This window comes from Pan paniscus, chromosome 1, assembly GCF_029289425.2.
Source record: "Pan paniscus chromosome 1, NHGRI_mPanPan1-v2.0_pri, whole genome shotgun sequence".
In the NCBI taxonomy this organism is placed as follows: Eukaryota; Metazoa; Chordata; class Mammalia; order Primates; family Hominidae; genus Pan; species Pan paniscus.
In genome coordinates, this window is record NC_073249.2 from 22,911,849 (window position 1) to 23,056,027 (window position 144,179).

General features: G+C 47.4%; 1 long non-coding RNA gene across 2 annotated transcripts; it reads right to left on the reverse strand.

The window, feature by feature from the left end:
• Nucleotides 1-2,227: 2,227 nt before the first annotated feature.
• STUM (stum, mechanosensory transduction mediator homolog) lies at nt 2,228-79,491 on the reverse strand. Of its 2 annotated transcripts, none has more exons than XR_008624201.2 (3): nt 78,317-79,491; nt 30,448-30,627; nt 2,228-2,780 (listed from the first exon to the last, which is right to left on the reverse strand). It is a non-coding gene; the product is annotated as a stum, mechanosensory transduction mediator homolog (long non-coding RNA). The 2 variants fall into 2 exon arrangements; XR_004668422.3 differs by lacking the exon at nt 2,228-2,780 and adding an exon at nt 18,184-25,419 and having other exon boundaries at nt 78,317-79,461.
• Between the last annotated feature and the right edge of the window lie 64,688 nt (nt 79,492-144,179).

The window sequence follows — 144,179 nt, forward strand, 5'->3', positions numbered from 1 at the left end:
TGGATTTCATGCTTTAGCAAGACATGAGGGCTTGCAGGGTTTTTTTTAAACAAGAAAATAACGAGTTGATGTAATAATGACAACAATAATACAAGAGAGGGTCAAAGTGCCATCAGACACCTGTCTCAGTCTGTTTGGACTGCCATAAAAACACAGCACACACTGCATGGCTTAACTGAAATGTATTTTCTCACAGGTCTGGAGGGTGGAAAGTCCAAGATCAAGGCCAGGCTAGTTCAGTTTCTAAGGAGGGCTCTCTTCCTGGCTTGCAGACAGCCACCTTCTCACTACGTCCTCACACTGCAGAGAGCACACTCCTCTGCTTATAAGGCAACTAGCCCTATTGGGTTAAGGCCTCACCTTTATGACCCATTCAACCCTTACCATCTCCTCACACGCCCTATCTCCAAATACACATGAAGGGTTAGGGCTTCAACATTTGAATTTGGGGTAGGGGGCGGGCACAAACATTCGGTCGATAATGGTGCATCTGTTGCTAACTAACATCCTGGACGGTTTCTAACTTCCAACCTGTACCTTTTCAAACTTGTGAATGAGTAAAGCAGTTCTGGGGGGAAAAAGTGCAATGCTAATTTCTGTGGCTTTCAATGTGGCAACATGTGTTTGGGTTATTTTAAAAATAGCTTCTGCAAATTATGGACAAACAGTATCTTACAGAGCCAGTTTGCTGTCGACAGCAGCCCTGTTTTTATTTCAATGGAAAAAAAATGCCCAATTTTAGTCATGCTTTCTGAGAACACGTGCTGGAGTGAGATCAAGAGGGCCGCCTACAGAGGCGTCTGAAATAGCCTGGCGCCGCCTGCAGAGGCTGCCCCCTTCTGGACGGTCGGGTGCATTACAAGGTGCCCGAAGAAAAGGAAGACGGGTCAGGAGCTCAGCGACGTCCAGTCCTGTACCCCCAGGAATGCCCTGGAGAAGAGAAAGCTCCCTTTCTTTCATGGCTTCTCCCAGCCTGGCTACATCTTTGCCCTGGCAGAAAGGCAGTGACCATGGCAATGATGAAGGAATCACCAAAACCAAAGGTTAGGGAGGGCTTCCTGTGTGCTGGGCAGGGTGGTGCACACTGTACACCGGTTACTTTATTTCATCTGTACACTAATAGCACCCCTAGTTGAGGGGGGTGCTATTAGTGTTATCATAAATACGTGTATAAATTAGGAAACATGCTCAGAGAGATTGAATAATTTGACCAAGGTTGCATAGCTAGTGAATGCCAGAGCCAGGATTAGAACCCAGATATAGGGCATGGCGTGGCAGTGGTCAGGTTCGCAGGCACATGGCATGCAGTGTGAAGAGGGCCGTGGTGGGGCAAACATGGGGCTCCACGGAGTACAGAGGAGGCCTGACCCAGGAGAGGGACAAGAAGGTCACTGAAGGGAGGCTTTGCAGAGGACGTGGCACCAGGAGGTTGGAGGATGGAGCAGAACATGAAGGTCACAGAGGCACCTCCAGAGCATGCTTCGTCTGGAGTCGCTCCAGGCAGTGGGAGCAGAGGACCCTTGTGGAGCTGGTGAAGGGGTCAGGGCTGGATCACGACCTGGGGAGCCAGGGTGAGGCGCATGGACTTTCCTGCAGTGACAAGCAGGTGTCCTTAGAGGCTGTCAAGGTGGGGCATGATGAGATCACATTTGCATGTGATGGGGTCACTCTGGCTGCCTGTGGCTTAGAAGAAGGGAAGACCATGCGAGGAGACTCATTAGGAGGAGGTCAGGTGAAGCAGAGGAGAGATGATGGGGTCCTGAAGTGAGGTCAAGGCCATGAGCAGGAGAGATGACGATGAGGTTGCATGGATGCCCTTCCACTGTGGCTGTAACATCGTGGGCCTGGGTGTCCCGAGAATGACTGGCTGGTAGGCCAGAAGCATGGGGATGGCCCACCCTGAGCTGGGAGCATGGGAGGACAGGCAGGACTGGAGGGCAGGGGAGCAGGGAATGAGTTTAGTTGAGACACATCTAGTTACAGGTGGCAGTGGGACATCCACATCTGAGGCCAGCTGGACACGTGGGCCTGGAGTTCAGGAACCAGACCTGGGCAGGAGTCATGGGGATAGCATCAGAGGATTGCTGGGGCGCAGCAGGCAGGCAGACACACACTGCCACGCTCAGTGAGAAATGCAGAATTGAGAAGTGGATGTGCCAGTGAGTCCTGAAGTTTCAGAATTAAAAGAAAAACATCAGATTATTAACAGAGATTGGTTTGAGTGATGGGATAATGAGTGGTTTCTCTTTTTTTTTGGGGGGGGGGGAGTTTTGTTCTTATTGCCCAGGCTGGAGAACAGTGGCGCGATCTTGGCTAACTGCAACCTCCGCCTCCCAGGTCCAAGCGATTCTCCTGCCTCAGCCTCCCAAGTAGCTAGGATTATAGGCATCCACCACCACACCTGGCTAATTTTTTGTATTTTTATTAGAGATGGGGTTTCATCATGTTAGTCAGGCTGGTCTTGAACTCCTGACCTCCTGTGATCCACCCGCCTTGGCCTCCCAAAGGTTTTTCTTTTCTACCTTACAGTTTTTTGCTTACTTAAAAATTTCCCAACAAGCATAATTGGCTTTCATAATCAGAAGTATGTACATGCATAAGGATTTTGTTCTAGTCACTGTTTTGTGACTAAATCATCCGGAATCCTCCTGACAGAGATGGGCTCCCCTTCCGTGTCCCCGAGCCCTTCTCTTTTGGCCCTTATTCCACACTGTGAATTGTCATCATCCTGGCGTCCCCAGCTGCAGCCCGGGGCCTGGTACATAGTGGCAACTTGGAACCTGTTAGTTGAAGGAATGGAAAAATAGAACTTAGAGGGCCTACCACAGCCCATGCACCCCAGTGAGCAGGTGAGACCTTGGGACCACCCCCATCCCCCACCACCCAGGATCCATGACAGTGCCCTTGTCAGGATTAGAACAGCACCTGGGCTTGGGCAGGGGCAGTAACTTGCTGTTTATGGAGCTCACAAATTCTTAGTAGAATCTGTTTATAAAAAAAAAAATCTAACTATTTGTAAATGCTAAAACTCATGAAATAAGGAGCAATAACAAATAATATATCAACACATACATCAATGAGCTTGTTAAAAAAGCTATGCTACTTTTTTAAAGGGACAATTTGGCAATAAGTGTTCCTTTTTTTTTTTTTTTTTTTTTTTTTTTTGAGACAGAGTTTCGCTCATGTCGCCCAGGCTGGAGTGCAGTGGTGCGATCTCGGCTCACTGCAACCTCTGCCTCCCGGGTTCAAGCGATTCTCCTTCCTCAGCCTCCTGAGTAGCTTGGACTACAGGCGCCTGCCACCATGCTTGGCTAATTTTTTTGTGTTTTTAGTACAGACGTGTTTCACCATGTTGGCCAGGCTAGTCTTAAACTCCTGACCTCAGGTGATCCGCCCACCTTGGCCTCCCAAAGTACCGGGATTACAGGTGTGAGCCACCGCGCCCGGCCAGCATTCCAGATTTTTTTAAGCACATACTCACGGGCCGAGCAAAACTTTCCAGGTTTTTATTTACAGATACCATGGCCCACACGTAAAATGACATTGGTACAAGAATGTTCCTTTCTGGGACAGTAAAAGATTGAAGATGACCTCTGTGTCATTGTGGGTGCTGGTTAAATACATACCTCCACCTTGTGCAGCTCTTACATGAATGAAGCAGCTATCAGCACTGAGAAGGAGCACTCCCCAGGTTGTACTGTTAACTGGAAAAAAGCTAGGTTGGTAACAGTTTGTGATGGCAAGGAATTCTCTAGTAAGGACCCTTGTATCTGGAAAGGAGACCCATTGGTAGACTGGGGAGGAAGGAGGTGGAGTTCCTCCCACCAAACTGGGTCTTTCTGTTACTTTAGTTTTGTACCAAAACTCTAGGTACTGCCTTTATGAAAAAATTAATAGAGTAAGATAAATAGTAGTGAGACACAACTTATCACAGGCTATAGCCAAAGATGTATAGTAAACCACTGTATATCAATGGTATGTTTTCCTCTTTCAAACAAAGTTCTGCTCAGAAGGAGTAACGTTTGAGAGGCCAAAGCAGGCCAAAGTGGGAGGATAATTTGAAGCCAGGAGTTCAAGACCAGCCTGGACAAATAGTGAGAGCCCCATCTCTAAAAAAGTTAAAAATATCTGAGCTTAGTGGTGAGCCTGTAGTCGAGGCTGCAGTGAGCCATGATTGTGCCACTGCACCCCAGACTGGGCAACAAAGTGAGACTGTCTCAAAAAAAAAAAAGAAGTAACCTCTCTCATTCTCTAACAGCAACACAACTGTTTGTTGTATCTATCTTTTTTTTTCTGTCCAGGCTGGAGTGTAGTGGTGCAATCATGTCTCACTGCAGCCTCAGCCTCCCGGGCTCAAGCTGTTCTCCAGCCTCAGCCTCACAATAGCTGGTACTACAGAAGCGAGCCACCATGCCCGGCTATTTTTTAAAAATTATTTTCTGTTGAGATGGGGGGTATCACTATGTTGCCCAGGCTGGTGTTGAAGTCCTGGCTTCAAGTGATCCTCTCCTCTTAGCCTCTCAAAATGTTGGGATTACAGGTGTGAGCCACCGTGCCCAGCCTGTTTGTTGTATCTTAACCGATTCTCTTGAAAGTTAAGATGGGCTGGGCATGGTGGCTCACACCTGTAATCCCAGCACTTTGGGAGGCCGAGGCGGGCAGATCAATTGGGCTGCCACCAACTGGAGTGCAGGTTACCAACTGGAGTGGGGGTTATCAGCCCCACTGATGTCCTCTGTGTGGCTGGGATAGAGCAATAGAGCAGGCAGAGTGGTGCTCAGGTCCACTTGGGAGCTGAGGAGTCTCCAGCTCTGCTCAGGTCTATGAGAAAACTCCAGAAGGAAAGAACAGGAGCAAAGATGAGAGTGAGCCAAGGGTCCTGTGGTCTGGATGAAGGGTCACTCTGCAGAGGGTGCTGGGTGGACCCTCTGACTTGGATAGACCATTATGGGCCCAAGGACAGCAGAGGCCAGTTCTTTCTTGCAGGAGGCAAGCGTTTCTTCCTTTTGTATTTGTAGGAAGAATTTGTGATAAAATGGCATTAATTATTCTTTAAATGAAGCTGTTAGTTAGAACTAAATATAACAAAAGAAGTGCAAAACTTACCTTTGAAAACTATACAACATTATTGAAAGAAAGTAAAGAAGACCTAAATAATGAAAAGATATCCCATGTTCATGGATTGGAAGACATAATATTGTTAGAAAATGGCAATATATGTCAAATTGACTTACAAGTCTGATATATTCTCTATCAAAATCCCAGATGGCTTCACTGCAGAAATTGACAAACTGTTTTTAAAATTCACATGGAAACAAAAAGACCCAGAATGGCCAAGACAATCTTGAAAAGAGAAGAAAGTTGGAGGACTTACATTTCCTGGTTCAAAACTTACTACAAAGCTACAGTAATCAAGTGGTACTGGCATAAGGATATACATATAGACCAATGTATATCCTTATGGGATAGAATTGAGGATCCAAAAATAATTCCTCACATTTATGTTCAATTGATTTTTGACAAGGGTGCCAAGACAATTCAATGCGTTGGCCAGGATGTGGAGAACTTGGAACTTTATACACTGCTGATGGGAATATAAAATGGTGCAGTCACTTTGGAAAACAGTTTTGCAGTTCCTGAAGAGGTTAAACACAGAATTACCATAAGAGCTTGCAATTCTACTATTAGATATATACCCAAGAGAAATGAAAATAGATGTTCAGACAAAAACTTGTATACAAATGTTCCTAGCAGCATTATTCATAATAGCCAAAAAGTGAAAACAACCCAAATATCTAACAATTAATGAATGGGTAGATATAGCTGGTATATGCATACAATTGAATATTATCTGGGAATTATAAGAAATGAAATGTTGATACATCCTACAATATGGATGAACTTAGAACTCATTACGCTAGTGAAAGAAGCCAGACACAACAGACCACATGTTGTATGATTCCATTTGTATTAAATGTCCAGAATAAGCAAATCCATAGAGGCAGAAGGCTGATTAGTGGTTGCCTAGGCCTGGGGGGTTATGAAGAAATGAGGAGTAACTGCTAATTGGCATGGGGTTTCTTTTTAGGGTGGTGAAATGTTCTAAAATTGATTATGGTGACTATCAATAAGAATAACAGTGCAACCCTAAAAAGAATGATAAAGATATATTAGACACAACTTTATGCTCACAAATTTAACAATTCAGATAAAATGGACAAAGACACAAACTACCAAAACTCACTCAAGAAGAAATCCATGAATTGAATAGTTCTGTATTTATTAAAGAAAATGAAGTTATGTCAAAAATCTTTCCACAGAAAAAACACCAGGGCCAGATGACTTCACTGATAAATTCTACTAATCACTGAAGGAAAAAATACTATAATTCTCTATATAATTCTATACCAATTTTTCCAGAAAGTAGAAGGTGGGAAACACTTTCCAATCCATTTTATGAGGTCAGCACTATCCTAATACCAAAACCAGACAAACACATTATAAGAAAATGACAGACCAATATCTTTCATGAATATAGAAATAAAAAATTTTAACAAAATATTAGCAAATCACATCCAGCAATATGTAATAAGGGTAATAACTTATGACCACATGGAGTTTATCCTAGGAATATAAAACTGGTTCCAGATTTGAAAATTAATCAGTGTAATTCATCATATCAACAGTTAAAAAAATACACATGATATTAATAAATGCAGAAAATGTGTTTTAAAAAATGCGGCTGGGCACGGTGGCTCATGCCTGTAATCCCAGCACTTTGGGAGGCCGAGGTGGGCGGATCACAAGGTCAGGAGATTGAGACCATCCTGGCTAACGCGGTGAAACCCCGTCTCTACGAAAAATACAAAAAAAATTAGCCGGGCATGGTGGCGTGCGTCTGTAATCCCAGCTAGCCGGAGGCTGAGACGAGAATGGTGTGAACCTGGGAGGCAGAGCTTGCAGTGAGCCGAGATAGTGCCACTGCACTCCAGCCTGGGTGACAGAGCAAGACTCTGTCTCAAAAAAAAAAAAAAGCAACATTCATGGTAATAATGCCAATAAACTAGGCATAGAAGGACATTCCTTAATGTGCTAAGAGTTTCTACAAAAAACAAAAGCAAGAACACTTGCATTTGCCATTATACTTAATGGTGAAAGAGTAACTCTTTTCCTCCTAATCTGAACAAGGAAAACGTATTTCCCCTCACCACTCCTATTCAACATTGTACTGGAAGTTCTATCCACTGAAATAAGACAAGAAAAAGAACTTTTTATGAAAAATACATATTGCAAAGGAAAAAGTAAAATTTTCTCTATTTTTAGATGGCATTATGGTCGACTTAGAAAATCCAAAAGAATTGTACAAAAAAAAAAAAAAAAGCAACTAAAACAAGCGAGCTTTGCAAGGTTGCAGGATACAAGGTAAATACACAAAAATCAATCATATTTCTATATACCAGCAATGAGCAAATGGATATTGATATTTTCAAGACAATATTATGTGTAATAAATAGCACCCCAAACCATAAAATACTTAGGTATACGTCTAACAAAATATGTGTAGAATCTGTATGCTGAAAACTATAATATGTTTATGAAAGAAATCAAAGGGGGGCTAAATATATGGGATGATAAATTATGGTCATGAATGAGGAGACTCAATCTTCCTCAGATGTCAGTTTTCAAAATTGTGGAGGGAGGAGCAGGTAGCTCATGCGATTAAACTCTGGGTGGAACAGGGCTAGCACTGGCCTTGGGGATGACAGCATGAGACATTCTCCCTCCATCTCTCATCTCTGCTCTCCTCTGCATGCTGGCCTCTTGCTGTATGAGGTGGGAACCTTGGTTATGGGTAGCTTCAGGATGAAAAATCGTTTTCCCATAATACCAGTTAGAAAGATCTCATTGAAGACCCCGATCATTCCATATTAGCCCACGGAGAAGGACATGCTATTGGTCTGGCTGGGGCCACAGGCCCACCTTTGCTCAGGGAGGGGTGGACTCTGGGACCAGCAGCCTCCCCAAGAATCCCATGGGGCTCATGAGGGAGGAACTGGCTCTTGGATTATGGGGTGGAGGGAAGAGACCAGCCTTGTCTCACACCGGTGGACATGGTTCTCGGGCTGGACCCGGAAGCCGGGCAAGGTTTAGGTGGGGAAGTGTGAAGGGCTGTATCCCACTCAGGGGACAGCAGGTGCAGACTGTGGGGACACCGTCATGCTGGAGGACCGGGTGCTCAAAGCAACAACATGGATTTCTTTGTAATAAATTCCATACATCACCACCTCAGCTTTTTCAAAGGATTCTGGATGGGTTTCAAGTTTTCCCAGAGGCCAACAGCAGAGGTGGATCCTCTGTCCCCTGACTTCTGGGGCTCCCCTCCTGGTTTGGAACCTCAGAAGATGGGGTAGCTTCTGGGAGTCTGAAAGTGCTTATTTCCTCTATTAATGGCATTCTTAGTTTGAGAAGTTTCTTTGCTTTCTAGAGTTTTTTTGTTTTTTGTTTTTAGCATAGCTATTTTTGATGAAAATATAAATATCCACCCCTCTGACTGCGAGACAGCTGTAGGCTCCTGCTCTGAGCACAGATAGGCCTCCTCCTCCTCCTCTGAGAACTCTTCCAGACTGAGTCCCTTTTGGGGGCCCTGAACTCCAGGTCCAGCAGGCACAGGAGGCACCAGCCCAAGGGGCTATTCACAAGCCAGTCACGTCCCAGTGAGGACAATGCCTCCCCTGGCCACTCAGGTCTCCAGGTTATCCCAAGGATACTGGCAGGGGTGAGGGTCCCAGGAGCAGCTGCACAGCCATGCCTCCCAACAACCAGGAAGCAAGTGGGCCTTAGAAGTATCTGAGGCAACCCAGGGCACAGGAGATGCTGTCGCCCTGAGCCATGAAAGCGCCACCACACTCAGGTGACTTGCCATGCTGTGTCTTACCTTGCTTTGGGGATCCCCCTCTCCTCCTGCTGCCTGCCAAGTGAACATCTCAGCAATCCCTGTGTCACATCATTGTGTTAGTTAGCTAGGGCTGCCACAACACAGAATCACAGGCTGGGTGGCTTAAACAACAAAAATTTATTTTGTCACAGCTCTGGAGGACAAAAGTCCGAGATCAAGTTGTAGGCAGAGTCAGTTCCTTCTGAAGCCTCTCTCCTTGGCTTGTAGATGGCTGTTTTCTCTCTATGTCTCCACATGGTTTTTGTTTGTTTGTTTGTTTGTTTTTGTTTTTTGTTTTTTTAGACAGAGTCTTACTCTGTCTGTCACCCAGGCTGGAGTGCGGTGGTGTGATCATGGCTCACTGCAGCCTCGAACTCCTGGGCTCAAGAGATCCACCCACCTCAGCCTCCTAAGTAGTTGAGAACTTACAGGTGTGTGCCATCATGCCTGGATAATAAAAATATATATATATTTTAGAGATGGGATCTTGCTATGCTGCCCAGGCTGGTCTCAAACTCCTGGCCTCAAGTGATCTTCCTGCCTCAGCCTCCCAAAGTGCTAGAATTATAGGCATGAGCCACTGTACCTGGCCTGGTCTTTTATCTGTGTGCTGTGTATGTGTGTCCAAATCTCTTCTCTCTTTCTTTTTTTTTCAGAAACAGGGTCTCACTATGTTGCCCAGGCAGGACTCAAACTCCTGGACTCAAGTGATCCTCCCACCTCAGCCTCCCAAGTATCATCTCTTCCTATACGGACCAGTCATGCTGGATTAGGGCCATCCTAATGACCTTATTTTAACTTAATTATCTCTTTAGAGAGCCTGTCTCTAACTACAGCCACATTCTGTCCTGGGAATTAGGACTTCAACAATTAGGAGGGGGCATAATTCAGCTCCTAGCAGCCACTATGTGAGAAGGTCTGCATGACCCAGCTGACAGCAAACCTCCCCTGGGCAGTTTTTCATCCCAGCACCTCAGGATTTGCCTGCTGGCTGGGGGTGGGGGCTGGGGCCTGGGGAGGGGAGCCCCATGCAGGGAACACGCCTACCCTGCTCAAAGAGCAGCCCAGCCTGCTGCTTCCTGGGCAAAGGCTCACCATTACTTTGGTTGAGTGACATTGCGGTGGCTGAACTGACACTTTCAGCTCTGTGTTTCTCTAGCAGGGAGTGAGGAAACATGAGGGCTGTGCTGGGGGTGGCACTTCTGTCCTAGCTCCCCAGCTATGCGTACGTGGAGACAGTCTATCTCCTCTTGTCCCTCCTTCTGGTTCTTGATCATGGGCATGAAGGACTATCCAGGCCCCATGGCTCAGTGAATGTGCATGGTTTCCACTCTTGCTGTCGCCCTATTACCTCAAGCAGGTCCATCCACATGCCCAGAGTAGGTACTTAGGGCAGCAGGTGAAAGAGCCACCTAATCCTCTCCTCAAAGGGGGCCAAGAAACCTCAACTACCATTTCTGGAAGCATCTTTGGTCAGGGATTCAAGAAGGTGTCTTTCAAGAAGGGAGAGGAGGAAGAGTCCCTGACTGAGAAGCCCCATGGGACATAAGAGACTGGATGCCAGGAGGCAGGGGTGGGTTTGGAGTCGTGGCTCCACCACTACCCAGCTGTGAGTCTTTGGACAAGTTGCTTAACTTAACTTCTCTTAGCCTGTGTCTTCAGATATTAATGAGACAATCGTCTCAACCATCTTATCTATTTGGGAAGATAAAATAGCACAGATGAACATTCCTGGCATGTGGTAGACACTCAATAAATGCAGGTTCAATTGGAATCTCTTCTTGATGGAGGAAAGTGCCTTGTAAACATATGTCATCACACAAATGGCAATGGTTATTGTTATTATTGAGACGGCCAGATGGGAGGGGGTTCCTGCAGAAACTCCAACCAGCCTGCTCACTGAAGTGGGGCCTCGGAGAGTTCAGGATGTCTGCAGAGGAGCCTGGCCCCTCTTCTTCCTGGGTGGAACCTGAGATTCAAGCTGCGACGCAAGCGGTCTAGCAGGGATTCGGCGTAACGCAATTCCGTTTCCCCCTTTTCTTCCTTTTCACCCAATAAAACCCTGTCTCACTCACCATTCAAATTGTCTGTGAGCCTGAATTTTCCTGGCCATGGGACAAAGAACCCCATCTTTAACTGAACTAAGGAAAAGTCCTGCAAAAGTTTTGGCGCCCCATTTGGGGACTCGAGAAGTGGTGAGTGAAATGGGGACTCAAAACCTCTCACTGTTGCTCCTAAGCATTTTAACCCTCGAACTTCTGAAGGTGGGCAAGACATGCCCCCAAATCCGGGGGCTCCGGAGATCAGAAGAAAGGTCCTTCCTTTTGGGGGAAGGACGGGCCAGCCGGGGCTCCTTGCTCCCTCTCCCCTCTGTGCAGAAGCTGGGATGCATGGCCCAAGGGTCTCATACAGCTGGCTGGCTTCTTTCAAGCCAGGCACCACCACAGCAGCCGTCCCCTTCCCCAGCCAAGGGGTTGAGCTTCATTAGGCAGTAAACTTTTCTCCCTGATGGAGGAACCACTTGTATAAGAATAAGAGGTTCTTCCCCAGGGATTTTTAAACCTTTTTTCTTTCCTCTTCTCCGCCCCATCAGCAGTTAAGTTTAAGCAAGTTTTGTTTTGTTTTTTTCTTTCTAGAAGACATTTTGCTAGGCTAGGAATGATAAGAATCCCTGTTTATATTCTCTGTAAAGCTTTAATTGTGAAAAAGGATTTGTGGGGCTAGTGTTGGGCTGTGGCCAATCTGGTGTGCTTTGCAGGTCTATATGGTTTGTGCTGCAAGCCTCCATCTTGTTTTACATCCTGGGGCATGGCCAGTAACCACTTGGCAAGGCTTTGTTTAACAATCCTGCCTTAGGGGATGACCGTCTCTGGTTGGATATCTTCCTCTTTCCTAGTCCTGTCCCTTAAAGGGCCCCACCCAGCAAATGGGTTTTCTTGTGCCTATCTGTGTATGTACTGTGTGTGATGTCTGCAAAAAGAGCTCTAATTAATTTTGCCTCAAGAAAAGCGCTTGGATCAAAAAAATTTTTATTTTTTAAGATGGAGTTTTGCTCTTGTTGCCCAGGCTGGAGTGCAGTGGCGCGATCTCGGCTCACCGCAACCTCCGCCTCCCGGGTTCAAGCGATTCTCCTGTCTCAGCCTCCTGAGTAGCTGGGATTACAGGCGCACGCCACCACGCCTGGCTCATTTTTTTGTATTTTTAGTAGAGATGGGGTTTTACCATGTTGGCCAGGCTGGTCTCGAACTCCTGACCTCAGGTGATCTGCCCACCTCAGCCTCCCAAAGTGCTGGGATTACAGGCGTGAGCCACCGCACCCGGCCTGGATCAAATATTTTTTAAAGGCAATATAAAATCCGTGGTACCTTTCAGTTCATGTGACTTTAATCTTTGAGAAATAAAAACAGCCGTGAAGATTATTAATGCAGGTCAGATGCAAAGTTTGCTAAGTGTTTTCAGGTTACAAACTGCTTTTTGGGTTTTGAGAACTATTTGACTTGCCGGCTTCATAATTGGTAGGGCTTGGGGACATGTGGAACCAACCAGGCCCTTAAGTAAGAAGGCAAACATTGGCTGCAGTTAGCACACAATTCAACTTACCAAGTTTTACCTTTAAGTTAAAATTTGCTAGGAGTTACAATTATGACATGTAATTGAAACTAGCAAAAATAGATTTACATGCAAGGGGTGTAAGAAGAATACAATGTGATTTTTATGTAAAAGGTTATAAGAAGGCATGGAAATGTAAACTTTTGCCTAGGGTTAAAGGATTATTTTGAGTTAGGGAAAGCTGAAGTTTCAAACAAGTGGTGGAAAAGCTGTGGAAATTAATTTTGTAGAAGAGTTCTCTGTGTGAACATATTAACTAAATGTAAAAGGGTTATAAAAAGCTTTTGCTTCTTCAAAATTTCTGAGTCATGATTTTGAGAAAATAAATAGTTTGTGGTAATCTGGAACTCGATTTCATAGTATCAGGTGCTTTAAACATATTTAAAAGGCTTCTCGAAATCAAACTTAAGTTTCAAAATTGTCTTTTCTGATACCTGGCTTTTCAGATGTTTCAGAGGGTCCCTGAAACATCCCAAAAAAAGAGGTAAACAGGATTATTTGGCATGTTTAGGTACATGGAATTGCCAGAATGATCTTCAGTCTTCTTTAGGCTGTACTTTTGTGAATACGAACATATGTTCCAAAATTGTATGGGATTTCTAAGATTCTAATGTCTGAGTATATGCTATCAATCATAATTAAGGTTGGTATGTTAAGTTATTGTAAACCACGAAGATAACCAAACTTCGTCAATTGTGTTTCTAACTGTAACTATCCTGGACATTTTGCTATTCACAGACAATTGTTGTCTCGTTTTGATTCTTTTCAAAAGATGGTTTATAATAAGCTATAGAACTTTAACAGGTGCTCTCATATACAGGCTTCTGATAACTTTGGAGATTGTAACATTAGAATAAAGGAAAATATACAGGACTCGTGAAGAGTTGAAATGTTCACAAATATCAAACAAAAGAAGAGTTAACTAAATGAACTGAACTCAGAAAGCTGAAACAATCTTTTTGACTTTTGATTGGAATATTGTTGATTCTTGTTTTGTTTTTCATAGTTAAGGAAACTTACTTGGAACTATTTACAGCCTTTAATAATTGAGTAAGGTTTACTCCTATGAACAAAAATTTGGAGCATGTTTGTTTCTCTCTGCCTGGTTCCTCTAGAATTTGGAAACTATCTGTGAGTATTCTTACGGTAATATGGCTGTTTGCATCCTATGTTACCCTGTACAGGTAAAGAATGTCACTTTCTAACAGGTCTGGGAGCTCCAAGTTTATCTTGGGACCTTAAGGTAAACTCACAGTTATTTGAGGATACAAACCCATGGTTGGGCTCAGCATTAAACGGTCTTATCTGAGATTCCTTGTGGAACAAACTTGCATCAAAGCCAATCCAAAAGGCCTATGTAGAAATAATTATTCTTGCTGCACTTTATGCAATTAATCAGGCCAAGTATAAGACTAAAGTCTATTTTGCAAACCATTCAGTCCTATGATGATTTTTTAACAAAAATGGGGACTGGAGAGAGAGAAATCATGTTTCAAAACTTATTATACATTGGTCATTAAATTCTAAATTCATTGGTTGTTTTTAAGTTTTCACCTACATTTTAGACTAACCCTGCTTGCTTTTGTGAACCAACCAGCAATCTCCAGCTGCAGCTCAGAAAGAACAAAAGGGATGGGTAATGTAGAAATCTGGATCAATATTCTAGCTCTGGGCAATTATCCTGCAAGTCCTGCTAGGTGATTTGAATAAATAGGATGCCCATCACTTGGAGGTTTCCTTTTTGGGAAAGTAAGACCAAGAAAGCTAATCAAAGTCAAGGACCATGCACCCAAACCCTCGCAAGCATAACTATAGCCACCAGTTATCTGGTTGTGTCACAAGACATCTTTTTCTCTCCCTTGTTGGAGGAGGACTCAATTCCACAGTTTCACCTTAGCATTTGGCTTATGATAAGGAGTCCATGCACCTCCCCCACCCCCCACCGAGACACATTTTTGTCCCAAACTCAATTCCAAGCTTTGGGTCAAAGTCCTAAGAAGGAAAACTGGATCTGAGGGATCCAGAGACAAATGACAACAGAGGTTAAAAGGCACGGTGCAGGTGAGCGTGGCTCATTCCTGCCAATTAAGCCAACCCAAGCTTCTTGTTTCATGGATAAACCCATGGCATAAATATCCATGGCATAAATGAGGTCTAGGGAACTCCAAGGCTACTGACAGTAGGAGATAGAGGCATAGATGAGAGCGGATAATTCCTATTCTCTAGGCCCTCCCTGCTTCATGGGTGCAAGCCACTTTGGCACTGATGGCGGCACCTGCCAAGGTCACCGGGACTCGGGGATGCAAGGATGGAAGAGGGAAAGAGGACACTCTTTCCTCTCTCCCTCATGTACCATGGGTATCTGCTAGGAAGAGAAGGGAACCAGGGACACCTGCTCCCCTCTTTCCAGATGGGTAGCCATTCATCTGCAGTCTGTACCCCTTTCAAATGCACCCTGAACCCCTGGGACTCCTTCAGACGGTATCTTCTTTTTTCCTTTCTTCTTCTCTGTCCTCTCTTCACTGATAGGTAATTGTGTCTCCATACTATGGGACGATTCCCTCAGATGCATCCTCCAAACTGGAAAGAGTTAATTTCCCAAACATTAAACTGGTTGGCTTAGGATTAGGCTCAGGGGAAGGGAACTCAGAAGCCCAACGTGCCAGCAAAAGGGTCCAGTTTTTGCCAGCTGGGCTTTTGGCCTCCCTCTCCCTGTGCAAACTGGTAAAAGGCCTCAGAATTTTTGAGCTGTCCTTACCCCTCCCCTTGTCTCCCTGTGTTTCCTTTTGGGTTTTTGTTTTTGTTGTTGTTGTTTTATTTTGAGACGGAGTTTCGCTTTTGTTGCCCAGGCTGGAGTGCAGTGGCATGGTCTCGGCTCACTGCAACCTCTGCCTCCCGGGTTCAAGTGATTCTCCTGCCTCAGCCTCCCTAGTAGCTGGGATTACAGGCGTGCACCACCATGCCCGGCTAATTTTTGCATTTTTAGTAGAGACGGGGTTTCGCCATGTTGGTCAGGCTGGTCTCAAACTCCTGACCTCAGGTGATCCATCCGCCTCGGCCTCCCAAAGTGCTGGATTACAGGCGTGAGCCACTGCACCCGGCCTGTTTTGTTTTGCTACATGTTTTCTAATGACCCCGTTTGTCTGTTCTTGCCTTCAGGCCATCAAACTCTGAACAGTCATGCAACCGGAGCTTCTGATGATGGCCTCTTCTGCTGGGGACCCTTAGACAGGCATCTGAGGGAGCTCTGACTGCCATTTCCCAAAAACAGTGCCCCCTGTCAGCAGGAAGCAGTTAAGATCAGTCTTCATCCTTATCCTTAATCTAAGGGCAGTTAGATGGACTTCTTTAGAGGCGGGAATGAGACAGCCAGGTGGGAGGGGGTCACTGCAGAAACTCCAACCGGCCTGCACAGTGAGGTGGAGCCTTGGGAAGTTCATGACGTTTGCAGCAGGGAGGAGCCTCGCCCCCCCTTTCCTATGTGGAACCTGGGACTCAAGCTGTGAGCAGGAAGCGCTCTAGCAGGGTCTCTGGCCCAGCGAGACTCCCTGTTTCCCCCTTTTCTTCCTTTTCACCCAATAAAACCCTGTCTCACTCACCATTCAAATTGTCTGTGAGCCTGAATTTTCTTGGCTGAACTAAGGAAAAGTCCTGCAACTTTATCACCCCAAGTTGTTCCTGACGTGTTTTATGTAAACTGAATCTTGGGTCCCGTGACCCTTCCCTAAGGCTTTACTCAGAGGCTGACTTGGTATTAGGAGCCCAGAAATGTCCATCTTGGTCCTCTTGGGAATGAAGACCCATCCTCTGGGTTCGGTGGCCCAACATGCAGCCTGCACTGATGTGCCTCCCAGGGTCCCCCACCTGGGACTCTCACTGCACTAGGTTTGGGCTGTGCTCCTCCTCTGAGGAATGCATCGCCAACCCTGTCCTCAAACCCAAGCACTGCCTTCCCATCTCCTCGAGCCCCTCGTCCCCTGCACATCCTCATGTGTCCCTTCCTGTGACTGGCCACTGGGAAGCACGAGCCTCTCCCAGGGCCTAGGGTCTGGGGTGTAGGGAGTTGCGGGGAGCAGATGCCTTCATGTTTGTCACAGCCCTTTCCTTCTGGGTTTGAGGAGAACTCTGTCAAAGTTCTGTCACCCCCCCAGCAGAGAGGCAGTGGCTGGCTTAACCCACGTGACCCTTCCTGAGGTTAAGAGGCTTGGTGCTGGGAGAAGAGAGGGAATGTGAGTTAGTACATTCAAATGGTATCTTCCCTTCACTTGGCAGTGCTGGAAGGGGAGCTAACTTTATCTCCCATTGTGCCTTCTGATGAGCCCCTCTGAAACTGAGTGACTGCAGAAGAATCCTCCAGCCGGGGCATTCCAGTTTAATCTGAGCACATCGAGTGTTTGGACAATGCAAATGATCACAAAATGCTCCCTAGAGTGTCTGGGGGACTCTGAGAGTGCCTTAGGTCATTGTACTGCCTTGGGCTTTAGGTCCTGGTCTTAGCAGCAACTGAAATCAACCTCAGGCACAGATGCCATTTCTGGGGCCTTGGAGGGGCCATCGCAGTAGAGCTTCAAGTCTCACCAGAGGTTGTGCTTTGAAGATGATTCACTCTTTTGGACAACAGCAGCATCGAGGCCATTAAGACTGCAGCCTCTCCTGGGGTAAGTGGACCCTAAGGGTGCTGGGCTGGCCTGAGGAAATGGCAGGAGGCAGGGCGGGGCCCTTCCCTTGGGTGTGAGTGACAGGAATGACACCTGGACACTCGTTGTCAGAGCACTTGCTCCCCCATGGCACCCAGTACTGAATGCAACGCTGCAGATGCGGTTTCATTCCAGACCCCAGCCTGCAGCTCCTCGTGCATCTGAAACCAGATGGCCTGTGTAGTCAGCCCCAGCATGCCGTGATGAACACTGAGCTGCCTGTTGAGTAACTCCCCAGGGATGAAGGAAAGCACGGAGCTTTCTTCATGTCAAGCACAACTCTTTCATTGAATGCTATTAGATTTCATCGTGTTAGATTGCCTCTGCCCATCGGGAGATTTTGGGATTCTGATTTGTTCGTCTAATATACTTATTTCTCCTTATCCACAAATTTGGTCAGTTCTGTAGGTCTTCATCCCATTATGAGTGAAGGCATTGGCTGGGTTGTGGATGCAATTCTCTCCCAGGTGCAACCTGTCCTTCGTTGTAACTGAACAGGTAGGTATACATTCTCCTAACCACTCTTACCCAGACTCTCATTTATTCAGAAGTCTTTGTCAAATATGTATGATGCCCACATTTCCCTCATCAACCAGTCTAACAATTAACAGCAGGAAATGAGCTGCATCTGTACACTTATTCTTGGTAAACTCAATCTGGGGCCTGATGCTTGATTTAGCACGCAAATTCCTGGTTGCAAAGGGATCAGATTATCAAAGATGAGGCTGTCTGAAGAGTAACTTGCACAAGCCTTTCGGAAGAAGGGGAATTCGGGAAAAAGGTCTGAAAGAATGCAAGACCCGCCTTGGGGGAGGACAGCCTTCATAACGGAAAGCCAACCAATAGCAAAGGCTGCAGAGGTGGGGAGGAAGGCGCGTTGTCCCAGTCAGAGATCTGTCCGATTAGGAACACGGGAGGACACAGGGATTTGAGAAACTACCAGAAAGGTCACATGAATGTTTATTACAACATAGAAAAGAGGGAAAGGAAGAAAAAGGTTTCCAAAGCCGTATTTCCAAAGATTTAAAAAAACACAAACTTGGAATGCCAAAGAGATGTCATGCTTTATATATTTATAATAGGAAGGTGTGTGTATGTATAAATATGTACATGGAAATATGTACACAGGTTTTGACTGTCATATATAGTATTTTTCATTGCATGTACAGTAATGCTGCTTGAGTGAAGGGTTTTAAAGCTGGCAGAAGGCTGGAGAATCTGGAACCCTGCTTGGCCCCTAGAGGGCGCTGTGGAGACCCCCCACCCCCCCCCCCCCCAAGCAGCTCCCAGGGAAGGTGTGCCGGGGCTGGGGCTGGGTCCTGAGGGTGTTGGGGAAAGCTGAGCTGCAGGCGGGCTTGGGCCCCAGGCTGCAGGGTTTCGGCCAGGGCAAGTCTGGAAGCGTCCCTACGTCCCCGACATTAGACGTTTTCTTCCAAGAAGGGTTTCAGTCATTGGAATAGGCTGGAAATACCCTCATGGCTGGACTGGGGTGGGGTGGGCTCCCAGCAGGTCAGGGTAGAAGTGAGACAAGAAAACCCCAGGAGCTCAGGGTCTTCTCTAAGAACAGTGAAAACGCACAGCAGTTAATTTCACAGAAAGAAGAGAGACCCAAACAAAGCCAATCACGGTGTCAAAACACTGCAAATCACAACACTACACTCATTCATATGCAAATTAAGTTGATACACACAGAACCAGTTGTTTTGTTTTTATATATGTTGTTTAAAAAAAAAATGGCACCACGCACAACAGCAGGGAACTCAGCCAATGAAAAGGGCTGGCCACAGGTTCTCATGGGTGCCCAGGCCTTCTGGGGTGACGGTGCCCATGAGGAGCCTGTTACAGCCACCATCACCTTGTCCCTTGCTTGAAACATCCAATCAAGCGCTAACCCAGAAAACGGTGAATGGAACCTCCCTCTCCCTTCTTTCCTCCCTGGTTCCTGTGCTGGAGCAGGTGGGTGGGAACACTGCCCCTCTCCTCTGGGCAGGTCTGCCTTCTCCTTCCCACAGGAGGCCAAGCTGGGGTTGTGGGGAATGGGCACAGCCAGGTTTGGTGCTGAGCCCATTCACCCTAGGAGTGCATGGGAGGAAGAGATCCACAGGCTAGGGCCCTGGAGACAGGAAACAGCATGTGCATGTGGGCTGGGCAGGGGTCGGGGATGTGATGAGGGAAAAAAGTGCTGCCAGCCAGTGCCCATCCTGGAAGAGGGGGTGTGGGCTCCTTTGGAGATAAGTCCCAACCCTGAGGCTCCAGGCAGACCCTGGCCTGCATCCCCCAGCAGTCAAAGTGCTGGGAATGTGTGCGAGTGTGTGCCTCTGTCCATGTGGGGGTGAAATGCAATGGGGATGGACTGTGGCATCCACACCTGCCTGGATGGTTGGCATTTTGGCAAATTCAGGCAGAGAGGGAGAGGGTTTGAGGGCCGAATTTCCCTAGCTAAATGCAAATCCAGATGACTTGCACTGGAAACTCAGGACACACACATGGTGGACGCTACAGGGCACCTTTCTGCCCTCTGCGGTAGCATCAGGAGGGGAAAGTGGAATTGGGGGCCAGTGTTTCTGTTCTGCTAGAAAGAATCTTGCCAGCTGCAGCGAGGAGGTGAGGCCTGGGCAGGAGCGGACAGCCCTTGCCCGGATGGGGCTGGGCCTCCAAGCCCTTGGCTCTGACAGAAATGGGGAAACGATGGCTGCCTAAGCCCTTCTTTGTTCCTAACCTATAGATGGTTAAACTGAGGTGAGAGGCAGTCGGAGAGACACCGACAGTCATAACAGCACTCAGGCCGGAACTCACTCTTGGGCCACAAGGGAACGTTTGGGGAAGAATCCCTCTGGTTGGGATTCTTCCTATCTCTGCAGGGCCTGGGATTTAGGGTGGTGCATGACTGTCTGAGCGTGACCACCTCCATGCCCCATGATCCCGTGAACATCCAGCTCTAAGAATCTTGCAGGAAGAAAACTGATTGACGAAAAACACAGGACCCTGAGCCTTGCACCCACCTGCTCAGGCTGAGCTTTTTTGTGATTATTTTAAAGATCCAAGCTGCTCAGAAGGACCACAGTCACCTCCTCTGACCAGGCTGGCACCTCATCCCCAAATCCAGTGCACAGAGCTCTCAGGAGGGAGAAGGGGCAGTGCGGTCCTTGAAGAGTGTGTCCCCACGCCTGCCTCTGCTCACCTTGCAGCTTCACCTGCAGAGGCTGGAACAGCAGAAGCGTGGAGGTGACGGCATCATTTCCAAGCACAGGACTGCTGGGCCCACGTTAGCTCTTGATGAGCTTGCTGATGAGTTAATGCAAAGCAGGGAGGTGTCCCCCTGGCGAGGACTGCCCGAGGCCACTACCTGGCTGCTCATTGAGCCCTCTGGAGAGGAAACTCTGTTTTTCCTCAGCCTGAGGCCCGGCTTCTTTCCTGGGAGGGTTGGCAGCAAAGGCTTCAGGCTGCTCCCTAAGCCTGAGGCCTCCAGCCACATACAAGGTCATGGTCTCTGGGAAGCTTAGGTGCAGCTCGGGTGCAGGGGGTGGGGTGTGCTTTCAAAGTGCTCTCCCACCTCCAATCTCTCTGATAAAAGCCCTCCAACAAAGCCAGCAAGAGGGAGGGATAACAGTAAACTCTGCCTTCAGCCACTATTGGAGAACTTCCATTTAAATGACACGCCCCCAAGCATTTATGCAATGCTCAGGGCTTTCTTTGCAAAATTCACTAACACCATAAGAAACAGCCAATGCAATTAAAGCCTAAGGTGGGCTTGGGAGCCTAGAAGGGACCCTGAGGAGGCCTGGCTCTCCACCCTCAAGCCTAGGGGTTGGATCTGGCAAAACTGAAGTGAATTCTCAGAATTGCAGGCATCTGGGCAGGGAAGGGGTTAGCTAAAGAACATGTTTCAGGGTTTTTGGCTTTGTGGGTGTTTTGTATTTTAAAGAGCCACGCTGGTGCAGAAAGACCAGGGCCCTATCAGCTTCCCCTCCTCCTCAAGAACCTCGGGCCTTCGGAAGGCCTTTGACCCAGTCCTGGGGTTTCAGCCCCACTTTGCGCTGCCTTACACTTGGTGTTGGGATCTGTGCCTGGCTTTTCTTTTTGAGAGCTGGACCCCTTTGCCCTCCAGGGGAAAAGTTAACCATGTGGCTTTTTTTCTTTCTGCAGTTCCTTTCTGTAGCATCCGCCTTACTGCTGCCGAGCCCTGGGCATCCTGCATGAGGCGGAGTTCATCTCACACCTCTGAGATGCCTGTGCCAGCATGGCTGGAGCCCCTGGCTGGCAGAGCGGGCAACTTGGTCCTGCACATTAGGATGGGGAAGCTCCTAATACCAGCTGTCTCTCTGCCGTCATCCCCCGACACCCTCAGGAAGGGGCACCTTTCTGGGCCTGCCTAAAGGAGGGAGCATGGGTGTGAGGGCTGCCCAGGCAGGTGGGAGTACGGAGCCTTGTGGGGCAGGGTGGAGGCATCCAGGACCTTCCTAGGAGGTTTTGCCCAACTCCCCCTAAGTGATGATAGGTCTCAGGAGGGGGCTGCCCCCACATATGGGAGGGAGAAGCTTATTTTCCCAGCTTGGGGTGGGGGTGGCTGCTGAGGGGATGGAGAAGAGATGGTAATTTATGTTGCATGTTTAGTGACACAATCCAGACACAGGTGGGATTGTGTCACTAAACATGTGACATAATCACCCTATTACTCCTGAGGGGTGAGGACCCCTCCACAGGACCTGCTCTGGGCTGCATGCGATTCTGCTCCTTCTTCTGGGAGTGCTGTAGTGAGTGTGTGGACGGCACAGGCTGTGGGGGCGGCCCAACCTGGCCACTTGCCTGTCCTGCCACTTAGGAGCTGAGTGTTTGGGGGCACATGGCTTACTCTCTCAGAGCTTCTCCTCTGACATCTGAAACTCACAAAGGCATCTCCCCTCCCAGGAGCTAAAATGCCCTGCACCGTGCCTGGGTGAGGCTGCTCTTGGGGCTGGATGTGTGGGTCTGGGGCAGCTGAGGGTGGGAACCATGCTGCCTGCCCCTTCCTTACCATGGGAAGGTCAGCGGCGTGGCAGGCTGGGGTAGGCTCCGGCAGCAGAGCCATCAGACTCCTGCCGCTCCCATGGGGACCTGGCCTTCTCAGCCTGAGATCCTTGGTTCTGAAACTGACTCAGAGCTCAACATCCAAATCAACAGTCTCCGCCGTCCACAGGACACACCCAGGCCACCCACAGCTCACTCTGGCTCTAGGGTCCCACTCTGACCCAAGGGAATGACCACCCTGATCCCAGTGTCACAGTTTGGTACTGGGAGCATCTCATTGCCTCTGACTTTCTCTGCAAGCCTGTAATTCCTGCCCTAAACACCCACAGCCAGGGAATGTCCTATTGAATTCCCACCGACAAAAGGCCCTAACCTGGAATGTGCCCTGCAGCCTCTGAACCAACAGCCCTGTCTGCACTATGCAGGCAAAGCCCAGCTTTGTCACCAAAGGGCTGTGTGTCAACCAAGCACTTGCCTGCACGAGAACCCTAATTTTCAGCTGGCTGGTGTTTGAGAAGTTAACTCTGGCCCTGGTCTGAGTGGCCAGCTGGAACTCTTTGGAGTAAATCAGCCACTGTCCCTTATCTACTGAAGATGATCATGCTGACACCACGGTCTAATTTAGAGGGGCGGGGGCGCTATTTTGAACCGGTCCCGCCCACATGGCAACCCTCACAGCCTCATTCAGGAGACAGGCAGGGGCCTCTTGGCTTCTCCCACACATCAGTTACCCGGAAAGGGGCCTCCTCCTGAGGCTGATGTTTTCCCAGGTTTAGAGACGCAGCCCTCGGGGGAGAGGAGGATCTGGGGGCGCAGTGGCCCTCCACACACACAAACACACAAACCCCTGTATTAAACCATCCCACACGGGACCCAGGGTGACACCTGCCACTCAAGAAAGTCCCACCTGCATCTGGATTGTGTCACTAAACATGCGACATAAATTGCTATCTCTTCTTCACCCCCTCAGCAGCCGCCCCCAGCCCAAGCGGGGAAAATAAGCTTCTGCCTCCCATTTGTGGGGGCGGCCCCCTCCTGAGACCTGTCATCACTCAGGGGGTGTCAGGCAAACTCTGGGGGCTGTGTGGGGTGAAGGGCTGTGGGCTGGTGGGCATGGGAGGGGGCGGCTTCCTGCAGCTGAAGCTATTTTATCTGAGTAGAGGGGCAGCTCCACTCTGACGCAGCTTCCTCGAGAGCAGCCAGCACCAGCCTGGAGGATGCCCGCTGCACACAGCAGAAGGTTCTAGCTTTTTAGAGAAAACCAAATCTGTTCCCACACCTTGAAGATACAGAGGCTTCCAAACAGGAGAGAAGAAGGCAAAGGCCTGGGTTGGGGTCTGTAAGAAGAGAGGACAGGACGCGACAAAGACACTGCCAGGTGTTCAAAAACGGCAGCCCAGCCCCAGGCAGCAATGGAAGACGGACAGTAGCTAAGGGATCCATGATAAGGGGTGGGCGGCAGGGCCCACTTCTCAGGCAGGACTGTGATTAGAAAGCCCAGTGGATGGGGTAGGTGGGCTGAAACCCCCAGAACGGTGGCCACTGCTTCCCAAGCACTTTCATCCTGCAAAATCCCTTCTCCTGCCCTCATGGAGTTCTGACAGTCTCTGATAGACAAACAAGCCCTTCAAAGAGGGACATGCCAAATGGCACTGTGTCAAGTGGAGTCAGAAGCTTGACTTTGGGCCAGCCCCATCTGTTAGCATTTCCTATGTTAGGATGAAAATGAAAGGAAAGGAAACAGACATGTAAATGTCCATCCTCTTAGTATCTAATTTCTCTTAATTTCAGATTGATACTTGATCCACAGTATCCTGGACAACTTCTGCTAGATTCTCCCCACCCCTAGCCCCCATTAGGGATCTAGCCCTGTCCCAATCACTTACAGAGGGGCTCCTTAAAGAGGCCCATGGTCTTTTGGCAACTGAAGGAGTCCCTGTGTAATGCCGACAATTTCACCCTCTAACACATCTGTTTGCAAGTAGGATTTTCAGATCAAGGTCCACAACCCCATACAATTGTTCTTGCAATTCTGAAACCCTAAAAGCTCTCAAATGGTAAGTTTTTCCCTAAGTTACTTAGTGGCAAAATTAGACTGAACTGAGGTGAGGCTATTTACAGTTTGTATAGCTCCCAATTAATGGGACTAGTCACATGTTTCTCTGCAGAAATATTCACGTGCCTGATGGTAGGCGAGATGTTCCACACTCTGCCGGGAAGTTAGAAAGTGTACGATAAACGGATCGCATTGTCTTTCTCAAATCTAAAATTTCTCAATTCGGAGACACATCTGGCCCCAATGACTTCAGAAAAAGGAATGTGGGCCAGAAATGCTGTTAAGTATTGGGTGAAAGCCTGCTAGTCTGCCCACTCCTGCTTCAGTCTAATAACTTTGTGTATAAACATCTGGCAGTTCTGGCAGTTTCACCCCAGGGAAGGAGCCACTCCTCTCCTTCCCAGGAAAACACAGGTCACGACACACCCAGCCCTCAGATTTCAGCTGCGAGGAGGCAGGGGGTGCGGTCAGGGAGGCAGGCCCAGGAGACGCCTGTGGGACTGGTCTTCTCCCCGAGGCCTCAGGCCAGCTGTGGGCACAGTGGGCCTTTCCACGCTAGGGTGGAGCCTGGCCATCCTCACCCACACCCTGGTGCTGCCCCCAGGAGACCACACAGTAAACACTCGGGGCACCAGATTTTGAGGCAGGTGGGGTCCCACAGGATGGGTCTACCACAGTCCTGTCCCCTTGGTGAGCCCCTGCTCACCCAGACAGGGCCCGGTGTGGCCCGGCCCAGCAGACGTGGCGTGCCTTTGCGGTGGGCAGTGGGTACAGCAAGGCCAGTTGGAGCCTGCCGGAGCATCCCAGCCTCTCTGTGGGCGTTCTCATCTCCACCCCACTCTCTGATGCTCTGGTGCCTGCGCCCACAGTGCTTTCCAGAGCAGGAGGGGCTGGCAGCCCTCACAACCTGCTGAGAAAAGCAGATGCGTTTTCAAAATAAATAATATTTTTAAAAATACCCCCTTTCCACCCCCAGTCCAGAAAATGGCAGAAAAGAACATGTAAAGGTCCTTGTGCCCAAAGCTGCCTGGTGCAGCCCTCACAGGGCCCCCCTGGATCTCCCCAGCGGCTCCCGTGGGCTCACAGCTGCTGTGGGATGCCCTGCTCCTTGTAGCCTGTGAGGAAGAAGCAAAGGAGAGATGGTTAGACACCTGCTTACTTCAGGATTTCTCCAGGAGGTGCCCCTAGCCCAGAATGCACACAGGAGGCATTGTTTATACTAAGGTGTAAATGACTGCTACCATCAGAGCACAACTTTTCCCAAGGGCTTTGACTTTCTAATGGGAAACAAAAGAATGAATCAGGAAATGTGGAGTACTGGGTCTACTGGGAATGTATGACGGGCGGGCATTTGGGATGGGAGCTAAAAGGCTATCGACATGCTCCTGAACCCACATCTGGAAGCCGCTTACAGACTGGTCTGGTGTGCTTTCCCAATGCAAAGCCTTGGGAGCAGGTGCCAGGCAGGCTTCCCCGAAGGTTGGGCATCTGGTATGGGTGGATGGAAGGAGGAAGAAAGGAGGAAGATGTCATACAGAGGGGAGCAGCCATCCCTGTGTGCGTCCAACCTGCTGGACGGTTACGGCAGGAAAGGGCGCCTGAAGGCTAAACCTTTAAAACGTTGTTGATCATGAGTCCTTTGGGAAAAAGTGAGCTCTGTGGATAGTAAGGAATTGTTACTGCTTTATTTAGGTGGGAAAGGGTATTGTGTTTGTTTACTTAAGAAGATACCCTTTGGGAGGCCGAGGTGGGCAGATCACTATGTCAGGAGATTGAGACCATCCTGGCTAACACAGTGAAATCCCGTCTTACTAAAAATACAAAAAATTAACTGGGCGTGGAGGCATGTGCCTGTAGTCCCAGCTACTCGGGAGGCTGAGGCAGGAGAATCGCTTGAACCCAGGAGGCGGAGGCTGCAGTGAGCCGAGATTGCGCCACTGCACTCCAGCCTGGGAGGCACAGCAAGACTGTCTCAAAAGAAGAAAAAAAAAAAAAAAACGATACCTACTGAAATATTCCCAGCTGCTATTACATGAGCAGAATTTGCCGAGCGGTTATTCCTATTAGCCAGTGAACTTAGTCTGAAGAGGAGCTTTGGTGTATTGAGCTGCTTTTTTCTCTTCATTTAGCAGAGTGTTTCTCAATTTTGGGTGCTAATAACCCATGCTGGGGTAGGGGAGATGTGGCGAATGACAGAGGAAAGGAGGCTGGCCATGAATTGATAGCAGTTGAGGCTGGTGTGGGCATTTGGGCCTCATTTTACTAGGGGCTCTACTTTTGTCTATGTTTAAGCATTTTCCAAACCAAAAGTTCAAGCTAAACATAAAAGCCCATTGACCCACTGGGAGAGTGGGTGGGGTGTTTGTGTGCAGGAGTGGGGGTCTCGGGGGAGGGGAGGGCCCCAAGCAGCAGCACGAGGCCCGCACGTCCATCCGCAGACTCACCTTGGGAAACTGCAGCAGCACAGAGTGGGAGGCAGCAGGAGGAAGAGGAGAGAGAGAAGAAGAGAAAACACAGCCTGAAAACAGAGCCACAGGGAACGCTTGGCACAGGAAACAAAGCAGATCCATGGTGAGGCCTGGGAGATGGGACAGGGGCCATGCCAGTGGCTTCTCAGACGCCATCCCCAGGCAGGGAGTGCTCAGTACTCATGGTGACAGCCACAGTGGCCAGTGGTCTGCCCACCAGGTGTGTGGGTGTGGCTAGGGGCACAGCGAGGGGCTCTCACACTGCCAGGGAGCTTGGTCCACTGCCTCCCCAGCCCTCCATATCCTGGCCATGCCCACACTGCTGCCTTCATTCTTTATTCTTGTCTTCTTTTGACACAGAATCTCACTCTGTTGCCCAGCTAGAGTATAGTGGTGTGATCATGTCTCACTGCAGCCTCAAACTCCTGGTCTCAAGTGATCCTCCTGCCTCAGTCTCCCAACATGCTGAGATACAGGCATGAGCCACAGCACCTGGCCTTTTTTTTTTCATCCTCAGCTCATGCCTTCCTCCAGATAAATTCCAGATGGACATGAGGAGTGGCAGCTCCTGGACAGCTAGAGCTTTGACTACAGCAATCTAAAGATGCTGATGTGCCCCATCCTGGCCCCACACTGGCTCTGTCTGAGCTATGTGCTTAGCCATTTCTATGGAGAGGAGCCACATATATAAAAATACTTTGGGGAAGACCCAGGCCAGAGGGTGGCAAACAGATTTTATCTTGCAGACCTCTTGGATCAATTAGTAGTGACTGCCTGAAGCCCTGTGCTGAGAACATGTGAGACTGGTCACCAGAAAGTGTCATGATTGATTAGCAATGTCTGCCATGGGCATGGCAGTAGAAAGAGCCCACCATAGAGCTACCAAGTATTTATTGACCCATGACCAAGACAGGGTGTTGTTGTTTGTTATTTGTTGTTATTCATATAAATCAAGCAACATGCTTGCAACTTCCTGATGTTAACTCCCACTTTCATCTAGATTTCTCTGACTCCCCTCTTAGGAGTTTTTCATGATAGTGTGTTTGCTGATGACACCCCAGGCAATGCCATGCGAAAAGCCAAAGTGTACTGTTACAACTGAAAAGTTTCCTCTGTTTTTATAGCAAGGGGCTGGACTGACACCAGAAAGAAGAGTCCCTTATCCAACTGTCTTCTAGGATAGAAAAGTCCATTGTGATAATTCCCTTCAAAGGAGTCACTCTCAGACACACAAGTTCCATGGTTGCTGGGAGTAATCCCACCTATAGCACCATCTCATGAGTAGCAACTGTTCACCCTTTGGGGGTGGGATTAGTTGTGGGAAAAAAATGCAAAGGCTTCCCTTGCTGAGTTGGGTGAAAGAGTCTGGCAGTCAGGCAGTGGGCAAGAACGAGGTGTGACTGGTTTTTGTATTCAGCCCTCAAGTCTATCCCCCTGATATGGTTTGGCTGTGTCCCCACCCAAATCTCATCTTGAATTGTAACTCCCACAATTCCTATGTGTTGTGGGAGGAACCTGGTGGGAGATGATTGAATTTTGGGGATGGGTGTTTCCTGCAGTGTTCTTGTGATAGTGAATGAGTCTCACGAGATCTGATGGTTTTAAAAATGGGAGTTTCCCGGCACAAACTCTCTTTGCCTGCTGCCATCCACAAAAGAAGTGACTTGCTCCTCCTTGCCTTTCGCCATGATTGTGAGGCATCCCCAGCCATGTAGAACTGTAAGTGCATTAAGCCTCTTTTTCTTCCCAGTCTTGGATATGTCTTTATCAGCAGTGTGAAAATGAACTAATACACCCCCCAAAAGCATTCTCAAAAGTTTGATGCAAAGACAGCATCCCTGGAAACAGTGTGCAGACAACCAAGGGGCTGACGCTGACCCCCAGTGAAGGCTGCATGGCAAAGGTGGGGGCTGCAGCTTCTTGCACTTGCTTATCCTGCAGACCAGTTAGTGCCCCACACCAGCCACAGCAGAGGAGTTTCTGGCCAAGTCAACAGCCTGGGGCAATGGAAAGTGAGGAAGTGACTGGATCCCCATCTGCACTTCTGGGGCCTCAATGCCTCATTTGGGAATGATGAAGGGAGTTCTTTATCTCTAAGGTTCCAACCTCTTCGTTCCTGGGTATTAAGGCGATCAAAGACAAGTGTACCAGAAAGCTCTAGAGATCAGATGAGGCATCAACATACATTATTGAGACCTACCCTGTGACACAGTCATGTTCCGCTTTAATGCAGAGGTTCCTTCCTCAGGTCCCCAGTGCCTGGCCAGATGCTCAGTTTGAGAGAAGACGAGCCAGTAAGAGGGGCTCATCTTGCACAAATTGGGCAGCCTTCAACCTTCTGAGGGCAGAAGCACCTCCCAGCTTCCACCTGGGAACAGGGTCAGGAGCCTGCAGAGCACAAGCCCCTGGGGAAGCAGCAAATTTCCTCTGTGGAATTGTCGGGACCAATTTTTAGGAGTCACCTGAGGGCTGGCAGCACTTCCTTCCTATCAGTCATGCTCTTCACCTCTCCAGACAAATGAAAGTCGCCCCTGGACATGCCCAGAGGATGAGATCCCATGAAGGAGATGCCAGGGCCTGCCTGCTGGGCTTACCTCACAATATTCCTCCGACAGGGCAGCCCCTGCCCTGAGCACACCCCTCCCAGGAGGAAGGAGCAGCTTCCCTGCCGCTTCCCAGCTCATCCCTCCCTGGGGCAGCTCGCTGCTCAGCCTCTGGTCCAGCCTGGGGTTCCCCTGCTCTGGCTGCCCCAGTAGCCAGCATCTGCCTGGTTTGCTCTGATTCTGGGAGACCCTGGCAGTGCAGCTGACCCACTTCCTCCCGTGATCTCTGCTGCCAGAGGAGCCACTTCCGGGCAGCCCATCTGACCACGCTCCACTGCATCTCCCTCAGGCTCTGCATCTACCTGCATCTCCTCTGGCCCGGTGGCCTAACTGGTCACTGACCCTGGTCCTGCCATTTGTGTGTGCCCTGGGTCTTGAATATTCACAGGATCCTGAACTCAGGCTGAGTTGACTATAGATCATTCTACATAATTCTAGGGCCCCTGAACCCTGAGTTTCCCCTTCTGCCTCTGCCTCTGCCACTCTTACCTGGCTCAGCTTACCTCTGACACTGACAATCCCAGCTATGAATGGTTTTGGGGGGTATAGGACACAATGAGGGGCATGGGGTACAGAGTGAAGGCAAAGTGCCTGAGAGGTGAGGTCAATTATTGAGGAACTGTGGCCTCACATGTAGATGGGCGTGGGAAAATACAGGGAACGTGGATGGTGGTATGGGAGACATGCACAGCTGCTTAAGACGGGTGGTGTCTGTTTTAAGATTTTGCTAGGTTATTTTAGAAAGGGTAACTGAGTTGTCTTTGGTAAACTTGATTTTGTAACTTTAAACCCTTTCAGAAAACCATTCTGTGTCTGAATCAAGTTTGCATTAAATGATGGAACTCTCCTGCCATCCACTCATAATTCCCTGCAGGTGTTGGGCCAGGCCTGGCGGGGAGGGTCCCCAGTGCCAAGCAGCCCAGGGAGTTGTGAAGAGGACACGGGCAAGCCCTCTCCAGAGCCCGTGCTTAGCGGGTGAGCAGGACCTCGGCCAGACATGAAGGTCTCCCAAGCCCTTCCTGTCCCTGGCCACTCCCCACCCCCAGGAGGCGCAGCACCAACAGCTACTCACTGGCAAGGATGACCATGTCCATGCCCCAGAAGATGCTCATGATCCAGCCCACCATGACGATGGCAGTGAGGATTTGGATGAGGGCTGCTGCAATGTTCAGCCAGAAGACGCAGCACACATGCCTGTCCGGGAGGTCGGTGCGGGCCCCGCACAGCACAGTGAAGGCCGAGACGAATGTCCCTGTGAGAGGCCAGAGGGGACAGCCTTCTGAGGGCGCTGGGAGACAAAGGGGTCTGTGTGCTCATTGCTGGCCTGGGGCCCAGCTGTCCACCCTCCGAGAACTCAGAGAAGAACCACCGATGTCTGGCACCCTGTCCTCTGAGTGGCACCCCTGCCCAGACCCTGGCCCACCTCTCATCTCCATACTGCAGAGTTCAGTGGGCCACCTGGAGGAGGTATTGCACGGGGCTGCCAGGGGCCCCATACAGTCTTGGAACCTCTGGGGGAGACAAGGAAGTCACAGGACAAGCAGTCCCTTCTGGGAAGGAGCAATCGGGAAGCCACTTGCAAGGACAACAGGCAGTTGGAAAAGGCAACTTTATGTGGCAAAGATTCCAAGAGCCAAAGAGTTCTGAGGTGGAAGCTGGTGTGTCTGAGTTAACACAGAAGCAACCTCAGAGGTAAATTCAGGAGAGGGGAAGGGCCAGGAAATGACCACCCAGCACACATGCTACTCGCTAAGGGACAGAAGCCAAGAGCCTACAGTGTAGTAGTAGTACACTGTGCAGTGTAGAGGGCGCAGACTAGGACAAGTGTCCCAGAGCCCCTCCCTGATGGGGTTCCCCTAGACACCCTGACCTGTAAGGGGAGGGACAGAGAGCCTAAGCTCTATTGAGCATCCACAAGGTGCCAAGCAACGTGGTGGGTGCGGTTACATTCTTCACCTTGTCTAAGACTCAGCCCCTATGGGTAACATCACTACCTTTACCGAGTTAGGCCCCTTTCCTACATGGGCTCTGAGCCCTCCTGACAACAACCGTGCAGAGAATTAGCATTCTCTATATCTGTCATAGTTCCCTACGGCGTCAGTAACAAGTTACCCAAACCTCATGGTTAAAAGCCACACAAATTTATTCTTTTATAGTTCTGGAGGTTAGAAGAGTCTGCAATGGGTCCTCAGGGATGAGTCCTTCTGGAGGCTCCAGGGGAAAATCTACTTCCTTGCCTTTTCCAGCTTCTAGAGGCCACCTACATTCCTTGGCTTGTGGCCCCTTCCTCCATCATCACCGCCAGCAGCGTAGCACCTTCTCCCTGACCTCTGCTTCTGTCTTTATATCTTCTCGCTGCCTCCCTGTAGTAAGGACCCTTGTGATAGCATTCAGGACCCACTTGGGTAATCCAGGATGCTCTCCCCATCCATTTAATTTAATCACATCTGCAAAGTGCATTTTACTACAAGTAGCATATTCACAGGTTTGGGGATATGGATGTGGACATCTTTAGGGGCCACTGTTTAGCTTACTACACTCTTACACACACAGAGAGAGATTCAGTGTGATGGTTAATTTTAGGTGTCAACTTGATGGGATTGAGGGGTTCCTAGACGGCTGGTGGAGCACTGTTTCTGAGTGTGTCTGTGAGACTGTTTCCAGAGGGGACTGATGTGTGAGCCAGTGGACCGAGAGAGGAAGACTCGCTCTCAGTGTAGGTGGGCGCCATCCAATTGGTCGGGGGCCTAGCAGGAACAAACAGGCAGAGGAAGGGGAATGTCCTCTTTGCTTCCTTTCCTCCTTCCAGGGTGAGACGCTTTATCTTCTCCTGCCTTTACACGTCACACTGCAGGTTCTTCAGCTTTTGAACTTTGGAACTTACACCAGCGGCCCCCTGGGGACCTCTCAGGACTAACTGGGGGCTGCACTGTCAGCTTCCCTGGTTCTGAGATTTCAGACTTGGACTGTGCCATGCTGCCTGCTCGAGCCAGCTACTAGCTTCTCCAGCTCTGCAGCTCGCAGTCAACCTATCGTGGGACTTCTCCACCTCTGTGATCACATGAGCCAACTTCCCCTCATAAGTCCCCTTCCAGGGCTCGGCGCAGTGGCTCATGCCTGTAATCCCAGCACTTTGGGAGGCCGAGGCGGGCAGATCACCTGAGGTTAGGAATTTGGGACCAGCCTGGCCAACATGGTGAAATCCTGTCTCTACTAAAAAATACAAAAATTAGCAGGATGTGGTGGCGGGCGCCTGTAATCCCAGCTTCTCAGGAGGCTGAGGCAGGAAAATCGCTTGAACCCAAGAGGCAGAGGTTGCAGTGAGCCAAGATCATGCCATTGCACTCCAGCCTGGGCAACAAGAGTGAAACTCCGTCTCAAAAGAAAAAAAAAATCTCCTTCCATATATCCTACTTGTTCTGTCTCTCTAGAGAACCCTGACTAATAACTCTCAGGAACTAAGCATCTTGTCCAAGGTCACAATGACAGGTGAGCATTGAACCCACTAGAGTCAGATGCCAATGCCACGCCCCTCTGCACTGCCTCCCAGGTGTAGATGGCCTGTTAAAAGCGGGCCCAGACCAGAAAGCAGGGCATTTGGGAAATTGACCAAAAGACTGGTGACCATTGTCACATTCCTCACGTTCGATTCTCTCAGTTCCTGCTCTTTGAGGCTGCCTTGTTTTTTATTTTGCCTCCCACTCTGAACTGAGTCCATGTGCTGATTTCTGAAACTGACCCTGCCTTATTTTCCTCCTCTTCATCTTAACCACCGCCACCAGTGTGAGGTCCCAGGATGCAACTCATTGGTTTCTGGCCCTTCCCTGCCCAACTCGCTGGCTCCTACAGTTTCCAGGTGTGGCCTTTGCTCTCACCCACACCTTTGTGCTTCAGATCCAAGGCTGAAGCCTGAGTCCGCATGCTGATTTCTGAAACTGACCCTGCTTCGTTTTCCTCCTCCTCATCGTAACCACTGCCACCGATGTGAGGTCTCAGGGGGCATCTCATTCACCTTCATCCCTCCAGCCCCTTGCACAGTGCCTTGTACACAGTAGGTGGCCTGTGGCATTCAAAGAAGTACACCCAACATCAAGTGTCTCCTCCTACCACCTGCCTCATCGCCGGTGGCATTTGTTAAAAATGCGGGGTCCCACCTGAGATCTACGGAATTTCTAAAGGGTGACCTGGCATCTGCTTTTCTCAACAAGCTTTCCCCCTGCCCTCCAAGGAATAGGAATGATAAGGCTCACTAAAGTGTGAAAACCACGGATTCAAGATCAGACAACTCGCTAACTACCCCCACTGTGTTCCTGGCACAGAGCCCCAGAGGCCCTGTGGGAGATCCAGAGAGGCAAAGCTGTTCTTCTACTCTCGCCGGATGGACAGCCAGCGAGGGGCACAGAGTGTTGGCTGGAGCCTCCTTTCTGGGGGATGAGGTTGGGGTGCAACTCTGGAGTCTCTGTAGAGACTCATTCAGGAACCTAACTGAACCCCTGCCCTCAAGAACTCAAAGTGTACTGGGCAAACTCATCACCCCACCTGACAGAGGAGAAGGAGGCTGAGGGCTCCTGTAAGGGTAAAAGTGATGGAGCTGGGACTTCAGCTCTAGCCTCTTCCTGCTGGGAGGAGAAGGGTGAGGATGGTGCAGGGGGCAGGGTGGTGACAAGGGGAAGGTGATGGGGATGAAGAGGGAGGACTGACTCTGGCCATTTGTGGAAGGCTTTGAATGCATGGGTAAGAGTTTGCCCCCAACCTGCAGGAAACGGAGCTCTCACAGAGAGTTTTGAGCAGGAGAGCATTGCAATGGAAGCAGGGATTTAAGAAAATTAATTTGTCAGCAGGGTGGATTTTTTTTTTTTTTTTTTTTGAGACGGAGTCTCACTCTGTCCCCCAGGCTGGGGTGCAGTGGCATGATCTCAGCTCACTGCAACCTCCACCTCCCAGGTTCAAGTGATTCTCCTGCTTCAGCCTCCCAAGTAGCTGGGATTACAGGCATGCACCATCATGCCCAGCTAATTTTTGTATTTTTAGTCGAGACGGGGTTTCCCCATGTTGGCCATGCTGGTCTCAAACTTCTGACCTCAAGTGGTCCGCTCACCTTGGCCTCCCAAAGTGCTGGGATTACAGGCGCGAGCCACCGTGCCCAGGTGGCAGGGTGGATTTAAAGTGTCTGAGATGGGAAAAATGAACTGGGATGAGAAGGCCGCAGCTGAGGAATGGGGGAGATGTGGGCTCAGGGCTTGGTAGTGGACACAGGAAGATGCAGGGGACTTAGGGACTATTAGGAAGTGTGTGCCACCATTCTTTGCTTCTGCCAGTGCATCATGCATGTGAGACAGGAGATGCACACAAGTGGACACTATTACAAAAGAGAACGCTGCCAAAGTGGAAAGATGGTTGAAGATGAATAAGAACATGTGTGGAAAATGTGAAGTGAAAACAACATAGGTGCCATTTGCTGCAAACCTATAGCATGCTAAGCACTGTGCAGCCCTCTCTCTACCTACATTACCTCTTATTCTTAAAACCACTGGAGGTAGTTATTATTATCCCCATTTTACAGATACAGAAACTGAGGCTCAGACAGGCTAAATGACTTGCCCTCACAGCAGAACCCAGACTTAAAGTCAATCTGTCTAGTTTAGAAGGCTGAGTTCTTTTCAGTCTAGGTTGTTGCATCCTTACATTAAAAAATAAGGAAAAAGGCCGGGCGTGGTGGCTCACGCCTGTAATCCCAGCACTCTTGGGAGGCCAAGGCAGGTGGATCACCTGAGGTCAGGAGCTCAAGACCAGCCTGGCCAGCATGATGAAACCCTGTCTCTACCAAAAATACAAAAATTAGCTGGGTGTGGTGGTGCACGCCTGTAGTCCCAGCTACTCAGGAGGCTGAGGCAGAAGAATCGCTTGAAGCCGGGAGGCGGAGTTTGCAGTGAGCCAAGAATGCTCCACTGTACTCCAGCCTGGGTGACAGAGTGAGACTCCATCATAAAACAACAACAACAAAAAAATTAATAATAATAAGAAAAGAACCTTCATGCTTCATGGTTTTCAAATATCCTTGAACCCACTCCTTCCCATCCCTGTGTCCTTTATGGAAGGCCCTGAATTGGATGGTGTTCTGATCTCTGGACTGCAGTGTCCTGACTCGGTGGGAGCTGAGACCCAGTGACCCTCTTTGTGGCTGTGGCCTCACCTCACTCTTTCAGCCTAGGAAATGGGAACAGCGTTCCATGTTCTTTCATGTTTTTATTAGGCTGAACCATAGGAAATTGGCACTTCTGCAGGTCAAGAGTAGCTGAATAATAAAAGCCTAATGTGTATATGAAAGTTTTGAGCATAAGGAAACTTTGTCCTTGAACTCAGAGATTCTTAGAGTCAGAAGGTCGTCAAGCCCATCTCTGGCCAAAAGATGAAATCTCACTGGAATTGCCAAAGTGATTAGAGGCCAGTGGGCTGAGTACCTGCCTGTTCTTGGTGGAGCGGGGAAGGCCTGGTGAGCCCAGTGCTCTGCAGATGAGCAGGGCTGTGCAAACTGAATGATCCTTAGCAAAGGCTTTGGCTTATATGTTAGGAAAAGCTGGGCTGGCCCACACTTTATTTAAAGGAGGAGACAACCTTAGTATGTGTGTGGTGTCAGAGGGATTTTTGGTCTCTGCTCCTTCTTTTACTCATGTTGACACACTCATGATAACTCTAAGCCATGTAAAAATATAACCTTATACACATACTGACTTCTATCATGTGCACGCATATTGTCCAGTTGTGTGAACTCAGATATCACTAATAAGGAAACTATGACAACAGGTCCCTTTTGCCGTATAAGGTACCACATGCCATAAAAGGTAGAGATTAAGTGAATGGATTTATAATATAAAAACTGTTTTAATCTCTTCAGCAGTAAATTTAAAAAATGGTTTTAGCACATTTTCCTACGAAGAGGTGTTAATTGTTTTAAATGAGTCTTACCAGTTAAATAAAACGCTCTACCCAACAGCAATGTGTTGGTTCTAATTTATTCTATTGAGCGCCAGCCATATGCCAATGCTGAGTCCTGGGAATGGGAGCCCAGACAGGTGATGGGAACTTGCCACCCCCGCCCGGGAGCTCACACTCTGGCAAGGACACTGGGTCACACCAGGAACAGTGATGAATTCTGTTTGGCCATAGCAGGAAAGACTTCACAGGAGAGCAGGCGATGGAGCAGGAAGCTGGGAAGCTGATGGGGACTCATGGAGGGAAGGAGGAGGGGAAAAGCATCTGCAGACAGGCCGTCCTGGCCATCCGGAGCTAAGCGGTGCACAGTCCGGAACTCAGTGGTACATAGACTGGACTCAGAGGAGGGAAGAGCATCTGGAGACAGGCTGGCCTGGCCGTTCACATGGAGATTAAAATGCCCACTGATTGAAGAGAGCTGAGTCAGAGACAAGGACTCTAGAGGTGTCAATTTCAAGTAGTGGTTGGAAGTGAATGAGGTCACCCCAGGAGGGCATGAAATTCAAGGAAAGACCCTAGGGGACACCAAGATTTTAGTGGTGAGCAAAAAGGGAAAAGAAGACCACAAAGGGGACAGGGGAGGTCCAATCAGAGTGGCTAGGAGAGGGCGTCCCAGAAACAGGAGAGAACTGTCTGGAGGAAGAGGTGCTGGGGCAGGTCACCTGCTTCAGCAAGGTTCAGTGAGAGGGGCCATGTGCAATCGCAGACTCGCTTAGGCCAAGAGTGGCTCTACAGGGAGTTGGGAGAATGGCAGGGCTCAGAGCAGGAGGTCAGGGGGCTTGGAGAGAATGGAGGTGTGGATTCCAGGGTGTGGGTGAGGACCACTTTTCCTTAAGTGGGAGAAACTTAAGCTTGTTTATCTGCTGAGGAGAAGCTGCCGGGAGGGGTCGGGGGACAGGGTGAAGACATAACCAGGTAGGGGATAAGTGGACATGAAGGTTCTCGGTAAAATGAGAAGGGGATGGTGGGGGGAAGGGATCCAAAGCAAAGTTTTCCGAAGCAGTGTGTGCATCAAACGTCTCAAACTGGGGTTCATATGCAGATACTAAGGTCCCACCTTTAGACTGCCACAGGCACAGGGATGGATCTAGGAATTGCTTGTTTAAAAAAAATAATAAACATTCCTCCAGCTGATACCAATCTTCGCTCTGATGGGTGGAGGAATTAGCCTGGCAGATACAGAACGAGAAAATCACACAACCTCATCAGAAACGAGTCCACGATTCTGGCCTTTCACTGTCCAACGGCTTCCCCCACATGACTCAGGGCTGGAGCGGGGAGATGGTCCTCTGCAGCAGGGACAGGGAGGCTGAGGCTGGCCCTGCGCATGCTGTTCCTGGAGGTCCCAGCTAACACTAACTGGCACAAGGAAAATGATGGTAATGGACTGTATTGTCAACCACCAAAATCAGTGTGTGGTAAGATACCTGGGACTTAGGCACAGACATGTGGTTTGCACGTCCTACCATGATCCTGGGAAGAAAGGCAGGCAGCAGAGGCCTGGGGAAGTCCTCCCACGGAGAGTTGCAGCAAAAACACAAGCAGAGCTGAGCCCTGGCTGCCATCACTGTGGTCTCTGTACTCTCAGCTTCCCCAAGGAGCTCTGGGCTCAGGCTCCGAGACAAGGCAGTAGGGAGGGAAAAGGGTCCCTCCACTTCCGTCCTGGAAGCCCCAAAGAGATTCTCTGGGCTTGTCCTCTGGGGAGAGTTCCTGGAGCTTGGCTGTCAGGCACGAGAAGAGAAGCAGCCAGGACTGGGCTGGTACAGTCTCCCATCAGGAAGGAGACGGCTCTGCTCCCACGAGATAGAGCCTGGGAGCTGGAAGTGTCCTTTGAGTTCTCACCGGGTTCAGCTTTTTGCGTGACTCACGTGGGAGCTTTGGGAGGTGCTGGGTCTGGAGAGGGGATCTTAAAGCCTCTTGGAACTCAGTGGGAGAAAGGCAGAGCTGTCTTCTGAAGCAGCTGCTTCAGAGTAAAAACTGCCCCCAGGACCTAGGCCAGCAAGTTGTCTGATCCCAGATGTCACCTCCAGCTGGCTCTGCAGTCATTATGACGTGCTGCTCCTCAGTGGCTGTGACTTACACCTGGACACCCTCCCTCACTTCTCCGGAGGAGTTGGTTGAGGAAGGCCTTTTTTCAAGGCCTTACCCTGAATGTGAGCTTTGGGGGTCAGGAAGGAAATGTACAGCTGATTTTGAAAGCCAAAGAAACAGGTTCTTCACACCCTAAGAAACAGGACCCATTGCCAAGGGCTGCCTAGTTCAAGGCCAGAATAAGCTAAATGGGAGATTATGTTCAGGGTCAAAATCAGAGATTGCTAAAAATACACCTTCCCGGGCCCCACCACCCTAAGAGTCTGATTCAGGAGGTCTAGTCATCGTCTTTGCCTCATTGTGCAATTATTTCAACCAGAAAGAAAAGGAAAGGAAAGAGAACTGACTACAAGTTTCACAAATACTTCTGGACAAGTCCCAGGGACACAGAATCAGCGTAGCCTTGAATGTGAATGGGGCCTATATGGCTGTGGCCTGAGTAAACCAGAGGAGGCTGCAGAAAGCAAGGCCAGGGTCCTGGGCCACTCAAATGCTCTTCATGGCAACTCTTTTGGGTTCTGTTTTCTCAAGAAATGGAGCAGAAGATATGGGATATCGTGTGCTCATATGTGCTGAGGGAAGGCAGTGTCATCCTTCCAGCTCGGCCACTCCAGAACAGAGCACAAGAAGACCACACTAGGTGGGAGAGGAAGGTGTCAATCAAAGGGCGTATCAGTGCAGGGTTCGAGGCTGAGCAGGTCTGCGGAGGGGCTGTGTCTTCCCCTGGAACTGCACCGAGTCATTCCCCTAGAAAGTGTTTTGTAGACCCAGCACTGTGTGCAGCCTCACGTCCTGGCCAGCAAGGAATTTGCAAGGAGGACTCAGAACATAAAACTGATCTGGAATAGTGCAGAGTAAAACATGAACAGTTCTAGCATCCTCATCATCCTGAACATCCACACACTTTTGCAGAATGAATCTACCAGTGCCCTCGATGCCTCTATCCTGGAGCAGCAAAGGGTCTGTGAGTGGCTTTCAACATTAGAGAAAGCACAGACACCACAGTGAGGTCACACTGCCCACTGGAAAGCCGAACTTGCCAGCATTTCATTGTGATCCCATCACAATGCAGTAACTAAGGGGTCTTTCCTGCTAGCGGCAGTTCCCAGTGGCCAATAACCCACCTTTGATCAACTAGAGATGGGAGAGTGGATTTATTATGGCTTAAATCTTTCCATGCATGGGTTTCATGGAAGAGAATGAGGAAGAGTGGACAGGTGGCCTTCTGTCTCCCAGCAGAGAGAAGGTGTATGGCATCTTGAACCACTTCTCCCTTAGCCTCAGCTGCTCCCCCACATCCAGAGGCCATCTGTTCTCTCCCCAGTCAGAAAGTGCCAGCTTGGGACAAACCCTCTTCATTCCTCCCAGGGTCTCGGGGAAATGCTAAGGGGTCTCCGGCAAATGCATTGGGATTGTGAGGTTTGAGGGGGTCAGGGGAACACGGTGGGGTGCGAGTCTTCAGGCAGACAAGGGGTGTACAGGTGAGACCCTGGTAAGTCACAGTCTTCAGGTGTATTGCAGCATCAGGTGGGCTGCAGCTGTTAGTGTGTGCCTTTGATTTTCCAACTGGCATAAAGGAAAGACGACAGGAGCCTTCTTGGATGCCACACATCCATCTGGTGTCCTTCCTTCCGAGGACAGAAGGAAAATGAGACCAGCTCCCTCCTCCATCCCCCTCAGTCTCCTGACTGTGACATCAGTTCTCATCCTGCTGGGGGTGAAGGCGACTGGAGCTAATAATTAATTTTAGTGGCGCTGGGTGTGCATCAGCTTCCCTGTGCTTATTAGCAAACCTCCTCTGCCCTCTGCCTGCCCCCTCCTAGACCTCTGATGTGCTCCCAGCCTGGGCACTCTGTGGCAGGGCTGGGGAGCTGCGCTACAGAACTGGACACCATAGGTCTCTTCAGGGGTCTTCCCAGGATGTTAAGCTGGAGCAGAAATTTAACCACATGGAATTTCTCAGTTCCCTAACTGCGAGCCTGCCATGACAGAGTCTAGGCTTCAGTGCTAGAGGGTGAACTGAGGAGACGGGGATGGGACGGGGAAGGGTGGTTGTGTCATGGCCAGGGCAGGGGAGCCCAGGGCAATGCAGTGGCCCTTGAGGGCTTAGCCTCGTCCTTCCTACCTTCCAGCAGGTCGGTGTTAAGGGTGGCCAGTCTGGTGGAAAGATGGGTGAGGGCAGCGGTGGCAACATTTGTTATAGGAGACAACACGGCTACCATCTCCTTAGAATTTGCAACCTCACAAGATGACATTTCCATGGATGGGTAGACACGGAGATTAAAAACCGAGAGGGGTTCTGCCCAAGGCTGCAGCAGCCAGAGAGCCTCTCTGAGATCAAAGGCAGTGAGAGCCTACAACATGATGAGACCCAAAAGGAGCTCTTGTGGGGATGCGCAGCAACTGAGAACAGGGATCCCTGAGCTGACCCCTTGCCATAATGGTGCCACTAATCCACAGGCTAAGACATGAGACATGAGACATGCAGGCTAATGCCCGGACCTCATCTGATTGCCCAAATAACAAATAACATGGATGTTGTGCCCACCACATGCTCAGCATGGAGCTTGTTAAAGCTGAGGCACTCTCTCCTTACCAAACGCAAGCCTGGGAACAAGACTGCCCCGGGCGTTCGGCATCCCAGTGTGTGTGAGCTCAAGTGTTCCAGGCACCAGTGGGAGTTCATAGCCAGGCGTGGGTGACCCCTGGGAGTGCTGGGAAGAGCTGTCCCCAGGTCCCTGAGCTGTGGCTACACACACTGGGCATGTGGGAGAACAGTGCACACTGAACCCTGAAGTCCTTGAGCCCTCAGAAGCAAAGCCTCAGTGGGCCTCTGACATAGCAGGTAATAGCAGAACATCTCCAGTCACTAGGCCTGAAGACTGCATTCCATCGAGCAAAGGTTTGATGAGGTCATGGAGTTGGAGTCTCCATGATGGAACTGATGCCCTTATAATCCAAGCTCTTTCTCTCTCTCCCTCCCCACCATGTGAGAAAATCAGGACGAGGTCCCTTCCCAGAACCCAACCACGGTGGTATACTTGTCCCAGATTTCCCAGCTTCCAAAACTGTAAGAAATAAATCTCTGCTATTTAAGCTACCCTGTCTATGGTATTCTTGTTATAGCAGCCTGAACTAAGACATGTCCCCTCCTTAAAATCATACCCAATTCATCTCATTCATTCATTTTTCCATGTATTCAGCTGGCACTTACGAAGTACCTGCTGAGTGCTTCAGTGTCCTGGCCCTCAAGAATCCCACGGGGCGGTGTGAGAGGCAAATAACCCACAGAACACAATGCTGTGTGGTCAGTCCTCTGAGTGGGGACTGAGGTGGGGCAGGCAGGATAACACTGTGAATACAAAGGTGGGCTCTGGCATCAGAATGCCAGGGTCCGAATCCCAACTGCATCACAGATAAGCTGTGCAATCTTGACAAATGATGGCACTTCTCTAGACCTCATCTCCAGGTAACAGCACTTCTCATTTCCCCATCTACGAAACGCACAATGATAGTAGACAAGGGTAAACGTGAGGATTAAATTAATGCAGGTAAAGTACTTAGAACACAGCATGAAACCAATAAGGCCTAGCTGGGGCATGAGGAGGGCCCCACATCGAGTAGGAAGGAGGATGATGGGGACTGTCCTCTGAGGAGGCAGTGCTGGAACAGAATCTTGGCAGACAGGAGTTATTAATTATGACTAGGAAAATAAAATTGAAGATCTCAATGAATCCTGCTCTCACGTTGACTTGTGGCCAATGGCACTATTCTTCACTCCACCTTTTAAAAAAATTATTATCATTGTTAAGTTCACCATGTCAGCCTCATGAAGCCTGAGGCTAGGCACTCATCCCTATGCCGCAGTGTGGTACAGCCAGTAAAAATTATAATTGCGATGACTACACAGCAAGATGGGCAAGTGCTTCGAGTGAGCTTACACAAATAGAAAGTATATTGTGTGGGGGACTATTTTAAAATATTTATTTATGTGGACAAAGACTGGAGTGTATTAAGCAAAATATTGTAAAAATGGTTTTGCCATGGCTTTTCTCTTTTTTCAAAAACAAATTGTCATTTTGGTTAAAACAAAGTTTTAAGCAACCTGTTGAGATCTAACTCTTCAAGGATGTCTATCAGTTAGCTCCTCACTAGCTGCAGAGAAGGCAATGGAGTGGTTGAGTAAACTAGGGGACAGATGCACACAGACATCTAACACAAAAAAATTAAATGATGCCATGGGACTCTGCAAGGCTGTGACAGAAGCCCCTGGATTTCCAGGAACACCCCTGGAATGCAGCTCCCAATCCTACGGTGTTGTTCCCAGTTAACCAGGCAGAGTGGGGCTCTCAGTGAAATGGCAGGCTTGGGCTCACCTGCTGGAGATGAGATGAGAGGCCAGACTCTGAGGCTTATGGGTTGGAAGCCAGGAAAGGACTCCAGTCCCAAGAGACCTTCAGGAGCCACTGTAGACTCAGGCGGCCAATTCTTTGACACTCTTTCATCAAGAGATGGGCCCATATACTTTCCTCTTAAAACTGAACTCTAATAACCAACAGCATATAACAGAAGTGGCACTGTGCCAGTTTCCTGGCTCAGGCCTTAACAAACTGCTGGATTTCACTTCCTGCATCTTCAGCTGCATACTCTTGAACCCAGCCACCACGCTACAAAAAAAGTCCAAACTAGCTCAGGTGAGAAACTCCAGGGAGAAACCTCGTGTAGATGGTCCATTCAACAGCTCAGGTGAGGTTCCAGCTGAGGGCCAGTTTCAGCTACCAGACATGTGAGTAAAGATGCCTCCAGATGATTCCAGTCCTCAACCATCGAGTCACCCTGGTTTTGAGTCTTGCTAGCTGAGGCCCCACACATCATGGAGCAGAGACAAGATATCCCGAATGTGTCCTATCTAAATTCCTACCCACAGAAGACGAGCATAACACAATGGTTTTTTTTTCTCACCACTAAATTTTGAGATTGTTTTCTACACAACAATAGATAGTTGGAACAAGAGTGTCACTGGGCAACATGTCAATGGAGGGGGAAGAAGAATAGAAGAAGTGGGCGAGGATGTTTGGTTTTTACAGCAATCATTTAGCATCTAGAATCCTAAAGGCCTGTACTGCTTGGCTCTTGGGCAGAGGGGCAATTACTCCCATCCCCCGTCCCAGAGCCCTGCCTCACCAAGCCAGGACAACTGACAAAAGTCAGAGAATCTGTTAGGGTAACACCGCACTGCAGCCATGCTATAGGAAGTCCAGAAGATTATCAAAAGATAGCCAGTGACAGAGAGGAGGACTCTAGGGGACACAGAGCTGTGAGGAAAGAGAAAAAGGAAGAGGCCTGTGAGGAGGAGCTCCCTGAGGACCTTTCTAGGTGGACAGGAATGGACTAATAAGGCACTGAGGAGGAAAAACAGAATTGCTTTATGCTGTCCTGTAGGATAGACATGTGTGCTTGCTTGTCTAGCAAAAAGTACCTTCTCAGCCTTCCAACTGGCAAAGGTAAAACCATTATCATTATAATCAATCTGTAATGCACCGAGCGCTCATTAGAAGTTAGCATTTTACCATAGTTCCTCACTTGATTTCTACAACAATCCCAAGTCTTTATTCTCTTTTAACAGACAAGAACAGGCCTAGAATGAATGGTACATTAACCAATGGCAGCAGATTTCAGAAATGGCCCCAGTTCTCCACTTCCTGTATCCATAGCCTTTGCAATGTGACTTTGCTGCTCCTCCCATTAAGAAGTAGAATCTGCTTCCCCATCCTTTGAATCCAGGCTGGCCCTGGGACTTTCCTTGGCCAATATAATGCAGGGGAAGTGGCACTGTGCCACTCCTGAGCTGAGGCCACACTCATAGAGCTCTGCACTGTCACCACATGGACAAACCCTGGCTAGCCTGTTGGAGGATGAGACACCACATGCGGATGGCCGCAGCCATCTAGCCATCCCAGCTAAGAATAACCAAGCCCAGCTTGACCAAAGAAATGCCCTCCTGAGCCCAGCCCACAGAATTGTGAACTCCATAAACACTATTGTTTTAAGCCACTAAGTTTTAGGGAGGTTTGTCATGCAGCAAAAGCTAACTGAGACAGCCCGTGCCTGTTTTCACAAACTTGTTGGTTACCAGGAAAGGAGAGGGAGAGGCCTGAGGTCTGTGGCCCCTCAGCTCCATCAGAGAACAAGAGGGAAAGCAGGTACTGGGGCTTCAGGAGACAGCCTACCCTGGGACTGTGGAAAACCTTTTCAGGACTTTGAGAGCCAAACAAAAGTGGCCTGGCTTCCTGTGCACTGGCTTTCAGATGAGATTGACTTTGGGGTGACCCTTCAGGATCCACATACTGATGTCTTTTTTTTTTTTTTTTGAGATGGCATGTTGCTCTTGTTGCTCAGGCTGGAGTGCAATGGTGTGACCTCGGCTCACTGCAACCTCCACCTCCCAGGTTCAAGTGATTCTCCTGCTTCAGCCTCCCCAGTAGCTGGGATTACAGGTGCCCGCCACCACGCCCAGCTAATTTTTTGTACTTTTTAGTACAGATGGGGTCTTACCATGTTGGCCAGGCTAGTCTCGAACTCCTGACCTCAGGGGATCCACCTGCCTCGGCCTCCCAAAGTTCTGGGATTACGGGCATGAGCCACTGCGCCCAGCCCATATTGGTGTCTTAAAAGAGCAAAGAGCCAAATGGATTTGAGAAACCTACTTTTTAAAAGAAAACTGATTTCAGGAAAGAACCAAGGATTAAAACCAGTCATCCCAATGGTGAAGGATGGCACTGACATTTCCCGGGGCAGGGGCCGGCACAGCAGCAGCAGCGTCTGCCTCCGTATCAGTGGAGCTGTGGTCAGGCTCCCTGGGACCAGGGCTTCCAGGAGGAGGCTGGGGACAGCTCTGGTAGCAGCATGGCTGCAGGGTGACTAAGTGAGGGAGAGCTGGAAGGGGAGGGCCAGACGTGTCAATGAGGGGCAGGGCAGAAGGCTGCAGTTAGAAATGGAAGAAAGGAAGATTTTAGTCAAATCTCAGATAAACTGCAGCAGCTGCAGAGAGGACTTACAACACTCCACAGTGGATGGGTGCAGGATGTCCCTGGAATGGGTCCCCGTGAAGGATGAGAGCATCTCAGTGACACAAGCCGGCTAGGGCAGGCCTGGCTCAGGATGAAATCCACTAAGAGGATGGCGGTCCTTCACCACTGGCTCCTTCCTGATGTGCCCATCTTCTCATCCACTGACTCTTCTCAGCTCATTTTGCTGGTTTCCAGTTCTTCTCCCCACCCACTACCTGGCTGTCCATCCTCCCCCACCATCATCTCTGTGTATACTCCTGCCCACTGCACTCCAGCCTGGGCAACAGAGTGAGACTCCATCTCAAAAAAGAAAAATAAAGAAATAAAGAAATAAACAAGAGGAAGAGAGAGCTAAGCTCATACACTCTTGCCCTGTCACCAAGTGATGCCCTCTGCCACGTAATGATACAGCAAGAAGGCCCTCGCCAGATGCTGGCACAATACTCTTGGACTTTTCAGCCTCCAGAACTGTGAGCTAAATAAACTTCATTCTGTTATAAATTACCGAGTCTGTGGTATTCTGTTATAGCAACAGAAAATGGACTAAGACACCAACAAACCAACTGTCTGTCTGTCCGTTCAATATTCATTGCCCAGTGAGTAGGAAGACTGCTAGCTGTCCCCCAAATCCCTTCCCTTTGACTCCTGGGCATTTAGCTACTCATCTAGAGTCTGCATGTCCCAGCCTCCTCTGCAACCAAGAGAGGCCATGAGACTGTTTGGGACAATGAGCTATGAGCAAAAGTGATACATGTGTGAAATTTCTGGGTCATCTCCAAACTAAATCCAGCTGCTTTCCCCAGACTTTGCTCTTTTCCTTTCCTATGGGCTGGAAAGAAGACATGGCGGTAACCCAACTTCAACCATGGGAACTAGGGCCGCACCCTGGGCCTTGGCAGAAGACTATTCACCAAGATGATTCCAATGAATGACCTCGTAGAAGAGAGCTGCCCTGCCAGCCTGGCACAGCCTGATAGCTTGACATGAGAGAAAGGGCTTCTAATGCATTTAAGCCATTGTGTTTCTGGTCTCTTTGTTATAGCTGCTGAGCCTCTACTCTAACTACAGATCCACCAGACAATGTCCTTGGTGCTGGGGGCACAATGGTGACCCAGACATAGAACCCTTCGATTAGTGATGGATCCAGACACACAGCTGGGTATTTGCTGGTCAATGTGATAAAGGCTGTGAGGGGGCAGCATGGGGAGCAGCGGGGCAAGAGCAGCCCTTGACCCAGGCATAAGAGCACAGGAGGGCTTCTGAGAGGAAGGAGAGACCTCAGGGTGAGTGGGGAGTCTAGGAAGGGGGAAGAATGTTCCAAGTAGAAAAGATGGGATATATGCCAGGGAGAGTGGGGCACACTTAAGGTATGACTTGTCCCCCTCTGCCCTCCCCCTCATCAACCATGAAATGTTGAAGCCCTCAGGCTCAGCCCTAGACCTCTCCTCTCCCCAGCACGCAGCCTCTCCTAAGATCCTCTCCCCTCCACCCAGGGCACCTGATTGAAGACTTCATTCTCCAGCACAGACCTTGCCTCTGAGCTCCAGACCACTGACAATGGCTTACTTGACACCTCTTCTGGGATATTTCAAAACCCTCTCAAAAACAAGTACAAGAACAAATTCCTGACCTGTCCCTGCACTAAGCCTGGCCCTTTCTCATCTCAGAGATCCACACCCACTCCCATCACCTGCACCAGCCAGAACCCAGGATTCCCCATGGCTCCTCCTCCCACACAGCCCATCTGAGACCAAATCTGTCATTTTTTACTTCTAAATGTCTCTTACCTCCACCCACTTTGTCTCTGCTAACACCGCCTCCTAGTTCAAGTTCCCATCAACTCTTGCCTGGACTGCCGCCTCCTAACAGGTCTCCCACAGCTGTGCTGCCTACAACAGCTACAGGGATGTTTTCAAGATGCAGATATGATTATCCTTTGGCTGCTCCCATTGCTCATAGAATAAAAACAAAGGGGCAGGGCAGGGTGGCTCACGCCTGTAATCTCAAATCCCAACACGTTGGGAGGCCGAGGCTGGAGGCTTGCTTGAGGCCCAAGCAACACAGGGAGGCTCCATCTCTACAAAAAAAAATTTTTTTTTTAATTAGCTGGGGGCAGTGGCATGTGCCTGTAGTTCCAGTTACTAGGGAGGATGGGTGGGAGGATGGATTGAGCCCAGGAGTTCAAGGCTGCAGTGAACTATGATTGCACCACTGCACACCAGCCTGGGCGAAAAAGGCCCTGTCTCAAAAAAAAAAAAAAAAAAAAAAGATATAAGGCCTTCCCAAGTTGGTCTCCCTGATCCCCACTGAACTCTTTCTTGGCCAGTGAGGCTTCCTTGGGAGGCCCCCATGGCCCCTCACTCTCCTATCTCTGAATGCCTCTCCTTCACAGACCTCCTCATCTCACACTTGTGGGTGGGATTATCTGATGTAATGTCTATCTCCTCGAAGAGACAGGAAGCACCACATGGACAGGGACCAAGTAAATTTTGCTGATACCACTGTATTCCCAGCACGCAGCCCAGCACCTGGCACAGAACTGAATGAAGGCTGCACTCATGTGTTGGCAGTTGGCATCCCTTATCGTGATGGACTGGCATCCCCATGCCCCATCCTTCCCCCATCACTCAGCTAATGCCTCACAGTGGCTTCTCTCCACCATGCTGCCAAGATAAGATAGTTTCCTTCTATCATTTGCCAAAGGGACAGTGTGAGATTAGGACACCATGCTTCTCTCAAAGAATTAGTGCACATAGCCGGCTTCACAGCTGCAGACCCTAAGAAATTGCATTGGGATGGGCCAGGCGAGAACCCACCACCCATACAGGTCAAGTGCATCATGAACCTGATCAAATTTAGGGATGCACAGAGGTATGGGCCCCACTGGAAAAGGAAATTCCAGCCGCAGCACTCACTTCTTGCCATTATGAACTTTTAGCTCCCCAAGATTCTCCTTCAAAATGCAACTTTATCTTTGATTAAGTCCCTAATACTTCAGTGTGACTTTTTTTATTTCGTTGCTTGAGAGAGAAATCAGCAAGAGAAAACCCTGGGGTATGAGGGACAGCTGATCAAGACTCAGGGATGGGAGGGGAGAGGCCTTCCAAGGCCCAGCTGCACTCACTGTCTCTGCCCAGGGAAGCAGCCGCTGCAGGGGTGGCTGTGGGCTTTAAACTTGGCCTTCACCGAGTCAGACTCAGCCCAGTTATGGCTGCCTTTTAAAAAAGGGACTGGGGCTGGGTGCAGTGGCTCATGCCTGTAATCCCAGCACTTTGGGAGGCCAAGGTGGGAGGAGTGCTTGAGCCCAGGAGTTCAAGACCAGCCTGGGCAACATAAGACCTTGTCTCTACAAGTAATTTAAAAATTAGCCAGGCATGGTGGTGCATGCTTGTGGTCCCAGTTACTCTGGAGGCTGAGGTGGGAGGATCACTTGAGCCCAGACAGTCGAGGCTGCAAGTGACCTGTGATTGTGTCACTGCACTCCAGCCTGGGTGACAAAGAGAGATGCATTCTCAAAAAAAAAAAAAAAAAAAAAAAGCTGGGGGTTGGGGGGGTGGTGTGGGGGACTAAATGCAGGATGATCACTTGAGGGCCAGAGTTTGAGACCAGCCTGGGCAACATAGTGAGACCTTATCTCAGTTTTTTAAAAACATTTTTAAAATTAAAAATAAAGAAAAAATTGAAAAGAGACTACATGACCATGATGACGCGTAAAGACATTTTGAGAAAGCACACAGAAGCAAGATGGTGAGATATTGAGAAGGTGCAAACAGCAATGTCTTTTTGATGGCATCATCCTCCACCAAAGTCCAACAAGGTCCAGCATCCTGGGCCCACGGGGAGGGCAGTCTGGGGCCGCCTCTCATGATACTATCTCATTACAATGAAAAAGTAAGGCTGCGTGTCAGGGAAGAGGCCGAGGGGGCAGACCTCCCCCAAAGAAAAGGGTAGGCCAGGCCCTCCCACCTGCCTGGGCTAGTGGTAGAAGCAAGGCAGTGACTTTGGGTTTTTGCACTCACTCTCCCCCGCCCTACTGTCTCCTCTGTGCAGCCTCTGTCTCCTTCACCCCATAGAACAACCATCCCCCACAGAACAACCCATTTGTCTGGGGAGAAGACTGCAGGACAGCCCCTGAGTCGGAATCTGACTAAAGCCTCCAAAAGCAGTGCATGCTGTCACAGTAAGAGCGGCTGCTGCTGGCCCCCTCTCCCTTTCAGTTGCCCTTACTCCCATGAAGACAATGGCCCTGGGGCCCGAGGGGCTCTCAGCTTTCCCTCTGGCAGCGAAGGACACCATGGGTAAAGGACTTTCAGCCATCATCATCAGTCCCTGGCGTGCATGCGTGCACGAGTCTATGTGTGCCTGAGTGTGTGAGTGTGTGTGTGTGTGTGTGTGAGAGAGAGAAACTGTTTCGTGTGAAGAGCTGGCAGGGTGAGTGAGACAGCAGATAGCCTCCCACAGCCCTGGAGACTTCCCGAGGCTTCATTCCTGGTCTTCTCCATGGTCTCGAGCTGTACTAGATTTCTGGGTACAATTTCACTTTTTTTTAAACCGGGTTTGCTTTGCTTTTTGCTTTCCTATTTACTGGAATCATGTCGCCCAGACACAATGAGGACAATTCCTGAAGGGAGAGCAGTCCCAAGAAGGGACACTCTCTTCCCTGCACTGGCTGTGAGCCCTTCAAAGGCAGCACAGCCAAGAGGTTAAGAAGACCAACACCAATGCTGAAGCCAGACTGCTTGAGTTTGAGACTCAGCTCTGCCACTTCCTACCTGTGTGATGTTGGACAAGTCACCTAACCTTTCTGTGCCTTGGTTTCCTCACCTGAAAATAAGAGCAGTAATGCCTATCTCTGTATGTGGCTGTGAGCAGTAGAGGGGGTAACAGGTGCTTAGACCAGGAGGGAGCAGCGGTGGTCACTAAGAAAGTGTGTGTGTAGCTATTTTTGCTGTAGAAAGTAGGGTTGCATTTACTCCCCTTTATATTCTAGGCACCAGTGCAATGCCTGGCACATGGCAAGCCTTTCATAAGGGTTTATTAAATGAATAGATCTCCAGAGAGGCATCAGCCAAGGCCCAAAGAGCTGTGTGTCCACGGAACTAGACAAGCTGTGTTTGTGGGTTTCTGCTGCCCTGTACTCTGGTGGTTGCCAGGGCCTGGGAGGGGGGAGTGGGCAGCTCATGTTAATGGGCACAGAGTTTCCGTTTGGGAAGATGAAAATGTCCTGCAGATGGATGGTGGTGATGGTTGCACAGCATTGTGAATGTACTTACTGCCACAGGACTCTACACTTAAAAATGGCTGAAATGGTAAATATTACGTTATGCACATTTTACCACAATAAAAAAAAATGCCTTTTGGATGTCCACTAACTCACTAGTCATTGGCAACCTTGGCAAGAGATGGGTCTTTACCTGGGACACATACACTCCACACAGCAGCCACTCGGGAGCCTCAATCATGTAATCTCTCCACGAATGAATTTCATTTCATCATGGCTTTTGCAGAATGGGAGGAATTTCTTTTTCTTTTCTGCTGTGATTCAGGGCTACTGGCCTTGCAGGAGACTTTTGGCTGGGAACCCGAGAATACCCAGCCATCCCAGGCCCATAATACCAGTTCTGTCCCCCTAGCCCCTTGCCCAGCAACAGCCCCAGCCAGCAGCTCTGGGAGACTGTGTGTCACTCCCTCTAATGAGCTGCTCCTGCAACCTGGAGTAAGGACAGACCATCACTCCACCTGCCAGGGAGCGGCCGGAAGAGGAGTCGTGCTCCATTCTGGTGGTCCCCACCTGATTACTGAGCCAAGGAGAGAATCACAGGGTCAGACAGAGCCGCATCTGAGGCTGATGGGTTTTCAAAGCAGAACTCATTAGGTGCAGGGAGACTTAACTGAGGCTTTGCAACCTAGGGCAGTACGTTCTCTTTCTAGCAGTCTAAACAAACAGGAAAATGACAGGGGTGGCAGCCCCTGAGATGAGGAGGGCAGGACTCCGCCCTTGGCCTGATGCCAATGCAGGCTCTGGGGAGAAAGTCACCAGCAGACATTTCCTATTAGGGAAAGAAGGCTCTGCGGATGTGAAAGGCTGACTTATCTATTGGCGTGCAGTTGCCTTTGATATTTTGGTGGTTCAGACTATCCACTGCAGGCTTCCACATGCCTAAAAGGAGCTGAAAAATGGGTGACCAGATATGACATGGTGTTAGTTATTTTTGTCCTCCCAGAAATGGCACTTTGAATGTCCTGTTGAACACCAAGAAACACCTTCATGTTTGCCCTGGCCTGGGCCTTTGCCCCGTCTTCTCCCCAACCGTGTTCAGAAAGTCCCACTGCCACTTAGCCACCCCCCACTCTGTTCCCCACAACCCAGAGCCCAGCCAGGCCTCACAGCCCAGTCCATGGACCTGGCCAGCCACCATCACCTGCCTCCTGCCTCACCCACCCTGGGTGCCGGCCGGCAGGGATTGGAGGGCAGCCTGCTGGAGCGTCAGACCAGGCCAATCTGTCTTTCTGGGAACCTTCAGCCTCCAGCTGGAGCTGACTGTCAACTTTCGGTTGAGAAGTCACTTTTCTGCATTCCCACCACACTATCTATCTGTGCAATAGGGCAGCGTGACAGCACTCACCTTATTGAGGGCTTCTGCTGTCCTGGCCCATTCTGTATAGGCCTGATCTAGTCCTCACAAATCACTGTGAGGTGCAGAGCAGTGGTCAGGCAATTGCTCCTGGTACCCGACTGCTTGAGCCCACCAGCTCTGCCCCTTCCTAACTTGGGCAGGTCCATCAGGCTCTCTGTGCCCAAGGCTCTCCTCCCGCTAGCACCTACTTCACAGGCCTGCTGTGTACTTCACATATGCAGAGTTCTGGGATGCAGCCAGCAGCCCGGACAGCAAGGAGCCCAGGCATGTGACCCCAGCCCTGCTCGGAACTGACCGCGGTCCACACCTGCGGTTTGCTTGTTCCCCATGAGTTGGGGTAGGCCTTTCCTCTGAGGGGTTGTGAGACCCAAAGCCCTGGGGCCCCGCTGACCTCAAGACACACCCTCTGGGCTTCAGGAGTCCTATCACTTCTCTTGCAAAGCTGTCTCCACTCTGAGAGTTGGCAACGGTAACGTCCCCACCTCGGGCTCCCTGAGGTGCACTTGTTTATGTGAGGTCTCCACATCTCTCACAGGCCTGGTCACCCGTCACTTTGGCCTACTTCACATCAGTTCCTCTTCTGGAAACAGTGCGCATAGCTTCCTTTGGGGTCCTCCTCTCCCCCATGCTCAGGCCATGAATTTGGGTGGGACTGACCTTGGCCCCCAATTCCCAAGGTGGGCACATGATACAGGTCTGGCCGATCCAAGCGTCTCATTGCCCTGTCACAGTGATTACACAGGGAAGGGCACATAACTCAAGTTGGGCCAACGACATTCAACTCCAGGAGTTTTACAGGACAATTAGGGAAAAACAGCCCTCTTTTTGAAGGAAATACTGTCATTTGCAACAACGTGGGTGAACCTGGAAAACATTATGCTAAGTGAAATAAGCCAGATACAGAATAAAAACTACATGATCTCACTTATACGTGGAATCTAAAAAAGTCAAATACACAGAAACAGAGAGTAGAACAGTGGTTACCAGGGTCAGATAGCTGGTGAAATCAGCAGACAGAGGTCAAAGGGTACAAAGTTGCAGTTACATAAGATGAACAAGCCTAGAGATCTAATATATGGCATATGGACTAGAGTTATTAAAAGTATATTGTAGGCTGGGGGCTATGGCTCATGCCTGTAATCCCAGCACTTTGGGAGGCCGAGGCTGGAGGATCATTTGAGGTCAGGAGTTTGAGACCAGCCTGACCAACATGGTAAAACCCCATCTCTACTAAAAATACAAAAAATTAGCAGCACATGGTGGTGTGCACCTGTAGTCCCAGCTACTCGGGAGGCTCAGGCAGTAGAATTGCTTGAACCCAGGAGGTGGAGGCTGCAGTGAGCTGAGATTGTACCACTGCACCCCAGCCTGGCGACAGAGCAAGACTCCATCTCAAAAAAAAAAAAAAAAAAAGTATATTGTACACTGGAAATTCACTAGGAGAGTAGATTTCAGGTGCTCTTACCACATACATACATAAAAAGGTAACTATGTGAGGAGATGGATATGTTCATTTGCTTGACTGTAGTATTCATTTCACTACGTATATCAAAACATCATGCTGTACACCTTCAATATACACAATTTTTATTTTAAAAATTAAAAATAAATAAAACCCCCTCTTTTTACTGGAATTGCTAGTTTAAAAGATATTGTCACTCTGGATCACTATGAGTCACCATGTAAAAAGAGTCCACTTAAACATCAAGCAATATAGAGGAATGCAAGTCAGGCCAAGAGCTGGAAAGAAAACCAGAGCCTTGAGGACATCTTTGAGCACCTGGATCCAGCAAGGCCTGAAATCCACTGTGCCCTGGATTTTACTGTTCTGTGAACCAATAAATCCCATCTTCTGTTTAAACCAGCTTGAGTTGGTTTTCTAACACTTTTAACTGAAAGAGTCGTGACTAACCCGCCACCATCTGTTACAAAAGCTCTATGTGCATTAACTCACTTATGGCAACAAGCCTGTGAAGTAGGTACTACTAACATCAGGTTCATCAAACCTGAAGCAAAAAATGCTTAATTGACTTGGCCAAGGTTAGAAAGGGCTGGTCAGGAATGGCAGGACTGATGTACCACTTTGGAAAATCTGCTGTATGTGGTAACTAACCTATGCAGGGATCCAGGTGCCCAGGTAACACTACAGCAGGTGCTGGACTAACTCCAGAAAGTTGGATGAAAACAACAACAAACCAAACCCCAAACCTGCGGCAGGCCCAGGACTCAGACATGATCTTCATCCTACTACTTCCCATGTGACCTCCCTCTGGGGATCAGGGTCAGGAAGCCTGGGTTCTAGCCCTGGCTCTGCCACCATGGGACCTGGGAGAGTCCCTCTTGCCTCTGAGCCTCAGTGCCCATGTCTGTAAAATGAGAGGCTTGGACTGTGTGTTCCTCAAGGACCCTTCCAGCTCTAACTTTTCATGAGCCTGGTCCCGTGAAACAGAAGGAAGCCATTCCTGCAGAACTAGTACCGCGGACCCCGACTTTCCTGCTCAATGCCACGGCAGGACCACTTGAGGGGCTTCCAGGCATTTCCCCAGAGGTTGGGGCACTTTCCCTGGGGCAGAGCAGCCAGAGTACCTGAGTCCCAGAAATGCTGCCCAAAGGCCGACTCAGGGACTTGGGGAACTCAGGAGGCTTCCCTGGCCTGCTTAATCCACTGGGAGGCCCTGCCCTCTGGGAGTTCTTAGACAAAGTGTGCTCCCCTCTGCTCCGTCTGCTCATCGTAAAACTGTGACCAGCTCCACTTTCCCCTTTCCATCTCCCCGAGGCATCTAGCCGCACAGGGCTGTTAGCCTCTCCCACCTCGGGTTTCCTGGTTTCCACTGAAGCCCAGCTTCATGACAGTATCACTGTAGACCCAGGATTTGGCCAAGTGCCTACTTTCCACAATGCATACTTGTTGAAAGTTGTTAAATGAACATAGTAGGTATTAGAAAAACAGACTGAAAAAAGCCCTGAGAATCTCAGAGTCAATGGCTCTCACCTTTCCAAGGTCAAATTACGTTTCAATGACCTTGACCCAGAACACCTGTGCTGTGAATGCCCCTCTGTGGAGGAAGGTGATGGTGCCCATTTCTTTGATGACAAGGGTGGCAAGTTCTCACCGCAGCCGGTATCATCATCATGCCCTTTAATTCTTGTTTATTGGTTGTGCTTGTTCGACAGTGTCTTGCTGCCTCTCTGCTCTGACCACCTGTCCATGCCAGTGTAGCAGCTCTGACAACACAGGTTTCTAAGCAACTTTGCTCAAGAGGCCTCCAGGCACTCAGAATTGCGAAGTAGGAGAATAAAGAAGGGAGAAGGGGCCGGGTGTGGTGGCTCACGCCTGTAATCCTAGCACTTTTGGGAGGCCAAGGTGGGTGGATCACCTGAGGTCAGGAGTTCGAGACCAGACTAATCAACATGGAAAAACCCCATCTCTACTAAAAATACAAAAATTAGCCGAGGGTGGTGGTGCATGCCTGGAATCCCAGCTACTCACGAGGCTGAGGCAGGAGAATCCCTTGAACCCTGCAGGCAGAGGTTGCAGTGAGCCAAGATCACGCCATTGCACTCCAGCCTGGGCAACAAGAGTGAAACTCCATCTCAAAAAAAAAAAAGAAGAAGAAGAAGAAGGGAGAAGGTTCCAAGGGGTAACCCTGGGGTCCACAAACCCCCTGGGGCATCCATGAACTATAACTGCAAAAAAAAAATTTGCATCTTAATTTTCACTAACCTTGAACTCAATTTTAGCATTCCCTCTCATTATAAATGCAGACAATAACCACAGTAATATTAACACAACCTGGTCTTCATCACCAAATAGGTAGCAGGAAACCATAGATATTCCTGCTACGGTCAAGAAGTCGATTTCTCAAAATATCATTGGCACTTATCACTATTTCGAAGTTATGGTACTTCCTAGACCCTCCACTGGATCTTCTTATTTAATACATCAATACAGAAGCACAGTGTTTCTATATGCAAATTTTTTTCTATAGTTTTTGTTTTGTTTTGTTTTGTTTTTGAGACAGTCCCATTCACTCTGTCTCCCAGGCTGGAGGACGGTGATGTGATCTCGGCTCACTGCAACCTCCGTCTCCCGGGTTCAAGCAATTCTCCTGCCTCAGCCTCCCGAATAGATGGGATTACAGGTGCCCACCACCATGCCTGGCTAATCTTTGTATTTTTAGTAGAGACAGGGTTTCACCATTTTGACCAGGCTGGTCTCAAACTCCTTTCCTCAAGTGATCCTCCCGCCTCGGCCTCCAAAAGTGCTGAGATTATAGGTGTGAGCCACAGTGCCTGGCCTACAGATTTGCTTTTAAAAATATTTTAATAAGTCTTTTTCAATATCATTGGGGCTTTTAAAGTCTACGTATTAAATGCATTAAAAATGCATTTTTAAAAAAACCATTATTCTGAGAAGGGGTCCAAGGCTTCATCAGAACGCTAAAGGGTCCAATGGCACAAAAACAAGGTTAAGAACCTCTGGATTTAGGTCTCTAATATCTTCTCCCAGGTTCAGCCCTCACCCTTCACATATGAAGGATAAATGATCATTTGTTTGGATGCTGCAGCTCCAGGTGCTGGGGAAGCGGGGAGCCCAAAGAGGCAAGAGCTCTCTGCATGATGCTCCTTGAAGAAAAGCCTGCTCTGGCCAGAAGGAAGCCAGGTGAAGGGAGGTGGCTTGGCCCCTGTGGGGTAGAAACTTCTCTCACCCTGGTGCTCTCTAGTCTAAAACAATGGCGACTACATCTGTTCAGCCTTCTGAGTTTCTCCACCTGTTGGAGGAACTGTGCTTAGCTTCTTCCCTCCTACTCTGTAGATTTCTATTGTATTTTACAGGGTGGTTTCGGGCATCATTGGTTGCTCTGACACTGCCAATGTGCTTTGGATGATCCCTGTTGCTAAGAAACAAACCTCAGATGTATCTTTAAACACACAGCTCCATAAAAGCACACGCCTCCTGACTCAACTCCATTATGTCTTTTCTTGGGCTGCTGGGTTACACTAACAGCTGTTTTCCAAAGGCCACATTTTGAACCTCAAGGAAATCTCACTGACTGTTCTGCTTAACCAGAGGAGCCACCAGAGCTCCGGGTGACAGCCCTGAGCAGAAAGGAGGGCATCACTCCAGCCAGGCACCCTGCAAACATCCAGCAGGGGGCTTGTGAAGGAGGGCCTCCAGGGAGGGGCGGGGCTCAGGTTGGGGGCTGAGCTGAGGATAGGAGGAGCCCTGATGTGTGGCAGTCACCCTGAGGGACCAGTGAGCTGTGGGCCTGTCTTGGAGGCTCTTTTTTAATATTTCTAAGAACCACTGACCTCACCTTACTGCAGAGCAGCTCCAGATTAAAAATGCTTCAAACCAAATCTAACCCTAACTTATCTCCCTGCCAGGCTCTACCCCTCTTCAGTATTTCTACCAGACAGCGCAGATCCCACCATCCCCTCCCAGTCCTGAAGGCAGAAGAGGGTCACGCAGGCAGGCCACGGCTGGGAGTAGCCACTCCTGGCTCTCCCTCTTGTCCCTCAATCCCAGGCTTTGGGGGTACGTTACATTGAGCTTCCCCAGGAGTGTTTCTCAAATGGGGTGCTTTTCAAACAATGCAAGTTATCTGGCCCCACTCCATTTCTGCTAATATTGAGTCAGAATCTCTGAGGGTAGAAGCTGGGGTTCTACATTTTTACCAAGCTTCCCAAGGGATTCTGAGGTCTGAGAACTGCAGTGTGGGACCGCACATCAGTCATGTCCCTGACGAGCTATTTGGCCCCAAAATTACTGAGCACCTGCTACAAGCCAGGTATTGTACCAGCCATGGAGGTGCGGAGCTGAGTGAAGACTCACCCTGTGCTCAACAGGCCCACAGCCTAGTGGCCCTGCTGGGTCACAGAGCATTGGGCCTCTCACAGCTGGAATGGGAGGGCTGGCTTCACCCCAGCACAAATTCTAAGGATAATAATAATAAGGACAACATGTAAGCCTCACTATTTTATGTGCAAAGTGCTATTCTAAGACTTTATATGTAATAACATTTAATCTTCAAGAGAGCCCTATGAGATAGGTATGATTATGATCCCATTTTACAGATGAAGAAACTGAGGCACGGAGAGGTTAAGTCACCTGCCTAAGGTCATACAGCCATCATGTGATACCGTTGGATCCAGGAGGTATTCCTTCAGAAAAAAAAGTTATCCCCAGAAACGAGACACCAAAACTTGGGGAAGCATGCACGTGTGGGCACATGCATGGGCACAGCAAGGTCCCCTTGTGTGTGGGCACAGCAAGGTCCCCTTGCTAGGGACCCTACAAGGACCTCTGTCTCCCACCCCACCTCCTCTTAACAGTGTGGTCGGCGTTTCTGCTTCTGCTTATCCTTACTTCTAGAGAATAAGAGAGGCCACCCTCATTCCTGGCACCAGGAGCAAGGTCTGTCCCTGGAGCAATGAGGTGTCCTCCAGAGAGCAACGTCGCAGGGGCGAAGCTCCTCACTGCATTTCATGCCTTGGGCCTCCTTTCAAAGCCAAAGTCAAGGGACAAGGGACATGCCCGCTCCTCCCCACAGCTGGGACAGTGGCCGCCAGAGGGGGCAGCAGGCAGCCAGGCACCAGACCTGGCTGTTCTTTGCTCAGCAGGCTCCTTCCCTCTCCTCCTGGCCACCCACCAGCCTCAGTCAAGCTGCCTGCTACTGATGCTTTAAAATTTTTTTAAAAAATTAAATGTGTGTTGAAGGAAGAGGCTGGAGCTGCGCTGCAGGCAGCGTTCTGGTTCCAATTCCCACTCTGGATGGGGCGATGAACCACATTCCTGAAGCTGTCCCTGCCAAATTCCTCTGGGCTATTTCAGGGCAAAGAAAAAATGCCTGGGAAGCCCTTGGAGCAGTGCTGATAGGCCCTGAACAACCCACCCTGCCTAGGGTTGATGGCAGCCCTGAACCCGCAGTGGGACTCACAGCCCTCAGCACCCTCGGAATGAGGCCCACCGAAACCTCACTACTCTAGAAGCACAAACTCTTTCTTTTTCAATAAACACACTTGACAAATCACAAATCAGCAGCAGCTGCCGGCCGTTGCCAGAGCCTGCAGAATGGACAGTCTCCTGACCTTTCCCACAGTGTGAAGTGTGAGACTGTGCATAGTGGAGCTGGTGCTCTGAGTTTTTCTGATTTGTGCAAACTTCTAGACGTGCACTTGTCTTAGGCACATGTGGGATGCCGGTGTGCAGGCTCCCGGGCACGCACATGACCTCTCCCGGGTGTCTCAGGTTTGGCTTCCAAGGAATGGAGATCAGTGCTCAGCCAGACAGGTAGTCTGTTACCTCCTCCTCGGGGTGCCCTGTTCGCATTTCTGACAATACATAAATAATAATGTCAACACAATAGCTTTCTAGTAATTCATAATTCTTTATGATTCATAATTCTATATGATTCAAGCCCCTCGGCTGTGTTCAGGTGCTCAATTAGGCAGCACCTGGTGCCAAATGCGTGACCTGCTCACTAGAGACCCCTCGGCAGAATCATCCATCTCACGCTGGCACGCTTCCACTTTTAACTGCTTTTATTTGTCATTTCTTCTCCAGTGTGTGTTTGGCTATTAGAGAATTCTCTGTCTTACCTGTTCATCTCCTCCCTCGATCTCTTTGTATAGCTCATTCTCTAGGAAATAAAGCTTACTGGCAAGCCCCTGTTTGTGAGCCATAACAAATGTCTGGCATCACTGAGAAAAATGATGCTGTTTAGGGCCATCGGGACCATCTACCTCTTCTCATTAAATCTGCTTTCCCTCAACCACTGGCATTCAGGATGAATATAAAACTATTTCTTATTCAATGTTTCCTTACTTTGTTTAATAGCTAATATTGTTGTGTTTCTATTTTCCGTTTTTTTCCACTGCAAATGTTCAGCATTTTAGCAGTGTAGTGTGGTAAATGGGCTTTTTGAATGAATCTGGTTTGAGAAAAGAGCCCGCGGGGCCGTCACCACCCGTTGGACAGCTCCAGGATGGACAGTCTTCAAAGGCTTTTTGAAAGCAAGGCTCGGGAAGAGATTTCAGGTCAATCTGGCCTGGACAGGACTGTTGATTAGCAGAGCAGGTGCCCCGGCCTCACCACCCTACTGGCTTCATCCTAGGAACAGGCTGGTCTCCTTCTCCCCCAACCAGATCTACTTCCAAGAAGCCCTTTGTGTCAAGTGTGTTGTTTAGAAATCCAGGTCTCTGTCCTAACATGGATTCTTGGAATCTTATTTGCAGCATTTGCGGGAAGCAGCAAAGGGGTTGCTGCCAAATTCACCACCTACCTTCCCCCCAACACTGCATATCAACCTCAGCCTTCAATGTGCAAAAATCCCCACAAAAATCATGTTTATGGAAATTATATTGCCATGGCAACTGTAAAGGTCTCACAAGTATTTTTAAAATAGCAAATTAACAAAACCCACTTATAAAAATCCAAAATCTGTTCCTTCGTAGGAATTACTGATCATACAAGGTCCAGCAAATATAAGATGTGTTTTGTGACATGGTGGCAAAAAGTCAGTTAAAAGGGCTCTTGATCCTGGAATAATTGGGACAGAGGGTTGAATTAGTGAAAGCAAAGTTTGATTTTTTTCTATTAAGAGGTTGCACTTTGAATTTATTCTGGAAAAATGGCACCAAGACCTTCTGGTACAAAAAAAAATGTGGGTAAGAGACCTGAAATGCTGAAATACTAATTTATTACTTTCTATTTTCTCATCACTTATATTATTACCTTCCCCACTCTGCAAGACTATTCCATTTTTAACTCATAGGTTTTTAGCAGTTGCATAAGCTTCTGCTGCTGTGATTTAGCCTGGCTGAATCTCTATTATAAAACCTGCTTCTCAGAAGTCTGCACACAAATCACACAAGAGGGGGAAAAAAACCAGAAGAACCCTACTAGAACCTTTATGCCTTTTAAAAATGTAATTGGCATGGCTATCAAAAGGGATTCTTTCAAGTAGATGATGCACTAATTTTTGGTGTCTTTTGTAAAGACTTAAAACATAATAGGCGTATTTTGATGACTTCTCATAACAAGAAATCATTGGGGGCTTTGACATTTCAAACAGTGGAGGTTCTTTCTGTGAGTGGAGGAAGAGAAATCAAACCACGCAACTGAGGATTCCATTCCTAAGCAAGTGTCATTCTCCAAGGGAAGAGGAACAGAAGAAAGGGTGGTGGGGGACAAAAATGCAAAACGATAGGTCCTAGGGAGAGGGGAGTACACTGGACTGAGTAGCGATTTGCTTTCAATATCTTCTGTTTATCACAGAAAGAGTAAGGAGGAATCGCTGGTAAGCCCAGGCACAAGCAATGGGCTGGGCAGCTGTTGCACCTTCCAAAATGAAGGCTCCAGGTGAAAGAGGGAGATGACATTCCGGGAAGGCAGCGATGCTTCCAGCCATCTGGGTTTCTTGGGAGGAGAGCAGGCAGAACCAGGATTCTGCTGCTGGGGAATCCTCTGGGCAGGAGGTGCAGCCCAGAGATCTCTGAGCCAAGCGTGGGCGAGAGACGGGAGGATGGGGGGTATGCAGAACTACCCAGGCAGGAGCCGGGCAGGGAGTCACGCCTAGCACCTTCTCAAGTCTCCACCCCTCCCCCAGCTGAGGCATCTCCTGAGCACCAGAGCCATTTGCAAGCTGGACACCCACACTTTTCAGACGGCAGGAAGCCCTGGCTCCATGTACTGGCTGTTTCAGAGCTTCTAGGAGGAAGACTGTGTTAGAAACCAACATCTTTAGGAAAACCAGGTGGAGGTGCGTGGGATGAGAAGTGACGGTGGGGGAGCAGTAGTATGCCAAGGCTGGTGGTTCAGGACCCCACAGTCTAGTCAGGGGTGCTAAAAACAAACATCTCTGTGTGACCAGGGGGTCCCAGCAGGAAGCAAAGGCTCCCACCCCCAGGGTCTTCATGAAGGAACTATACACAGAGGTCTGGGCAGGATGGGAGGCTGAAATGCTGGTGCCCAGCAACAGCAGGAGGCCATTCCCACCCTTGGGCCTGAGGGGCAGGGAGAGGGAAGGCTGTTGTTGGGCAGAGAGGGCTGGGGTAGTAGAAGGGGGCTGTAGAATGGAATTCGTGGTCATACACAGGAAGTTGGAGGGAATGGGAAACCAATACCCCAAACTCTCCCTCCTTTCCTCCATGCCTACCAGTGCCTCCCATTGGCTAAGACACCTGGAAGCTCGAGGGCAAGGGGACTGGTGATGCAGGCCGTAGAGGTCGGCCTCCTCGGGTCCACAGCAGGATAGGGAAGAGCAGAAAATGCATGGGGGAGGGCAGGGGAGTGGGAGCCACTGGCCTACCTGTCAAGCCTCCTCCCCTGCCCACCTCTGCTAGGGCAAGGCTTCTTAGTCATTCAGAACCGGAATGCATGAGATGCATCAGGCTAAGCGCTGAGGCTCCCATCAACAGGATGAGCTGGAATGAGAAGCCAGGATTCCAGATCTCAGCCAGCAGAAGCCACACTCTCCTTGAGAAAGGGGCACGTTTCCCAGCTCATTATCACCCAGCAAGTAGGGCTGGGATTCTACTGGGTACCCTGCAGTGGGCCCTCCACTAGAGGAAGTCACACAAAAAAGGTATAATCAAAGAGATAAGAGTAACCCACATGCTAAGTTAGAAAACTCAAAATTAGAGTGGCAGGTAGACCAGATAATCCAAGAGTAGATGCCTGGTTCTAATGCACGTTCTACCCATCACCCAACCACCAACCCCAGCCATTGCTGACTGTCTTCAGATGCATGTTAAGAATCACACTCTTTTCCCCCCATGATTGGTGGCAGTGCCACTCCCATGATGCTGGGCAGGGAACCCCATGAAGAATAAGAAACAATGAGATGGAAATAGGCCTGGGAGACAAAGCCACTCACCCACTCCCTTCCCTGAGTCCTCCTTCAAGAAGTGCTTTGCTTGACCTCCAAGCATTTCCTGAGGACCTACATCTTGAAACAGGGTAACCTAGCTCCTAAGTCCTCAGGGAAACTCACACAGAGAGATCTAGAACATCCTGGGCATGAGTTGTATCGGGCTCAGAAGGGAACCTAAAGGAGAAATAAACCACACAGTGGGCCCACCCAAGAGTGGGCCCAAGTAATTGGGTATCTCGCCAGACTCAAGACTTTCCTGAGTTTTCTTTCCCTTTAGCCCCAATCAATTCCCAAGCACTGAGGGACTTGTTCTCAGGATGTATCAGCCTCAGAGTTCAGCCATGGGCTGTCGCACCCAAGACCACCCGAGCCTTTTGGCCAAGCCTGACCTGTGAGTGAGGGTGCATCAGAGCTCACCACCCTTTCTGCCTTGAGCCTCAGAACCCCAGCGATTTGGGCCTAAGATGGTAATGTTTACTTTTTTCCCTTCTGAGTCAGGCCACAGGGCAATTCCTGGAAGGATTCCACTTGCACGTTCAACCCACATGACCTCTCAGAGCAGCCAAGGCAAAGGGGCAGTTCTCTCATGCCCTCTCGGCATGGCAGAGTCACTGGTTGTTGATTTGAGGTGGTTTCTTTGAGGTCCATGGACAACTTCTGGACTCCATGCTAAGTCAAAAAGAGGAATAACGAAGAAAATGAAGACTTCTCCAAAATAGCTCTGCAGCATTGGGATCTGCTCTGGCTGAAGCATTCAGATTCCTGATCAGCCCCAAAGGAAGCCTGCAAAGGCAGCCTGTTCAGATCCATGGGCCACTGAAGGGAATCGGGTGTGCACAATGACCCCGGCCTCCTGGAAAACTCACTTTAACTGAGTTAGTTCATCAAGCCTATGCTGATGGAGCAGAAAAACACCTCATACTCCCAAATGGCTGCAATAAACTTTTGTGTGCCCTTAGGGTTTTAATAGTAAGGATCTCTGGAAAAATCTCCTTTGGGGGCCTGGGCCTTGCAAATCAATGCCACCTTGTGCCCTGACTTTTTTCCTGTGGTCCCCAGATAGCCCCTGACTTACTTATGGCTGGTAGACCTTATGGAAGTGGTAAGAGAGAGGATGTGACTGGCGTAGAGTACAGTAGTTTGGATTTAGGTGCAATCACTATGTCTGAACCATATGAGTGTGTTTGGCTTTTTGCCAAATATTTTAACTTTTTATTTTAAAATAGTATCAAACTGGCAGAAAAGTTGCAAAAATAATGCAAAGAACTCTGGCCTATGCTTTACCCAGATTCCCAACTTTTAACATTTCACTCCATTTGTCTTGCCATTCTCTTTCTCTCCACATTCTTATTTGTTTCTTTCTGAACCATTTGTGAATAAGCTGCCGACATCATGGCTCTTTATTTCTTTATATTTCAATGTGTTTCCAAAGAACAAAGATATTCTCTTATATATTCATAGCACAGTTAAACTTAGGAAGCTAAATATTGATACAATATTTCATCTAATCTGCAATCTGTATTCTAATTTTTGTCAATTGTCTCAATAATGTCCTATTGTGATTCTCTTTTCTTCCAGTACAGGATGTAATTCAAGATTACGTTTTGTATATAGCTGTCATGTGTTTTAGACTCCCTTAATATTTTATGACAATGATGCTTTTGAAGAATACAGGCCAGGTACCTTGTAGAACACCCCTCAATTTGGGTTTGTCTGATGTTTCCCCATGAGCAGATCCAGTTTATGAACCCCTGGCTAGAAGACTACAAAAGTGATATTGTGTTCCTCTCAGGATATCATATCACGAGGTACATGATGTCTGTCCCTTGTTGATGATGTTAATTTTTAACAGCTTTATTGAGATACAATTTTCTTTTTTTTTTTTTTTTTCAGAAGGAGTCTTGCTCTGTCGCCCAGGCTCGAGAGGGTGTGCAGTGGCACAATCTCGGCTCACTGCAACCTATGCCTCCTGGGTTCAAGTGATTCTCCTGCATCAGCCTCCCGAGTAACTGAGACTACAGGCATGCACCACCACACCTGGCTAATTTTTGTATTTTTAGTAGAGACAGGGTTTCATCAAGTTGGCCAGGCCAGTCTCAAACTCCTGACCTCAGGTGATCCACCCACCTCGGCCTCCCACTGTGCTAGGATTACAGAAGTGAGCCACTGCACCAGGCCAGAGATGCAATGTTCATATCACAAAATTCACCCACTGAATAATTCAGTGGCTTTTAGTATATTCACAGCTTTGTGGAACCATCACCACAATCAATTTTAGAACATTTAGAACATTTTCATCACCCCCAAAAGAAAGCTCATACCCATTAATGGTCACTCCCCACTTCCCCCCAACCTCACCCCCCACCCGACATACTGTCTCTACAGATTTGCCCACTGTGGAAATTTCATATCAGTGGAATCACACAATGCATGGCCTTTTGTGACTGAGTTCTTTCACCTAGCAATTTTTCAGGATTCAGATGATGTTAATTGCGTTCACTCAGTCAAGATGCTATCTGGTTCCTGCACTCTGTCATGTTCCCTGTGTAAGTTAGAAGCATTCCAAGGGTAGACACTTTACAATCATGCAAATAAATATCCTGCTCCTCATCCAACTTCCCCTTAGACTTAGATTTGATGGTTATTGACCAAACCAATCTTTATTAACAAGGTTTACTAAGATCGATCCCTTCCACCACTCCTCTGACACTCATCAGTGGTTAGCTTCACAACTGGAAAGTTCACAGGGTAATTAGAGTTGGTGGCCCCGCTCTCCTCAGTAACATCATAGCTGCTCCAACAAGTCCCCCACAGACCAGGCCATCTGTCCTAGCAACATCTCTCCTCTGCTCCAGTTCCTCCCTGAGTGGTCGGGGACCAAGGACTCCTCAGAGACACACACGCTGCAGGACAACACATCTGCCCTCATTCTGCATGCAGCCCTGAGAACTCTGAGCTAGGAAGGCCAAGAAGTGACAGGAAAGCCTGTGTCTCCTGGGGAAGGGTCCACTAGGTTAAAAGAACAAGGACCTGCTCTTGATTCCACCTTTCCTACCAGTAGTTAATATGCAAACATACCTTCACTTCAGCAAACACCTACTACAAAGGTGCTAGTTGCGATTGGAAATAGAAGATAAGTAAAGCACAGCCCCTACCCTCAAGGAGACGATTTCCCGTAGAAGGATTAAGACAACCAAAGAACCAGAATCTCAAGGAGAGCAAGAGGAACGTCCTACATGACCTGACCATTCTGAGGAAGGAAGAGCCGACCTCACTGGCATGGTCAGGAAAGGCTTTCGGAAGAGGGCATTTGAGTTGGGTCTTGAAGGCTGGTTAGGAGTTAGACAGTGATGATGGAGGAAGGTGTACCAGGCAGAGGGTATAGCAGGAGCAACGATGCTCCCAAATAAAGGCCTACATAAAGCGAGGGAAAGAATGGGTGAAGCTCGCTGGACCCTCGTGGGTCCAATGTGGAATGTGAACTTGGTTCAGTGGACAATGGGGAGCTCCTGAAGAATTTCAGGGGAGGAGAATCTAATGATCAGAGCTGAGACATGAATAGAAATGTGCTTAGTCTGCTAACAGAGAAAATCAAAATGGGAGCATTATACCACAGCCATTCTGAGATGTGACCCAGGGGACCCACTTCCATTTGATCTGCTGTCGGCGCTCCCTTCTGCAGCTTGGCCTAAGAGTGACACTTCTGAAACCAATGCAACATCCCCAACCAGGGCCACAACTTATCCATCCCAGAGAGAGTGATTCACTCCATCACACACATGCCCCACATTTCAACCTGTGCCACTGGCTCTGTGCTATTCCATTTTCATTGAGAATGTTTTCTGCTTGGTGACATGCTTCTTTTTCAAATGAAACAGAAAATAGAAGATGACAATCACCGAAACAACGTTCCATAGCCTGGAGGCTGCTCGCGTCTTGCCAACCAGCAACACTGATGTGAGCTTTGTCTTCTGAGACGTGGATTCCTGCACTGGCAGAACTTGGAGACAGCAACGGCGAAAAGGTTCCCAAATGATCACCCTTCCCCAAGAGCACCTGGATTAAGGTGTTCCTGTCACATTAAACTTCCAAGGTTCTGGAAGAACAGTGGTCAAGTAGTGAGGTTGGAAGCCAGGGCTGAGGAAGGAGCAAAAGGCTATAGCCAATTTCCCAAAAGCCACTGAATCATATACTTTGTGTGTTTTTTTGTCTTGTTTGTTTGTTTTGAGACAGAGTCTCACTCTGTCACCTAGGCTGGAGTGTGGTGGCGTGATCTCAGCTCACTGCAACCTCCACCTCCCAGGTTCAAGCGATTCTCCTGCCTCAGCCTCCCAAGTAGCTGGGATTACAGGCGCCCGCCATCATACCTGGCTAATTTTTTTTTTTTTTTTTGAGACGGAGTCTTGCTCTGTTGCCCAGGCTGGACTGCAGTGGTGCAATCTCGGCTCACTGCAAGCTCCGCCCCGCCGGGTTCATGCCATTCTCCTGCCTCAGCCTCCCAAGTAGCTGGGACTACAGGCACCCGCCACTGTGCCCGGCTAATTTTTTGTATTTTTAGTAGAGACGGGGTTTCACCATGTTAGCCAGGATGGTCTCGATCTCCTGACCTCGTGATCCTCCCACCTTGGCCTCCCAAAGTGCTAGGATTACAGGTGTGAGCCATCACGTCCGGGCTGAATCATACACTTTGAAAGAGTGACTTGTGTAGTATGTAAACACATCTCAATAACATTGTTCCGGAGGGACAAGGGTGGAGCAGTGAGGAGAGGGTCCTGGTGGCAGGCATTGATTGATGTGGTCACTGACAGGTCATGTGGCTGTGCAGTTGTCCTCCGCAGTCCTCACCAGGTCTTCATTAACAGCGGTGTGTTCAGTTAACTGGACAAATATGAATTAACCCTCCAGGACAAGCCAGGCACTGTGACAGGCAGGGAGGCCCCGAAGCCAGGGTAACTGATGGTGAAATTGTGGGTCAGAGCCTTCGACGTGGTAGGAGGCCTCCTTTCTTCCCTTGTCTGTAAATTGAAGGGGTTGCAGCCGCCCTAAAGTTCTTTGGCCCTTGGAAAGTTGAACCATTTTCATTGTTGAGGTTTCAAGGCAGGCTCTTCTCCACAAACAGCAAATTGCTCTTGGCCTCAGGGTCAAACTTCTCACACAACAGAGACCAGAGCTGGACTGAGTGCTCTGCTCAACAGGGGGCTCTGGCCATGGCCCCTACAAATTCCAGGTTCAAGGGCAGTCCTGGCCTTATCTCATTTTACTATTTTCAAGAAAAGTTACTTCATCAATGTAATTTATGGTCTGTCATAAAATAAATGCATGGTGAATCCCCGTGTCCTACCTTTTGATTAGGAAAATATGGTCTCCTTCCCATTGCCTCCGCTTTCCCCTAGGAATGTCATTTCTAGTATGTGCTGGGCCTGGGCCAATGAAACCCAGCATCCAGTTCTCACTGGGAAGTTCCCATGCCGAAGACACACCTGCTACCCTACCCTGCCCCAGATTGTGGGGCTTCAAGTGTGCTATAAACCACCACCAAGTATGTGCCTCAAAGGTATATGGACACAGAGATTTTCAAACCCAGACCTAGAAATTAATGATGCTCTAATTTTTATTGTAAAATAACTATAGGTAAAGTCTATGGAACATTTGTGCACACAAACACACAGGTGCACATCCACCCACCCACACACACATTTGGTCAACACTTTGATGTTCCCCACAGCCTTTTACCAAACTGTAAAGTTAGCCTCAGAGACGCATCCCTCGCGCGGGCCCAGGGTTTGGGGAGTACAGTGGAGAAAGCTTCCAGTTGGTGTGTTGAACTAAGCCCTGGAGAACGTGTGCCCTTCCCCTTCAAGCCAGCACGTCACGTGTGGGAGGTCTGGTTGGGTGCCCAGTGGGAATTCCTAGGTCTCAGCTCCATGTGCTGCATGGAATTGAGCTACTGAAAACAGGTGGAAGTGCTTGTTAGTCACCCTGTCCACCCCCAGTTGCCACTCAGAGAAATACCCCAGGAATGATCCTGGGAACAAAGGGGATTTTGCTAATGATTTTTGTGTGTTGATTTTGTATCGCACAACTTAATTGTATTATACTCTAACATATTCTAACAGTTTTTTGGTGGAGTCTGTAAGGTTTTCTATATATAGGATTATGTCATCAGCAATGACAATTTCACTTCTTCCTTTCCTATTTGGATGCCTTTTCTTTCCTTCTCTTGCCCAATTGCTCTGGCAACGACTTCCATTATGTTGAATAGAAGTGGCAAAAGTGGGCATCCTTGTCCTGTTCCAGATCTTAGAGGAAAGGCTTTCAACTTTTCACGTTGAGTATAATGTTAGCTGTGGGCTTCTCATATATGGCCTTTATTGTGTTGAGGTACGACGTTTCTATACCTAACTTTGGTGAGATTTTTTATCATGAAAGGATGTTGAATTTTGTCAAATGCTTTTTCAGAATCTAATGAGATGATCATATGGTTTTTGTCCTTTATTCTGTTAATGTGATGTATCACATTTATTGATTTGCATATGTTGAACCATTCTGGCATCCTAGGGATAAATCTTAATCATGGTGGATGATCCTTTTAATGCACTGTGGAATTTGGTTCACCAGTATTTTGTTGAGGATTTTTGCATCTATGTTCATTAGGGATATGGGCCTATAATTTTCTCTTCTTGGACATGTCAGAATGGCTTTTATTAAAAAGATGAAAGATAACAAGTGTTGGTGAGGATGTGGAGAAAAGGGGAACCCTTGTACACTGTTGGTGAGAATGCGAATTATAGGACCATTATGAAAAATAGTATGGAGATGCCTCAAAAAGCTAAAAATAGAATGACCATATGACCCACAATCCTACTTCTGGGTATTTACCCAAAAAATTTGAAATGTGTTTATCCAAGAAATGTCTGCACCCCATGTTTACTATAGCACTATTCACAATAGTTAAGTTATGGAATCAACCTAAGTGTCCATCAGCAGATGAATGGATAAAGAAAAGAGGGTATATATGCCTTAAAAGGCGGTATATATATATTCAGCCTTAAAAAAGGGAAGTCTATCATTTGCAACAACATGAATGGAACTGAAAAACATTATTGCTAAGTGAAATAAGTCAGGCACAGAAAGACAAATACTGCACGTTCTCACATGTGGAATCTAAAAGAATCAAAGTCATAGAAGAACAGAGTCGAATGGTAGTTGCCAGGCACTGAGGTGGGCGAGGGAAATGGAGAGATGGTGGTCAAAAGGTACAAAATCACGGGAGAAGTATGATTTTTTCCCTTTTTTGAGTTCTATTGCACAGTGTGGTACATATAGTTAATAATAGAGTATCGTACATTTCAAAGTTGCTAAGGGAGTAAACTTCAAATGTCCTCACCACAAAAAGTGTTAAGTATTTGAGATGATGGACACATTAACTAGCTTGATGTAATTATTCCACATTGTATTCATAAATTATAGCATCACTTTGTACCCCACAAATTTATATAATTAGAAATTGTCAATTTACAATTTAAAAGTGCAAAGGGGATTTTGCTAATATTAATTGGTAACAATAACCTGTTCTGACTGTGGAGTGCTTTACAGTTAACAGGGCATCATGACTTCGTCAGATGCCCAAGCAGAGATTATTATTTTCATTTTACAAGTGAGAAAACTGAGGCTCAGAGAGGCTAAGTGACCTGCTCAAGGTTCCATGCTACTGAGGAGCCAGAATTAGGTCTGAAGCCTCCTGGCTTCTAGTTCATCTCCCTTTTCATGATGCTTTGTGGCATCATGAACCTAATGTTGAACTCGAAATGGCACTTAATTTAGACCATCCAGGTCATTCTGTTTAGCCTGTTGCTCATCTCCCAGATGGCCAAGTTTGCCAGGAAAGCATTGCCTAACCACTGCAGACTGGATGAAATGGGCCCCGGTGGCCCATCCTTTCCTCCATTAAAGCACACACTACTGTCTGTATTCATTAGTGCCTGCCTTCCCATTAGACTGTCAGCTTCTTGAGGGCAGGGACCACATCTTCTTTGACTTTGTGCCTCAGCTCTTAGCATAGACCTGGCACACAGTAGGAGCATGTTAAGAGTGAAATGCTGCTGAAGGCACTCAGAAGTAAGCCCTCCTCTGCTTAGCAAGCTATCTACACTTTATTGAGACACAAACTTCCTCTGTATCATCTGTTAACTGACCACTCCCATGGCAGCTGGGTCCCTTGCCATTTCTCAGAAGGAATTCGGATGCTGTTAACACATCCACTTGAAATTACCCTTGAAATGGGACAGGTCCAAATTGAGATGTGCTATAAGTGTAAAATATACACCAGATTTGAAAACTTAGTGTGCAAAAAAGAAAATATATCTTATGAATAATGTTTATATTGATTATACGTTGATAATATTTTGAATATATCGGGTTAAATGAAACATTATTAAGGTTAACTTTATCGATTCCTTTTTACTTTTTATGATATAGGTATGTACTAGAAAAATTTTAAATTCCCTATGTGACTTATATTATATTTCTGTTGGAAAGTTCTGGCTTAGGTCCTTACAGGTCATTATAAGGACTCGAGCTTTTACTCTGAGTGACATGGGAGCCATTAGAAAGTTTTGAGCTCAAAAGTGACACAATCCGACTCGCTCGTGTTTAAAAAGTAGCACTCTGGTTGCCATGTTGTGGACAGACTCTAAGGGACATGAGTACAGACAAGCAGACCATGTAGGAAGCTACTGCAGTAATACAGGAGAACGTGGAGGCTTGAATCAGAGAGTGGTAAGAAGTGGTCAGATACTGATCAGGCTTGGAAGGCAGACCAAGAGGACTTCCTAACAGATTGGGCATGGGGTTAAAAAGAAAAAAGAGTCAAAGTTGAGTCTCAGTTTTTGGCCTGAGCCACTGGGAGGCCGCCATTTGCTGAGATGGGGAAAGAGGAGGGAGAAGCAGGTCTGGGGAAGAAGACCAGGAGTTTGGTTTTGGATGCGTTATGTCTAGGATGCCTTTTGGTTTCCAAGTGGAGACACTGAGAAGGCAGTTGGATATATGACTCAGGAGTTCAGGGAAGAGGCCTGAGCTGGGGATCTAAATTGGGGAGTCATCATCATAAAAATGCAATTGAAAGCCCAGAGGCTAGGCAAGATCACTGCGGGAGTGAATACAGGCAGAAAAGAGAAGATCAGGGTCAAGAAGACCAAGTGCCCTGGGGAGCTCTAAAGTTTAGAGGTTGTCAAGAGAGGCAAAGGAAGCAAAGAGCCTTGAGGTAAAAAGAAAACTAGGAGGGAGTAGTGCTGTAGAAGCCAAGTAAAGAAAGCATTTCAGGAGGGGGAGTGAGCCCCTATGGCCGGTGCTGCTGATAGGTCCAGGATGAGGAAGACAGAGAACCAGCCACTGGATTTAGCAACCTGGAGGAGACTGGCGACCCTGACAAGTGCAGTGTAAGTGAGTGATGGAGGCAAAAACATGATTAAAGTGAGTTCACAAGAAAATGAGAGAGGAGGGATTGGAGATAGCAAATACAGACAGCTCTTTCAGGGAATTTTGCTGTGAAAGGGAGCAAAGAAATGGGCACAGGTCAGAGGGGATAATGGATCAGGAGAGGCTATTTTTAGAAGATAGACAATTTCGGCATGGATGTGTGCTGCTGGGAATAAGCCAGTAGACAGGAAAATTGATGATGCCAGAAAGACTGGGAATTCTGATGCTTCCCCAGTCTCCAAAGAGTATGCTTATATTGCTTTTTCATGTTTTATCAAATTTAGACATTACCTATCCACTTTCTGCTGTAATACACACAAGCCAGCTTGCTTATATCACCCCTCAATGCACTTTTACTCTTGTTCCCACATGATTCCAGCAGATCACTCTCATCCCACTGTCCCAACACATCAACTATTTCAGTTCATCTATTGGTCACCTTGGTGCCTTTTATTTCTTGGTCTATTAACTACAGACAGCATCTCTTGACTCCCGTTTTATATGATTGGGGTATTCACGCCTCTACCCTACCATCTGCTGTTAGTCAGCTTTGCATAGGTCATGCTGGGACAATAACAAGACCAACAACCACAAAATCTCAGCAACTCAGGCTTATTTCTGATTCACATGCCATGCCATGGCCTGCTTCTGATGCGCTGTTTATTCTGGGAACTAGTTGAAGGGCATCCCCCATCTGAGACCTGCCATTTTCATGAGAGAGGGAAAAGAACAATGTCAGAACTTCACACCACCTCTTAACGTGTCTGTTCGGCATGGAATATGTCATTTCCACTCACATTCAATGGGCCAAAGCGAGTCACATGGCCAAACCGGGTATCAGTGGACAGGGGAGGAAGTATTCTCCTACAAGGGCAGGCAAGCCATATGGCATCGGGTGGGGGTGTGAAATCCTCTTTCAGGGAGAACAGTGAATAATTGGGAACAATAATTTAATCTATCACAGTTCCTCTTCTCTCTTCTTCTACTTTCCAACTTCTTTTATGTTGTCAAGCCAGAAACTCTTTACATACTCCTTTATAGCTATTCTTAAGTAGTCTTCAGTGCTTTGTTGTTGATTTTAGAAGTTGAAAGCCACTAAGCAGCATTTACATTATTATGACTAAGCAAATATTCTTTACTGCAGAGCCAAACAGTCCATATCATGCACCACTGTTCCAATGACAGACCCTATGCGCTTAGAGCCTTTCTTACATTCCACCACATGCTCAAAATCAGGCCACATTTTGGACTGCTTCATATTTAGGCTATCCCTTTCATAAGAAATGTTTTGTTTTTCCAGAAGTTTCTGATTATGTTTCTTTTTTCTTGTTGATAGAAGAAACATTTGCCTTCTACATCATATCCCTAATAACCTCCAAATTTCTTCCCACTCCATTTATTGTTTGGACTCTTTTATTCTTTTTGAAGCCTGCTGACCTTCTGACCTGATTGGGCAAGCTGCTTCAATTTTGGATCTTAACGCTTTTGCATGGCTCTTTGTCTTTACTGCAATTACTAATTGCCTTCTGTTTTGTTTGGGTGGTTTTTTTGGCTTGCTTTCTGCTTTTCATTACAACCTTAATTTTTTGCAGTGTCCTAATAATACTCTCTACTCTCTAGAATGTCCTTCTCTCATGTCACCTTCAGAGACCTCTTTCCTTCCACTCTAATGAAAAGTAACTACTCTCTCGTTCTGTTGAACAATTTCATCCCGGGGTTGCTTTTCATGGCTACTCTGTATAGGATTCACTGTTTCCTGAATCTCATATCTCCTTTCTTGGTTTACTCCCTTACTTTGTTGAAAAACATCTTCAGGAACTTCCTTCAAAAGGTTTAGTAGGCTGTAAACTTCCTTGGTCCTTGCATCCTCAGGCCAACTTCACTTTTATATTGAATAAAGGCTTTGGACCAGATGATCTCTAATGCCTATTCCAGGAGCATAATTCTAGTCTATATGTATTTGTGGATAACATACTCTTTCAAGAAGACATTTAAAATAGTTGCTGCTCCCCAGGAGTTTAAGATCTACTTAGAGAGACAAAGAATAAAGTCTCAAAACAGCAACAAAAAAATCTATGATACGAAAGATGCCAGGAGGTAGGACATGATTAATCATCAGTTTGAGCCTTGGGTCTAGAGGAAAGACAGAGAGAAGAAGCAGAGCCAGCCTGTGGTGCTTTTATTGAGCAAGCAAGACTTTAGCAGCATCAAAGAGTAGGCAGTGTGTTAGGGATAAATTGTCCCTATCTGATGTCCTGAGTCCAGTGGAGTGGTTAAAGGTCAATGGAGGTCCTCCTCCCTTCGACTTTCCCTGTCACTGAGATATCAACATTTTCATTTCACCAAATCAAGATAGATATAATTTTTAAATATAAAAGCATAATTATACCCTTGACCACTAGACAAACTCTCTGGCCATGTTGGGGCATAACAATGAACTTTCATTACAGGTATGAATAATCGTGTATATACTTATAAACACCCTAATTGTTGGAACATGAAGGTACCAACGGTGGTCTTTATTAGTAGAGTTTCACTGAATAGGACTAGAGGTGACTCTCTTTACTAATGTCCATTTGTAAAAATTGTTTTTCATTGTTTCAGTGAGGAGTTGGAGTGATCATAAATCACTTCTCCTTTCCAGCCACTCCCTAGGAGACAGCACATCCCACTCATGATATGAGTGTTATCCCGAGAGCACTGTTGCTTGGGTGGAGAAGGCACTGGGGAATTTTAAGGATGGGGCTTCTCCACAGCTGGTCCTGCAGACTGGATGGACCTGAGACACCTACATCAGAGGGAAAAAATAAAAATAAAAAACGAGCCTTCATTCAGCAAAAACTGCCCTCTCATCCAATCTGCAATCCAGGAGAGGACTTGCAGGGAAGGAAGTTTCCAGAAAAAAAGAAAAGATCTTTGGGCCAGTGGTCTGAGCAGTTTCCAGAATGGGAGTTTAGTGAGGATGGCAAGTGCTGAGGACACGTGATAGATTTTCTCAGCAAGTTCTAACCTAACACTACTCCCTCAGGGAGGCTTTCTCTGAGCCCCCTTCCTTCGCCCCCAGGAAGAATTTCGGCTACAACACTCTGTTCCTGCTGCCATCCTAGCACTTATCAAATTCAGACAAAGTTGGCCTCAATTTTCCTCAACAGTCTATGACATCCTGACTGATTTATTCATCATCACAACCCCAGTCAATGCCTGGCATGTGGTAGGTGCCTGTGTTGGTCAAATGAATGAGTGAATTGAAAGAAGCTGCATTTCATCAAAGAGCAGAATCAGCCATGAATATTCAGTTGTCCCGGGAGCTTCAGATAAGCCAGGAGGCCTTGGAGAAGTGGATCTGGGCCAAGTGGTGGATTTCCAAGAGCTGGGGCCATTTAAACCACTCCTGGGGAAGGGGGGCAATAAAACCACCTGCAAGATTGGTCTGAGCTGCTTTGTTGCCTGGGACTCCACCGCAGGTGGAGAGGGGAGCAGAGGGATCAAAAGCACTCAAGGAGCCTTTGCTTCTGAGTGGTCCAGAGGGCAGTGCTGCCCTGGCTGCAGCGACCCCCACCCAGAGATGGGACCAGTGCTCAGCTCTGCAGAAGAGCAAGATGGACCCACCATCCCCAGAGAGCTTCCTATGCACCAGACCCTGGGCTTTATGTAATCACGTTTCATCCTCTCAGCAACGCCAAGAGACAGGTGTGCCTGACTTACAGATGAGAACCACCACCAAGGATCAGGAATCCCTCATTCCGTGTGGAGAGGAGCAGGAGCCTGTGCACCCAGTAAACTGTACAATAGCAACCAAAGCAAAATTAAAAAAAAAAAAAAGCCAGAATTATGTCACTGAAAATTCAGAAATCTGTGCACCTACAGCTCACCTGTTTTATTACTTTTGTGGTTTGCATATCTTCCCTTTATTTTCTCCTGGTTTCTTATAATGGTTTGTTTTGTTTGTTTGTTTATTTGTTTGTTTCACAAAAATCCCATAGGATTCTGATCTCACAAAGGGAAAAGCTGGATCCCCAGGGCAAGGAGCCAGGGGTCAGCGGAATGGACGATGCCCTGCAGCCGATGCTGTCAATGCAGCAGGGCTAAGGCTGGGAAAGCCACCTAGTGAAGGGAGACCAGGGAGGGTACACACAGGTACATGCGTGGGCAGCTGCTGTCTCCTGGGGCTGGTCTCCCACAAGGTGGTTTCCTCGTGCAGCAGTGACTTGGTGCAGCCCCTCTCACCTGGCGCCAATGCATTTGTTTCCTCAAAAGACCATAGGGTGGCATTTACCTCACCACTTAAAAAAAAAAAAAAAAAAAAGGTGGATCAAGATGCATACTGGCTCAGGAGGATCTTCATATCCGCCAGAGGGAGGGGCAGGCAGTCTCTTTTTACTCCAGCAGGTGAGAATTTCTGATAAAACTAGATTAACACCAGCTGGCCTCCTTGCAGTGTCTAAATGTGCAAAGAGAGCTGATCTGATGACACCAGCCAGGGGGACAGGCTGCTGGAGGCACCCCAGAAGAGAGAAGCCCAACTAAAGGCCACCTAACTTACTGCTCAGATAGGCTGCTCTGGCCGCAGCAGCCCCTTAGGGTAGAAAGACAAGTAAGCTCGGAGGGGAAAGTGAACGGGTCCTGCGTGGGTGGCTGTGGCCTTGGCTATCACCGCAGCAGAGGCCCCTGCTAAGCAGGCGAAGAGCGATGAGACCGTGAGAAAGGCCAAAGTCAAACTGAAAACCCCTTCCAGCTGGCCTCTGCTCTTGGGAACTTGGAACCATACGTTGGCAACAGGCTCGCCGACAGGGGCACGCTTTCTCCCGGAGAGGGCACTGGGGCGCCTGGCTCTTCGGGCGGGCACGGGAGAGGGGGGCACCTCCCAGCACGCAGGAGCAGCCAGTGCCAAGCTGGAGGAGGGGAGGGGCGTGCAGGCAGAGACCTGGGGGTGGAGTTAAGGGAGGGAGGGTCAGGAAAACTTCTCATTCCCTGCCTCCATTCACCCTCCCGCACCATCTCTGTAAGGGGCCTCTGCTTTAAAACGTGGGACATAGATGCCACCAGAACCCCTGCCGGCTGCCGGAGTCCTGCACAGAATTACATCGGCGCACTCTCTACTTCTCAGGAACAGAAGGGATCCGAGGGAGCTATGGGTTCATCTCTGGCCACATGCATCCAAACTAATAAAATCATCCCCCATCCCCCTGGCGCCCTGCGGGGTGCTGGCGGAAGTGCAGGTACCCCTGAATGAGGCGGAGGAGACTCTGGCTAGAGTTCTCGTCCCCACGCGGTCCGCACTCCGCGAACCAAAGGGGGCTGCAGGTATATCTAGCCCGGCTCGTCCCCTTTCCCCGGCTCAGCTGACTTCGACGCCCGGGAGTTTGATCCTCGCCGCCGAGGCCCTAGAGCTCATTCTGACCCGACCCCATTCCTCTCAGGGAAGTGGGCTCGCGGACGGATGCACACGACGGAGAGAAGGAGCAGAAATCGGGGCGCCGGGACGGGAGCCCTACTCCGAAGCCGGCAGAGCCATTCCGGCCGCCGCTGCGGGCTCCAACATTGGCCGCAAAGTTTCCGGCTCTTTGGGGCCCCGCCTGCGGGTCGGAGACCCCAGCGCAGCCTCTCCCCTCTGGGGTGCACACTCCACGCGCTTCTGCCACCTGCCAGGGGACGCCAGGAGCGGGCGGTCGCGCGTGGTCGCAGCACTTGGAGCGCGCGGCCCCGCCAGGAGGTCTCCGGCCGCGCCCTTCTCTCCCCCCACGCCCTCCCGCGGCGGGGTCGGGGTCGCAAGGGTCGCGGCAGCCGTGTCTTACCCAGTCCCGGCACGAAAGTGTTGAGGAAGAGGCAGATGACGGCCACGGGGAAGGGCATGTAGGGGATGGCGGCGCGCAGGGGGCCCTTCTTCTCGCGGACCTGCACCACCACCCCGCTGGACGAGGACGCCCCCCGGGGGTCCGCCGCCGCCACCGCTGCCGCCGCCGCCGCCGTCTCGGCGTCTTTGTGCGAGGGCTCCATGGCCGGGAGCGCTCTCAGGCAGCCGGGCAGCACGGCCGGAGCTGGCGCCCAGCGTACGGGAGCAGGAGACTGTCGGCTGCGGGCTCCGGGCTCCGCGCCGAGCTCAGGCGGCCGCCGTGCTCCGTGCGCCGCGCGGCTCGCGGAGACTCCCGCCCTCCGGCGTCCCCACACGCCCGGCGGAGGGGCGGGGAGGGCGGCGCGACACCCGGTGACAGCGCTCTGACGCCCCTCCTCGCCAGGCCCCTTCCCCGCCCCCTCCCCCCAACCAAAACCACCGCTCACAAGGAATGGAAAATCAGGGAGAAGGGAAAGCAGTGGAAGAGGACCGCAAAGGGGGCTGTTTGCCCAGGTGCTGGAAGGGGTGGACACACCTCGCCCTCCCAAACAGGTGAACTAGGAACCTTGACCACGAAGCCCTGCGAACTGGGAGTGTGTGCTTGGCTGACACCGTCGGGAAAGCCTCGAGGCTGAGTCCCCTGATCTAGAGCAAGCCTTTGGCCAGGGACATGGGGACAAGGGACGGACCGCGCGGCGCCTGACACCTAGTCGGCCTTCAGTGCATTGTGATTTAAATGATTTTGTTTGGGGCGAGCGCAGTGGCTCCCGTCTGTATTCCCAGCACTTTGGGAGGCCAAGGTGGGAGAATTGCTTGTGCCCAGGAGTTCGAAACCAGCCTGGGCAACGTAGCGAGACCCGCCCCCCCGCCCCCCCCCCCAGCTCTATTTTGTAAAAAAAAAAAAATTCACTTAAAAAAAATATATGAGTGAATTTGTTTCAAGTGTCAGAGAAAAAGCAATCCAGAGATCGGATCGATAATAGAGGAAACAGATTTGCAAACACCAGGCCAGGTCTCCGCAAGACTAGTTAAAAGATGGGACACTTCCCTACACACACGCACCAAAAGCAGAAAGAAATGCGCCTGTTGCAGGCTTGTTGGGCAGCGTTCACCATCCCCTTAACTATACTGGAGGAAACCTGAGCCTTCTGTGAGCCCGACGTGGTGGTTAAAGAGCCAGTGAGGACACAGCGCCGTCTGGCGTTAATAATGGGGCAGTTGGTAGAAGCAACAGCCGGCAGCTTGAGGTCCTGTTTTGAATTCGATTTTCTGAATAAGGCTGCTTCGCCTCCGCACCTGGAAAAAGTAAACGGATGAAAGTTACCGCCTCTAACGTTAGGGAGGGGTTAAAGGCTTCGGAATTATCCAGACAGTCAGCAAATCGTCTGAATAATTGGAAGGGTGCAATAGCCTCCCTTCAGGAATAATAGTGATTATTATTATAAACAACCCAGGGTCTCAGAAGAGGCTAAAAGAACATGGGTTATTGTATACTTATACTTATTGTATAAGTCTCTGAATAAAATAATTTTAAAAGCAAATGGCCAGGGGTTAGTGATACTGGTGGACACACACATGCATGTATACACATACACAGATACACACACACACGAGTCATTAGCTTAGGTTTGGCAGTCAGAAGAACAGGGTTAAAAATTTTAGTCTTTGTTCAGCCACTAAAACCTGTATGGCTTAGAAGAACTCGCTTAGCCTTTTCTGGCCTGGAGTTACTGTGTTTGTTAAAATCATAGCAAGCTTCCATTTAATACACACTTATTGAAGGCCTACTAAGACTTAGATTCCAGGGAGAGAGAAATGAGTAAAATCCAGCCTCTGCCTTCAAGAATCTAAGAAATGAGCTGAGAGATACTGACAACTACAAAGATAGACTTACAGAAACAGTGAGGAATGTTGCAGCTGTGATGTGCTGGAGGTGCTGCGACAACATGGACCTATCTGTGAAGCCAGCTAGCGTGGGGGAGGCCTCGGGGAGGTGTCCCAAAGAAGGCGATACTCAAAGGGACTTGAGCAATGACTACAGTTAACTATTTGCAGATTTGTTTTATTTTCAACAAACACTTATTTATCCAAGCACTCTCTGCCAGGCATCATTCTAAAAACCCTTTACACATTTTAACTCTTTTAATCCTTACCATAACTCTACAAAGTAAGGATTATTTATTACCCCATTTTACAGATGGGGCAATTGAAGCACAGAGAAGTTAAACAGGCTGCACAAAGTCCCCCACTAATCAGTGGTAGAGCTGGCAGCTGAATGCAGGCAATCTGGCTCCAGAATCAATTCTATATAACCAGTATTTTATTCAGAGACCTAGAAAATAACCCACATTCTGTGAATATTCTTTTGCAGAGCACTTGAACTGTCTTAGGGCCAGTCAATCATTCCTCCTGGAGAAAAAGGATTTCAGGGATGTCAGTGGATTTGCATCCCCCAGTTTTCCAGATGATTTGCTGAATATCTTGGATGTCAGAAAGACATCCAGGCAGAGCAACAAAATATACAAAGGCATGGGAGCCCAGGGAAGTAGGGATGATTCCAGGAATTGCAGTGTGGCTGGCACTAGGGCTTGTGTGGGCAGAGACAGGAGATGGATCTGGTGGGGTGGACAGGCATCTAGTACTGAATGGCAAAGGAATTTGGACTTCATCTTGGTGGTGGTGATGCAGAATCACTGGAACATTTTAAGCAGGGGTGTGGCATAACTGTTCCAGTTACTATCACTGTGTCACAGATTACCCCCAAATTTAGCAGCTTAACACAACCATTTTTTTCTGATCACAAATTCTGTGGTCAGGAGCTTGGACAGAGCACACCAAGATAATTCTTCTTTGCTCCTTGTATCTGGAGCCTCAGCTCGGGAGACTGAAATGGCTGATAGCTGGAACAGCTGGGGCTAGAGGATCCACTTCTGAGAAGATTCTCAGGAATCTCAGCCTGCCTGGACTGGGGTAACTTGAAAGCTGGGTCAACTAGGATGGGTCAGCAAAGCGTCTACACATGGCCTCTCCACGTGACTTGGACTTTTCACACTATGACAGCTGGCTTCTGAGAGGGAATTTCCTGAGAGGAGGCCCCCAGAGAATGAACATTGCAGGACCGGTGGAAGCTGTGTGGACTTGGACTTTTCTGCCCTAACTTTGGAAGTCACGCAGTGTCACTTCTGCAGGGCTTTACTGGTTGATGCAGCCACAAGCCTGCCCAGATTTCATGGGGGACACCCCGCCTCTCTATGGAGGGGTGTCAAAGACTTGGGCCTAGGCTTTAAAACCACCACCATTATGAGATATATTTGTTCACAGTGTGGAAGATGGGCTGGAGGGGATAAAATCAGGTCACATCCTTATGTAGAGGCTGAGGGGGAGGAGGACTCTTCCTGACTGAAAAGGACTGAGAATGGGGGAGGGACAGTTCCCAAATGAAAACTGGGTATTAATAGCAGACAAGGAGGAAATGAGTTTGAAGGGTCTGAACACATCCGAGAGGTAGCGGGGACTCATTGATAAATGGCCAGCATAGATAATTGTCTTGATAAAAGTTGGATATTGAGTCAAATCGAGAATCAAGGAAGCCATTGGGGCTGCAGATTTGGGAGCCATCAGCGTACAAATGGTAGTTAGAGCCCTGTATGCAGATATGGAATTTAGAAAGTCATAGAGGCTGGGCGCAGTGGCTCATGCCTGTAATCCCAACACTGGGAGGCTGAGGCAAGAGGATCACTTGAGCCCAGGAGTTCAAGACCAGCCTGGGCAACATGGCAAAACTCCATCTGTACGAAAAATACAAAAATTAGCTGGGCGTGGTGGTGCACACTTCTAGTCCCAGCTACTCAGGAGGCTGAGGTGGGAGGATCACCTGAGCATGGGGAGGTCGAAGCTGCAGTGAGCCGTGTCGCACCACTGCACTTCAGCCTAGGCAACAGAGTGAGACTCTGTCTCAAAAAAAAAAAAAAGTTACAGAATTTCTGTAATTAAGCAGAAAGGAAAAAGGAGGGAAATGAGGTTTACATGGAGAAACACTACTAACAGTGTTTCATGGAAGCCAAAACAGGAAGATTTTAAGGAGGATGCAGTCAGCAGTGTCAAATTCACTGAAGGGTAAGGTAAAACCCCAAAAGTGCCCTTAGATTTGGCAGTTGGGAGATTTAACTCTCTGAGATCCTAGCTAAAATGTCTCACATGCTATGTATCCCTTTTCTAAGAACGTGTCCATTTCGTGGAAGTTATGGAATTTGTTGGCATAAAACTTTTTCTACTTTCCTCTTATCTTTTTAATGTCTGTGAAAGCTGTAATGATGTCTCCTCTTTCGTTTCTTATATTGTTCATCTGTACATTCCTTTTTTCCTTACCGCTCTTGCAGGAGGTTTATACAGCATCTACTTGACATTGTGATTGCAGCTGATGTTTGTAGGAGAGTTTAAGATCTAAGGTATTTCAGGGAGGAAGAGGCTTCCGAATAAAAGTTAAAACCTTAAATGATCATCTCAAAAAATCAGACACAAACGCAACAGGGGAAACAGACCAAACAGTTCATTACATCAGCCAAATAATACATCTGGGCCAAGCATTGGGTCATGAAGATAAAAATATATTTCTTGGCCTTGTTCTGTCATCAGATAATAAAGTACATCAAGTTTTGGACATTTTTTAGCTAAAATAAAAATTTGCTGAAGTCAGCTTCCAAACTGCATGAGGAATTCCTATTCCAACCTGGAAGAGAGCTTCCAGGTGGATCCTTTTTGGCAAAGACTGGTATCATAGCATCAGCATTGGAAAGACAAACTTTGTTTGAAGCTCTGAGCCTTTGAAAAAGTTTTTTAACCTCTCTGAGCTTCGGTCTTCAAAATTGTAAATAATACCTAGCTCATTTGTGTATAAGAGGATTAAGTGAGATAATACGTATAAGGCATTCAATAAGTAAATGGCAACTGAATCAGAAGGTTTTTCATGCCAAGTGATGGAACACAACTCAAATTTAGTTTATGGGGAAAAAAGTATGGATGTAATGTCTTTTTGATGTATCAACTTGGCTAGGCTCAACTCTAGCCCACAGAATTCCCTTTCTAGTTAGTTTCCATTTATGTTGGGCCAATGGGAATATTCTTGCTCAAGAGTTGGAAGGCAGAAGGGAGGCAGCAGCCATTTTGTAGTTTTCACACACTTCCCTGAGGTATCTAATCAAATACAAATCTGGGTGTTTCAGTGAAGGAATTCTGCAGATGTGATTTAAAGTTCCCAATCAGGGTGGGCGTGGTGGCTCACACCTGTAATCCTAGCACTTTGGGAGGCTGAGGCGGGTGGATTGCTTGAGCTCATGAGTTCAAGACCAGCCTGGGCAACATGGCAAAATCCTGTCTCTTCAAAAAATAAAAAAAAAATTAGCTGGGTGTGGTGATGTGTGCCTGTAGTCCCAGCTACTTGGGAGGTTGAGGTGAGAGGGTGGTTTGAGCCCAGGAGGCAGAGGTTGCAGTGAGCTGAGATCACGCCACTGCACTCCAGCCTGGGTAATAGAGCCAGACCTTGTCTCAAAAAAATGAATAAATAAAACAAAGTTCCCAATCAGTTGACTTTAAGTTAATCAATGGAACCTGGGCAACATGGCAAGACCTCATCTCTGCCAAAAAAAAAAAAATTTTTTTTTAATTAGCTGGGTGTGGTAGCACATGCCTGAAGTCTCAGCTACTCAGGAGGCTGAGGCAAGAGGATCACTTGAGTTCAGGAAATGGAGGCTGCAATGAGCCATGATTGTGGCTCCGCACTCCAGCCTGGGAACAGAGCATGACCCTGTCTTAAAAAGAAAAAAAATTAAAAAGTTAATTAATGGGAGATTATCATGGGTGGGCCTGACTTGAGCTCCTTAAAAATGGGCCTTCTCTGAGGGAGATCCTCCAAGTAGCTGCTGGGTCAACAATTGCTCTCCTTTCCCCTTAGAACTTTCTTCCTGACTGCAGCTGAAGGACATCATCAAGCTTCAGCTCTTGCCATGGGCTTCCAGCCTACCTGTGACCTTCCCTTGCGGCTGCCTGCTGCAGAGGAAAAGTTAAATATTAAATTTGAACTCAACTGAACGTGGACACAAACAATGGTCACTAAGCCCCAGAACAGATTGCATGAGCCCCTTGAGGCATTCATCCAGCAATGTTTCGGAGAAATCTGCTCCTGTACGTTAGTTATTGAAAAACAACGGACAGCTGCAAAAACAAGTTGATCTTTTTGTGTTCCTGGAGCCCAGTCATGAAGGGCCCTCATGACTAGGCCTCATGCCAAACAACTCGTTACAAAAGAGCTAGGGTCCCAGGCCGTGCTGAAGCTCCATGAGACCTTTCCTCGTCTGTGCACAGACTGGCGGCCGACTCTGGAACCCAGATTGTTGCTTCCCGGTCTAGTGATCCTTCCTCCATAGTCTGGTGAGTGTAAATATATATATACATATTTTTTCCCTTCTCCCCTTCCCGCTGCAATTTGCATTTTATATCATTTGCTTGTTATATCTGTATTGCTATATATGTGGGATAAAGGTTGCTTACTCTTAAAAGGTATTGTATGTCTTTTCTTTTCCCCTCGTGCGTTTCCTGCACAGAACATTTTTTGGCATCACGAACAGGATTCGAAAACAAAAGTATGCCGCTTTTTGGCTGCAAGGACAGGAATGGAAGCTCGGGGACTTCCCATATCCCAGGATGGGAACTCCCCCAGTTTTCCCCCTTGGCAATTGAATGGTCCAGGGGAACTGGCCTTTGTGAGAACTGGGAATCTAAATTAGTGCAATTTGAACCTTTGGCTGTGCGTGAAGTGCTGCAGGGGATTCCAGTGGGCAAAGGAGATGCCAAGGAGATCTGGCGTGGATGGTGCTTGCTTACTGCTTATAAGTTAATGTGTCAAGATAGGATCCCTATCTTGCTTGCTACAATAAAAAAGTAAGCTGGAAAAAGGAAAATGCTGACTTAACTTCTAGGCTGGCTTTGGCCCAATGCCAGGCCTATGTCCCGACTGATCAAGCCCAAAGCTACCAGGCTATTGCTGACAAAACAGCTGTCTGGGTGGCCTGGTACAAGTATAAGAACAGGCAAGGCAAGGTGGATAGGCAGAAGGTACAGGTAGCTCTTGCTCGAGTAGGCCCTGAGTGGGACCCAGACACATGGGATGGAGATATATGGGATGATGATGAAGAAGGGACCACTTACTCCCCTGATGAATAAAGGGAACCTGCTGAGGCCAGACCCCGGAGGCGGCCACGGGCCATATAGCGGGGGCGGGACGGACAGATGGTCTGGAGAGACGCTGTAGAAGACTTTACCCAGCAGGAAATAACGGACATTTTGCAAACCTTTCAACAAAAGGGAGGGGAAAGTCTAATTACTTGGTTGGTTCGAATTAATGAACAGGGTGCCAATGGCATTAGAGTGGACTCAGGGAATGTTTTAAAGTTTGTTACCCTCTCATGGGTACCCAAAATTCAGCTGGCTCTTCGAAATTGGGCTACTGCACCCCACCCTACTAATGATGAGGGAAATGTTTTAGATGAAATATCTTTGTGGCAATTGGCCATCAATGCGGCCAGACAGAAATATTCCACAGAGGATGCCTGGCCAGATGGGGGAAAGCCCTGGCATACACTTAAGGAGTATGCTATGTGGTTAAAGGAGGAGGCCATGGAAACAGCTGTGGTGCTGGGAATGGCTGATAACATAAAGGCAACACCTTTAAGTCCTACAGTCCGCAATAAGATTTTAAAGATTGCTCCACCTGCTTATAGAATGGTGTTAACATCTTTATTATTTTCCCATAGAGATACTCCCACACGGGAGATACTGGAACAACTAGGTCAGCTACAGGACTTGGGGGATCGGATGCCCTGTGGGGAGGAGAGGATTAAGGAGTGGGGCAGACAATTTGTTCCCAGAGAACAAATTGATGGCAAGGAAGCTAAAGAGTTATGGAAACTATACCAACAAAAAGTGAGGAATGTGCGCCAAATGACAACAGGTGGGCCCTCTAGTTTTGGGCCAGGAGTCACCCCTGGCATGCCTCCATTGAGTACCCCTGTAACCCAGCCATCGGGAGGCTCTTACCAAGAATTATTGGATTCTTTAGCTGGACTATGACAGGAAGGCTAGGCCCCTTTGCAAATAAAGTGCATAGATATGCACCCATATGTGAAGCTTAACATCTATTGGAAAAACAATACTATTACTACTCTAAAAGCCCTAATTGATACAGGGGCTGAGGCCACTCTAATATATGGAAACCCTAGTACATTTCATGGACCCAAAGTGGTCATTTCTGGTCTCAGAGGAAAAGAGATTCCTGCCTGCTATTCTGCTATACAAATGAAAATAGGAAATAGCCATGGAAAAAAAACATAAAGTTATGATTGTACCCATCCCCAAATATATTATTGGCATTGACATCCTAAAAGGGAGAACTCTCTACTTGCCAGACGGCCAAGACTCCTTCGAAGTCAGGTCCTTAAAGTTAGTCTGCCCAGTTACCACAGACAAATTGCATTACGAGGTAGATATTCCTGCTGCCACTCAAATAATAAATTTGAAGCAATATTATATTCCAGGAGGACACAAGGAAATTACTGAAACCATTCAGAATTATGTAGCAGCGGGTGTCTTAGTGCCCACCACCAATCAGTAGAATAATCCTATTTGGCCCGTTAGGAAATCTGATGGGAGTTGGCATATGACCATGGATTATCAGGCCTTAAATAAAGTCTCTGCCTCTAACTGCTGCTGTCCCGATGTAATAACCATTGTTGAACTGGTCCAGCAGCATCCCGGAACATGGTATGCTGTAATTGATCTAGCCAATGCCTTCTTTACCATCCCTTTAAACCCCCAGATATGGGACCAATTTGCTTTCACATGGGACAGGAGACAATATAGTTTACTTGCTTGCCTCAAGGGTACGTACATAGCCCCACCATTTGCCATCGGCAAGTTGCTGAGCATTTAGATGCTACAAGGCCAGAACTAAATTATTTGGGACTTCAAATCAGTCATTATATTGATGATATTTTAATTCAGGGGGAAACTGAAGAACGAGTCAGCCGGGGTTTGGAGCAGGTAAAAACCCAGCTCCTATCTCAAGGATGGGAAATTAACTCTAGTAAGATTCAAGGACCTGCACAAACTGTAAAGTTCCTTGGTGTCCTATGGAATGCAGAGAAATAGTCCATTTTACCAAAGGTTAAGGCTAAAATACTAGAATTTGCCACCCCTACCACTAAAAAAGAGGCCCATAAATTTATTGGCTTGTTTGGATTCTGGAGACATCATATTCCCCACTTGGGTAACATTTTACAACCTCCGCATGCAGTCACTAGAAAACGCTATGACTTTCACATGCGAAACAAGCAGTGCAACTGGCTCTGGATCTATGGCCCATACAGGATGGGCCAGAAGAACTGCAAGTAACTGTCCTAGATCAACATGCTAATTGAAGTCTTTGGCAGAAACAAGATGGGAAGAGGGTACCTTCGGGGTTTTGGACCGGGAAACTGTCAGAGGCCGGCAAAACTTATACCCCTTTCAAGAAGCAATTGTTAGCTTGTTGTTGGGCTTTGCCGGAAACAGAGTGCCCCTGCTTCAATCATGATGTCATTATGAGGCCCAAAATTCCTATTATGACTTGGGTCATGAGCTCCCCAAAAATCACCAAATAGGGCACACCCAAAAAAGTTGCATCATCAAATGGAAATGGTACATACAAGGTGGGGCTAAGCCGGGGCCAAAGGGGCTATCGTTTTTACATGAGGATGTACAAAATTTGCCAACCCAGGACACCACCAAGCAAGTCCTGCAGATAAGGAAAGAGCCACCGTCCCCCGCCACTCCCGCCACCTACAATGGGGCAAATCCCTTAAAGAACTAAACCCAGAGAATCAGAAACACATTTGGTTTACTGAAGGATCCGCCAAATACATTGGTGGGACCCGATGCTGGAAGGCTGTGGCTCATAATCCTGTTAAAAACATGAGCATTTCTGTTGAAGGAAGGGGTGGGAGCAGCCAGCTGGCTGAACTGGTGGCTGTCCTCCGAGCTATTCAGGAGGAGGCTGGAGCTATTCAGGATTTGTCACTTGTATACCGACTCCTGGTCAGTAGAAAATGGTCTCACTACTTGGATGCCCCAGTGGCAACAAAACAAATGGTTAATTGGGAATAAAGATGTTTGGGGAAAACAATACTGGGAAGATATCTGGATCCTGGTGCACACTACCATTATCACCGTTTTCCATGTTGATGCTCATGCGTCTCTGCTTTCTCTTGACAGACTAATCAGCAGGCTGACCAACAAGCTAAAACTTCCACTATTACTGCAGACTCAGGCCCAGAAGAACCGGATTGGCTGCGCTCATGCAGTGGGTGCATCTCCAGTGAGGACATCTAGGCATCCAGGGAACCATGGCTTGGGGAGAGCAAAGAGGGATATCATTACCGCAGGATGTGGTTCACGCAACTTTATCCCAACGCACTACACGCCAACAGTTAAAAACTAAGCCAGTTCCTCAGAGGGTTTTGGGGCACACTCATAGGGGAAAAATGCCAGGACAAATTTGGCAAATGGACTATACTTGTCCTTTGCCACTTCTAAAGGGTGCCAATATATATGTACTTCTGTAGACACCGGCTCAGGGTTCCTAGTAGCCTGCGCTTATGCTAATGCTAACCAAACTAACACTATTAAAACCTTAAACATCCTAATTCTATATTATGGTGTGCCCATACAAATTCAAATGGACAGTGGCTCCCATTTCAAAGGTAAGGCTGTACAAACCTTTGCAGCCCAACATGGCATAGAATGGATTTTCCACATCCCATGCCACCCACAGGCAGCTGGCCTAATCGAAAGAATGAATGGGTTATTGAAAAAACAGCTAAAGGTGTTAGGGCAAGGTAAGTTAGAAAAATGGAACGATCTCCTGTCTGAGATACTACAAATTTTAAATAATCGGCCATTAACAACATCTGAAACCCCACTGAGCCAAATGCTTATCCTACACTTACAAATTGCTAAGTGTGCAGGTGTAGTTCAACCTGTCTTGCTAAAATGCTGGAAAATCCACCCACTCCCATGGAGGAGTACAAGAGGAGCCGCCAGTTTGGACTTATATAGTTTAAAGCCTGGGATAATTCCTGCCCAAAGTACATACATGGTAGCCACCGGCTTAGGAGTTATTATAGGTATTATACCTTGCAAACATTATGGGTGGATTACATTCCAATCAGGTCTTGCAATGCGGGGTATTACAGTACACGGGGGTATAACTGACAGTGATTACCGGGGAGAGTTAAAGGTCATTTTATACAATACCACTCCAGATTCTTTTGCTATAAAACTGCAGATACCAGTTGCTCAATTGTTAGTGGTACCTTGTCAGCAATTAACCCTGTAGGAAATCTCTGCCCCAACAGAGGCTACATACAGAACCAGGTTATTCAGATCCACTGGTACTAGTGGCTTAAATCCTGGAGCCAAAATATAGGTACAGCGTCCGTCAGATCCCACCCCTCAGGCTGGTGACCTTGTAGCTATGGGAGCAGAAAATGAAGGCATAGTACAATTTCCTAAATATGAAAAAACAATATCATGTTCCCCTCCACTTTTGCTATTACAGGGAATGACCTATCTACTGATGTGTCTTGTGTCTTTGTGTCTGAGGCCTAGAATGAATTTATTACCTGGTAGCCACCGCTGCAAAAGAGCTCAACCGCAGTCAGTGCTGGTATGTGTCGAGTTGCCAGAGGCTGCAGGGAATGGATTATCTTAGAATATTATCTCTGCTAATATTTCCAAGTGGCTATGTCGCTACCAATGGGGTTGGGAGAATAGCACCTGTAGTACAACCTGAACTTCTTTTAACCAAACTAAACAGTCTATTCTTGCCCAAATTCAACAAAAGGCGAAATCCACCCTTGCAATGAGTCAAAAGCTTTTGTATCCTACCTGATATGCCTGGAACAGCGTATACTGGGAAACTGTCATACTGGTAGCTGGACTCCTTATGGCCCCCCCTTTGTTTGGGGGCCTTAAATAGCTTCCCCAATGACACTCTGGGGTTTCTTCCACCAGACAGTTGTCAGCACATATTCCAAATCAATAACAGTGCCCCCAGTGAAACACAGCACCTTTGTTACTTAAATTACACATTACAGCAATACGATTGTAGTAGAACTCTTCCCCTTCCCTGGGGGGCCCTCTGGGTATGCGGATCCTATGGGTGGTGATACCTGCCCCCGAACTGAACGGGGAGATGCACTTGGGGGTGGCCATTAATTCCATTCACTATCTGGGATAATATTCCCCTCCCCAGTAATCTAGTTACTTACAAATATTGCTGGTTACAAATGCGCCGGACTCCCTGGTGGTGGTACCATATCACTGCTGGTACAATCCTGCTTCAACAACAAATGAAAATATTAAGCTTGCATGTAGAAAAAGCTCTTAATGCTAGTAGCACTGGACTTATGTTGTTATCAGATGAATTTGCTCAGGGGCGTACTGTTGTGTTGCAAAATCAAATGGCATTACACATCCTTACAGCAGCCCAAGGAAGGGTTTGCGCCTTACTGCATGCTGAATGTTGTGTGTATATCCCTGACAATTCTCACAATATTACTCTCCTTGCCCAAGACATGCAAAAACAAAGCAATTAGAATATAACCATGGGCACCCCATCGTGAATTGGCTGTCCAACTGGCATTGGCGTTGGCCGTGGTGGGTGTGGTTTTTATTAATTGTGCTTTTAATTCTCCTGTGTTTACCCTGTATCTGTAATCTATATCAACTATGCCTTCCCCATGTATCTTTACACGTTTTATCCACAACTGAGTATCAAATTGAGGCCGAATGTGGAGGAAAAGTTAAATATTTAATTTGAACTCAATTGAACATGGACATAAACAATGGTCACCAAGTCCCGGAACAGGTTGCATGAGCCCCTTGAGGCATTCATCCAGCAATGTTTTAGAGAAATCTGCTCCTGTACGTTAGTTACTGAGAAACAACAGACAATCACAAAAACAAGTAGACCTTTTTGTGTCCCTTGAGCCCAGTCTCGAAGGGCCCTCGTGACTGGGCCTCATGCCAAACAATTCATTACAAAAGAGCTAGGGTCCCAGACCACACTGAAGCTCCATGAGACCTCTCCTCGTCTGTGCACAGACCGGCGGCCCACTCTGGAGCCCAGGCTGTTGCTTCCCAGTCTGGTGATGCTTCCTCCATAATCTGGTGGTGTAAATATATATGGACATATCTTTTCCCTTCACTCCTTTCCACTGCAATTTGCTTGTTATATCATTTGCTTATTATATCTATATTGCCATATACGTGGGATAAAGGTTGTTCACCCTTAAAAGGTCTTGTGTGTGTGCCAGGCACGGTGGCTCATGCCTATAATTCCAGCATTCTGGGAGGCCAAGGCGGGTGGATCCCCTGAGGTCGGGAGTTCGAGACCAGCCTGACCAACATGGTGAAACCCTGTCTCTACTAAAATACAAAAAATTAGCCGGACATGGTAGCATGCGCCTATAGTCCCAGCTACTTGTGAGGCTGAGGCAGGAGAATCACTTGAACCCGGGAGGTGGAGGTTGCACTAAGCTGACATCATACCACTGAGCTCCAGCCTGGTGACAGAGTAAGACTCCGTCTAAAAAATAGAAATAAAAATAAAAAAGTCTTGTGTGTGTGTCTTTTTTTTCCCCCATGCATTTCCAGCACAGAACACCTGCCCTACAGACTTCAGACTTGTTTAGCCACAATTGTGCCAGCCAATTCCTTATAAGTCCATCTCTCTCTCTCTCTCTCCTTCTCTCTCTCTCTCCTCCTCTCCTATCTATATTATTCTACTGGTTCTGCTTCTCTGGTTGAACCCTAGCTGATACAATGGGCTTACATGGCTGGGAAGTCCATAGAAGGGCTCAAATTATGTCTATAAATATTCTAATCTCTATATGTATTATCTCCATCTCCACCCTTCCCCACTTCCCCGCCCCCATCTCTCAGCTCTCAGCTCTGCTCCTCTCTGTGTGTGGCTTCAGTCTGCAGAGACTGGCTCACTCCTTGTGGTGAGAAAGATGGCCTCTGAAAACCCCAAAATCACACCCTTCCAAACAAGGCCAGCAGAAAGAGACTTCTTTCTCACAGGGAAGTGGTTCTCATCATTCCATCTTTGGTAATGGGCCCAGCTCTTGAATCAGTCACTGTTGCCAGGGTACCATGATTGAGTACTGAGTTTGACATGGCCTGTAATGGGTGGCATTCTGTGACTGACACCCTCCATCAAACCTAAAGGAGTGGATAGAAGTACTCCCAAAGAAATAGGTGGTACTGCAACCAGAAAAGGGGTGTAGGGATGCATGCTAGACAGACATAACTGTAATGACCAAGGTCTACTAGAAGAAGCTAGTGAACCTCTTGGCAATGAAACTTCTAAGTCACTGGTCTTGAACTACATGAGCTTCATGTTTGGGCTTCCCTCTACGTGTTAACTTCCAGAGCCAATCTTCTGGTTGCCTTTTCTGGATGCAACGTACTTGTGCAAAATGTGATCTTAAAGACAGAACCTCAGCTTGGTGTCTACTCACACCTCCACTTCCACCCAGCTGCGTGACTGTGGTCAGAGCAAGTCATTTCTCTGTGCCTCTATTCTCCATTTGTTTAATACAAATTTCACACCCACGCTTCCCACTCCAAAAGACCAGGAGTGTGGAATTAGATCATAAATTAGAATAGTACTTTTATTGCAGCTCTTTGGATCAGGTGGTTTATTTCCTGCTTCTTCTGTGGATACAGCTTCCCCTCCTCCTTCCTAAAGTAACATTTGTCCTCCCCACTGGTCCCCTGAAGCCATAATGGTATCATGTTTGCAGAAGAACATGATGAGGGAGAAGAATGCTTCTAAAGCCAAGATTGATAAGAGAAGTGAAGGCATGAGTCCCCCCTCCTCCCATCTTCCCACTGAGAGGACTGCTGGAGCCAGGGTGCCCTGCTGGACTTAGGGTGGGTCTCTGTTCTAATGGAAGGGACCTCTCCTCTTTAAGTCTTCTTAAAAAAAAAAAAAAAAAAAAGGGAAAGCAACTTTGTCAGTAGAGCAATACTCAGGACAGGCAGTCTAGATTTAGATGCCAGCTGTTTACAGAAGTATTTGGAAAACTTAGTGCTTCCGGGAAGTCAGAAGAGAGGGATGAAGGGTAGCAGAAACTATCCAACCTGTGGGAAGGTGAGCTTGGGCACAGCATTCCGAGTGGGAGAAGATGGGGCCTAGGACCCAGAGTAACAACAAGGGTCACTGTCAGACAACCTTATACAGCCTTTAATGACCCAAGGACGAATCTTTGCCACACTGAATTTAAAGTGCTGATGATCTGAGAAAAACAGGCTGAGAGGAGCTCTAGCAAGGCTGAGGAGGAGATTACTGTCTAGGATCTAAGGAGTCCCGCAGTAGACACTCAGAGCTAGCACTTTACCTTGGCAAGTCACATTTCTTATGCCAACAGTTTTATTTACATTTTTCCAAAGTGGATAAGGCTGGGGCTGATGACCAGGTTACTGAGAAGAATGTGGAAGGCTGTTAAGAGAGAGAACACGAGAGCCAGCAGAGGCCTCTCTGGTCTAAAAGCAGCTGAACTTGGGCAGACTTTCATTCTCTTAAGAACCAAGGACTCCTAGACTGTGCACTACTGAAATGTGGGCAGAATTCTGAACCACACCTGGAAGCCGAGGGGACACGCCCCCAGAGGCGTCTTCCCTTCATGGAGAAGCCGCTTAAAGGGCAAGAGGGTTGATTCCAGAGAAGAACAAGTAGCCTCTCAGTTAGTAGTTATTAACATGTGGCTACTTAAATTTAAAGTTAAATTAATCAACATTGATTAAAACTTAAAATTCATTTCCTCAGTCGCACTGGTCATATTTCAGATGTTCAATGTCCACATGTAGAGGCTGGTGGCTGCCATACTGGACAATGTAAATAGAGAATATTTTCATCATCTCAGTAAGTTTGATTGGACAGCTCTGAGTTAGAATCAAGGTGGGGATGCATATTAAAAAGATGCAACATCAAAGTGGCTTAAACAAGATAATGATTGTTTTTTGTTTTTTTCCCTAAAATTTTAGGTCAGTAAAGTAGCTTAATTCCCCAGAGTCATTAGGACTGCCTATGCTCCTGTGGTGGCTACAGAGTCACAGACCCAGGATCCTTTTATCTAGACACTCTGGCATTCCTAGGATGCCAGGAAGGGCTGTCTGCGTGGCTCAAGTGGTGCACCAGCCAGTGGGAAGAGGGAAGGAGAGAGTGCATCTTTTCCTTTCAAACGCATCCCCTAGACCTGCATAGATCTCTTCCACTTATATCCGCTGGCCTCATCTAACTACAGAAGAGGCTAGGAAACTTTACTCTAAATTAAAGGTTAAATAAATGATCTAAATCACACTTTGGGAGCCTGAGGCAGGAGGATTGCTTGAGCCCAGGAATTCTAGACCTGCCTGAGCAACATAATGAGATCCTGTTTCTACAAAATAAATACATAAATAAATTAAAACATTAGCCAGGCATGGTGGCACATAGCTGTAGTCTCAGCTACTCAGGAGGCTGAGGCAGAAGGATCACTTGAGTCCTGGAGGTTAAGGCTGCAGTGAGCCGAGACCGCACAACTACACTCCAGCCTGGGTGACAGAGCGAGATTCTGTCTCAAAGAAAAAAATCTAAATCAAATCTTTAAAGCTCATTACTATGGAGGAAGGAGGGAATGGTTGGGGAGGGCGTGTAGCAGTTTCTTCCATGGCAGTTATGTATAGTATATGAATCCGTTTCTGCCAATATTCTCTTTTTTGTCATCTTTCTCTTTGCTGTCTCTCCTATTTCCTCCCTCTTCCTTTTATCCCACTGACCCCTGCACACACACCCCCACCCCAGGTATCAGGAACCATACCTAGTTCTTTCGCATGCACAGTCTCATGTTATCATCACAAGCACCCTATGAGGTAGGTATTCATTACGCCCATTTTACAGATAAAGACACTGAGGCTTAGAAAAGTTAAATAATGAGCCCTGCCTAGTTCCTAAGAATTGCTGGAGAGATTGGTCCCAAAGGCTTTCTTCCCACATTCACTCAGTTCCCCTTGCTTCTTCCCCTCTGCTTGTCTGAGGCCCATCTCTTCTCTTTGGATTCTCTCCCCAACCTCTCCCTCTGCTCACCTCCTGACTCCCTCCCCTTTCTCCCTGGCTTTTGGCTTTCATTCTTCTTTTCTGTCTCCCAGTGCAACAGGCCAGTCTCACTCAGCCTACTACACGCTGGCCCCACTCAGCTCCTAATAAATCTATGAAGTTGTAATCAATCTATAAATCAGCTCTCCTGATTAAACCTGGTGAGGATTAGGGTTGGGTTTCCCTGTAATTACAGCTGAAGATCTGAACAATAAACCAAATTGACTGGCAGAAAAAACATGAGGTTACCTCCAAACACCCTATCTGTTCTCTCCCATGGTTCATGTGGCCAGGCCCTGACCTCAGATGTCTGGCTCCCTGCAGTCCCCTCCCCAGCCCCAAGACAGAGCGTGTGAGGACCAGAACAGACCTCTAATCTTGGGCTAGAGAACGGGGTCTGTAAGTGGGCAAGGAACCTCCAGAGCTCTAATCGTCCCACTCATGAAAACCCCGTCTCCTCTGGGTCCTGGGTAATGAGGCTCCCTCCTTCAGCTTCATGAGGTTTCTCTCCTTCCACTTGGGTACAGAAGTGGGTGAGGACAGGACTTTCTGAGAGGTGTCAGTCCCCTCACTTGTCTGGAGACTGCCTTTGATTTGGGCTATTTCTGACAGAAACAGAAGGGGACCGCAGGCAGCAGTGAACATGACAGAGGGGACTAAAGATGGTCGGGGAGGCGTTTGCTAAGAAGGACAGAGGATGACAGTGCCCTGGAAACTGAAAATCAATCTCCTCTGCTTCCCCCTCTCCAGAGACTGTGGTGGAGTTGGGACAAGCACCCCTGGTTGAGGCAGGGAGGCTGACTCTTCCTCCCACCCTCCTAAGAATCCTTACTGCCAGGGTTAGGCTTCTGTAGCTTCCTCCCCCAGCCCCCGACTCCACTTCCCTGCAACACACGCCCACACCCAGGGCTGAGCACAGAGGCTGGCACATCCCGGGAGTTCGATCAATGTGAATTGAATTTGCCCACTCATTCAGGCACCAATCAATCTCTGTCTCTCCACGTGCAATTTTTATTATTCAGCTGTCCCAGACATCCCCCAATTCACTGATGTCTTTTCGGAAGCAGTGGGAGTCCCAGAACTGATGACTCTCTAGAAGATGGAGAAGCCAGGAGGAATCCAGAGAGAAACAGGAAAGGGGAGAGAAAAAAGGAGAGAAGTGGACTTGGGGAGAGAAGGAGAGAGACAGCGAGACAGAGAGGCAGAGAGATCATGCCTTTTTCCTTGAAGGTCATCTTTACTAGGCCTCCGAGGTGAGTCATGTGCCATTATACTCCCTACTCTGCAGTTTAACTAAACAAGTCATGAACTAAAAAACAAAACAACAGCAAAAACAAAGCCAATCAAGAAAGCAGGTGCTCTCAGTCCTGGACATCCTCAAATCAGCAAAGATGGGTCCCAAGCAAAGACCCAGTGTCTTCTTAGTGTTCTGTTTCCAAGTCCTTCAGTGACACTTCCTCTGGCTCTAAAAGCGGGAGGCCCAGCCCTGGGACCCCTGACCCAGCTAGCCTGGCTCCAGCTCCCCAGCCCCTCTGTCCCCGCTTCACGAGGCAGCACGCTGGGCCCAGGCTGCTTTGGCATCCATTAGTTGCGTGGTCTCATGTTTCCTGTGATGACACATGGGGACATGAAGCTCTGTTATTCTGGCAGGCACCACAGACTGGTCTCTGTTGGCATTTGGTTCCTGGGCGTAGGTTGGTTTCTCACTTATGGCAGTACCTCTGAGGCTTCAGGGGAGGCTCTGGGCTGCCGTGTGGCAAAGGGCTCCCTGAAGGTCCTCAGCCTGTATCCAAGGCAATTCTTTTCGCTCCATGCTCAGCCCCTCCCAGGCCAGTCAGGGGCCGACTCAGAGAGCCCCAGCCATGGCTGTGCCCAGGGAGGTGTGCAGGGCATGGAAACCAAACAACTGAGGACAGGAAGTGTTCGGATCAGGAGTGGCAGTATCACACGGGCTTGGACTCTGACATTCCAGGGAGGGGACCATCCTACTTCTGCCACTCATCAACTTGTGACCTTGGGCAAGAGGCTTAGACTCTCAGAGACTCAGCTTCCACATTTCTAAAATAGGACCTTCTTCGTAAAGTTGATATGAGGACTACATAGAGTGCTTAACACGGTGCCCAACACATGGTAAGTGCTCGATAAATGGGAGTATTACCATGATCATTATTATTAACACTTCATAGAAGAGACTGGGACAATTCTTTTGGTACTGAGCCCCTGCAAAATGCAAACACACGAAGCGTAGGTGGTTTATCAAATAAGTTATCTTCCGGGGTGGTGGGAGGAGCAGACATAACCCCCAAATCCTACAAAAGATGGCCCTATTGGGTGGCAAAGTAAGCGGTGATCTAAGCAGAGTGATTAAGAGCCACCTTCCCAGCATCCAAATAGTGAGGACTCACAGCATAATGGCGTTTCAGTCAACAACATACCACACAGAGTAGTACACTGGTCCCTTAAGATTACAATGCCATATTTTTACTGTACCTTTTCTATGTTTAGGTATGTTTAAGTACAAAAATACTTGCCATCATGTTACAATTACCTACAGTATTCAGTACAGTAACATGCTGTACAGGTTAGTAGCCTAGGGGCAATAGGCTATATGCCATATAGCCTAGGTGGCAAACTCAATGATGTTTGCACAAGGACAAAATCACCCAATGGCACATCTCTCAGAACATAATCCCTGTCATTAAGCAACACTTAACTGTAAACCATTTTTATGATTCACTAGTCATGGACTCCTAACATGTCTCCCCCGGTCACTTCTTTGGAATAAGGCAGAAGCCCCAAAGACCATGCAGAGTCCCCTTTGGGGACTTCTTTGATCCAATTATGTCTATCTTGTCTGACAGCTGGGAGAAAATTTGTGTTAGGATAAGACAGAAAACTGAGTTGCTATGAGCAGGTCTGGACTGGAAGAGCTGTGCATGGTAGGGGCAGGTGGCAGGGGTGGCAGGGTGTGAGTCCTCACAAGCGAAGGGAGGGATTAGGGTACTGGATCCTGAGGTCTCCAAAAGAGGAGTGTGGGAGACACCCCCCCAGGATTCCCGTCCCCTGGCCGTTCACACCCTGTATATCCCCCTCCCCTTGAGCTTAGGTGGGACCTGAGACTTGCTTCTAGCCAATGCACTATGGGAAAAATGAAGGGACTTTCAGAGGTAATTGAGGTCCCAGATTGGTTGATTTTGAGTTCATCTAAAGGGAAATTGTCCTGGGTGCGCCCGACTTAATCAGGCAGGCAGCCCTTAAAGAGAAGGGCCTCCTGAGGGCAGAGACTGTCAGTGATATTATAATACCATATTTTTACTGTACCTTTTCTATGTTTAAGTACAAAAATACCATACTGCCTCATCTCCTGAGGGCAGATGAAATCAGTGGCCAGGCCTTTGTGGCAGGAAGCTGGCAGCCTAGGACCTGAGGGCAAGCCTCCAGTCAAAGCCAGTAAACAGGGGGACCCTCCCCGACCCCATCCCTTGGTACAGTTGCAAGGAAGTGAATGCTGCCAACAGTCTGAGTGCATCTGGGAGTGGATTCTTCCCCAGGTGAGCCTCCAGAGGGGAATACAGCCCAGGGGACTCTGAGCAAGGGATGCAGTGAAGCCATACAGACTCTTGACCCAAAAACTGCCATAGAATAATGGGTGTCTTTTCAAGTTGCTAAACTTGTGGCAATCTCTTACAAAGCAATAGAAGACTAATATACGTGTTGAGGGGAGGGTGTCCTGGAACAGGAGGTGGGAGGTGCCGAAGACAGGCTCCAGTTAGGGTACACTGGTCTGCTTCTCACTCCAGGGGGCACTGGTTTTGTCCAAAACATTCCATCCTGACCACCTTGCTGGCCCCACTCTGTTTTTGTCTGGAGGTGGAAAGGGGTCGTGTTTTGGACCTGAAGCCCTAAGAATGCTTGCCTGAAGCTCAGATGGGAGGGTATCCCCCTTCAGCACACCACCAGGATGCCTCACCCTGAGGACATGCCAGGCGCTCTGGAGCAAAAGGATCCGGGCTCCCAGGCTTGTCCAGAGAGGGTGCTGCCGGGAGTGTAGGGCGAGCTCCAAATCTAGGGGAGCTCTAGTTCTTCCAGTCAGACCTGGAGCTGGACTGGTGCCCTCACATTCCCGCAGTGCCCCCAGGAGTGGTCGTCCCAGCGTCCCTGGCTCTGGCTCTGTCATCTGTGGGTGTCTTAGTGCCTTTAGATAGACTGGGGCCACCCCCAGGTAAGAAGGGCCAAGCCCCCTGAAACTGTACCCCGAGACCGCACCTCGGTGCAGGAGCTGACTCTGGCCCCGGCCCCAGCCCTGCCCCACCCTGAGCACCTCCACTGCCCTCCCTCAATACCAAAGGCCTGGAGGGCTGCCTCCCTACTCCCGTCCTCCACCGCTATGCAGGGTCCCCCCTGCAGCAGGGCACTTCGGCTGACTTAATGTCTCTCATGGATAAAATCGCTCTGAGTAGTTTTAAAGCTTTCAATTTTAGCCCTGGAAGCTTTTCCTTAAACAAAAATCTCACAAGAAAACTCAGTCTGCAAGAACGAAAGTGGAGCTGCTCTGATGGAGTGCAAGGTCAGTGGCTTCTCCCCAGACAGCCTCCTTTACCCTCCCCCGCCCCTGCCTCCTCTTTCCCTGGCAGCCCCTGAAAGGCTGTGTGGAGCTGAAGTACTTGTGGGAAGCTTGTTTGGACGGTGCTGACCAGGACCCAGTCACCTTTTCCTGTTTGTTTCCCTCAGGGCTTGTTGGGACAGGAAGTCCCGCCCTCTCAACCCCAGTGCAGCTGTCAATCAACGAGAGCACAAAGAATGTTCCCAATCCGCAGACAGAGTCTCTTCCACAGCTGGGATCTTCTCCACCTGGAGGACTACGTTCCCCGCCCCACCTTGCAAGTGGCTTGACATGAATTTGTTATCTGTGAGACAAATGTTCTTGGCCTGCCTAGGAGAGCTTTAAATAGACTCCGAGTTAAAAGAAAGCTTATCCATTATTTAGTCCAGCTCTTAGCTTGGGCAAGAATTCCTTACACATTCCCACCAAGAGGCAATCTAGATTCTCTCTGAATACTCCCCACAATGGGTGGCTCACTATCTCACAAAGCAGGTGTCTCACTGTTAGGCAGCTCCTATTAAAATCCAAACCTGCTACCTTACAGCCCTCATCCACTGGCTCTGCCTCTGGAGCTCAAAGAATGAGTCATGAAGTCGTGGAACTTATACTAAAAGGAATGCAGCTCACCCCAGGCTAGTCTTCTCCTCTCCTGTTCCATTCTGCTTAGAGGGCACTTGTGTAGATTATTATATTGGTGGTCAAGGAAACATGTCACTTAGTATTTGTGGACTGTGTATTCCCCTCTCTCATTGACTCTTGGATTAGCCTCATGACTTGCTTTGGCCAATGGGATATTAGCAGGCATGAAGCCTTGGAAGCACTTGCAAATTTGGGCTTGCCCCCTTAGGAAGTTCCTCCTTGGAAGCCAGCTGCCATTGCTGAAGGAAGCTCAAGTTTGGCTACTGAATGGTGCAAGGCCATGTGGAGAGAGGCCCTGGAGAAGGGTAGTCCATTTTTTCCTTATTTTTTTATGTTTAATGTTTGTGGGTACATAGTAGGTGTGTATATCTATGGGGTACATGAGATGTTTTGATACTGGCATGCAATGTGGAATAATCACACCATGGAAAATGGGGTATGAGGAGAGGCCATTTTGGATGTTCCGATCACAAGCAAGCTCCCAGCTGAAGGCAACCACAGGAGTGACCTAAGCAATACACAAGGAACAGAAGAGCTGCGCTGCTAAGCTCAGCCAAACCACAGGATCTTGAGAAATAATAAATTGTTGTTTTAAGCAACTAAATTTTGGAATGGGTTGGTAAACAGTGATAGAGAATTGAAAACTACTGATAGAGTTTTTCTAGGAGCACATTTCTAGGATAATACGGCCAAAATTTTTCATCTCAGATCAGCCATTTACAAAGAGTATAGACAACCTGCCTAAGCCAAGAGATAGCAAACATCTTTACTGGAGATACCGGGAGCTCGGCCACTTAGAATTAAATCAGAAGGAGTCAGTCAGAGATGGGAAGGAGTTAGGAGCCTTTGGCTTGAGCAAGTCAGAGAGCCCCGTTTGAATGACAAATTATATGGAACAGCTTGGCTTTCCTCACAAAATAAAATTATGCTTCAGTTCAAATTTCTTGCCACTTATAAATTACTTTTTATTTTATTGCCCTACAGACCACGTCCAGATAGGTTTGGACGCTATGCTGTTTTTTATATGCCATTCTCCAAAGCTGTGAAGGTACAAATCATGGGCCATCCCAGGTGGTTTGGGGAAGAGATGTTTTTTCTTTCAAAAACAAGGTTTGGGTACATATTTGTGGTAATGACATAGAAATGAAAACATAGCAAGATCAATTGGAGTTTATAATAGCATTCTGAACAGGGAGAAATAGTGTGACATGCTCCTGGATGAGGCTGCCCCAGCCTTCTCCCAGCATTCACTCCATAAGCCTTTATTGAGCACCTACAGTCCCTGCCTTCCAGGCACTCATGTTCAAGGGAGGAGACTGACAGGTGGAGCAGCAGGAGCAATACAGTGTGATAACGAGAAAGTCTGGGACAAGGAAAGTACCTACAAGAGCCCTGTCTCCTAAAAGAAGCTCTATCTAGGCTGAGAGCAAAGGGGTCAATAGAGCAAGTTGAACAAAGAGAAGGGACATTCATTGATTGCAGAGATTACTAGCTTCTACCCAATATCTATCTATCTCTTTTTCCTGATGATTAGAACATCATTTTATCCTGCTAGGCAATATTTCTAGCTAAAGGGCTACATTTCCCAGACTCCCTTGTAGCTAGCAATGAATAATGGGATATAAATATAAGTTTATAGGGTTTCTTGGAAGGAGTTCTGACTCAACTAGGAGATACAACTAAGTTCCTCTATTTTTCTGCCTGGAATGTGGACTTGATGGCTGGAGTGCCAGCAGCTATTTTGTGTCATAAAGCAAACTTGAGATAGAAACCAACTATAAAGTACGGTAGAGCAGAAAGTTAAGAAGAGCTTGCATCCTGACAACTGTGAAGCTGCTATATCAGCCCTGGAGAGCCACCCTTCTGGCTTCTTTCACATGCCAAATAAATAAATGTCAGATTTAAACTACTTGTTTGTTTTGTTGTTGTTGTAATTTGCAGCTGAACCTAATCCTAACTGATATACCTGCATGTGCCAAGGCCCAGAGGTAAGAGAGCACATGACATATTCCTCAGTCTGCAAATGGTTCTGAGTGGATGGAGCTCAATAAACTGTGTGACAGAGGAGCGGGTGGTGAGTGGGACAAGAAAGGGAAGCAGAGGTGAGCCTGGAGTTCTTGGGCAATGGGGCATAGAGGGAAATCATAATTGCTAGCATTTATGAAGGGCTTTAAACAGAAGATTCTTCTCTCCCTATCCTCCACATCTGGAGAAAGGACAGCCTCCTGTTCCCCAGAGACCTAGGACTAGGGAACAAAATGTCCTAAGTTAAAGGGTGTGTCTCAAAATTGGGGACATGGCCATAGACAACTGTCCTTGGATATGAGAACTGCCTCGTGACTTCGCTTAAACTAAATTAAACCTTCTCTGGGTCCCATTTTCCAGCATGATATCAAAGTCAGCTTCCCTCTCCCAAGGGCTGTGCAAGATTAGAGAGCTGAACTTGTAGAAAACCAGGAAAGGCCTCCAGCCTGCCATCATGGAATTGTTTCTAAGTTGCCTGTTGCCAAGACTGGGATGGTCCACGGGCAGCCCAGATAACCGTGAGAATAGGGATCCCCTTGAGGAGCCCAGGTCCACAGCTCGCTGAGAGTAGCCTCCTCCTGCATCCGCAGGCCACCCCAGCAGAGGTCTGGCAGCTCCCAGATTCCACAAGGAAACATGGCTTGTTCTCTGCCACCCTTGGAAACCCCCAAACCTAACCCTTCACCTTTGCTGGGGAAACCCCTCTTTGCCCCCCTTTTGGGTGGGAGCCTTGTCATTTTCCCCAGTCGAAAGGAATCCAGCTCAATCCTCCCGGGTAAGCCTGAAACACGGAAGAGATTTGCCTCCCACCTTTCCACACTTTCTCCCTGCCCTGGGGAAAGGGATAATGTAAGGAACTTTAAAAAATACTCGTCATCCAACCATCCAACCATCACTGGCAGCAGAGCCCCTGAAAATCATATAGCCTGGAGCAGCTTGTCACAGAAGATAGTGAGGAAACAGTCAAAGACAAATTTGATTTGATAGAGTCGTAAAGTGGTCTCAGGAGCCAGGGTGAAGAGGCTCCCCCTGGCCAGAGATGTGAAAATGTGAGTACCAGTAAGGACAGTAACAGCAGTGTATTGAAACAGGTCAAATATATATAAATCCATGAGTCTATAATGATACTTTTTTTAAAAGAACCTAACTGGCTATCCGTTGAGGCTATCAATTCATACTAATGAATTAATTCATTGTTTTGATAACTAACATATATAGAAGTAAAAGATCAAGCAAGAGATAAAGACAAAAAGAAACTACTCTGGCCCATGTAAATATATCTCAAGATGTTAAAAAAAAATTAGAAGAGTTCAGCCTGTAATGACTGTAGCAGGAAAAGCAGTGCTTTTTAATGATGCACAAGGGAATGAGAAGTCCTTGCTCTGAGCCTTGGTGGTCCACGGGAGGGTCTACGTGGGCTTGAGCCAGCAGGGTTTCCTAGGACACGGTTCTCCAGAGAAAACGCCCTGGTGAAAACCACAGGCAGAAAAGAATGGGATGAGCCTGGGATGGAATAGCAACAAGAATATCCCAGAAATCATTTTTTTTTTTTTTGAGACAGAGTCTAGTTCTGTCACCCAGGCTGGAGTGCAGTGGCATGATCTCAGCTCACTGCAACCTCCGCCACCCAGGTCCAAGCAATTCTCCTGCCTCAGCCTCCCAAGTAGCTGGGATTATAGACATGAACCATCACGCCCAGCTAATTTTTGTATTTTTAGTAGAAATAGTGTTTCACCATGTTGGCCAGTCTGGTCTCAAACCCCTGACGTCAGGTGATCTACCTGCCTTGGCCTCCCGAAGTGCTGGGATGACAGATGTGAGCCACCGTGCCTGGCCCCACAAAGCATTTGGGCACTTTCCCAGCATTCAGTGAACTATGTGACACAATGTTCCGTGATGAAAACAAGATGCCACCTGCATGGGAAGGATGAGAACTGAGTCAAGTGATTGAGTTTGGCAGTTTGTAGACTTCGAATCTCCTTCAAAGGACTCAGTTCAGGGCAGTTGTGGGTTGTCCATCAAATCGCAGTCTTAAGGAGTGAAAGGTGGAGCTAGACTGCTGGGAGGGAGAGCCAGGACAGAAAGGTGGGAGAAGGAAAGTTAGCTTGAGGAGGAAGCAGAGGCAAAGAGCTTGTTATGGAAATGATAAGGAAAAGGCCTAGTAGACGAGTCCCAGAAGGCAAGAGAAAGAGGCATGGCTGAGCTGGGCTGGGTGCGGGGGGCACCTGGAGAACAGACCCAGAGATCTCTGCTTCATAATGTGGGGGCAAGCATGCCACATAGCAGCCTGGTCTGCCACTTTCTCTCCCTACTCCCATCTCTATTCAGGGATGGACTAGGGCAGGGTTCAAAGGCCCAGGAGAAAGTCAAGGAGGCTCCCAGGACCTTGCTCCAGAGAAACCAAGAGGCCATCAGGCAGAGCAACGGGGTCTGGGTCACCAGGAACCAGGTGAAGACAGGTAAGAAGGATGGGGAGGAGATATGGAGGATGAGGAGGGAGATGAGGAGGAAGGGGGTGGAGAGACAGAGGAGGAGAGAGGTAAGTGGAGAGGGGGTATGAAGAGAAGGTGGTAGGAGCTGGCAGACACAGAAACGCAGTGTATTTAAGACCTGCTGTTTTTGTTTTCCTTTTTTCTTTCCCTTTCTTTTTTTTTTTTTTTTTTTTTTTTTTTTGAGACAGGGTCTCGCTCTGTTGCCCAGGCTGCAGTGTGGTGGCATGATCTCGGCTCACTGCAACCTCCTCCTCCCGGGTTCAAGCGATTCTCCTGCCTCAACCTCCCAAGTACCTGGGACTACAGGTGCATGCCACCACACCCAGCTAATTTTTGTATTTTTAGTAGAGACAGGGTTTCACCATGTTGGCCAGGCTGCTCTTGAACTCCTGACTTCAGGTGATCTGCCCCCTTCAGCCTCCCAAAGTGCTAGGATTACAGGCGTGAGCCACCACGCCTGGCCAGGACCTGCTAACATTGAGTGTGGCCCTTTCATTGTGCAGATGAGGAAACTGAGACCCAGAAGAGCAAGTTCTTGGTCATAAAGCCCAGTGATATCGCAGAGGGGCAGGAGAGTGGTGAGAAACACACAAAAATTGTCTTCACACAACTCCCTCAAACCCCCACTCCCAGAAGAAAGAGGCGGAATGATTCCCAGTCCACCCAGGTCAAGTGACTTTGGATGGTGGCACCTGTGGGTGGGCTGAGGAGTCCAGGGTGTGTGGGTGCAGCTCAGTCCTTCAGGGTTAGTCTGTCCTGCCCCGCTTTCCCAAGCTCTCAACTCTGCAGGAAGTTCATGGCTCCACTGCTGCTCGGGGTGTGTGAATCGGGAGAGAAAAGACTTGGAAAACCATGTACACCTGCCCGATGCAGAAAGGACGAGGGTGCCCTTCTTCTACACACAGGTGGGACTTGGGCCTGGCCTCAGGAGGCACAGCTGCCCCTACCCAGGCCTTGGCCACAGTCGCCATGGAAACTGCACTGTAAAGGACGGAATGACCTCAGATTTTGCGTTTCATCTCCCAACATAGGATTTTAGAATGCAGAGAGCAGTTACTGGTCTTCTCTTATTTCAATGCCAGCTGAGCAGCATAGAGGTCCCTGGAGGCCCTTTGAGCTCCTCCTAGCTCACAGGAACAGTGTGTGGGTCATCTCTCTGAGCCAGCCTCTGCTGTGAGCCTGTGCCTTGACCCCTTGATCTATTCTTATTCACTTGGCAACAGTGATTAAGCCACAGGAGGTTGCAGGTGCTGGGTCAGGCAACAGGGAAAGGAAGAGGAATAGGAGACAGATCCTGACCCAAAGAAGGATGCAGTCGAGTTGGGGAAACAAATACATAAATAAATCATTATAAACCCATGTGGCAAGTACATGGGGCACCCAACGCACAGCAATTTGCTCACTAAAGTAGGTGACAGAGGGGGAAACATTGGGGCGAAGAGCTTGAAGAAAGTGGTGAAGGTGTGGATGGTTATTAAGGGGAATCATTCAGAGGACCAGGTCAAGTGGTTGTTGAGTGACACCAAATGCCCCGCTGAGGCTGGGCCCCAGGCCAATCTACAGGCCACATGATTTTTCTCCAGCAGGGCTCAGCTATGAAGGCATATTGTGGGACTGTGGTCAGAAAGTGAAGCATTGGAAGTGAAGATTTCAGAAGAGGAGCTGCTCTGGGAACAAACACAGGGTCCAGCATGTGCCCTGGGAATGGACAGCAGACCAGGAGCCAAGGCAGGAGTCACAGGAATTACAGAGGCACAGGGACTCCCCCTGTGGTAGGACAGTGGTTCCTGCAGACACTGCTGTCCTGGGACTGAAGTGGTTACGGCAGGAGTGGAAAGAAGGTAAGCCACGTTCCAGCCTCTGAGGAATGGATTCCCTTCTCTCAGTCCAGGTCTCCTCATAATGCAGCAGAGATGATAATACCCAGGACACACTGTGTCCCCTTCCTTCCTCCCACACTGTCCCTGGCTTACCTCTCAAGATCACTCCAGAGAGAGTCAAGCATTGCATGGGACGCACGTACACCTGGCTCGGGAGTCTCGCCAGCTCAGGGATAAATTTGGACATTGAGCCGTGATTGAATGCTGGTTCTAGTAAGAATTCAGTGTGTGTTATTGCATTAAATAAAATAATGAGAGCTCTTAAAGCAAATCGTAAGGCAGAAAGGCACACTGTGAAGGGGTTGAGTTGAAAGACTTTGCCCTTCCCTTCTCCTTGGGTGAACATGGCAAAGTGCTGTCTCCTTGTGCACAGCTGTCAGCCTTTTCAGATGCTGAGCAGGCATCTAGTCAAGCCATTTCCTGCCAGGACAAATGACAAGCACCCCAAAAGGAGAACTTAGGGGCGCTCCAAGGCTCCTCTTTATAGAGAGCTATGTTGAGTCCTTCTCAATATGGCTCTCCCCAACCACATGACTGCAGCTGAAAGAATAGCCTCAACCCAGCCCTCCCTCTTTACCTCGGCCCCTCCCCAGGCAGGCAGAGTCCCAGGAGGATGAAAGCAGGACTAGCTGTGTCCTTGTGTCCTCCTTAGCAGTGGAGAGGCAAGACTGGTGGGATCTGCTTCAGCTTTGGCACCAGGAGACCTGAATTTAATTCTCAGCCCTACTACTTCCTGCTGTGTGACCTTGAGCAACTCACTCAGCCCCTCTGAGCTTCAGTTTCCTTTTCAGTAAGGCAGGCAATGTGGCATTGTTGTTGAGGGCCAGTGTGGCTTTGTGGTTGAGGGCCAAGCACCAGAGTTATTCTTCTGGATCCCAGATTCTGGTTTTGCCACTTCCTAGCTGATAGCCATGTCCTCCCCAGTTCCAAAGCCCAGCCTTGCAGGCACACACCACAACTACATGGCTGAATGACTGTGGTTGCCAGCAGTCTCCTCTCTCCACAGCCACTCTGGGCCCATCCTGGACCAACTGGTCACTAGGTGCCTGGGTGCCGTATCTGGTCCCCCCACCGCCCTTTTCCAATGTTCAGTGGAACTGCGCATGGGCCGCACAGCCTTCCTTTTTCTGTCTTTAGCCACTCACAGATTCTGCCTCGATTTTCATCTTCGTTTGGATCTCATCAAGCTCTCCTAAATTCCTCCTCCTGATTCTGATTTTTCTTTCTTTGGTGCCATTTAACCACATGCTTTCATGCGATAGAGCAATTTGTATTCATGCCCCTCTCCACACTGGGCTAATTTAACAGCTCTGTAGAAACACAGGAGTGTAGTTTGCTCATCATCGCCTCCTCCAGAATGCCTTCCACAAAGTGAGGTATCTGTAAGGCAACCACCATGATATGGGATCTTTTTCTCCAGCATTTATAATCATCTTAACTGCTTTATTGAGATATAATTTACATAGCATCCAATGGTTTTTAATAAATTTACAGAGTTGTGCAATCATCACCACAATCCAGTTTTAGAACATTTCCATCACCCCAAAAAGATCCCTTGTGCCCATTTGCAGTCGCTCCCCATTCCAAGTCCCAGCCACAGGCAATTTTTAATCATTTTTACTAAAAAAAAAAAACACATAAGCCCTTATTTCCCCCCAAATGTTTTGCTCTTAGAAGTAAAGCTGCATGAACATTCTTGTAGGGAAACCGTAACACGTATCTGTGCTCATTTCTCCCAACCTCACTGAAGATTCAGGGAAGGACCGAGTATCTGACCTGAGCCCCACATTCCACAGGTGACAAGTGCATGGATGAGTGCCACCCCTAAGACCACATAGCCCATAGCAGGGCTGGGACTGGAACCCACCTGCTTCCACTCCCAGCAATGGTCATTTCCGTCACTCTGTCCCTCTACTCAGAGATAAATTCATTAACTGACCTTAATTAATTTAATTTGTTTTTTCTAGCCACTGCTTCTCCCTTCTCACAGCCCTTCCTCAGTGGAAGTGCTAACTGGAATTGAGTGGCTCAGAAACAAATGGCAAAGAAGGAGGTGGAAAAGAAAGAGTTATGAAACTGTGCGTCAGGCTCGGAATGGTGGCTTATGCCTGGAATCCCAGCATTGTGGGAGGCTGAGGAGGGAGGATCGCTTAAGCCTAGGAGTTTGAGACCAGTTTGGGCACCATAGTAAGACCCCCATCTCAACAAAAACTAAAATTAAAAATTAACCTGGTGTGGTGCTGCACACCTATAGTCCCAGCTACGAAGAAGGATGAAGTGGGAGGATTGCTTGGACCCGGGAGTTCAAGGCTGCAGTGAGCTATGATCACACCACTGCATTTCAGCCTGAGTGATAGACTGAGACCTTGTCTCAAAAAAAAAAGTAGATGGGGATCATAAGTCATTCCCCCAACTTCTCATGCAAGGAAGGAGCAGTCTCCTCGGCTTCTCTGACTCCACAGGGAAGGTGGGGGCATCTCCTAGGGTCCAGGAACTCACTGTTTGAAACTATTCCTGTCTTTCTTTTCTGGGTCCAGTCAGCCCTTTTCCTCCAACGCATCCTCCAGTGCCATGAACACGTTCTTCCGGATGCAGTTATTTGTAAGTAGGAGACTCGGGGGCCAGAAAGCTCAGGGGTGGGATGGGAGTGGGGGATTCTAACACCACCATTCACTAGCTGTGTGACCTTATACCTTCCTAACCTCTCTGGGCCTTGGTGTACTCATCTGTAAAGTGGAACCAGAATTGCCTACCTCAAAAAATTATTGTGAGAATTCAATAAAATGGTATAGGCAAGATCAGGTTCAAAGTATGCGATCAATAAATGGTAGGGTTTTAATTAACCTCCTTCTTAAATTGTGGTCCCAATAACGACTCCCTGAATACACATATAGGATGCACACAGCACGCACACGATACTACAGAACTCTTTCCTTCTGTCGTGAACCATAGTGTTGGACCACCTCGCATGTTTTCCTATCCCTTTTAGGAAACTTGCCCTACTCCATAGAAGCAGCAAGTCATACGTTTTTAAAAAGAAACTCCGGTGGCAACGCAAGGAATAGAATGTAAATGTGGAAACTAGGGCCCAGGAAGCTGAGCGAGAGATCATGCAACATTCCAGGCAAACCATGAGAAGGGCCCGATAGGAGGGGCAATGAGGAGAAGCTGCAGAGACCAGACCTGAGAGGTACTGAGGAAGCAGAATCAGTGGAGCATGGTGAGTGATGGTCATGGGAAGGGCACACGCTTACTATTCCTCTCTCTCAAGAATAATACCTGCCTCACGACACTGCTGGGAGGCGGGGTGGCCATTCATTGAAATATTAACTAAGTGCATGCAATGTACTAGGCTCTGATCCAGATGCCCAGAACAAGACAGAAGCCCTTTCCTCTTACTGCTTATAGTCAAGATAGAGAGTAATGTCTTTGAAGAGACTGACCCATGGTAGGCACTTCATAAAGGGTAGGTGTTGTTATTACCACTAATACTATAATGTTTAAATTATATGTTAGGTGCTTCGGCCACCTAACGTCTCTTCTCCTTTCCCATGGTGTGACGTCGTGGTAATACAGTAAATGTCTCCATCTGTGCTTTCACTATAGATGCCGAAGTGATTCCTGGAGACTCTGCCAGCAAGGCTCTTCCTCTAGCCACTGCAGTACCAAAGTAAAGGAGCACCATGCTTGAATATATGGGTGCTCTCTCTCTCTAGGGACTTTAGATCCTGAGCAAGCGACCACATGGGTAGAAGCAACAGAGTTAATTCATCCAAGCATGAAGAACCTGACCCAGACTATTTCTGCCACAAGATTCTCCCTTCCAGCTTGGCTATCTGTAAGTTTGAGAAGTCAACCTACCAAATGACTATTGACATCTCCCTCCAGGAGAATTTCAGTCCATTGTTACTGATTGGCAGAGTGCTTTGGGATATAACAGACATGGTAAATGAACTGAAATGACATCAATTGAAAAAAAAGATACAATTTCATCTAACTTTTGTCCAGCTTCCATTTCTACTTTTTGTTCTTTCCATTGGAACTCAAGTACACAGAACTGGACTGAGTATTGTCCTTGGTTTATGACACACCCTCACTATTGGTCTATAAACGGCTTGTTTTTACTTAGTTATTTTAAATAATATAAGCACCTGTGAATGCACCAGATCCAAACAAAAACGAGGATCCTGACAATAACCTTGACATATGGTCCCGCCCCATCACATCCTCTTGACTCCACCTGACCAAGATAATCATTCTTAATCCTCTGTCCATCAGCTCTGTGCCTTCCTTTCAAAATAAGTTCTATTGCATCTATGTGTGCTTCTAAAAGATGTGTTTTCATAAAACTTGAGTTACTTTAGAAATTATAAAAAGGAAATGAGGCCAGGCGTGGTGGCTCATGCTGTAATCTCAGCACTTTGGGAGGCTGAGGTGGGCGGAGGGCTTGAGCCCAGGAGTTTTAGACCAGCCTTGGTAACACGGCAAAATCCCGTCTCCACAAAAAATACAAAAAAAAAAAAAAAAAAAAAAAAAATTGCCAGGCATGGTGTAGTGCCTGTAGTCCCAGCTACTCAGAAGACTGAGTTAAGAGGACCACTAGAGCCCAGGAAAGTTGAGGCTGCAGTGAGCCATGATCATGCCATTGCACTCCAGCCTGGGCAACAGAGTGAGACCACCCCACCCCAAAAAAAGGATATGATATTGTATGTAAGTTTTTCAGACTTACTTTTTTCCACCAAGTATTATATTGTTAAAGTTATTCATATTATTGTTTATGGTTGAGTTCATTTATTTTTATTGCTGGATAATATTTCGCTGTGTAAACAGACCACAATTATCCATTCACTTTTCCATTAATGGACATTGAGTTATTTTCAGGTTTTGCTAATGTGAAAAATGCTGCTAGGAGTGCTTTTATTCAAATCTCCTGTTTTATGTGCATGAGAGTTTCTTTTGAATATAAACCTAATGGTGGAATTGCTGGGTAATAGGGTATGTGGATGTCCAATTTTAGGGGAAAAGGCCAAGCCGTTTTCCAATGTGTTTCACAAACATACATCCCTATGAGTATAAGAGAGTTTTTTTAGTTTTTTTTTTAGACAGAGTCTTGCTCTGTCGCCCAGGCAATGGTGCCATCTTGGCTCACTGCAATCTCCACCTGCCGGGTTCAAGCGATTCTCATGCCTCAGCCTCCCGAGTAGCTGGGATTACAGGCACACACCACCACACCCAGCTAATTTTTGTATTTTTAGCAGAGACAGGGTTTTACCATGTTGGCCAGGATGGTCTCGAACTCCTGACCTCATGATCCGCCCACCTCGGCCTCCCAAAGTGCTGGGATTACAGATGTGAGCCACCACACCCAGCCAAGAGGTTCTGTGGCTCTATAATCTTGTTAAAGCTTCACATTGTCAGATTTTTAATTGCCAATTAAACAGAGGTAAAAACAAATTTTAGAGATTATAATGTGTTTCTCTGATCATTAAAGATGTTGAAAATCTTCTCTTGTGTTTATTGGCCATACATGTTTCTCTCTCTCTCTCTTTTTTTTTTTTTTTTTTGAGACAGAGTTTTGCTCTCGTTGCCCAGGCTAAAGTGCAGTGGCATGATCTCGGCTCACTGCAATCTCCACCTCCCGATTTCAAGCAATTCTTCTGCCTCAGCCTCCCAAGTAGCTGGGATTACAGGCATGCACCACCACACCTGGCTAATTTTGTATTTGTAGTAGAGACAGGGTTACACATCTTGGTCAGGCTGGTCTTTAACTCCTGACCTCCAGTGATCCACCCGCCTCAGCCTCCTAAAGTGCTGGGATTACAGGAGTGAGCCACCATGCCTGGCCCATTTATGTCTTTTGATCATTTTTCCATAGGGTTGTTTTTTTTTTTATTGGTTTGTGGAATTTTTTTATGTATTCTTGACACTGATCTATTGTTGTTGACTATCTCTTCTCAGTTTGTGATTAGTTTCTTTACTTTTGCTTTCCCTAAGGTAGCTTTTGAAGAACACATGTTCTTAAGTTTATTACAGTCAAATGTATTTATCTCTTACATTATTGTCATTTTTTTGTCTCTTGTTTAAGCAACCTTTCGCTGTTCAGTCTTAAACATATCTGGATGGATAGATAGATAGATAGATAGATAGATAGATAGATAGATAGATAGATGATAGATAGACAGACAGATAGATATAAAGAGATAGATATAGATATAGTTTGGTGTTTTTTTAGTTTTTTTGTTTTTTGAGATGGAGTCTCGCTCTTGTCGCCCACGCTGGAGTGCAGTGGCATGATCTTGGCTCACTGCAACCTCTGCCTCCCAGGCTCAAGCGATTCTCCTGCCTCAGCCTCCCAAGTAGCTGGGATTACAGGCATGAGCCACCACACCCAGCTAGTTTTTGTATTTTTAGTAGAGATGGCGTTTCACCATGTTGGCCAGGCTGGTCTCATGCCTGTAATCCCAGCATTTTGGAAGGCCAAGGCAGGCAGACCACTTGAGGTCAGGAGTTCGAGACCAGCCTGGCCAACATGGCAAAACCCGTCTCTACTAATAATACAAAAATTAGCCCAGCATGGTGGTGTGCGCCTATAGTCCCAGCTACTCAGGAGGCTGAGGCAGGAGAATCGCTGGAACCCAGGAGGCGGAGGTTGCAGTGAGCCTAGATCATGCCACTGCATTCCAGCCTGGGTGACAGAAAAAGATTCCCAAAAAAAAAAAAAAAGATAGTGTATTATTTTTAATGCCATGTTGGTATTTTAATTGCTAATATTTTATTTAATGTTTTTGCATCAATATTTATGAGTAAAATAGGCCTAAAATTTTTTTCTCATAAATCCTTTGTCTGGTTATGGTATTGATTTTGGGAACGGAAGATGCTGTAATCCAGTTTTAATATGTTATCTTTGCAAAGAAATCCCTGGGAGCTCATTTTTAAAAAACAACCAATAGCACCTAGTAAAGACTGCTTTTTACCTCGATATTTTAAAATTAATAATTTTTGTAGCATTTCTTATAGGTTGACATATTCACCAGAAGGTAGATGTTAAAATCTGTCTTGTTCACTTTATAAAGATCTGAGTAAGTTTGCCCAGCTCCAATCCTCCAGCACCTTTCCTGTTCACCGTAATTCCTCAGAGTTGACCAACAACGGTGCTTCTAACACATCTGCACATCTCTGACAACACCTGATAACCTGGGAAGTGGCTCCTAAGAAACCCAAGAGCTGGCTGGTGTCTGATGCATGGATTTGTGCACAGTATGTGGGGCTCTGAGCTTCTCAGAAAAAAATAATTGTACATCAAAGGCATCACTAGTTATGAGCTCCTGGGTGAAGCAGCTATTGTTATCATTTAAACAGAACTTTCTAGCTTTGCTTCTGGGCAGGCGACCAAATGTGAGAGCATTTGGAGGCCAGGAAGCACCAGTTAGGAACCAGGCATCATTGTCATTTTCTGCAGGAGTGCCCTGTGGCTAGCTTTCCCACTGCAGCAGAGCCTTGCCTCCATCAATGTGCTCTGCTCATGCCCCCAGCCCCACTCTCCCCTGGTGAGTAGTGAGCTCCAGAACCCTTCAGGGCAGAGAGAAGTCCAGCTGTGGAGTTTAGAAGCTGAAAAACACCTCCGCCCAGTGCCCTCCCAGCACAGCATCCCGGCTGCACAGGCCTGAGCCAGACAGGCTGCCTAATCACCAGATAGGGACCCTCCTGGCTCCATCATGGAAAGACAATTAGGTCCCTTTTGCTGGCAAAGCCAAACCAGGCAATCCTTTGAATTAAACACAGTGACTCTCTACAAGACCCAAGGAATTTCTGAGGCCTAAGTCAGAGGGATCATAAGATAAGGTGGCTGGTTACCTAAAGAGAAAGGGTTAGTGCTTTTTTTCTCCTGCCTCTTCTTGTCCTACCTGTGATGATTAATTTGATGTGTCAACTTGACTGGGCCACAGAGTGCCCAGATACTTGGTTAAACATTATTCTGAATGTGTCTGTGAGCATGTTTCTGATTATCATTTGAATTGGTGGACTGAGTAACACAGATGCCCTCCCAGCGTGGATGGGCTTGATCCAGTCCAGTTAAGGCCTGAATAGAACCAAAAAGGTGAGCAAGGGAGAGTTTGCTCTCTGTCTGACTATCTTCAAGCTGGGACATCAATCTTTTCCTGCCTTTGGACTTGGACTCAGACTCAGACTGGAACTATAGCACCATCTCTCCTTGGTCACCAGATTGCCACCTGCAGATCTTGGAGCTTCTCAGCTTCTATAATCATATAGGCCAGTTTGTTAATACACACACACACACATGCACACACACACACACACATGCACACACACACACATTCTATTGGTTCTCTTTCTCATGAGAACCCTAATACATCCCCTTACCCTCCTTCCCTACTAGAAGGAAGGAAGAAAGAAAGGAAAGACAGAAGGGAGGGAAGAAGAAAGGCAAGGAGAGAGAAGAGAGAGAGGGAGTGGGAGGGAGCCACACATCTTTCAATTTCCTTGAAAATAGGAAATGGATTCAGTAATTGACCAGGTTAACATGAGGAAACGGGGGCAGCCCTGAGAGCCAGGCAAACTGAGCATGTGGGTTGAAGCCAGTAACAGTCAGCAGCTAACTGGGAGCACTCCACCCCAGAGATGGGAGCTGCACCAAGCCGCTGCCAAGCCATGGGCCCCATACACACATCCCAGGGATGGCTGAATGCACGATCCCCATGGTTGTTTCGTGTTTGATGAGCTGGAAGAGTTTTTTCTATGGAAGTTTTTTTTATGGGCCCTGGTTTCCTGGATAGACCCTGGCTGATGCTCTGTCCTGTTACCCCAACCACCCTACGCCCTTGGATTTTATTTTGCCCCTGAGGATCTCTGTTTCCTTTCAGGGTGCTGTTTTGTGTTCTCTTTGACCTGACTTCATCAGAACAAAAACAAAGGGTGGGAAAGAGAATGACCCAGTATATCCCTAAACATTTCTATAATGTTTCTCTTTTCCATGATAAAAGTAATAAATACTTAGAGAAAGCATAGAAAAGTATAGACAAGTTTTTAAAAGAAAGAAATTACCCATAGTTTCACTACTCAGCGACAACTGATGTTAATATTTTGGCAAACACCTATGCCCTCACTTAACATATTTTAATTTTTCCCAATTTAGGAAGATAGGGTAAAAAGCTGTTAAACAAAGCATTCTTGGTAAAAACAACTGTCCTTCTGATCCTCCAGCAAAGTTTCCTCTAAAAATTATTCTCCTGAACTATTGTAATGTTGAGGAGTCAGTTCTCACTCTCTCTTCCTATGCTTTTAAAATCAGTTCTTAATTTGTTGTTTGAATTCTTATCCATCACATAACATGCTGCTGCAGTCAAATGGTGGCTGGTCTGAACCATCCAAGATGACTCACTTGTATGTCTGGTGCCTTGGCAGGCATGGCTGAGAGACTAGGACCGCTCTGTCTCCATATGGCTTGGGCTTTATTTTTTGGCAAATGAATCCTGAATCTCAAGGGTGAGCATAACAAGGAGGAAACAAAAGCTGCCAGTCCTCTTAGGCCTAGAACTGGCAGAGCACTGTTTCTGTTGCATTCTAGTGGTTAAAACAGTTGGGACCCACCCAGTTTAAGGGGAGGAGAAAGAAACTTCATCTCTAGCTCAGTGGCTCATGCCTATAATCCCAGCACTTTGGGAGGCTGAGGCAAGACTACTGCTTGGGGCCAGGAGTTTGAGACCTGGGCAACATAGTGAGACCCCATCTCTACAAATTTTTTTTTTATTAGCTGGGCATGGTGCCAGGCACCTGTAGTTCCAGCTACTCTGGAGGCTGAGGTGGGAAGATCACTTGAGGCCAGGAGGTCAAGACTGCAGTAAGCTGTCATTGTGCCACTGCACTCCAAACTGGGTGACAGATGGAGAGTCTGTCAAAAGAAAAGAAAAAAAGAAAAGAAGAAGGGAGGGGGGGGGAGGAGAGGAGAGGGGAGGGAAGGGGAGGGGAGGGGAGGGAAGGGAAAAAGGAAAAGAAAAGAAGGAAGAAACTGCATCTCTAACTGGAAAGAATGACAAAAAAATTGTTACCATCATTAACTACAAAATAGGAGGAAAGAATAGGAATATATACAAATTTGCTTACATTTTTAAAAATTGCTGAATGAATAAGCCAAAAACTCATAAAAACGGCCACCTATTAAGAGAGCGAGAACAGGATGGAGAAGATATGAATAGGAGCTAGACTTCTCTGAGTATATCTTGTTAGATAGTTTTGACTTTGAATACAAATTTTTTAAAAATCAAAAAGGCAGAAAAGCAAGTCTTAAAAATTGAAAGTAAGAGGAAAGAAATGTACCTAACTGCCCATGAAGTCAATGGCACAACAACATGAAGAAACTAATCACTTCACATGACTTTAAAATTAAACATTTCGATTACACAGTCCTAGCAGGATATGTTCTATGGACAAAATGAGCCACAAAGAAATCTTACACTGTGTTCAGTAATCTTACTGTTAGCAGCAATATTCACTTAGCTATTTTGAAACTATTATAGTTATATTATAGAATAAGGTAAATAAGTAATTATGTCAAAATTGTTAAAAACCAGGCTTTTCAGCAAAGAAAAAAAATGAAAATGTAAACCCAACCAAGTTGAGTAAAAACCCTGTAATCTTAAATTTGAATCGGAAGCATTGGTACGAACCCATAATTTTTTTCACTTTAAAAAATGTGAGAGTACCTACAGCATAATCAAACATAAAAATCTGTGTGCCCAATGATATTAAAAGCAATACAACGCATTGGTCAATATTTTAGGTTGCTATGGTACCAACTCCTTCTCTGAAAGCTATTGTCTGGTGTCTCAGGCCTGTAATCCTAGCATTTTGGGAGGCCAAGGTGAGAGGATTGCTTAAGACCAGGAGTTCAAGACAAATCTGGTCAACATAGTGAGACCCCATCTCAAAAGAAAGAAAGAGGAAAGGAAAGGAAAGGAAAGGAAAGGAAAGGAGGGAAGGAAGCAAGGAAGAGAGAGAGAGAAAGAGAGTGAAAGAAAGAAAGAGAAAGAAAGAAAGAAAGAAAGAAAGAAAGAAAGAAAGAAAGAAGAAAAAAAGAGAGAGAAAGCAAGCAAGCTAATGCCTGCAAGGAGATAAAATTATTCTTTTTTTTTTTTTTTTTTTGAGACAGAGACTTGCTCTGTCACCCAGGCTGGAGTGCAGTGGTGTGATCTCAGCTCACTGCAACCTCTGCCTTCTGGGTTCACACCATTCTCCTGCCTCAGCCTCCTGAGTAGCTGGGACTACAGGCGCCCACCACCACGCCCGGCTAATTTTTTGTATTTTTAGTAGAGATGGGGTTTCACTGTGTTAGCCAGGATGGTCTTGATCTCCTGACTTCGTGATCTGCCCACCTCGGCCTCCCAAAGTGCTGGGATTACAGGCGTGAGCCACCACACCCAGCAGAGAAACTTATTCTTTATAGAAAAAATGGTCAGGTAAAAAGTAGGAAGTATGATGGCTCATGCCTGTAATCCTAGCATTTTGGGAGGCTGAGGCAGGAGGATTGCTTGAAGCCAGGAATTTGAGACCAGACTGGACAACACAGCAAGACACCATCTCTACAAAAAAATCAAAAAATTAGCCAGGTGTAGTGGTATGCACCTGTGGTCCCAGCTACCTGAGAGGCTGAGGCAAGAGGATGTCTTGAGCCCAGGAGTTTGAGGCTGCAGTGAGCCGTGTTTGCACCATTGCACACCAGCCTGCGCAACAGAGAAAAACCTTGTCTTAAAAGAAAAAAAATTTTTAAAGAATTGAAATATCACTACCTTGCAACCACTAAGAAAATAATGAACCAGAGCTGCTAAAACCACCAGGTTGGCAGGACCTGAACCTACCTGATCACAAAAAGAGAGACAAAGCAGACATCCTGTGCCTCATGCAGTAATGCAATAAGAGGTACACAGCACCCCCTATACGGGATTCTTGCCTAAAAATGGAGCCTGAATCCAGCGGCCTACCAAGGAGGGTTTGGGGGAGATACTGATCCACTTGTGTATAGGCAATAGCAGGGTATTTTGTAGAGAATTCTACAGAAATAATGAAACCAATTCAATGTCAGTCTGCTTTTTATCATTGCCATGCACCAGCAGCTCTAGACAATGTCAGTGATAAAATACCCCTTCCCTCCAGGATGTCAGTTTCCAGTGCCTCTCCATCCTTGATACAACTGCCTGGATCTGATCAAGTTTCTTGACCTAAATAACAGCTAAAAAGAAGCTACAGAATATGGAAGAACAAGTTAAATGACATCACAAGAAAGCATTTATCCCAATCCAGAATGTGGAGCATTCTACTGGACAAGTCACTCAGGTTCTCTAACAAAGTACAGGCATGAAAAAGAAGAGAGCAGGCTACTACAGACTGAAAGAATGGAAGAGTCTTAAGAGACTTAATTAAATGGACCTGTAGGCTTTGACACCTGATTTGGACAAACTGACTGATAAAAGATAATTCCATAAAGACAATCGAATTAGTTTATGCTAGGTGTGATCACAACTTGGTGGTTTATATATATGTGTGTTTATTATCAATTCAAAATGACCTGAAGATATTTGTGCATTTATAACTGAAATATGAGATATCTAGGATTTGCTTTAAAATGCTCCAGTAAACAAATGAATGAGCAACAAAAATGGATAGAATAGAGAAAACAAGATGGGCTAAAAGTTGATAATTGTTGAAGTTGGGTGATGGATAGATACATGAGGGTTCCTTACTATTCTCCCTTTTTTTTTTTTTTTGGTATATGTTTGAGATTTTTTCATCACAAAAAGTTAAAAAAGAAAAGTGAATAAAGGCAATGTGTGTCAAGTGGTAGCTATCATTGTCATCATTATCATCATCATCATGATCAGACCCTGGTTGAGGGCTCAGGAGTGAGGCAGGTGGCATCCTATTCTCCAAAAGCCAGGTCAGGTGCCAGCCAAGAGGGCCAGGCTCTAGGCCCAGTGGCTGGACACAGACAGAGAAAGGAGGAACAGCTCAGCGGCCGGCCACAGATAGAAGCCCAGCCTAGCAGGTGGATCCCAAGAAGCCGAAGGCAATGTCACTGCAAACAGGTGGTAGGTAATCCAGTCACGGGATTGGCATCAGGAGGTAAGGGGGGTTCTGGCAAGAGACAGAGCCTAATGCCAAGCAATACTTGGACATCCTTGGGAAAGAGAAGCTGTCCTCCACTGGCCAAGGATCTCAGCTCTGAGGGGAGAGGGGAGGGTGTGATGGTTAATACTGAGTGTCAGCTTGATTGGATTGAAGGATGCAAAGTATTGATCCTGGGTGTGTCTGTGAGGGTGCTGCCAAAGGAGATTAACATTTGAGTCAGTGGGCTGGGAAAGGGAGACCCATCCTTAATCTGGGTGGGCACCATCTAATCAGCTGCCAGTGTGGCCAGAATATAAAGCAGGCAGAAAAATGTGAAAAGGCTAGACTGGCTTAGCCTTCAAGCCTACATCTTTCTCTCATGCTGGATGCTTCCTGCCCTCAAATATTGGACTCCAAGTTCTTCAGCTTTGGGACTTGGACTGGCTTCCTTGCTCCTCAGATTGCAGATGGCCTATTGTGGGACCTTGTGATCATGTGAGTTAATACTACTTAATAAACTTCCCTTCATATATATATATATATATATATATATATTCCCTTCATATATATATATCATATATGTGTGTGTATATATATATATACATGTACACACACATACACTATTAGTTCTGTCCCTCTAGAGAACCCTGACTAATATAGAGGGGAAGGGGGGTTCGAGACAAAATAGGAAGCTGGCAATAGTGAGGAAAGTCCTCCTCCCTAGAACGACTGATATTCAACAGGTCATAAAGATTTCATCACTAAATCAGGTTGCAAGAGGAGCCCTGGGCTCAGGAACAGCAGGAGCAGGCTCCAGACTCTAGATTCAGGTTGAAGGGGCCCCTACTGCACTGGCACCCCAAAGGCTGGGCTATGCTCTGGACATCCCTGAACCCAGGACAGGACCAACTAATTCCAGAGGGCAGGGCATGGCAGGAGCCTATGACGGGGAAGAGCAATATGCAGGGTAAGAGTTAAAGCACTGAAGACTAGCCACTTGTGTGAACTTTCTTATTCACAATATTTTACACGATGTTTTAAATGACTTCCTGTGTCATTGAATATGTATTCGAATAAATTTGTTATATATGGGTCTTAAAGTTCCATTAGTAATCTCTGTTCCCTTAACAATCTGTTTGCATAGCTTCTTGCAACATGATATGCTCGCAGCTTTTTAAAAGTAGAAATGCCTCCAGCCAGGAAAAGAGGCACATGGCTCAGCACCCCACATCTTCTGAGCAGCAAGGCTGGTGGTCTAAGTGTTGGGGACGAGAATGTGTTGCATAAGAAGCTGGTTTGGACGTGCCTCACATGCTGACAATATTGTAAGAGATGAAATAATGTGAGGACTTAATTGCCCAGCTGCAAGATGAGACAGCCTAGGTCACTCTAAATGAAGTGGTTCCCTTTGCCTGTTCAAACTTTGGGGCTACTATGAACCCTAAAGGTGGTGACAGGGAATGCTCACACCAGCCCTCTCCAGTTCTTGGCTTGGGGCAGTTGCCATGTCATGATGGATGGGGAAATGACCCAGTTCCTTCCAGCCCAACAAAACTAACTAAACCTAAACCTTTTTTCAGACTTCAATTGGAAAATAGAGCTCTATTTTTTTAAAATGCCAAAATATTGTAATACAGACAAGTCATTTATCATCATGAAAGTCATGTTCTTGGCTGGCTAATTTGTCCCTTGTGCGGCTCTCACCATGGATGTGGACTCACTTGAACACAGTTCTCTCCCAAAGAGATGGCCAATATGCCCAAGGCAGCTTTTGCTTCTGCAGCACTTAGCAGAACAGCCAGCAGAGAGGACTCTCAATGTTTGCTGATGATCATGGTATTTCAAAAACGGTGATAAGAGGCCACAATTTGCTTTGTGGTTCAAGCTTGAGTGATTATTAAGGAATGCGTGTTTATCCCAATATGCATCCTTCCATCCTCTTCCAGTATCCCTCTCTCCTTCCTTTCCCTCTGTCTGTATCTATGTGTGGTGGTAGGAGTCAGGAGAGGAAGGATGTCTACCTCACACACCCTTTTTTTCACTGCCCTTACCTTTTCTTCTTTCCTATTCCCACTTCTATCTCCTTAAACTATAGTAAAAGATACCCCTGCCCAGGCATAGCTGAACAAAAGGCAGCAGAAACTTCTGCAGACTTAAACGTCCCTGCCTGACAGCTTTGAAGAGAGCAGTGGTTCTCCCAGCACGGAGTTTGAGATCTGAGAACAGACAGACTGACTCCTCAAGTGGGTCCCTGACCCCCGAGTAGCCTAACTGGGAGACACCTCCCAGTAGGAGCTAACTGACACCTCATACAGCTGGGTGCCCCTCTGAGACAAAGCTTTGGGGATCAGGCAGCAACATTTGCTGTTCTGCAATATTTGCTGTTCTGCAGCCTCTGGTGGTGATACTCAGGCAAAAAGAGTCTGAGAAAACTCCAACAGACCTGCAGCTAAGGGTCCTGACTGTTAGAAGGAAAACTAACAAACAGAAAGGAATAGCATCAACATCAACAAAAAGGACATCCACACCAAAACCCCATCTGTAGGTCACCAACATCAAACACCAAAGGTAGATAAAACCACAAAGATGGGGAGAAACCAGAGCAGAAAAGCTGAAATTTCCAAAAAACAGAGCACCTCTTCTCCTCCAACGGATCGCAGCTCCTCACCAGCAACGGAACAAAGCTGGATGGAGAATGACTTTGATGAGTTGTCAGAAGTAGGCTTCAGAAGATCGGTAATAACAAACTTCTCTGAGCTAAAGGAGGATGTTCAAACCCATCGCAAGGAAGCTAAAAACTTTGAAAAAAGATTAGAAGAATGGCTAACTAGAATAAACAGCATACAGAAGACCTTAAATGACCAGATGGAACTGAAAACCATGGCAGGAGAACTACGTGAGGCATGCATAAGCTTCAGTAGCCAACTTGATCAAGTGGAAGAAAGGGTATCAGTGAGTGGAGATCAAATGAATGAAATGAAGCGAGAAGAGAAGTTTAGAGAAAAAAGAGTAAAAAGAAATGAACAAAGCCTCCAAGAAATCTGGGACTATGTGAAAAGACCAAATCTACGTTTGATTGGTGTACCTGAAAGTGACAGGGAGAATAGAACCAAGTTGGAAAACACTCTTCAGGATATTATCCAGGAGAACTTCCCCAACCTAGCAAGGCAGGCCAACATTCAAATTCAGGAAATACAGAGAACACCCAAAGATACTCCTTGAGAAGAGCAACCCCAAGACACATAATTGTCAGATTCACCAAGGTTGAAATGAATGAAAAAATGTTAAGGGCAGCCAGAGAAAAAGGTCGGGTTACCCACAAAGGGAAGCCCATCAGACTAACAGCAGATCTCTCAGCAGAAACTCTACAAGCCAGAAGAGAGTGGGGGCCAATATTCAATATTCTTAAAGAAAAGAATTTTCAACCCAGAATTCCATATCCAGCCAAACTAAGCTTCATAAGGGAAGGAGAAATAAAATCCTTTACAGACAAGCAAATGCTGAGAGATTTTGTCACCACCAGGCCTGCCTTACAAGAGCTCCTGAAGGAAGCACTAAACATGGAAAGGAACAACAGGTACCAGCCACTGCAAAAACATGCCAAATTGTAAAGACCATCAATGCTAAGAAGAAACTGCATCAACTAATGAGCAAAATAACCAGCTAACATCATAATGACAGGATTAAATTCACACAAAACAGTATTAACCTTAAATGTAAATGGGCTAAATGCTCCAATTAAAAGACACAGACTGGCAAATTGGATAAAGAGTCAAGACCCATCAGTGTGCTGTATTCAAGAGACCCATCTCATGTGCAGAGACACACATAGGCTCAAAATAAAGGGATGGAGGAAGATCTACCAAGCAAATGGAAAACAAAAAAAAGCAGGGATTGCAATCCTAGTCTCTGATAAAACAGGATTTAGACCAACAAAGATGAAAAGAGACAAAGAAGGCCATTACATAATGGTAAAGGGATCAATTCAACAAGAAGAGCTAACTATCCTAAATATATATGCACCCAATACAGGAGCACCCAGATTCATAAAGCAAGTCCTTACAGTTCTACAAAGAGACTTAGACTCCCACACAATAATAATAGGAGACTTTAACACCCCACTGTCAACATTAGACAGATCAACGAGACAGAAAGTTAACAAGGATATCCAGGACTTGAACTCAGCTCTGCACCAAGCAGACCTAATAGACATCTACAGAACTCTCCACCCCAAATAAACAGAATATACATTCTTCTCAGCACCACATCCCACTTATACCAAAATTGACCACATAGTTGGAAGTAAAGCACTCCTCAGCAAATGTAAAAGAACAGAAATCTTAACAAACTGTCTCTCAGACCGCAGTGCAATCAAATTAGAACTCAGGATTAAGAAACTCACTCAAAACCACACAACTGCATGGAAACTGAAAAACCTGCTCCTGAATGACTACTGGGTAAATAACGAAATGAAGGCAGAAATAAAGATGTTCTTTGAAACCAATGAGAACAAAGACACAACATACCAGAATATCTGGGACTTTTGAAGCAGTGTGTAGAGGGAAATTTATAGCACTAAATGCCCAAAAGAGAAAGCAGGAAAGATCTAAAATCGACACCCTAACATCACAATTAAAATAACTAGACAAGCAAGAGCAAACACATTCAAAAGCTAGCAGAAGGCAAGAAATAACTAAGATCAGAGCAGAACTGAAGGAGATAGAGACACAAAAAACCTTCAAAAAATAAATGAATCCAGGAGCTGGTTTTTTGAAAAAATCAACAAAATAGATAGACCGGCTAGCAAGACTAATAAAGAAGAAAAGAGAGAAGAATCAAATAGATGCAATAAAAAATGATAAAGGGGATATCACCACCATTTCCACAGAAATACAAACTACCATCAGAGAATACTAGAAATACCTCTACGCAAATAAACTAGAAAATCTAGAAGAAATGGATAAATTCCTGGACATACACCCTCCCAAGACTAAACCAGGAAGAAGTTGAATCTCTGAATAGACCAATAACAGGCTCCGAAACTGAGGCAATAAGTAATAGCCTACCAACCAAAAAAAAGTCCAGGACCAGACGGATTCACAGCCAAATTCTACCAGAGGTAAAAAGAGGAGCTGGTACCATTCCTTCTGAAACTATTCCAATCAATAGAAAAAGAGGGAATCCTCCCTAACATATTTTTTGAGGCCAGCATCATCATTTGATATCAGCAACCTGATACCAAAGCCTGGCAGAGACACAACAAAAAAAGCGAATTTTAGACCAATATCCTTGATGAACATCGATGCAGAAATCCTCAATAAAATACTGGCTAACTGAATCCAGCAGCACATCAAAAAGCTTATCCACCACAATCAAGTTGGCTTCATCCCTGGGATGCAAGGCTGGTTCAACATATGCAAATCAATAAATGCATCATATAAACAGAACCAAAGACAAAAACCACATGATTATCTCAATAGATGCAGAAAAGGCCTTCGACAAAATTCAACAGCTCTTCATGCTAAAATAAGCATAAGCTAGGTATTGATGGGACATATCTCAAAATAATAAGAACTATTTATGACAAACCCACAGCCAATATCATACTAAATGGGCAAAACTGGAAGCATTCCCTTTGAAAACTGGCACAAGACAGAGATGCCCTCTCTCACCACTCCTATTCAACATAGTATTGGAATTTCTGGCCAGGGCAATCAGGCAGGAGAAAGAAATAAAGGGTATTCAATTAGGAAAAGAGTAAGTCAAATTGTCCCTGTTTGCAGATGACATGATTGTATATTTAGAAAACTCAGTTGTCTCAGCCCAAAATCTCCTTAAACTGATAAGCAACTTCAGCAAAGTCTCAGGATACCAAATCAATGTGTAAAAATAACAAGCATTCCTATACACCAATAACAGACAGAGAGCCAAATCATGAGTGGACTCCCATTCACAATTGCTTCAAAGAGAATAAAATACCTAGGAATCCAACTTGCAAGGGATGTGAAGGACCTCTTCAAGAAGAACTACAAACCACTGCTCAACAAAATAAAAGAGGACACAAACAAATGGAAGAACATTCTATGCTCATGGATAGGAAGAATCAACATCGTGAAAATGGCCATACTGCCCAAGGTAATTTATAGATTCACTGCTATCCCCGTCAAGCTACCAATGACTTTCTTCACAGAACTAGAAAAAACTACTTTAAAGTTCATATGGAACCAAAAAAGAGCCTACATTGCCAAGACAATCCTAAGCCAAAAGAACAAAGCTGGAGGCATCATGCTACCTGACTTCAAACTATACTACAAGGCTACAGTAACCAAAACAGCATGGTACTGGTACCAACACAGAGATATAGACCAATGGAACAGAACAGAGCCCTCAGAAATAATACCACACATCTACAACCATCTGATCTTTGACAAACCTGACAAAAACAAGAAATGGGGAAAGGATTCCCTATTTAATAAATGGTGCTGGGATAACTGGCTAGCCATATGTAGAAAGCTGAAACTGGATCCCTTCCTTACACCTTGTACAAAAATTAATTCAGGATGGATTAAAGACTTAAATGTTAGACCTTAAACCATAAAAACCGTAGAAGAAAACCTAGGCAATACCATTCAGGACATAGGCATGGGCAGGGACTTCATGACTAAAACACCGAAAGCAATGGCAGCAAAAGCCAAAATAGACAAATGGGATCTAATTAAACTAAAGAGCTTCTGCACAGCAAAAGAAACTGCCATCAGAGTGAACCGGCAACCTACAGAATGGGAGAAAATTTTTGCAAGCTACCCATCTGACAAAGGGCTAATATCCAGAATCTACAAAGAACTTAAATAAATTTACAAGAAAAAATCAAACAACCTCATCAAAAAGTGGGCAAAGGACATGAACAGACACTCCTCAAAAGAAGAAATTTATGCAGCCAACAGACACATGAAAAAATGCTCATCATCACTGGCCATCAGAGAAATGCAAATCAAAACCACAATGAGATACTATCTCATACCAGTTAGAATGGCAACCATTAAAAAGTCAGGAAACAACAGGTGCTGGAGAGGATATGGAGAAATAGGAACACTTTTACACTGTTGGTGCGACTGTAAACTACTTCAACCATTGTGGGAGACAGTGTGGCAATTCCTCAAGGATCTAGAACTAGAAATACCATTTGACACAGTGATCCCATTACTGGGTATATACCCAAAGGATTATAAATCATGGTACTATAAAGACACATGCACACGTATGTTTATTGCGGCACTATTCTATTCACAATAGCAAAGACTTGGAACCAACACAAATGTCCATCAATGATATACTGGATTAAGAAAATGTGGCACATATACACCATGGAATACTATGCAGCCATAAAAAAAGATGAGTTCATGTCCTTTGTAGGGACATGGATGAAGCTGGAAACCATCATTCTGAGCAATCTATCGCAGGGACAGAAAACCAAACACCACATGTTCTCACTCATAGGTGGGAATTGAACAATGAGAACACTTGGACACAGGGTGGGGAACATCACACACCGGGGCCTGTCGTGGGGTAGGGGGAGCGGGGAGGGATAGCATTAGGAGAAATACCTAATGTAAATGACCAGTTAATGCATGCAGCACACCAACATGGCACATGAATACACATGTAACAAACCTGCACGTTGTGCACATGTACTCTAGAACTTAAAGTATAATTTTAAAAAAATAATAAAATAAAAAGATACGCCTGCCCTGCCCTGCCCTACTCAAGAGAATCTTCCTGGTCTGGGGTTTGCTGGGGCGGAATGCATGGGACACCCATCAGCTCACACCATCTGCCCATGATGCGGAGGGCCCCTTGCCCCTGCTCCTCTTCCCTGGACAGACCCTGGGATACTGGCCTCCTGAGAGCGCGTGCCTGGGGCTGAAATAAAGAAAAGGAGGGCTAAGTGATCTGGCCAATGTCCAGCATTCCTCCTGGGGCAGAGGCAGCCTGCGGCTCAGCTGTGGTTCTCTGCCTGTGGTGTGAAGGGCTGGCCGCCATCCTCTGCTGTGAGCCTTAGGACCAGGCGCATGCCTTACACACCATTTCATCCTTGAAGTGCTCGGGCAGTAGGTGTGGGTGTCTGGGAGCTGCCTGTGGCATGACACCCACACTCACTGAACCACATCTAGCTTTCCTCTCCTGCCTCTCTTTGCTCTTCCCCCAACCCCCACTCAAACCCCCGCTGCCTGAACAATAAGGTCCTCTTCTTGGGGACAGAGGGATGGAGGGGTCACCATAACAGCATCACACACCTCAGAAACCCTGGCACAGCCTGCTGAGAAAACGTCTTAGGGAAACCTTGGCATCTCATTGATGGAGGCACTCTCTTGAGCGTTCCAAAGCTGCAGATCAGAGCCAAGATGCTCTTGAGTGAGTTTTCTGGGCACTGCAATTAGGCCATGGTGAGGAGTGGGAGAGAGCCAGAGATACAGCTGGGGATGCCGGACTGGGGACAGTCCTCAATGACAGGCCAAGGAAATCAGCAAACCTCCAAAGACCCTGTAATTTCCACATCGAGCTGTTTCATTGCTTTGATAAGAAAAGACCGAAGCCTCTTCATGGTTTGCTGGGCAATTTGCAGATAAATGGGCGGCAGCCTCCAGAGCTGGAGCTGATCCTGCTCTCTATCCAGGTGAGCTTCTGCCCAGCGTTAATTGGGGGCTAATTAATGTCTCTAAGGAGAGGCTTTCAGGCTTTCATGTGGATTGAAGGATCATTCTGGCAGGCAGCTACAATGCCAGTGTTGGCCTGGCTCGGGCCTGTGATGAAATGAGTAGGCCCTTCATGACGCGGGCAGTTGCCACCAGAGCCGGGCCTTGGCTCAATGAGCAGAGAAAGTCAAATCACCCACCAGCCTGGAAAATGCACAACCTCTGGCCTCAGGAGTGCCCCTTGCAGCACCGATGCATGCGGGGCCCGCAGACTTGCCCCCGCAGGGTCAGTCTCCTCCTTGCCCTAGGCTGAGGCTGGCATTTCCTGGCAGACGAGCTCTCAGGGAAGTCATAGAATCTTGGAGTTTCCATCAGAGGCGGCCTAGGGAGCCCAGTCCTGTGTCTGAGCTCCTGCATCACACCTGTATTGCCCTGCATGGAAAATACAGGAAGAGCTTTGGAGAAAAGAGAGAGGCAACAATAGAGGAAGGCAATGGGAGGTGGGGAGGGAACCAGGGCAGCACCTCTGCTTTCTGGTCAGGTGGCAATGCCACACCATGCCTCCGTGGGAGGCTCCAGGGCCGGCCCATTCCCCTCACCTTCTACCTTCTCAAGCAAGGCCAGCCAGGCCAGCACTACCCTTCCCTCCCACTCCCTGGGCAGAGAAAATTCTGTCAGGATACCTGAGTTCCTGCCTCCACTCTGGCTGAGTGACCTTGGGTGAGTCACATCCCTGCTCTGGGCTTGGTTCCCATCTCTGTTAAATGGTGGTGGGATCACTGGTTGCTCCCACATACTGACACCTCCGCACTGGCTTGAAGGATTTGCATGGAGAAGGTAATGAATTCCTTCACAGAGCAGAGGGCTTAGCCCAAACATCTAGCAGTCCCCCTCCCCGCTCCTGTGGGTATCAAGGATGACTGTCCATCAGGTTCCACCAAAACTCTTTAGCCTACATCAAGGTCCCCAAGCCCGCATCTCGCCAACCACTCCCTTGCCTGGTCCTCCAAATGCCCTGCTGGTCTGGTTAACTCTGCCCCACCTGCCCCATCCAAACCAACCCCCTGTTCCCTTCCTTACCCTTTACCTTGCACCGTTTCTCTTCAGAGCACATTTCACTGCAGATACTATCAAACCTTGTCATTTGCTTGTTGTCTGCCTCTCTCTCCCTGACAGCAGGAACAGGGTCTGCCTTGATTGCTGCTGCACACAGTAAGTGCTCAATAAATACTATTGAACAAGTGAATGCACTAGTGTGCTACCACCCTGTCTTTGCTCCCACAGCTCCCCTGCCTGCCCTCCCTTCTTCCCTTCCATCCATGCTCTTCACCCCTTCATGTTCCACCTCCCTTGCCTCTGGAAGCTTCCCCGCCTCCCTGCTTGGAACCCTCTTGCTCTGACACCTGCAGTGCCGGGGATTCAGCTGGCCTCCTGTGCATCGTGGTGGGAGCAGAGTGCCCGGGACACAGGCATGCTCAGAATGTCAGCCCTGGGGCCAAAGGTTGGGACACACAAAGAAAACCAAATCCCACACACATAATTGGCATGGAGGAAAGAATCTGCTCTTTCTCAAAGCCTCCAGCCCACAGAACTCCATTTGTCCCTTCCGGGTACCACAGATGCTTAGTGACAGCCAAGATCTGTCTTGCAGAAGCAGGAACCAGAGAGTATTTCTGGCCCAATTAAGCTTGAGTGCTTGACAAGTAGGAAATGCAGCCTCACCTCTTTGTGTTGCTAATGTGAGAAACATATGGGCTCTGTGCATCTGCACTGTCTTGCTTGCCTTCCTGCAGGTGCGTCACACCAAGGGCACGGCAAATGTGCAGGTACAGGGAACAGTACTGGGCATGATGAGGGGTGTCTCTAAAGCGATGTGGCCGACTATCATGTTGACTTGTGGCATCGGTCTAGGGCAATATATATGAGTATTTTGCAAATGATCAATATTAGAAAATCAATCAATTATCTCCATTTCAAAAGCGTGAGGACTCTTCTCTTCACCATTCCTACTCATAGCATTGGGTTTATAAGTGCAAACAATGATGCCAGTAATAAGGTTTCTATTCTTTCTTCTTCCAGGCTTGGCAGATTGTATGCTGTCAGTTTTAGCTGGGAGACCAGATTTGAGACATGATCTCTGATTCAACACAAGATAGGTAGTTTGATGGAAACTCAGATTAGCTGGATAGTCTATTAAGCTACATATATTTGAAGAACTCTTAAATAAAGCATATCTACTCTAACATAGGTGGCCCATTTGAAACAAGCCCTGTTCAGTGCAGTAAATGTCTGACTCACCTTGAGAAAGAAACTACAAGTAAGCACCTTGCGCCCAGGGCCCAGAGAGACTGCCCTCCCATCCTCCCTGTCTGGACTGGATCCTGCCCTGCCCTGGTCACTGGGAGGCCTGTTCCAGGTCCTGGCTCAGGGAACCCCGCTGTCCCACCCCACACTGTTTGCTGCCTCTGTCCGAAAGGCCCCTCCCTGTGCCAGCAGCCCCTTGCCTTCGTGTGGGCACAGGCCTGGTGTGGCACAGGCCCTCCTTTCTCTTGGGTTCTCTATGGAAATATAGGAAATGGGTCATTATAGTTAGGAGTGTCTGCATGTAAGACAGATGAGGTGTTGGTATGTGAGGGGGAGAAGGGGTGGTAATCTACAAATACCTTGTGCATTTATTTAAGCTCCAGGTAGCACTTAGCGTGTAGCTGGTGGTATTCATTTCCCAATCTGTGTCTAGCACAATGTGTGGCATAGGATAAGTCCCAGGAGGAGCTGGGGCTGAATATGAGCATGGTCAGGTAGGTGAGGGAAAAAAAAAAACAACAGTCAGGTTGGGCCATCAGAGTCAAACTAATTACAATATTATTAGTTACCATTAATTAAGGGCATCCTTTAGGCCAGGTGTTTTACAGACTTTGAACAGCTGAACCCTTATAGGCCCCCAGTGAAAGAAGCATTATCAGCGCCACATTTCAGATGGGAAAACCAAGGCTCAGAGGGGTTCAGCAGCATTCCCAAGGTCACGCAGCTTGTGACACAGCCAGCTGTCAAACTCAGAATAGTCTGACCCCAGCACCTGAGTTCTTGACCATCGTATACTTCTCTTCCTTCCCTTCCCTTCCCTTCCCCTCCACTTAGAAAGAGCACATAGGGGCTGGGCGCCGTGGCTCATGCCTGTAATCCCAGCACTTTGGGAGGCCGAGGCAGGCAAATCATGAAGTCAGGAGTTCGAGACCAACCTGGCCAACATGGCAAAACCCCGTCTCTACTAAAAATACAAAAATTAGCCGGGCGTGGTGGTGCATGCCTGTAATTCCGGCTACTTAGGAAGCTGAGCCAGGAGAATCACTTGAATCTGGGAGGCGGAGGTTGCAGTGAACCGGAATCGTGCCATTGCACTCCAGCCTGGGCAACAGAGTGAGACTATGTCTCAAAAAAAAAAAAAAAAAAGAAAAGAAAGAAATGAAAAGAAAGAGCAAATTCGGGGGGGTTCTCTCTGCTTTGGAGCCCCCCTCCCTCTGTCTGTGTATGAGGGAGCTTCTATCTTCTGCCTTCTCCCATCTTTCTTGCCTATTAAACTCTCCACTCCTTAAAACCACTCCATGTGTGTCCGTGTCGTTTTTTCCAGTTCAATGTGAGACAAGAGCCCTGGTGTTCCTCCACTCATCGGAGCGGTATCATTTTGGTGCATTGGCTGGGAAAGGAAATTCAGTCATCAGACTGGTGAATATGGAGCAGATTTCAACATTAAATCTCTCCCTTAATCTCAAGGCTCTCTGCCAGCTACCCTGTCACCAAACTTTCTTTCTCTTTTTATCCACGGTCTCTTACTCTCTCTCTGTATGTCTAATGCGCAGGAATCTTTACAGTTCAGGGAAATAGGTCTGCTAGAAAAGATCGCGAATCACAGCAGGCAGTAACTCAATAACTCTCTCTACGGTTTCTCTGGCAAGCACATGGTATTTTTAAGCCACCTAGTAGAAATCAGGATCTAGGCCTCTTCTGAGAACGGGAAATTTCTGCTTTTAACAGTTAGGAGTAAAATGTGTTTGGCAGCCAGATTTTAGTCCCCGTATTGTCCCATCAGTGGGAAAACGGCCATTCGATTCCTACGTTCTTTTAAGGCATCTATTTTGTCTCCGATTAAGATAGTACTTAATTAGTAAGGGAATTTTAAGTTCGGAAGTTAACCAGAACTGTTTTAAGAGTAAGTGCTTTAGCACGGGCTATAATAGCAGGCAATCTAGCACACTGCCTCCGTTAAAAGAGCCTTGCCCAAAGGCAACACAGTGTCTCCAGAGGGAGTCAGGCAAATCACGCAGGTTCTAGGAAGTCAAAGGGAAATCACATAAGGCGGATAAACTAAGGCTGCGTGGGACGCATGGTTAGCCCCATCACTTAGTTCATCCGGTTCCATGGCTTGGAGGACCACGCCTACAACCATGGCGGGGAGGGGTGGAGGGGGCATATTTTAAAAAGTTCCGGAATCCAGAAACCAAGGAGGTAAGACATTTGGAAGACGCTTCCTGTCTTCTCCTCTACTCTGGGTCATATGGAAAGGAAGGGGAGTAAGAGGATGGTTTTATTCTCGCTTCTTTTTCTAAATGGGTAATAAATTATCTCCATCTTGCACCCACCCCTCTGGAGTGCTGGAACTTCCTTAACCTCAGAACTTTAAAGAAAACAACTCATTTGATTTTGCACAAGAGCATGGCATTTCTACTAAACCTCTGCAAGCGTTGTGAGATCAACCCAGCTCTTTTAGCAACCACTTCGGGCAGGCAGGCAGCCGAGTTCGCGGAGCAGTTTCGCTCCTACTTACTGAGAGAGAAGCAATGGAAGGTCCTCATGGAATTCATCCTGCGCCACCTGCCCGACTACCATGACCTGCCCAATGGCGGTGGCTGCCTGGACCAACTGCTGTCCCTCTCCATGGTCTGGGCCAACTACCTCTTCCTGGGCTGCAGTTACAATAAAGCCCTTTTAGACAAGGTCATGGAAATGGCTGATGGGAATGAAGTGGAGGATCTGCCACAATTTACTACCAGAAGTGAATTAATGAAAAAGCATCAAAGCTAAGCCAGAGGATTTATCACATTTTCATCATCAGCTACAGGATTAGAAAGGAGGCTGGGATGAATGTGACATAGACCACAGCAGCTCTCTTAAGACTCCTGGTATTACCAACATAAAGAGGCAGGTGGAATGAGAAGGACTCTGTCTAGATTGGCTTTTTTAACATTCTCATTTTTCCAGTAGTTATCACTGTAAAAGTATACATGGATATTTGTGTATTTATAAATCATGCACTCTAAGATGACATCATCAACATTGTAAAAGCCCTCTTTTCTATTTTCAGTACTGACAAGTCTCACTCTGTCACCCAGGAGAGAGTACAAATGTGTAGTATTGGCTCATTGCGCCTTGAACTCCTGGGCTCATGTTTTCAGTTTTTAAATATCAGAATTTTTGTTTAAAATGCCTTTTTGGGCTGGGCGCAGTGGCTTACACCCGTAATAATCCCAGCACTTCAGGAGGCCAAAGTGGGTAGATCACCCAAGTTTGGGAGTTCAAGACCAGCCTGGCCAGCATGGTGAAATCCTGTCTCTACTAAAAACACAGAAAAGATTAGCTGGGCATGGTGGCAAACATCTGTGGTCCCAGCTGCTCAGGAGGCCGGGGTAGGAAAATCACTTGAACCTGGGAGGCGGAGGTTGCAGTGAGCCGAAATCGCTCCATTGCCCTCCATCCTGGGTGACAAAAGTGAAGCACCGTCTCAAAAAAATAAAAATTTAAATTTAAATTTAAAAAAAGAATCATTTTTCTTTGTCAACAGGACACAATTGGAAAAACTGGCTATTTTACCAAGGCTTTGACTGAAAGTGTGTGTTTCCCTTTAAGGAACAAAGTTTGACATGCAGAGCCAATAAAAGCCCCTTGGGGAGAACTGGCCTCATACCTTGTCTACACAGTCCCCACACAGGGTTCCTAACCTGTGGTCAGTGAAGAATGTCACTTTCTAACAGGTCTGGAAGCTGTGAGTTTATCTTGGAACCTCGAGAGGAGAGGATCACCCAACTCACAGAAGCAATCAAACTCCAAATAGTGCTGCAAACTGAACCACACATGGACACGCCATTCTTCTGAGGACCCTTAGATCCAGCCCAGGAGAAGCCCTAGCTGCTGTTCCCCATTCAACACCCCTTTTCAGCAGGAAGTAGCCAGAAAGAGTCATCATCCAAAACCCTGTAACAGCAGTCAGTGTGATATCGCCACAGGGAGGAATGTGGTAGGAGTTATTAAGAAATTATTTTAAGCAGATAGAGAGAAAGGAGTCCTTGGGAAGTTTTCATTTTTTAAAGCATCTGCAGAAAAGTTTCTTGTAAAGCCGCAGCTCTGAGAGCCAGGCCGGCAACCTTTGATATACAAATGAAGTCCATTAGAAACTGAGTCCACCCAACATGGCGATTCCCTCGGCCTTCTTGCCCTTGCCCCACATGTTCCTGGCAACATGGCCACCCCCACATAGCCCCACGTGTGTGGAATATCTTGGTGCCCTGCATTTGCATATTAAAAGGCTAGGGTGGGAGGGCCAGCTTTTTTGCAGGCTACGTGAATGATATGCCTGGTCAAACCAATCCCCTGGGCCCTATGCAAATCAGACACCACCTCCTCCAGCCTCTATATATACACTGCCTCCTCCAGCCTCTATATATACACACCTGGCTGGTTTCTGCCCCACTTGGGGTTTCCTCTCTTGGCTTTGGAGCCCCCCTCCCTCTGTCTCTGTATGGGGGAGCTTCTATCTTCTGCCTTCCCCCATCTTTCTTGCCTATTAAACTCTCTGCTCCTTATAACCACAAAAAAAGAAAGAAAGAAAGAAAGAAAGAGCAAATAGGGACAGGAATCTGAGGTCAGCAACCTGACAAGCCCCTGGGGAAGCCTCAAGAGGATGCAGTTCCAATGAGAAAGCAGCTCTAGAAATGAGACCTGTTTTTCTACCCAACAAATGCTCAGCAGAACCAACCAGGACTGCCAATCAGCTGGTGTGCACCTGTACAGCGGACCTGTGGATAAAATGTTGAAGTATATTCCCACAAGTTAGCAAGTAGCTGCTACCCTGACATCTCCCCTCCTAGGCCCCATCAACCTGACCACTCAGGACCCTCCAGTGGAATCCAGGAGCTTCCCCAGTCCCACATTCAAGGGTTAATGCCTGGCCCTGCAAGGGGCTCTAGGACCCTGTTCCAGGGAGATGGCCCAGAACTTGGTCCATTCCCAGGCACACCAGTTTCTCATTGTTTTGAAATTCCCTTTGGGTCCAGCCCTCTCATGGAAACTTCTGGTCTGAAAGCAGCTCCTGGGACCCTGGATGAGGCAGTCCTCCTTAAGCAGACCTCAGAGGAAAGTTGCATCTGGGCTAGGCTGTGGGGTCAGGCTGTACAGGCACAGAAGGAGTGGTCCCCAAAGCAAGGGGTTCACTGGGGCAGCCTTCTCTCTTTCAGTGATTCCTGTAACCAGGCCAGGCAACACCACTCGTGCCTACAGCAAGTTATGGTACTCTGGTGAGCCAGACTGGCTGGAAGAATGGTCCAGGGGAGAGTTCTACAGTGGCTGGAAGGGATCAGAAGACAAAAAGTCAGAAGTCAAAGCTGTCTGTGGCATGGAGAGAGGGAAGTGAGCCTCAAAGGCAGAAGCTAGGAGAGTAAGAACAATCTGGCTTTTGGGAGGTGGGTCAGAGCCTGTGATTCCAGTTTAAAGATGTGAATACTGTAAGGGTGCCTGGTACACAGCCAGCAGCCCCTAAGACACAGGTGGGTGGAGGCCTAGGACCCGGCACACTCTGTAAAGCTACAAGGAGAGTAGCTGTGTCTGAGGAAAAGGGCAAATCTTTACTATCAGCAAGGACAGCACAGGTCTCTCCTCCCACCCACAAAGCCCCCAGCTTACACCAAATATGTCTCCTATCCCCACATTCTGAGTCAAAATGCGATCAGATTTTATGTAGCAGACCTCATAAAAAGGACAAAGCCCTGTAGACTCCCCTCTGCTCAGCTCCACCCTCCCAGGCCTGCTGTTTGCTTCCCAGCCTCATATTGCATTAGTGCACGGTTCAATGGATTTTTTATTACAGTTGGAATTAAATAACTCAAAGATGGATCCAGTGGGTTGAGGGAAAACAGAAGTTTAATCAAAGGAAGTAACAGAGCCGATCTGGTTCCAGAATTGCAGGATGTACTGAAGCTCCCAGCAGGGCCTGGTGATGATGTCCCTCTCATGTTTTCTCTTTGCGCTTTTCTCCCCACAAGGCTTGTGCCCACGAGGGGGCTTCAGGTGACTCACCCCTCAGTGTGGGCAGCTCACAGGTAGCAGAGGCAGTGGGCTGAGTCACAGCCGAGTCTCTGGGCCACCCAAAACTCAGGGAAGATCAAACCCAGAATTTCCGTCCCTATCATTGAAGCATAGCTGAAGGGGATTGCCCTTTTTTGCTTTTTGGTTTTTTTCTCTTGTCCTGAGGTTCTAAGGGCAAGCAGCTGACCCTCCTAAAAGAGATTCTAAATTATAGCCTGGGATCCTGCAGTGTTGAGTGTGGCCAAGATTTGTGTGGCAACAGGAAGGGGTCTATGAGGAGGGAGAGATAAGATGTGAGAACTTGGGACCCAGCTAGGCATGGCCCCGTACCTGTGGGCGGCTGGAAGTGGCAAGACCTGGATAGGATCTACCTGGGTGTGCAGGGGCAAGGCTCAGGCCCACACCAGGGGGAGGCCCGGAGAAGCATGCTCCGTGGGCCATCAGAAGACCCCGCCCAGGTTCCAGCCTTACCATGCACCCTTCTTCCTCTCATTGATTGTGCTCAAACTCTCAGGTTTTCTGCCACCCACCTTCCTGCCTCAGAACCTTGCCCATTCCATTACCTCTCCTGAGAACACTCTCCCCTTCCACCTAGAGCCTCTGCTCTTCCTTCAGACCTCAACTTTCACATCGTTTCCTCCGAGAAGCCTTCCCTGACCTCCTCAGACCTGCCCAGGTTCCCCTATAAAACACTCTCACCATACAAAGCAGCCTTGCTATGCTCTGGTTACCACTTCAGCCCACCACGTTTTGGGCCGCAATTTCTACCACTTGCACGAGTCAAGTGAAATAGACCACTCACACAGCAAGTTAAATAAAGCAACTTTATCACTCACAGGCAGCAAGGGACAGTAGGAACCTAGGATTTGTGGTGAACCAGTCCCCTGAGGCTCAGGAAAGTTGCCCGGGGTGGATAGAATCTTGTCTACAAGTCCCCACTTGCACCACAGCTAAGGGACCTCAGAAAGCAGACCACCTGGATTTAAGCTCCACCAGCAACCTGATTTGCTGGGTTAAAGTTTTGTAGGGCATCCTGTTCTAGGAAGGACAGGAACAGATCCCGGGCTGTTCTGGCCAGTTCTTCCTTATCTCAGGATGTTGCATTCCCAGCACTTTCTACAGTTATTCTCGAGAAATACAAGCAAGAAAGGAAGAGGAACTGGTTCTGGCCAAGGCTACCTGAAGAGTGCTCATGCACACAGCCCTCAGGATTTTCATGGCACTGACCACCATACAGCATAATGTTTAATATAGTTCTGCACTGTGGTCTATAAGCTCCCCAGGGGCTGGGACCACCTTGTCTTATTCTCTACTATATCACCAGTGCCCACAGAAGTTCCTGGTATGTAGAAATGACTCAGCTACATTAATAAATGAAGGGTTTAAGTTAAAATACTGGTGTTAGAAAGGCCCCAAGAGAAGGACAGAGCCAGATGCCAGGGAGTCCAGGGCAGGCAGGGCTTCCAGGGGGCAGCAGGACTCCATTCCCAAGGGAGTAGGACCTGCCAGGAACAAGGAAGGAACAAATCGCAGAGGCCTCCCAGCCTAGGCCACTCACCCTGGTGGGACTCAGGTCCCAAGAACAAGACAGGAGTCCAGTGCTCCAAAATGGGACTCTGCTGGAGGAGGGTTTGAGTCTTGGAAACAAGGTGAAGCCCACATGTCAGAAGTGGGGCCCCAAATTAGGACTGATTGCCACCAATAATGGCTCGATACTGAGTTACAGAATATTGGGACAGGTCTACTTAAATTCTTTCAGCCTGAGGTCAATAGTTGGCAAAGGGGCACAGGGCAGGGCCGAGTAGGGCTGAGTCAACACAGGAAGGCAAGGGAGAAGAGAAAATGCAGTCAGTGGCCCCAAGTGGGGAAAAGGGGGAATAAAGAGCTGGGGACTGGAAGTCCCAGCCAGAGCAATTAGGCAAGAGATAGAAATAAAGGGGATTCATATCAGAGAGGAAGAAGTAAAATTATTCTTGTTCACAGGTGATATGATCTTTTATTTAGAAAAACCTAAAGACTCCACCAAAAAACCTTCAGAGTGCATCAACAAATTCAGTATGGGATACAAGTCAACATATTAAATCAGTAGCATTTATATATGCCAACAGCAACAGTCTGGAAAAAAGTCAAGATGTAACCCCATTTACAAAAGCTACAACAAATATAAAATACACAGAACTCTCTCTATATATATACATATTTTTTGAGGCAGAGTCTCACTCCGTCACTCAGGGTGGAGTGCAGTGGCGCGATCTCAGCCCACTGCAACCTCTGCCTCCCAGGTTCAAGCAATTCTCGTGCCTCAGCCTCCCAAGTAGCTGGGATTACAGGTGTTAGCCACCACACCTGGCTAATTTTTGTATTTTTAGTCGAGACAGGGTTTTGCCATGTTGGCCAGGCTGGTCTCCAACTCCTGGCCTCAAGTGATCCGCTGACCTTGGCCTCCCAAAGTGCTGGGATTACAGGCATGAGCTACCACACCTGGCTCATAGAAATAAATTTAACCAAAGAAGTGAGAGGTCTCTATAAGGAAAATGACAGAACACTGATGAAAGAAATTGAAAAGGACACAAAAAAAGAGAAAGAGATTCCATGATCATGAAGTGGAAGAATTAATATTGTTAAATGTCAATACCCAAAGTTATCTACAGATTCAATGCAATCCCAATCAAAATACCAATGCTATTCTTCATGGAAATAGAAAAAACAATTCCAAAATAAGCACAGAAACACAAATACCCCCTAATAGCCTGAGCAATCCTGAGCAAAAAGAACAAAGCTGGCGGCATCATATTGCCTGACCTCAAAATATGCTACAAAGATATAGTAACAAAAACAGCCTAATCCCGGCATAAAAACAGACATGAATGGAATAGAATAGAGAAAACAGAAATAAATCCATGCATTTACAGCCAACTCATTTTTGACAAAAGCATCAAGAATATACATTAAGGAAATAACAGTCTCTTTAATAAATGGTGCTGGGAAAACTGAATATCCATATGCAGAATAATAAAACTAAACCCCTATCTCTCACCATATACAAAAATCAAATCAAAATCGATTAAAGACGTAAATTTAAGACCTGAAGCTATAAAACTACTAGAAGAAAACTTTGGGGAAACACTTCAGGACACTGGTCTGGGCAAAGATATTTTGGGTAAGACTTCAAAAAGCACAGGCAAGGAAAGCAAAAATAGACAAATGAGATGATATCAAACTAAAAAGCTTCTGCACAGCAAGGGAAACAATCAATAAAGTGAAGAGACAAACTACAGAATGGGAGAAAATATTCGCAAACTATCCATCCAACAAGAGATTAATAACCAGAAAATATAAGGAACTCAAACAACTTAACAGCAAAAAACCACAAATAATCTGATTTTTAAATGTGCAAAAGATCTGAATAGACATTTCTTGAAACATACAAATGAACCACAAGTACATGAAAGAATGCTCAACATCACTAATGATCAGAGAAATGTAAATCAAAACCACAATGAGATATCATCTCACCCCAGTTAAAATGGCTTTTATCTAAAAGACAAAAAAACAACAGATGCTGGCAGGGATGCAGAGAAAGGGGAAGTCTTACACACTGTTGGTAGGAATGTTAAATTGGTACAGACAGTGTGGAAAACAGCATGGAGGTTCCTCAAAAAACTGAAAATAGAACTACCATATGATCCAGCAATCCTACTGCTGGGTATAAATTCAAAAGAAAGGAAATTAATATATCAAAAAGATAACTGCATCCTCATGTTTTTGCCAGCACTATTCACAATAGCCAGGACACGGAATCAACCTAAGTGTCCATCAGCAGATGAATGGATAAAGACAATGTGGTACCTATTCACAATGGCATATTTTTCAGCCATAAAAAAGAGTGAAATTCTGTCATTGGCAGCAATATGAATGGAACCGGAGGTCATTATGTTAAGTAAAATAAACCAGGTACAGAAAGACGGGTATCACATGTTCTCACTCATGTGGGAGCTAAAAACGTGGATCTCATGGAGATAGAGAGTAGACTGGTGGTTACCAGAGGCTGGGAAGGGTAGGGGGAAGGTGGGGTTGAAGAGAAGTTGATTAAAGGGCACAAAAATACAGTTGGATCAAATGAATAAGATCTAGTGTTTGATAGTACAGGAGGGTGGCTATAATTAATAATAATTTATTATCTTCTTCAAAATAGCTAGAAGAAAATAATTCAAATGTTCCTAACAAAGAAAAGTTAAAATTTTGAAGCAATGGCTATCCCAGTTACCCTGATTTGCTCACCACACATTGTATGCATGTAGCGAAAGTCCCACTAGTATAGGCTTCCCGCCCCACAGATTGAATCCCAGGTTCCACCCTACAACAGGAGAGGCCAGGCTCCTCCCTCTGCTAATAGCGGAACTTCCCGAGGCTCCATCACAGTGTGCACTCCTCCCAGTGCACAGGCCAGTTGGAGGTTCTCCAGTGACACCTTTCTACTTGGCTGCCTCACATTCACTCATTTATTCAACAGATAACCACCAAACACACACCCTGTGCCAGGCACAGCTCAGGCACCAGCTAAGGGACAGCAGCAAGGAGCACGGAGCTCAGTCCTAAGCTGGCCGGCTTCCTCACAGGCTTCCTGCCCAGAGCCAGGGCAGGTTTTAGAGGGCCAGCAGATTGGCCACTGAGAGGCAGCCATAGGTATACCCGGGATCAGGCAGTGGCTGATGGAGTTTGAGCACCCCTTGCTTCTGGCTGCCCCTCCTGCATCTTCACAGCACACTCTGGCTTTCCCAAATTAAAACTAACCGTTTTTCTGCTTCCTACCCAACTCTACCCACCTTGAACACATTCATTTAGCCTACAAAGTAGAGAAGATCTGAAACAGACAAATTTGAAATTTAGAGGATAACAATGGGACCTCTGTAACGAGGGATGTCAGCTTTAGTGAAAGGAATTAAACAGTTTGAATATTAGGATTCGTTTGGTTGACTGTGCCAGAAAACCCAGAGGCTTCAGCAAGGTAGGATTGTATTGTCTCTCATGCAAACAGGCAGCCTGGAGCAGTATGGCCACCGCACCATCACCAGGGGCCCAGGCCCCTCCTCTCTTATTGCTCTGCCCTCCTCAACACATGGCTTCCACGGCTGCTTGAGCACCAGCCATCATATCCACATGCCAGGCAGCTAAAAGAACAAAGAGGCAGAAAAAGACACTTCCCTTTAAGGATACTTCCTAGAATTTGCCCAAACTACTGCAACTTACACCCCATCAACCAAAACTCAGTCACAACACAGCTAGCAAGGCTGGGAAATGCCATTATCTTGAATGCTCCTGCACCTGGCTGAAAATCAGAGTTCTATTACCAAAGAATAAGGGGAGACAGGGACAGGGGTGACAAGCAGAACTGGGCTAGGACGTGCTCTCCTTTGGGAACTCTTTTCCCCATGGTTCACTTTGCTCATTCTCCCTTGGACCTCATTTCTTCCCTCACTGAGGCTACATAGAGGATGGAGTCTGGGCTGCCTCTCTGCTGCCCTGGAAGGCTAAGCAAGGCTGGCAGGGCTGACAGCAGGAGGTCTGGGGGCAGTGGAGGCTACGGCCATGGCTGAGGCTTTCACGCAAGGACATCTGGACCCATCAGGACCCCCCCTCCTAATCTTCATCCCTATGTGATTTCAGCAAGTCACTCAACCTCTGGGAGCCGTAGCTCCTCATCCGAAGAAAAGGGGATAAAAATTCCTACTTGGCCAGGCATGGTGGCTCACACCTGTAGTCCCAACAATTTGCAGAACCAAGGTGGAGGATCACTTGAGGCCAGAAGTTCGAGACCAGCCTGGGCAATATAGTGAGATCCCCTCTCTACCAAAACAAACAAACAAACAAAACAAAACAAATTCCTACTTCACAGGGTTGCTATGAGGATTAAGTGAGCTCAGTAAGTGGTAGCTATTTTCAAAGTGTGCCTTTGCCTAGGCTGTCTTTGGTGATCTCTATGTATCTATATCTGTATCTATGTCTACATGTATATCTATAACTACATCTACATCCACATTTCTGTATCTATATCTATGTCTATGTCTATATCTGTCTCTGTGTCTATACCTACATCTACATCCATATATCTATTTCTATTTCTACATCTATATCATCATCTCCCTATATAGCTTTTCCCTCTATCTGAATTTCCCTCACAGCCTGAGCAGACGTGGTTCCAGGCAACAGCTGGAGATAGATTTGAGTTTGGGGCTTTGGACATATTAACAGGACTGGCAGGACCAGCCTTCCCTGCACGATGTAGACACTTCATCACAGCTCACAGATGCCCAAGACCCAATTAACTCGGCAGACGCAAGAGAGCTCAGGACAGGCTTGCAAATTAAATCCTGTTACTGGCTCCAAAGAACTGAGGGCACTTTCCACATCCTCAGGCAGACACAGCACTTGTGCTTAGCTGCCTGTGACACACCAGGGTTCCAGGGTGAGCTGTGTCATCAGAGAAGTGGACCCCTCCCCCAGCTGATCCCAGGCCTTGTGCAATGTCAACGGCTGCTTTGGGTCTTTCTACAGGAGATCCTGAAACCAAGGTTTGGACCCTGCTCATATCTTGAAGGAACGTGAGTCACTTCTCGGGAGGCAGTAAAGTGGATCGAGAAGAGATTGTGTTTGGCTTCAGGCAGACACAGTTTGAATCCTGGCTCTGCCACTCTCAAGCTGTGTGATCCTGATCAACCTGCTCCACCTCTCTGAGCCCTGGTTCCTCATCTGTATAACAGGGGTGACAAGACCATCTCAGAGACCTGA